This window comes from Ruditapes philippinarum, unplaced genomic scaffold, assembly GCF_026571515.1.
Source record: "Ruditapes philippinarum isolate M1 unplaced genomic scaffold, ASM2657151v2 ctg414_1_1_1_1, whole genome shotgun sequence".
NCBI classification, from domain to species: domain Eukaryota; kingdom Metazoa; phylum Mollusca; class Bivalvia; order Venerida; family Veneridae; genus Ruditapes; species Ruditapes philippinarum.
In genome coordinates this window covers 178,447-307,500 of record NW_026853241.1, presented here as the reverse complement: position 1 = coordinate 307,500, position 129,054 = coordinate 178,447, and the positions used below count along the sequence as shown (strand labels likewise).

Sequence of the window (129,054 nt, the reverse complement as noted above, 5' to 3'; positions counted from 1 at the left end):
TTTTTTTTTTTTAAAAAATTTTTTTTTTGGGAAAAAAATTTTTTTTCCCCCCGGGGGCCCCCCCGGGGGGGTTATATGTGTATAGGGGGTTTTTTAAAGAAATTTTGGGGGAAAACCCGGGGGGGCCCAAATTTTATTTGAAATTTTTTTTTTTTTTGGGTTTTTTAAAAAATTTTTTGGGGAAAAAAATTTAAAAAAAATTTTTTTTTTAAAAAAAAATTTTTTTAAAGGGGTTTTAAATTAAAAAAAAATTTTCCCCCCCTTTTTTTGTTTTGGTTTTTAAAAAAATTTTTTTGGGGGGAAAAAAAAAAAAAATTTTTTCCTTATATGTGTATAGCAAAAACTTAAAAAATCTTCTTTGAAAAAACCCAAATAGCTAGAGTTAAGATATTAAGCATGAAACATCTTTTAGTGAGTGTCTACAAAGTTTGTTCAAATAAAAGACCTGGGGTCAAAATTGGCCCCGCCCTGGGGGTCATTGATTTTCTTTATATGTGTATAGCAAAATCTTAAAATCTTCTTTGAAAAAACCCAAATAGCTAGAGTTTAGATATTAAGCATGAAACATCTTCTTGTAAGTGTCTACAAAGTTTGTTCAAATAAAAGCCCTGGGGTCAAAACTGGCCCGGCCCCAGGGGTGTCATTGTTTTTAACTATATGTGTATAGTAAAAACTTGAAAAAAATCTTCTTTTAAAAAGGCCAATGAGCTAGAGCTTAGATGTTTAGCATGAAACATCTTATGGGTGTCTACCAAGTTTGTGCAAATAAAAGCCCTTGGGTTAAATTGGCCCTGCAACGTTGGGGGGGGGGGGCTATATACAGGTGAGCGACCTCAGGGCCATCATGGCCCTCTTGTTTTTAATAGACACGTGTAGTCTATAGCCGGGCAAGCCAAAGCCCGGACCCGCTTCGCAGGCCCGGTCTTTGACTTCCCCGTATTATGCTACTTTTTTTCCTTTGTTTGCAAAGCCCAACAACAGAGCAGCCCAATGCTCTGATAAAGGTAGTCATTCAGTGATATTTGGACTCCAGACTGAGCTAGAGTTGTTGTCATGCAAGGATTTTAGTGCCCCAACTATGCGTGGGGGGGGATCTAGATTTTTACCCTTGTCAATCAGTCCTTCTGTTCCCTTTTTGTGTGGCACGTAGCTCAAAATGTATTTGACCTACAGTCATAAAACCTTACAAAAATGTTTCTCAGCATGTGTAGTTTGCACCTGGGTATTTTGGTGTGGATATTTTCAGTATTTTTAGAGTTATTGCCCTTGACTTAGTAACAATTTGTAATTTTCAACTTGTGTTGCACGTAACTAAAAAAGTATTTGACCGAGAGTCATGAAACCTTACAAGAATGTTGCTCAGCATGCGTAGTTGCGCACCTGGGTATTTTCGTGTGGATATTTTTAGTATTTTTAGAGTAATTGCCCTTGACTTAAAAAAAAATTCCAATTTTCAACTTGTGTCACACGTTACTCAAAAAAATATTTGACCTAGAGTCATGAAACCTTACAGGAATGGTGCTCAGCATGTGTACTTATGCACCTTGGGGTTCTCTTGTGGATTTATTCAGTATTTGTAGTATTTGCCCTTTACTTAATACAAGATTTTTAGTTTTCAACTTGGGCAGATGTAGCAACAAAAAAAATTGACCTAGAGACATAAGATTGACAAATCGGTGGAGTGTGGGGGCACCCGTGTCCTATGGACACATTTCTAGTGTAGTTGTTTTCTGTTTTGATTGAATATTGCATTTCATGTAACCTGGGTCATGTGTTTGGTCAGAAGTGATGTAAACACCCAAGTATTTTTCAGCGCTCCCCTTTTCTTTTTTACCATAATTATAATAAATCATTTTGATATTAAACATAAAATTCTCACCATGTTCCTCAGAAACAGTAAATAAGTACTTTAACTTTAGCTAATTAAAATAAAAGGGACACATTCTTTATGTTTACAATCTTGTCAACAGTTAATAATTATACTTAAATTCTAACTTTGCTATTACATCTATTTATTACTCTGCAATGTTGTATCTTTACCTTCATATGTTGATTTTTTTATAATGAATTTTGGGTAAATTCAGTCTTAAAATAAGTTGTTATTTAACATACTGTAATAAGATATAATTATCTATTTTAACATATTTGTACATGTACAGTAATTAGGGTAAAATTATCTATTTTACAATTTCAGAATGGGAAGACATTTGAGCTTCTGAACTGTGACAAACATAAAAGTGTGGCAAAAAAGTTTAAAAGAGATATTTCAACCTGTCGACCAGATATTACACATCAGGTTTGCATTTTTTCCTATGTTCTGAGGTAGCATTATGTGAATTAAAATTGGATGTTTCTTAGAGAATCACAAAAGTGAGACACAAAAGATATAGCATTGATTTGAATATTTCTTTACACATGATTGATTATAGTGAAGGTGGCCATGAAGCTAATTTATAATGCAAAATTTTCAGACCATATGAAATGAACAAAATATGGATAACAATCAAATGCCAAAAAAGAAATTACCTAGTTTTATCATAAATGAGACATTTAAATGGTAGTACTCATTTTTTAACCAAAGTGTCTTAAATTCCTTTCTGTGGAACACATTTTGAATGATAAATTTTAAAAAAAATAATGTCGAGGAAAATTACTATAAATTTTGGAAATATAGAGATGTCAAGGGAAGTAAGCTTTATTTTTCATAATTAAATTGAAAAAATTACAGCCAACCTCATTACAAAACGTTTTAAACAATAGTGAGACTGTTTTCCTTCTGCTGGACATGGCTGCAGATAACATGCGTCATTTGCGTAATTACCCAACTAATGTGTCAAAAACCACAATAGAAATAATAAGTAAGGGTAAGAAAAAGTAAATAAACTCTTATTTATGCAAACTACATTTGAGCTGGTGGGTAAAGACGTAAGTTATACTTAACGCCGTACATCAGGCAGATCATACTGTTTCAGACTGTTTTAACCTTAAAATTATATCAGGTAGCTTGGAAATCTCCTAGGCCAATAAACCATAAAGCATAGTAGTAAGTACCTTTTTAATTACCATACAAAACCTACAACAGTCTAATTTAGACTAAAAGAAGTTCAGAAATTTTGGTTTAAATACATGAACTTGTGCTTTATAACCCAAATTGGTTAGAGAGGGTAACAGAAATAACTCTAAGAAAATAGAAAAAACCCAATAGATCACAAAACAAGGGGTAATCACCCAATATTCACAAAATGTTATCTGTAGCCCTGGCTGGATATTTATAATTTCTTGTCTTGATTACAGTGCCTGTTGATGTTACTGGACAGCCCTTTAAACAGAGCTGGTTTGTTACAAGTTTATATTCACACAGAGAAAAATGTCCTCATAGAGGTCAACCCTCAGACAAGAATACCAAGAACTTTTGACAGATTTTGTGGTCTGATGGGTATGCTATCAATATTCATCTTCTAACATCGCTACTAAAGGAAGCTGTGGCCTAGTGGTTATGTTGTCCGCCTCTCAACTCAGAAATCATGGTTTAAAGTCCTAATGGGGTCACGATCATGTTTCTTTATATGACACCAGTACTGGTTGGTTTCAGGAAGTGATCTCGAAAGTGATTATATAATTGGAGTTTTTGTTTTTAAATGAGCTTAAATATGTTTAAACAATACTTATGCATTTTAAAAAAGTATTTATTTAAAATTATTGGTTAGACACAGCATGTACATAAAAGAGGTTAACAATATCATTCTGTACAAAATGTATTAGAGTCTTTATATTGATCTCTTATTATGAGAATACAAATGTATTTACTGTGATGTTGATCAAAACAAAAAACAAATTTAAAGGTCTGTGAAAAGGTGATACTGATTTCTAATTAAGTGTAAATATTAAATGAAAAATCTTAAAGATTGAGACTGTAAAGCTCTTATGGTGCCTTTCTAACTTAGCTAGTGACAAAACCACAAATTTTCTTACTAAATTAACTGAATTGTTGCTCTTTTATTTCAGTTCAGTTATTACACAAGCTCAGTATACATGCAGCTGATGGTCCTCAAAAATTGTTAAAGGTAAATACATAATTTCAGTACTGTATGTCTTGTTTGTCAACAAAATCACCATACTATCCATCATTACGGGTCTCTGTTGCCAAGGTCGCTTACTTTGCTGTTGCCAAGGCCGCTTACTTTGCACCATTCGCCCTTCACATCTCCCCAGAAACATTGAATTCTTTCATGTAAGGAAGCTATCCAGTTAGCTTTTACATATGAAAAATACTGTCCTATATGTTATATAATAAGCTTACCAATAGTAATGTTCCTTAGTATGAATAGAATGATGTGATTATCACTTACCGAGTTAGTCACTTATAAAGCTTAAAGGGGACACTATTGTTTTTCACTCAACGCTTGGTGACTTTGAACGGAATTTGATATAGGATCAACTTTTGTTCTTCTATGAAAATCAACACACAGAATTTTTAAGAAATACAGTGTTTTCATTGGATGGCAAATAAAGCTGGACTTTGTTCCTTTCTTCAGATGAGTCTGATAAATGGATCCATTCCCATAGGCAAAAATGCCTGCTTTGTCCCAAAATAATGGTGCTCAGAAATTCCCAATGACAACAAAAGTTCATATTTTGAGTGTTATTTCTCTCTCCAATTAACCTTATTTCTTGACTTAAAATGGATATGTGCATAAAAAAAGAAATGTGGAAAAGTACCATTGGAAAAGTACCATTTTACTATCTTGCGACAGGCATGTGTTTTGTAAACCAGTTTTGTTTCTGTATTTTAGGTTATAAAGAACCCAGTGACAGATCATTTACCTATAGGATGTAAGAAGATTGGTATGTCATTTAAAGCGGAGAAATGTGTTGATCCACGGACGTTAGTTCCTTCTGATGATCCTGTAGTGTTTGTGGTAGGGGCCATGGCTCATGGCAGTGTAAGTTTAATATAGAGCTTACATGTTTATCTCCTGTAATTCAGACTACACACTTCTTTTAAAGCCACACAAATTGTGTAATGATCAACTTCTTTTAAAGCCACACAAATTGTGTAATGATCAACTTCTTTTAAAGCCACACAAATTGTGTAATGATGCACTTCTTTTAAAGCCACACAAATTGGGTAATGATGCACTTCTTTTAAAGCCACATAAATTGTGTAATGATGCACTTCTTTTAAAGCCACACAAATTGGGTAATGATGCACTTCTTTTAAAGCCACACAAAGGAGTTCATATCAGTTTAGTGACATTATAGTTTAAACACATTTATATGAGCTTTTTTGCAAAACAAGTTCTTTTAAGTTAAATCAATCACTTTCAAATCCACTTCCTGAACTAAACCAGTACTGGTGTCATATGAAGAAATCTGGTTGTAGTGTCATATGAAGAAATCTGGTTGTGGTGTCATATAAGGAAATCTGGTTGTGGTGTCATATGAAGAAATATGGTTGTAGTGTCATATGAAGAAACCTGGTTGTGGTGTCATGAGGAAACCTGGTTGTGGTGTCATGAGGAAACCTGGATGTGGTGTCATATAAAGAAACCTTGTTGTGACCCGGAGTAGGGTTCAAACCGGTGATTTCTTGGATAAGAGGCAGACACCTTAACCACTGAGTCATCACTCCTTTTATAGTTACTGCTATATATTGAATAAACTATAAGTAGATGACATATATGGTCCTGGACAAGACCCTTGTATATTGGAACAGACTATAGTTTAATGTTAAACTATATTTATATTGTAGATTGATACAGACTATACAGAAGAGGAATACTCTATCAGTAATTATCCACTCTCTGCTGCTTTAACTTGTGCAAAACTGTGTAATGCCTTTGAAGAAAAATGGGACATCATGTGATCAAATTATATTTTGTGTGTTTAATATTAAAAGATGTAAAAATACAATTTTATCTTTGTTTATCTCTGTATTATAATACAATGTTTTTTTGTTTTTTAGCTTACCTGAGCTAACTCAGGGTGAGCTTTTAGGATCCTAGAATGTCCGTCGTCCATCCACATTTGTTCGTTAACTATCTAGCGGTCACATTTTTGCCTCAATTATCATCAAACTTTGTCAGGATGCTTATCTAGATAATAGCTTGAACGAATTTAAACATGGGTTATCTGGGATGAAAAACTAGGTCACAGGAGCTAAAAATAGAAAAACCTTGTTAACACTTTAGCGGTCACATTTTTGCCTCAATTATCATCAAACTTTGTCAGGATGCTTATCTAGATAATAGCTTGAACGAATTTAAACATGGGTTATCTGGGATGAAAAACTAGGTCACAGGAGCTAAAAATAGAAAAAAACTTGTTAACACTCGAGCGGTCACATTTTTGCCTCAATATCATCAAACGTGGTCAGGATGCTTATCTAGGTAATAGCTTGGATGAGTTAGAACATGGGTCATCTTGGATGAAAAACTAGGTCACAGGAGCTAAAAATAGAAAAACCTTGTTAACACTCTAGAGGTCACATTTTTGACTCAATTAATAGGTTTACCTTCAGTCTGTTTGTCAAACAAACAAGAAGTCCATGATGGCCATCAAATTGCTCACCTGAATATAGAAACTCTCTATGAATATTGTAAACTACCGGTATATAAAATCTGAATCTTACAAAATGTTCATATTTGTATTTTAAATAGTGGATGCAGAAAACAACAGTTGCAAAAGATGTATACATGTAAGGAAAATTAATGACCTGGGGCAGGGCTAATTTTGACCCCAGTTTTTAGCTCACCTGTCACAAAGTGACAGGGTGATCTTTTGTGATCGCTTTTCGTCCGGTGTCCGAGTGACAGGGTGATCTTTTGTGATCGCTTTTCGTCCGGTGTCCGTCCGTCGTCCGTCCGTAAACTTTTACTTTAAATGACATCTCCTCATAAACCACTAAGCCAATTTCATCCTAACTTCACAGGAATGTTCCTTTGGTGGTCACCTTTAAAAATTGTTCAAAGAATTTAATTCCATGCAGAACTCTGGTTGCCATGGCAACCGAAAGAAAAAACTTTAAATATCTTCCTTTAAAAAACCATAAGAGCTAGAGCTTAGATATTTGGCATGAAACATCTTCTAGTGAGTGTCTACCAAGTTTGTTCAAATAAAAGCCCTGGGGTCAAAATTGGCCCCCCCGGGGGGTCATTGATTTTCCCTATATGCATATAGTAAAAACTTAAAAAATCTTCTTTTAAAGAACCCAAAGAGCTAGAGCTAAGATATTTAGCATGAAATATGTTCTAATGAGTGTCTACCAAATTTGTTCAAATAAAAGCCATGGGGTCAAAATTGGCCCCGCCCAGGGGGTCATTGATTTTCCCTATATGCATATAGTAAAAACTTAAAAAATCTTCTTTTAAAGATCTCAAAGAGCTATGGCTAAGATATTGAGCATCAAACATGTTCTAATAGGTGTCTACCAAGTTTGTTCAAATAAAAGCCCTGGGGTCAAAATTGGCACCGCCCCGGGGGTCATTGATTTTCCTTATATGTGTATAGCAAAAACTTAAAAAATCTTCTTTGAAAAAACCCAAATAGCTAGAGTTAAGATATTAAGCATGAAACATCTTTTAGTGAGTGTCTACAAAGTTTGTTCAAATAAAAGACCTGGGGTCAAAATTGGCCCCGCCCCGGGGGTCATTGATTTTCTTTATATGTGTATAGCAAAAACTTAAAATCTTCTTTGAAAAAACCCAAATAGCTAGTGTTTAGATATTAAGCATGAAACATTTTCTAGTCAGTGTCTACAAAGTTTGTTCAAATAAAAGCCCTGGCCCGGCCCCAGGGGTGTCATTGTTTTTAACTATATGTGTATAGTAAAAACTTTAAAAAAATCTTCTTTTTAAAAGCCCAATGAGCTAGAGTTTAGATGTTTAGCATGAAACATCTTATGGGTGTCTACCAAGTTTGTGCAAATAAAAGCCCTTGGGTTAAATTGGCCCTGCAATGTTGGGGGGTTGGGGGGCCTATATACAGGTGAGCGACCTCAGGGCCATCATGGCCCTCTTGTTTTATTAGCTCACCAGAGCCGAAGGCTCAGGGTGAGCTATTAGTATCAAAGGGGGATACTCTGGAGTCCTTCGTCATGCATCAACAATTGTCTTCTTTTCTGAAACTGCTGGGCAGATTACCTTCAAATTTGGTCTGTAGCAACCTTGTGACAGTCACACTTGAATTTGCTCATGTCAATTCAATTGGGCCCTTTTAGGGGTCAACAGAGCTAAAAATAGAAAAAACTTTAAACATCTTCTACTACAGAACTAATTGATGGATGATCACCAAATTTTTTCTGTAGCATTCTTGGGTAGTCTTTTATCAAGTTTGCTCATATTAATTGGCCCGTTTGAGGGGTCTCTTGGGCAAAAAATAGAAAAACCTTTAGACATCTGTATCTAGAGAACTAATTGATGGATGGATGATCACCAAACTTTGTCTGCAGCATTCTTGGGTAGTCTTTTATCAAATTTGCACATATTAATTTGATTTGCCCCGTTTAGGGGTCTCTAGGGCTGAAAAAAGAAAAACCTTTAAAGGACTTCTTCTACAGAACTAATGGATGGATGATCATCAAACTTTGTCTGTATCATTCTATCAAGTTTGCTCATATTAATTTGATTGACCCCTTTAAGGGGCAGCTAAAGCTAAAAATAAAAAACCTTTAAACATCTGTATCTAGAGAACTAATTGTTGGATGATCACCAAACTTTGTCTGTAGCATTTTTGGGTAGTCTTTTATCAATTTGCTCATATTAATTTGATTGGCTCCTTTTAGGGGTCTCTAGGGCTAAAAATAGAAAACCTTTTTAACGTCTATTTCTACAGAACTAATTAATGGATGATCACCAAACTTTGTCTGTAGCATTCTTGGGTAGTCTTATACAAAGTTTGCTCATGTTATTGTGATTGGCCCCTTTTAAATGTTTTAGGGGCCGCTAAAGCTAAAAATAGAAATACCTTTGAACGTCAATTTCTACAGAACTAATTGATGGATGATCACCAAACTTTGTATCATTCTTGGGTAGTCTTTTATCAAGTTTGCTCATATTAATTTGATTGGCCCCTTTTCGGGGCAGCTAAAGCTAAAATTAGAAATACCTTTAAACATCTATATCTAGAGAAATAATTGATGGATGATCACCAAACTTTGTCTGCAGCATTCTTTGGTAGCCTTTTATCAAATTGCTCATATTAATTTGATTGGCCCCTTTTAGGGGTCTCTAAGGCTAAAAATAGAAAAACCTTTAGACATCTTCTTCTACAGAACTAATTGATGGATGATCACCAAACTTTGTCTGTAGCATTCTTGGGTAGTCTTATACCAAGTTTGCTCATATTATTGTGATTGGCCCCTTGTAGGGGCAGCTAAAGCTAAAAATAGAAATACCTTTAAACATGTATTTCTACAGAACTAATTGATGAATGATTACCAAATATTGTCTGTAGCATGCTTAGGTTGTCTTTTATCAAGTTTGATCATATTAATTTGATTAACCCATTTTAGGGTCCGCTAAAGCTAAAAATAGAAATACCTTTGAACATCATTTCCTACTGAAATAATTGATAGATGATCACCAAACTTTGTAGCATTATTAGGTAGTCTTTTATCAAGTTTGCTTATATTAATTTGAGCCAATATATTAATTTGATTGGCTCAAATTTAATATCAGAAAATATTGACAACGGATAATTTCCAACACTGAAAAGCAGTTGTTTTTGGTGAAATACTCAGGGCCATCATGGCCCTCTTGTAAAGTAATAAGTTTTTTCCTTCTTATGCCACCACTTATTTGCATGGATTGGATTGGCCAAAACATACTTATGCATGATCATTATCTTGAGGAAGGAGCTGTGGTTTTTCTTGGTAGGAAATTAATCTTCGGAGGTAGATGATCCTTTTGATTTTGAGGTCAGCATCCTGCTCACAGTGACACTTGGTTTGAAGTTTTTGTTAATTCATTTACTTGAGAGGGAATAAGCCATGAGTTTCATGTAGCTTTCTAGGGACATACCCTATAGCCAGACTAGATGATCTTAACTTATTTTGAAATCATTTGGTCAAAGGTCAAGGTTACAGCGACAATCTTTGTCTGATCAATTAACTTTAAGATACAATAAGCCTTGGCTTCTGTTCCTTTAAAGGAACTTCACCCAAGGCCAGGAGATGGTCCCTAGTGATTTTGTGGTCATAAGGTCAAGGTCACAGCAAAATTTTGTGTACAATCAATCATTGTCTGATCAATATCTTGAGAAAGAATAAGCCATGGTTTATGTACCTTGGTAGGGGCATTACCTATAGCCATTAGACAATCTTGTAAGGTCAAAAGGTTACAGTAGTACACTGTGTTTTAAACTACCATTTTCTGATCCGCAAGTTGAGAAGGGAATAAGCTGTGGTATATGTTGCTTGGTTGGAATATATGGTCACGGTCACAGTAATTCATCACTGTGTATTACCATTTTTAATCCATAACAGAGTGCTGGTATATATAACTTGTTAGGAACATTTTACATGGGCAGGTGAGGACCCATATTGATTTTGAGGTCATCAATTCCAGGTCATGGAGAAACTTGATGTGTAATTCTTATCTAACAATATTAATAGGCTGGAGAAAATTAATTTTAAAAGTATGTCTAAATATGACACTGAAAAGCAAAAATGAAGCAGTGGCATGAGTGTCCTTTGGACAAATTTCTAGTTTTATAAATGCCAAGCATAAATATTTGAATTCGGTTCTATTTAGAGTAAGGATCTTTCGAGTAGAGGACTTTATTGTTTAGCAAATTCTTACTTATTTCACTTTAAAAAAAGCTACCTGAGCCTAAATAGTGGAAAGCAATATCTTTACATAGGACAATTATGTGTCTATGGACTTATTAGATGAAATTTCATAAATTATGAAATTAATTATAAAAGTATAAAAGAAAGAAATAAATATTAAATTTTATTAACATAGTAATAAATCTTACAAAGTTATATTATTGAAATGCATGCACTGACATGATTGATAGCAATTTCTCTAAAAAGCATTTTATTTTGCTGTACAATATGTTTTTCTTTCATGTTTTGCAACAATTGATTAATGATGAAAATGATGAATTAATGAAAAAGATGCTATAAAATAAATGTTCACTGTGATTGACTTGTATTTCAATAGTTATGTATCACATATGTAATATCTACTTCTCCTGTTGATCACTAAGTACAATGTATGTATCACAATATTATTTCAATGAATTTGATACTTGAAAAACAAGGATTTTATTGTTATTGTCACTGTGAAACTTGTACTTATACCACTTGGCTATAAAATACTTAAATCAAGTTAAAGGCCCATTATGCCCTTAAAATACTTTTATTTTCTATGTCCTTCCAATAGAAATTCCTAATAAGCCATTTACTAGTATCCGAACCATTTTTTGCTTCTGTTGCATGCTGGCAGTTAGTACAGATAATAGTGATATAGTAAAATAATTTTGTATGGAAGTCAATATACAACTTTATTTACATTTTGCCACTTTTATGACAAGTGATTTCACATTACACGCCATTTTCTTCAGGTAACAGACATTAAACATGCTCTTAAACCATTATTTAAACATTGTAAAACTCATTTTTGTCCTTTCTAAAGAAGGAAAATAATTATCATTTCTCAGGCATAATGTGCCTTTAATCTTCAATTCTGGCGTATGAAGGACAGAATGATAGTGGTTAAATAAATTTTATTGTCCTTATTGATACATGACTGTATAGGTTTTAACTATCTGTTATTTATAAGTGTACTCAAAAGTCTGCAGATATGAATCTTTGCAGCATTGTTTCTCCACCTTATATTCAGTGACAGGGAATAACACTGTAACGCATTTATAGGTCTGTGTTCCTGTTCCATGCACTGCCCCAATAAATTCAAGGCTGTTTCCGAGTGAGCTAATCTTGGTTCTTGTTCAATGGTTCTGGTAAGTTTAGAGAGTGCCACACATTTATCTTCTTGTTTGTTGAGATGGCTGTATATCTTGTACTGTAGAAAGTAGAGGAAAGTTAGAGAATCCACTTCAGCATTGTTCATCCAGAAGTCCTGCAATGTTCTGAAAGCTTTGTCCTCTTCTGTAGATCGAAACATTTCCGGTCTTAATTCCTTTGGAGAACAATAGACTTCACATGGCCAAAATTGTACACAGTTTGCTACTGTGCATTTCATTGCTTCTTCAATTTGTAAATCACATCCTGCATTGAAAGCTTGTGCTCTTATGTCTAAATGTGGACAAATAGGCTCAACAATTTTAAGGTCATAATGCCTTTCAATATCACAGAGAACAATTTCGGCTCTTCTAAACTGCCCTGTACAGTATAGCATTGAGGCAAGTTTGAGTTTACTAGATGCAACATCAGTGTTTAGACCCAGGGAGATCCATTTGAGAGTCTCGGCTGATATTGTATTATACTGTTGTATGTCGAGAGAAGCTAAAACAGATCCTAGCCTTGAACAGACCATTGGTGCTAGAAGATTGCGAGCTGTCTTGTCTAGTCCATGACATTGAAGACTAACTAGGTCAGAAATAGCCTGCTTTAACATGTTTGATATCTGTACTGGTTCCATATTCAAAATCATGTATATTGTAATGTCAGATAAAAAAATCCCACTTAGGTTTGTTAGTAGTTTCTTTGAAATATCGTCATATGTTCTGAATGGGCATACTAATATATTGTTGAACTTAAGCTGAAGCCTTGAACCAAGATCATCACACTTGATTCCTAGTAGTGCTACCCCATTGCTGTTGATGAAACGCTGAAGTATATCCAGTATGAAAGGTTTGACTTCAGGTGTAATCTTCCCTCTCATCAAGTTGTTTTCAGGAATGAAAAAATGTGGACAATTTTCATTAAAAATGTTAGTGTACAAATCATGAATACACAACGATAAACATACAATTAAGTTATTTTCCTGCCAGATAATAGACTGGGTACCTTCAATACAGTGGAACAAAACTGTCTTACACATGTAACTAGAAATCACACCATTAAACAATGGATTTATGAATGTTTTTATTATCATTTTCATCAGGACATAGCAGCGAATCTGTGTAATGTTTAGGTTGTACATTAAACATTTTTCAGCTATACATGTTGATATCCTCCATTCAAGATCCTCATTTTCACTGCCATGTTGACCACCAACTCCAACAAGAAAACAACCAGAACTACAGCAGTATTGTTTGATTTCATCAGTAGGCCATTGACCAACACTTTGTTGGTGCAACCATTGTCTAGCTTGTAAAGGCCATGTTGAACTGGTAAAAGCAAAAACTACATCATCCTCTACTGACGAACATGCTGGACCATGCCGTACTACTCCATCAAAACTTAAAGCAGACCTTGTTAAAAAAGAATTCCTAAAACATATTCTTCCAATTCTGTCTGTTCTGATAAAGTCTGATAAAGTAGAGAGCATAATTCCACACTCGGGGAAAGGTAGAGGTTCTTCAGGTCTTAACAATTGAAGTTGACAGTAACCTGGGGATATAGAATGATCTTGAATCATCAGTAGATTTATTACACCAGGTTGCCAGTCACTCCAATCTTGTATCACATGAAAGTACATGTTAGGACAGACAATCATGTCAGTATCTGAGTTTAGTCCTAATGTAGTTGTGCCTTCTGCTTGACTACCCATTATGTATTGTCGCATCATGTTTAAACCTATATAACTAGACATGTTTCTCATTGATTCAATCAGAAGCATTGCTCTCCTCCTCTTCAGTATCATTCTGGTATTCACGCCTATATCAGCAAGAACTTCTGATAGTTTCAGTGACGCTGCCTCTGTGTAATCTGGTGCTTCAGACATTCTGAAATATCAGATTGTATAGATTTATCTTTTTTTCATGTACAATCAATTTCTATCAATGGATAACTTTTCTTCTTTTTTTCCAATGATTTAAAAAGGTGAGGAACACATGTACAACACCAGGTCAAGCTTAAAATTTTTATTAGCTACTAGTTTAAGAATTTTATAATGTATTGTACATTGGTATAACTTAAATTTACCAGTATAACATTTGCCTTACTAACCTCAGTGACAAAGTGTAATGCTTAAAGTTAATTAAGTTAGTTTCATTAATTAAAGATTGTAGGCTCGAAACAAATGATTTTTTTCTACATATTGAAATAAAAAAATAAATGTTTTAAGTTTATTTAAATGAGAATGAAACACACGATTAAACAACTCAGGTTACATATAATTAAAGTAAATAAAAACATAAGTAACTACAAAAAAAACAAATATATATGTTCAAGATTCGAACTTGCAACTACGTGGTCATAATTCTGTCGTACTCACCATTAGGCCATCATACAATATTTATTGATTTAAGTATTGGGATCTATAGTTTCACTAAAGATTAAGCGTAAATCATAATAAATTACGAAAACTAACAAAGAACTTTCCGAAAATTAACAAGTTTTAGAATGAGTATTGTCAAACATATGACAAATAATTCCACATACAGGGTTACTTTTTTCAGGTGATAAACATCAGGCATGGTCTTTAATCATTAATTAAACAATTATAGAATAAAAGATTTTTCCTTTCTAAATAATGAAATATTTATTCATTTCTAAGGCCTTTAAAGAAAACAAAACACTTTTATAAAATAAGATAAATACCTTATATTTTCCAGTAGGTGAATACTCTTTGAATGCAATGCCTCAAATAATGTATGTTGTTATTTGCTTTATCATTTAGTCCCCCGCAGTGTACGTCTCCTTTACATTCTATTCCGTTTCTGACTTTCTTAACTTAAAACAATGAATTTTTACACACTTGACATTAATTTCGTTTTCCACAAAATTTAATAAACCAACATTAAATTTCCTATTAAAGCTTAAAGCCACATTATTGCCAGAAATGCTTTCAATTTTCAAAAGCTTATTTTCGGTGTCCAGTTTTAGTTTCCTCAAGCTATTAATTGGTCAATTACCAATTTAGCTGAACAATCTTTTGCTTCTTACTTCTGCCTTTTTGGTAATTAGTAGAGATGTAGTACTTTTGTTTGGCAGTGTCTACATAATTTGCTACATTTAAAACAAATAAATTTCATTTTCAGCTCTACTTCCCTTTACACTTAAACTATTACTTAAATGTTATGAAACTCTTGTGAGCCCTTTCTAAAAAAGGAAATTATTTATTAATTTCTGAGAAATAATAGACCTTGCAACTGTTATGAAGATAATACAATAGATCTTTTTCTTGGAAGCTTCCTGACCTCATTAAGACAGTAACGTACTCACAACTAAAATACAAATAGAACGCCATGTATGATTATTCTTGTTAGGCCCTGAAATACCCTAAATTTTGTTACAATATATAGTAACATTATTAAGGTATTAATAAAACTTAAGAATGTTTATAATTTTTTTATTAATCGGCACTTTGTCTTAGCCTTGGTAACAGGTTATTGAGTTGCCTAACTGGTTTTTACCTAAATATCGACCATTTAAACGATTTGTAAATTAATTTATATAATTATTTTTGATTAAATCTCAATAATAAAGTACTTTATTGAGACTTGATGGTAAAAGGTAATTTTTTCAGATTAATGATTGTTTGAAAACCAGTTGTATCATTGTAGCAGATGTCCAATTTGTGTTTAAATATTAAAATATTTTTGACAGAGTGTTTACAGGGGCGTATCACGTTGGGGGGGGGGGCAGGATCTGACCCCCAAGCGTCTGTGATTACAGAGGGATGATACAGAGTATTTCACGGAAAACTTTCAGAAATTATTGTTGCTATTGTTCAGAAGTTCCCAGTAATCTCGTTCAATTTTATTGTTGTCTTCTGTATCTTTTGTTCAACACCCACGTTACACTTTCTGAGAAATCATTAACCTGGATTGCCAATATACATATATATCACACATACAGCATTTACTGACACGGCAATGTACATGATGTTCGTTGAATTTTTGTGTTTTTCGTTTTTACTAAGCATTCTGTAGCTGTTTTGAAATTTTATTTTGGGATCAATTTACTTTTTTTATTTAGTTTAAATGATCTCCTGAACCCTAATACTCTGTCTAATGCTCTTATTCATTTTCTCTTCAACTGTACTGAGTGTGTTTCTATTTTAACTTTATATACGAGTACATATTTATTATAATTTTTATAATACTGCACGTTTGTAACGTCGCTTTTCATTGGATAATTGTGACGTTTATATCATAAGTTTTCTTTACACGGCTGTTGTCCATTGAAGAAATCTTACTTTTTTCTCTAAAAAATGATGTTTGCTGTATTAGATACTGTTAAGTGAAATATTGATGAAATAATATGCCTTATTTTTATTTTCTGTATTTTCACTGTAAAAAATTGTTTTTTCACGACAGTGAAACATATTTTGTGTATTTTCACTGGTGTCTTGCCGGTCTACAATTCAGCCAATACACAAAATGAAAGAAGAAGTCTTTTGAATTGTATGGTCGAAAAACAGAACAAGTATATGATAAACAGAAAATTGTGATATGAAAATTATCATATTTCACTCATGGTTCCCGCCACTAGTAAAATGTTAATTTTCATACCACGATGAAAATAAATCCTGTATTTATAGAAAAAACCTGAAAATCCTCTATTTATATATTAGAGTTAAAACAGATTCACACTTTGGTGACAGACATGTTTTTCATTTTATTTTATGTATTCAGTCACGGATTTATATTACAATATTACAAAATTATTGTAATATAAATCCGTGTTTTAACTGTAAAAGTACAGCTTGACTTACAAACAGCTTTATAATCATATTCATTATTACTTATTTCTCGGAAATAAATGAAGTATATGTATTTTGATTTAGAATAATCATCATTGAAGTAAAATTCTATATACATGTATATGTAGCAGTTTCAAGTTACTTCCTGTCATGTAATTTCTTACTAATTTTCAAGTATACTTGTGTGTCATTTTCTAATCATGTTCAACCCACAGTTGGTAAACAAATGTACAAGGTTTTAGCTAATGTGAAAACCTTATAAGATTACCACATATTATGGTTAGTATGTAACTATGAAAGTAAGTAAGTAAGTAACGACTTAATATAACGAGGCTGACACATTTGGTTTCCTTATCTGCCAAGTGGGCCTCAAAATGTGGGCCCCACAAGGGTATATTCACAATTCCTGGTTTAGAACTATATTGTTATCTAGGAAACACTTTCTGGTAAACTGTCATGTACCATCACTCCAAAACTTCCCACATCTGTTATAAAACAATTAAATCCTTCCATTTCTAATTCCTTTATCACATCATCTACCAGGCTCTGTTCTTGTTCTGGTCTAAGAAGAGTAAATGCACAACCCCCACCACCTGCTCCTGTTAACTTGGAATGCAGTCTATATTTAGATGTCACATGACATATTTTATCTAAAGTCACATGACTTACACCCATTGCTTGTAGAAGGTGCTGGTTAATGTCGATCAATTCCTAAAATAAACAGAGAATTTTATTTATTCTTTCTCCATTAATAACAACAATGTTTTTATTAGCTTTTATTAAAAAAAAACATAATGTTTATAAGCTCTTTGACTAGTTCATTCAAATAGTATGAAAGTTCCTTCTTTAGCTAAATAGTAATTTAAGAAACAACTACATTCATCATCATAAATTCAAATAATAACTTATTTAATAACCTATTACCACTAGGTATTAGGACTTCTAAAAATATTAATGCACAAAAAGAGATGTATTAGGCTAATGTTGCATGAAAGTACAAGTCTGATTCTGAAATTACATGTTTTGTTGATAATTATGGTATAAGGAAACTGTTTTTTTTTCCTGCTTTTCATGTGCTGAGCACCAATTGCCTTTGGACAGTTATTTTTATAATGAAATTACCAGGGACATCATTGCAATCTGCTATTTTTACATGATGCCCTGAGCCATGCATATTAAATCAAAGCACAGAAGGCGCTGAATTTGCTTGGGTCTCAGAATGTCAGAAAGTTGAAGGTTGTGAGATTATAAAACAATTTGTTTTTGTATAGTGCCACCAATGCTTTCCAGTGTTTTAATTGTAGTAGATTTGCTATGAGACTAATTGCAACACTGATATTCAATCCAATGTTTATTTGACTTAAACAATTTGAAAAAAAAATGATATGCCTTAACTGGGATTTGAACTCCAGACCTTTCGCTTCCTAAGTGAGCGCGCAAACCCCTTGGCTTCGGTGAATTTAAGGATTTTCGGTCTGAAGAAAACCATATTATTCTAAATAAGGGTTTGTAACGACGCTAACTGTTGTTTAACACTTGTGTAAATAATTATGGCGCTTACTATAAGCATGTATATCTATAAAGAATAAAACAATATTAGAAATCTTCGACCATTCGGAAATTATTTTGCTTGAAAATTAATGCGCCTGTCATGTGACCATATTTACGCAGTGATCTCCCCTGTATTTTTTGGCCTTTGTGTTACATATAAAGGGAAGTAACCGCCTCAAAAAAGCTGACTACTTTCGGCATTTGCAATTAACAGCATTAGAGTCTGAAATTTCGCTACCATTATTTGTTTGGTCTGACGACCCAAACAAATAAAAACTGTGTAACAACTGCACATGCTTGCTTGATTTTATCCATTAATGTCCATTTATCCATGTTTTCTTATAACACCTGTATGAAATTGAGTTTTTTTTCCAATTATAGAAAGACACCTACCTCCAAATTGGTGTATAGACTGGTAATTTCATGTTGAGATTCTGTTGCCATGGTTTCTAGTATTTTCTCACATTGATGTGTGACAGCTTCTGTAGCATCCATAACATGCTGCATTACATCTGGTACCTGATAAGTAACATGTGATAGTTACTTTTTTTTTTCCGCCACAGTTAAGTTATATTCCTAAAACCTCAAACAACTAAGCTTACTTTCTGGCTGTGTAAGTACAACCAGGTATATATATGTACCTGGTAAAAGTAGTAATATAAAACTATCCATATGCATTGGCCTTTCTTAACAATACACTGAACTTAATAGATCAATGATGTGTGTAGTTGCACCAACGTTCATATGAAAACTAAGTTTTTCTGTATAACATAGACCCTTGATTCATTATTTCACTTGTGAATGGTGGCATGGCAGAGTGGTTAACACGTCGGACTAGTAATCTAAGGATTGCTGACCGCGTGGGTTCAAACCCTGTCAGGGGCAAGTCGTTGTTTCCTTGAGCAAGAAACTTTACATTCAATGCTTAGTACTGGTTGGTTCCAGGAACGGATTTGAGAGTGTTTCAATAAGCTTATAGCTTTCAACACAATTAAACTAAAATAAATTTGTATAAACTAAATGACCACATAATTTCATTTAATCAGGATAAATGCCTTCCTTATTTTTTTAAGTTTGACATTCTCTTGTTGGATTAACTTAGTATTTATAGAAAAATGATTTTTGTGTAAATTTATGGCCAATATGCGTGAAAAGCATTTCAACCTTATTCTATTTTGGCTCATTTTGCTCACTAAAAATTTTTATTCTGAAAAAAACAAAAAAAAAAACAGAATAAGTGAATGATCAGATATTTTTCACATCCACTATTGGCCTAGACCTAAATCAAATTTGGAAAAATATTTTCAGTCCCTAAATTTCAAGACCTGTGGAGTCTTGTTTGCGTGAAAAGAAGCGGCACAAAAAAGCTCAAAATATATTTTACCTAAATAGTAAAAAGTTCATTGACTGTATTACCTACCCTGTTATATCTTTCCCGAACATTACCCACTAAAACTTTTGTACTTCTGGGAACATTTGTACTTGACAGCAGAATTTTCAGTCTTGGAAAACTAGAAAAAACTTCAGTTTAAATAACATAATCTTTTGATTATTTTGTTTAAAGAAATTATGAAAGATAATATGTTGACACTTTTTGAACATTTTTCCATACAGATTTCACAATTTTTAAGATAGGTACTTGAGAAATTGACAGAAACAGAAGAGCTAGTTGATAAAACAGCGATAGATTGATTGACAATCACTAAACAAAGAAAACAAATAAAACAAGCATTCCGAAGCTGTCCTGGTTTAATGGTCATCCAGGTTTGGTTTCCCTAAACAGTAGATGATATGTCTTAACAAGAGGGCCATGATGGCCCTGAGGTTGCTCACCTGTATATAGCTTTACACATATAAGGAAAATCAATCACCCCAGGCGGGGCCAATATTGACCCCAGGGCTTTCATCAGAACAAACTTTGTAGACACTCACTAGAAGATGTTTCATGCTTAATATCTAAACTCTAGCTATTTGGGTTTTTTTCAAAGAAGATTTTTAAGTTTTTGCTTTACACATATAAGGAAAATCAATGAACCCCGGGGCGGGGCCAATTTTGACCCCAGGGCTTTTATTTGAACAAACTTGGTAAACAACCATTAGAACATGTTTCATGCTAAATATCTTAGCTCTAGCTCTTTGAGTTCTTTAAAAGAAGATTTTTTAAGTTTTTACTATATATGCATATAGGGCAAATCTATGACCCCCTGGGGCGGGGCCAATTTTAACCCCAGGGCTTTTATTTGAACAAACTTGGTAAACAACCATTAGAACATGTTTCATGCTAAATATCTTAGCTGTAGCTCTTTGAGTTCTTTAAAAGAAGATTTTTTAAGTTTTTACTATATATGCATATAGGGAAAATCTATGACCCCCTGGGGCGGTGCCAATTTTAACCCCATGGCTTTTATTTGAACAAACTTGGAAGACACTCACTAGAAGATGTTTCATGCCAAATATCTATGCTCTAGCTCTTTGAGTTCTTTAAAAGAAGATTTTTTAAGTTTTTACTATATACATATAGGGAAAATAAATGACCCCCTGGGGCGGGGCCAATTTTGACCCCAGGGCTTTTATTTGAACAAACTTGGTAGACACTCACTAGAAGATGTTTCATGCCAAATATCTAAGCTCTAGCTCTCAGGGTTTTTTAAAAGAAGATAATTAAAGTTTTTTCTTTCGGTTGCCATGGCAACCAGAGTTCTGCATGGAATTAAATTCTTTGAACAATTTTTAAAGGTGACCACCAATGGAACATTCCTGTGAAGTTTAGATGAAATTGGCTAAGTAGTTTATGAGGAGATGTCATTTAAAGTAAAAGTTTACGGACGGACGACGGACGGACGACGGACGGAAGACGGACGAAAAGCGATCACAAAAGCTCACCCTGTCACTTTGTGACAGGTGAGCTAAAAAAGTATGTTTATAATAACATGGTTCCATATAGCTTAAACTTGTGGCAACCAATTATACCCAGTTGATTCATTTGTAAAAACTCTGTAAAAAAAAACTTGAAAACCTTACTTGTTAAGTTTAGTAATCTTCCCAGCTTGAAATTTAATCGCACCACCTGAAAAATGTATGTCAACTTATTCATCCTGGCTTCTACTATTTTAGTTACTGGTGTCACGGGAGGAAACATGGTTGAGACCCTCCTAGGGTTCAAACCTTCAATCCAGGTTTGACAGACAGACACCCTTACCACTGAGGTCATCTCTCTCCATTAATACTTTATAAAGCCTTTGTACATAATTTATTTGAAAATTCTAATAACAGTGGTCAATAAATTAAATATTATAAATTAAAAACTTGGAACTTTTCCAACAAATTTACTTAAAATAGTGCAAAGTTGAAACATTTGTTATACATATTCATCTTTTGATTATCTGTTGTATAGACAATTTCCTTACGTAAGAAGCTTACTTCAAAGATTTAAGTTCATTCATTACTTCCACAATGGCATAATTGAATGGCGAATGGCCCTTGAGAATGTTAAGGGTTCTAACTGGTAGGGGACTTTTGTATTGCTTGCAATACAATGATAATTGCATGTTTATTTCAACAAATAGATTTAAAATACTGACAAAGTCTTGTACAAGTCCTATCTCCGCAAGTATTTTACTCAGATACTTTAAATTTATCAAATGAATGCCTCAAAAGTATGCCCCATTGCCGATACAGAATTAAAAATTGACATACCAAATGTTGCTACAGAGTTATCTATCCCAGATGGTGTTCCATGCATAATTCTCTCCCCTTCATATGCCCATTTATTTATAAGCTCTAAGTCTTCATCTTTCCACTGTGTATCTCCCTTTTCATCCTGTGCTGGAACTTTATAGAAATAAATAATACATTTATGATAATGACACAAAACATATCTAGATACCTGGGTCCCATGTTCATCATCCATCCTCATATATTCATAAAATAGCATAATCATTCATTGTTGCATGTTTTCTCAAATATTTTTTGAAGAAAGGTTAAACTGTATAAAGCTATATATAGGCTGCCCTTACTTGACAAAATTAGTGTTTAAAATTTTAAACAATAAATTCAATTCTGGATCATTTCTTACATGTATAAAAGATATGATTTTTAACAAAATGCTGCCTATTAAATTGTACAGAATTACAGACCTACGAATGTACCAATATTTACTTACATGAGTATACAAGAAAACAATCGTTAGTGACTCTGACTGAATTAAACTACTTCCTGTTGTATACAACCATATTAAAAACCACCAGACATAAAAGACAATATAAAATAGAGAAATACAGAATCCCTAAAGAAAGCCCAAAATGGTAAAATTGTAAAATGTTGCAGGCTCGGTTTGATTGCGCCTGTTCATGGACGGTACTGGAAAGTGCAATATACTGTCCACGCCCCCTAGCGCTGGCTTAAGCAGAATTCAACATTTAAACATGAAATGATGAAATTTGAATTTAGAAACATCCGCAGATGTGTTAATATGGCGGTTATCATGGAACCTTCAATGTGACACAGTAGTGCCATTCCATGAAAAGCGGCGTATGGTCCCCAAGTAATAAAAAGTGTGTGCCCTGAACGAGAAAACAATGGGCGGAACTAAATACAAGAGCGATCAGTAATCACATGTGTCGCCTCATTATGGCCAATTTCATGTTGGGACAAATTTTGTGACAGACGGTCAGACAGACAGACAGTGCACAACTAGACTTGGTACTGATCATTCCTGTAAAGTTTGGATAAAATTGCACCAGTAGTTTATGAGGAGTAGTCCGTACAAGCTTTTGCGTATCTGGCAACACACAGAAAAAAAACACCTTTTTATCAAAGGGCCATAACTCAGCCAAAAATCATTCAACCGGAAAACCCTTGCAATATGCGCAAGGACTTGAGCTACAGATCAATCCTGTAAAGTTTCATTGAATTTGCATTAGTGGTATAAGAGAAGTAGTCCAGACAAACTTTAAAAATAAAAATTATTTAAGGGCCATTACTCAAAAAAAATCATTGAACCGGAAAATGCCGACAATATGCACAACTAGACTTGGTACTGATCATTCCTGTAAAGTTTGGATGAAATTGCACCAGTAGTTTATGAGGAGTAGTCCGGACAAGCTTTTGTGTATCTGGCAACACACAGAAAAAGAAACCTTTTTATCAAAGGGCCATAACTCGGCCAAAAATCATTCAACCGGAAAACCCTTGCAATATGCGCAAGGACTTGAGCTACAGATCAATCCTGTAAAGTTTCATTGAAATTGCATTAGTGGTATAAGAGAAATAGTCCGGACAAACTTAAAAATTAAAAATTATTAAAGGGCCATAACTCTGACAAAAATCATTGAACCGGAAAATGCTAACAATATGCACAACTACACTTGGTACTGATCATTCCTGTAAAGTTTGGATGAAATTGCACCAGTAGTTTATGAGGAGTAGTCCGGACAAGTTTTGTGACGGATGGACGGACAGACGGACGGACGCACAGACAGACAGACGACGGAGAAGTGATCCCTATGTGTCGCCACTACTCCGTAGAGGCGACACAAAAATGGAATTTAGAGAGGGGATCTGAGGTTATGAAGCCTGCATATTACAGACAAGACGTCAAAAGACAAATTTAAAAAGCAGGCAACATATCCTAAGGGTGATTATACAGTATTCAAGTGGGAATACTGGAACAACACAAATTCAAAGTGGCCAAATACAAGAAACTAAAAATACCATATAATATGTATACAAAACAATAATGTCCTGCTGAAAAATCTTTAAAGTCACTGAATTAAACAACTCCCTATCTATTAAGGACTGTGATGTGTGCATCTATGATATTTGTCTAAATTTAACAACATTCATGCATTTACTCACAATCAGTTTATACATTGTATAGAATTAGAGACAATGTATATTCAACACATGAACTTTGACTAAAAATATAAAAAGAATGCAGCAAGATTAACTTACAAGAGACATGACCTTGAACTAACAGTAATGCTGCTACAAGACACACTGAAAAACTAGCTGAAGATCCCAGTCCTGCACCTACTGGTAACTTTGATGTTATTTTCACATTTATGGATGGTGGACAGCTGAAAAACAAATTTACAAATTTATTTATTCAGAGGTGATCTTTAACACAGGTTTGACTGTATATGGTTATTTACAGTCTATAATAAGGAAAGTGTAAAGGATAGAGATGACAACAGTGACCACAAATACTTACTTACCAGCGCCACAGTGTTCATCTATAACAAGAGATGTCTACAGCACAGAATCATTTCTGGCAACATACATTAGTACATAAGTAGATGGTTTATATATTTGTCTTTGTTTTTATTTATTCATCATAAATAAAGAATACAGTATCATTTTTTATTTTTTTAAATTTCATTTCCTTTAAAATTACAATATAGTAAGTAAGTAAGTAAGTAAGTAACGACTTTATTTAATGAGGCAACACAGTTGGGCAAGCCCAGTCTTCCCTGTGAGCCTCAACAATGTACAAAACAATTTATAAAATAAAATACATCAATAAGAGAATAAAGAACTACATAAGTTGATTTCATTATTATACATTCAACATTGAAATATGTGAGATCAACCTTAAACAACAAAAGACATGTGTTGATAATATACTGGTATACAAATGTTATCAAAAGTGAAAATTAACATATATATGAAACAAACATATTCAAACAAATATTCAAACAAATATTTACATTGCATTTAAGCAGAGGTTTCCACCAGAGAACCACCATGTTAAGTATGTTTTTTTGAATTCTGCAAGAATCAAGTTATGTTTACATAAAATTTAAATGTTTTTGATTTTATGGGAAACCTATTGGCATTTTTCACCTTTTTTTAGCCATGATCAAATAATAAAATAATAAAATCTTGACAATTTCATCACTTGTTGACAATGATCTTACGAAGGTTTGATAGAAATTTTACTAAAGAATGAGTTGCACATGGAAGAAAAATTTTACACCTATCAACAAACCTCCTACATGTATATGCCAGCAGTTATATAACCTTGCTATATAAATACATTGTACAATTAAAGTACTTACCTGCCAGAACTACAGATGCTGATGTAGAGGTAAAGAAATGCTACTGATGCTTGTAACTGTGTGTCCATTAAATCTGTACACAGTGTCTCTTTTATACAATTCACAAGATCTTCCTGGTGTTTGTGTGGATTCTGTATGTCAACTAACGAAGGAAAATTTTTATATTGTATCCTCTTTCTGAATTATTGGTTTATACAGAATTTATTTTAGTTTGATTGTGTAGGAAGCTATAAGCTTATAACCTTACTTTCGGATTCGTTCTTGGAACCAACCAGTACTGAGCAATGAGAGCAATGAGAGTAAAGTTTCTTGCTCAAGGAAACAACGACTTGCACCTGCATCTAAGGATCATTATTATAAGATTACTTAAGTCCAAAGCGCTAACCACTTGGCCATTCCGCCACTAATCATTGTATGAGTGTAACACCGAAACTCTTTAAATCTACTGTAATTGATTACTAATAGAATTCAGCAACACAATTTTTATTTATGATACAATGTAATTCTGTTTTGATATGTTAAATGTCTCGGTTATAACTTTACTGACAATTATACAATGTCATTTTCTAACAATCCCCTATCTACACTCATTTGTATATTCCATGACTTTAAAAATCAAGCAAGTATAAATTTTAAACTAAAAAGTGCTATGAAGAAAATTTCCTCTTTAATATACCATTGTTTTGTTTAATTATCTTCAGTATATCATCAACATTCCATGAATGACGTAGACCTACAGCTGGAAGATCAACACCGACTCTCCCATCACCTGTCTTCACCAGCTGTACATAGCTACGTAGATTTAGACTTGCCGCTATAGCAGACTAAAATAACAAATTGATTAAACAGTATTTATTAAGAATAAATAAGAAAAGATCACAAACTCTTTAATAACTTCCTTGTTTAGACCCCTATTCCAGGAGTATGTCATGATGTCATGTATTAAGCCTTGGAAGCCAATAAGTCTTCCTCCATTGCGCTTAGAATTTTAAGGTAGTAAAGAAACAGATCTAGAAAGAACCTTATACTCCTGATTAAGACCTGGTCTATTCCACGAGTCACAGGGTGGGGAAAAATGTGCAACCCAACCTTTATTCCAACCCGTGACCCTTGTAACTCCATACCTCAGCTCTACTGACTGAGTTACCCATTCTTGCAGAAATAAGTTAAATCTTGACATTCCTCCTGCTGTATTTATTTCTGATGGATACAGAGAACCATGTAGATTGACTTTGACAATATACCATCACAACCCTACTTTGTGCACCAAATGTCACAGGGTGAAAAAGTGACAGGAATTGAACCTGCAACCCTTGGAATACTGTTCTACGGTGCATAACCACCGATTGGCACTGAACCAGCCACCTAACACATTTTCTCCCCTTTTTTAAGTGTCAGTGCAGTTCTAGACTAACACAAAATATCATTGAAAGTTTAAGTGTTACAGACTTTTGTTACAGGCTATCTTTTTAAACGCATGCTATGAAATTATGACTAACCAACAAATCAATAAAAAATTAATTACAAATTTACCAGTTTTACAGAAAACATTTTTTTTTAATTATTTATCATCACCTTTCCATATACAACAGCATGTTCCCCATGAAGTATAACTTTTCCTGGAGCAGAGATGATAAGATTCATTTCTGTCATGATAAGTCTGGATGACAATTCTATATCAGAAAGATTGCAGCAAATAGTTTTGTTTCACGTGTAGGATGATTCATGCAGTCCAAATTTTACCTCTACACCGTACCTGGTACCGAGCATTTCTTCGTTTAAAGCGCATTCCGCAGAGAAGAGCGAGATCACACATTAAACTCTTCTCAAAGGAGGTAGCTGTCAAAAATTGTAGAAAAATTTGGAGGTGAAAGATGCGAAGTTTTGTCAATGTTTTCGCAAAACTTATTCAATGTCATCCACATTTAACAGCAAGAAATGTTACAAATATGTAAGTTGCATGCGACAGTACTTTCACACTTTACTAAATATCTTATTTTTAGAAGATTTTACCATTGAATAAAGAAAAATTCACATTTCACAAATTTTGAATTTGATCTATTTAGTGATGATGCCTTATGTTATGTGACCAGATGATTTTACGTCTGCTCGATTTTTTTAAAACTTATTTTACAATGTATCTTTATGTTTAAAACAGCATTAGACTTGGAAAAGGTAAAGCCTCAAAGCGAGCTCAATTTTCTTTTACAGTGAAAAAGTATTAAATAATCGTTCATTTTTATTTTACATTTCTGTTTTAAAACTGTCATGCGATATTTTATACACTGCTTCCCTTTTTTATTCTGGTTTCCTGTTTTTTTTATGGTTACCATATTAGTACGCAAGACACCTGTCTATGCTTCTGTTTTCAATCAGAATACATTGGCTCTTATTGTTATCTTGTAATTCCAAAAATTGTGATGTGTCAATTCGGTACTTCAGACGAAAGTTTTCAAAACCATCACCATCTAGCAGGTACTGGTGTTACCGTAAAGCTCTCATTGCTATCAGGAACTTAGGGTCAGCTCTTTGAACTCGCGATTAATATGAAAAAGGCAGTACCTCAAAGCGATCTCGATTTACTTTTACCGTGAAAATAGTATGAAATAATCGTTCATTTTTATTTTACATTTCAGTTTTAAAACTTCATGCGATATTTTATACAATTCTTCCATTTATCTGCTTCCCTGTTCTATTATGGTTCCTATTATGGTGCGCAGGACAACAGTCAGTCCACGCATCCGTTTTCAATCAGAATACCTCAGCTTTTATCATTATCTTGTAATTCGAAAAATTGCGATGTGTCAATTTCCCACTTCCGACGAAATTTTTTAAAACCACCACTATCTAGCAGGTACTTGCGTTACGGAAAAGCTCGCCAGCTCTTCGAGCTGGCTATTACATTTCCTTTACGTGCCAAATGTGGCGTCTATTAACGTAGATGTCTGTTTGGTACATTTATGTCATTTCCTTTATGTATCATGTGAAGAAGCTAATAAAGCGAAACATGTATTGATACATGTATTTAAAATTGTGTTGCTTTTGATCTATTTGTCCTATGTATAATAACAATGAATAATGCTTTCTAATCTATATTGCTTTTTTCAGACATCCAAAATGTATGTATGAATGTAGAAGATTTATGAAAATTTACACTAAAACAGGAGATAAAGGCATGTATTTTATTTTTTTCCAGAATACCATCAAAGGCAAATTATTTGTTTAATTAAAGCATTTAATTTTATTTTCTTAATTTTTAACCTGTAATTGTCTTGACTTACTTTAGCTTACTTGAATTTTTATAAAAATCTTACATTATAACATGATGCTGTGTTTTGTATTATGTTACAATTTTTCTCATTTTTTTCCTTCACTCAATTTCTATATTAAAATGATTTTATAAACCCTATACAGGAACTTCAGCCACTTTTACTGGGGAAAGAAGAAGAAAAGATGATATTGTTTTTGAAGCATTGGGTAGTACAGATGAGCTTACTTCTGCTATAGGGTTAGAATTTTATAGAACATAATACCCCAGTTGGGCACCAAATGTCACAGGCTGAGAAAACATGCAACCTGACTGGGACTCGAACCAGGGACCCTCGCCATACCATTACGGGTCTACGACTGAGCTATCTAGGCGCTTACACACTCTCTCTCCTAATTAGTGAACAGTTCTGAACTGTGACATATGTAAGCTATACTTATGCCAGTATATCTCATTTTATCATGGAAACTTAGTCTTGGAAATTAATGTACTTAAAAGAGATAATAAGAAGAAATGTATTTTTTCTTCTGTTGAATTTTGCCAGCTTTGAATATTGATCTAACATTAAGTAGTTCTAGAGATTTCAATATCAAAATTTTAATGCATTTAATGCACAATAAACATTATAGAGTCTTGTTAGTTTATACAGAATTTATTTTAATTTGAATGTTTAGGGAGCTGTGCATGTATAAGCTTTGAATCGTTGAATCTGTTCCTGGAACCAGGCAGTAATGAAGGCTTGTCCCTGACAGGGTTTGAACCCACACTAGTCAGTATCACATTTTAAGCCGGTTTTGCATTTCTTTTTCCTTTTTTTTCTTTTTTTTTGCTGTAACAATAATTACCTAAAATTACATTATAATTTACAAAGCTTTATTATTATAGAAAATAGTTTGTATTTCAACTATGATTTATGTGGACCAAAGATAATTTTCAGGCAAGGTTGTGAGAGGTTTGCATTATCCATTATTATTGAATCCAAAGTGTTAAACCCTTAGCCTGCTGGTAGCTACAGAATCAAGTTATCTGACCATGGTCTACACTGTTTGCTACTCTGTCAGTTCATATTTTGCAATGTTAAATGGAAAGAGTTATAGACAATATAAAATCCATGAGAACAGAATGTAGAAGATTGTTCATATTGTACTACTTAAATGTTTGTTTTACTGTAACAGTTTTCTTAATTAATGAAATCAACAGAAAAGTCAGAGAAAATAGTATTGTTAATATCAATTTTCTTATATTATTTGTTTAGGTAAGTTAAGCAGTGATAATAGGTTTTATAGATATATACGTGTATTCATAAATTTTCAGGTTAGCAAGAGAATATTGTAAAGATGCTGGGCATCCATTTATAGACCGACTAGAGGAGGTTGGTAACAAAAATATTTATAGTAAACTGAAAAAACAACACACTGTCATTTTACATGTAGTTGCCTTTAAGATTTAATAATTCAATGTTTATTCTGTACATTTTATTTGGTGGTTAAACTTTTTTATTATTAAAAAAAGCTGAACTTTGTGTCAAAACTTAAGGTTTGCTTGAAATTTTTCTGTGAACTATTTGAAGATTGTCACAGAATACATGTAACATATGGGTCAAGGTCTGAAGACATTTGTTAGTTTACATAATTTAAACATCAGTGTTTAGTAGTATTTCCAAAATGCACCCTGCTTTCTTTTGTGGGAAATAAAGCTGCAAGTTTTTTGCTTAGTTCTATCCATACTTCTATATATTACATCATGTGTTTCTCATTAGTATTCCATCATTTTTGACTATTATCAATTATCAAAGGTATTTGGTGTGTTTGTATAATCTATGGACCTTTACACAACGTTTAGGTTTTCAGGTTTAATGGATTATTGTCACTTTATTCTTTTCCAAAGACTGTTAGTAAGGCAATCGGATATCTTTAAAAGCATTGTCAAAGAAATGTTTGGTCAAATCCATTAGTGTAACCATTTAGTCATGTTTTTCATTTGTAATATTCTTGTTTTAAAGGGACTCCACTGAGGTTTTTGACATGACGGGACTGGAAATAATTTTTTGACATTATTACTCCATTTGATGTAAATCTATACTAATAACTTATGTGCAAAATTTCAGATCATTAGCTCGCTCCGTTTTTCCAGAATAATTATTATAATAGTGAAAAATGACCCAAAATTGAAAAGCGTTTAAACGCTTTTCACTCAAATCGGACTGACAATAGCACAAACATATGATTTTCAATGCATTTCTTGTATATTTCTTGGTTATATTTTATATATATTTCTGTTTTAAGTGCTCATGTTTATCTATGTGAAAAAAACAAAATTTTATGTTTTTAGGCTTGTAAACCTCAGTGGAGTTCCTTTAAAGTGATGTATGGCTCTGTATAAATCCTTCTTGTGTACACTTTGTCATGTTGCATAATTAATTTTTTTTAATTATGGAACAATAATTTATTGCTTTTCAGATACAATGTATACTTCAGGATGTTAGTTCAAATATAGCAACACCAAAATCCTCAGCCAGGGAATCTCATAGCAGTAAGTAGTTGCTTTTAATATATCTGTGTCTATATAGAACATTTAAGGTAGTCTTACATTATGCTTTCCTGACAAAAAAAATCTAACATTGACCAATATCGTACCATTATGGTTATATCCATTATTTTATCAAAATCTTGGACAATCACTCATCCTTTATCACTATGTACTAAATTCCAGTTATAAAAGGTTAAAAATTATTAAATACCGCAGGTTGTGAAAAATAACATTCTGGAAATGACCGATTTATTACCATATTGGCTGATGTTAGATTTTTTTTGGGGGGGGGGGGGCTGGAAATCATTACATTTAGACTACCTTAATATAAATTGATATATACATATGTATACATATACTCTCATTTGTTTTACATTCATTTGAAGCTGCTTGTTTGAAATTCTGCCCTTGTCTCTTAAGAATGCATGTTTTGGGGTTTGTTATTTTTTCTTCAGGAATTTTATATGTTTTCCACAGATAGGACACAATGAAATGAAAAAAAAATTAAAATTCAGGCAGTGATTAACTGTTTACATCCTAGTTTAAACCACATAAACAGAAATTTGATAAGATTCATATTTACAGAAATTACAATATTACAGCTTTGGTAAATTTCTGGCATTTTTGTTTTGCTTAAACATCACTTCTTTAAGATACTGACTATGAGCTAACGGTAATACATTGAACATATAGCTTTCCTTATTTTGTGTCACCATACAAGCTTCCTGATACTTTTGATTCAAAATAATCTCTGAGATAAGTTCTTGGTTCCAGAGTCACAAAGTTGTTTTTACAATTCCTTACCAAAATATCAGTGGGTCTGCTGAGCTCATTAGGGAAAGCATCCAGGGATTGAAGGTTCCTCCTCGGGGTGTAAAAATTTGAGCCGCGTCATGACAAAACCAACATAATGGGTTTGCAACCAGCATGGATCCAGACCAGCCTGCGCATCCGCACAGTCTGATCAGGATCCATGCACTTCGCTATCAGTTTCTCTACTTGTAATAGAGTTGGTAAGCGAACAGCATGGATCTTGATCAGACTGCGCAGATGCGCAGGCTGGTCTGGATCCATGCTGGTCGCAAACCCATTATGTTGGTTTTGTCGTGACACGGCTATAATGTCGCCATTTCAATTCATCTTGAACATTGAGTATAATGGTCATATGTCTTGAAACCATTTGCTCAGAAATAATGCGGGATAAGTAATTGGTTACTTGCTGAGAAATTGTTTATTATATTTCACTGGTAAGTTATCAAAGAAAGCTGATTAGTTGGATCAACTGCTGACCAAATATGTGTAAAAAGCATTGTAAAAGTCAGAAAAACCAAATAATTCAGCATATATGAAAAATCTTAAGAAAAAAAAATTGGTTTACATTTCAGATCTAACTGAATTTAGTGTGAATTATGTACCTACATTAGAGACTTGGATAGATGAGTATACTCAACAGTTACCTCCCTTAGAAAATTTTATATTGCCTGTAAGTACGACCTTATAACCTTGAATATTTTGTTTACTAAATTTTATTATTATTTAAGATTGTGGTAAAATTTTTTGCACATATTTTATTGTCTTATCAGGTTTAATCTACATTATACATAAGTGTTGGAATACTTGTTTTGTAAATTTTGTCTAGAAATCTTCATCTTGTTTAAGCTCCTGTCAATTGTTATTATTTTCTCACCTACCCCGTGGCAGTGCTCAAAATAGTAGCGAAAATGGGCCAAGTTTTTACCTGTAACCTGATCTGGCAATGGTGGGTCATTGCGATGGTTTCATTTAACAACTTTATTTATCAACCAGTATCTTCCATAATGCGTAGGTAGATATACTGGATTGTCCTCTTTGTGAAAGTTTAGGTTCACTTGGGTCAAGGTTACTGATGCTAAAAATATATTTTTACAATTTTGCAGATACAGCCTCCATTTTACTGACCAACATCTTTCATACTTAGGGGATACATACCATGGATGGTCATCCAACTTTAGTTAGAATTAGGTTTTTTTGGGCCAATGTTGAGGTCACCTGTAGTAAAAATAGATTATTATACTTGCTTATACAGCCCTCAACCATTGACCATTGTCTGTTTGGTCAGTACATACCATTTAAGGGGTAGGTGGGTGTCACTTTGATCAAGGTTATTAGTACTAAAAGTACATGTACTTTATAAGCTTATACTAATAAAGCCTTTATTTATTAACCTACAAATGTTTGTCTGCTATATTTGGTAGGTACATACCATGGTTGGTCCACAAACTTTAGTTTTGGAGTCACTTTGGTCCATGTCAAGGTCACCAGTGCTAAAATTAGATTTTTACACTTTTGCTTATCAAGCCTTTTACACTGTCAAACATGTAGGTTTGTAGAGCATCCGTCAACTTTTGATGTCTTAACATGATCTGTAATCACAATTTGATTTGATGATGTCTTTATATCTATAAAATATATTTTTTGTCTTTACCACCTGTACTGATTAATAAAGATTTAAAAAACATTTTTTTTTTACATTTTAAAGGACAATATATATATATATATATATATATACAAAAATGTTGTTTTGACATAAGAAAAGGCAGTGTATCTATTTCAGTCTGGTGGAAAGAGTGCAGCATCTCTTCATTTAGCTAGGTCAATATGTAGAAGAGCTGAGAGAAGGTAACTTATGAGTTTGTGTTTTAATACAAAAAAGTCATACTTACATATACTCTAATAAAATAATGATATTTGTCAATTTTTGTTAAGTAAATTATTCACAAAGTCATATTCAAACCTACTATTCATAAATAAAATATTCTGCTAAAGGAACATTTTAATCAGTTATGCATTAAAAACAGGGACTTTGAATTGCATTGAATATAATCTGTCTGTTATTACTGTAAAGGCTTTCAATGTCTTTCCTGGTTTTCAGACTGGCCCTTTTCTCTGTCCTTTTGTTCAGAATTGCCTGCCTCTCTTGGTGCTCAGACTTGCCTGCCTCTGCCCAGGTGCTCTGACTGCTTTGCCTATCTGTCCTGGTGTTCAGACATGCATGTCTCTCTGTCCTATTATCAGAATGGCCTGCCTCTCTATCCTGACTGGCCTTCATCTCTGTCCTGATGTTCAAACTGGCCTGCCTCTCTGTTCTTGTGTTCAGCTGGCCTGCCTCTTTGTCATTGTGTTCAGACTGACCTGTCTCTCTGTCCTTGTGTTCAGACTGACTTTCATCTCTGTCCTGGTGTTCAGACTGCCTTGCCTCTCTGTCCAGGTGTTCAGACTGCCTTGCCTCTCTGTCCAGGTGTTCAGACTTGCCATTCCTCTCTGTCCTGGTGTTCAGACTTTCCTGCCTCTCTGTCCTTGTGTTCAGGCTTGTCTGCCTGTCTGTCCTTGTGTTCAGACTTGCCTGCTGCTCTGTTCTGGTGGTAAGATTTTTATTCATTTTTTATTCAGGATATATATCACTCAGTTTCCCTCATTTTGAGGGTAAATGAAAAGGCTGTATTATTACAAAGTTGTCATTGAATATTTCTATCGTTTTGTCACAGTCATGTACAGTGTAATATGATTTAAATTTTCAGAGTAACAACAGTTGTTAGAGCAAGAGAGATGGATACTGAACCAATGAAATATTTAAATAGGTAATTCAATATTGTTATACCTTAACCCTTACCAGACTAAATGCGGTCATTTTGAACAAAATCAATCAAACACCTGTAACCGGGGATAAATGATTGAAGACTTGCTTCTATTTCATCATTTTATTGTCGGACATACAAAAACGAGCCTACAAACAAAATACAAAGGAATTACAAATAATTGATTTACAAAATAATAAAATTACACATTTCATCCAATTCATCAATGGAAAAGAATAAATATGACATTAGAAATATATAAATTCTTACCAGGATCAGCATACAAGAACTTTCCATAAATGATGTTCAAGTTTACTATAATAAGTAACTACTACTATCAACAACTATACTGTAAAGTAAGTTATCAGTTACTCGTATAATGTGGAACTGGCGAAGGGAAATATTTTATTTAAGCAAGAAAATGTTTCGCGGGGATTTTAGGGTCATGCACGTGAAATATTAGTGAACACATTCATACAACCTTTCAACTTACAGTGACCTCTCATACGAAACAGACTATACAAAACATTACCACAGTAAGGCAAACAAACGACGACGATACAACAGTTAGGCGAATACCAACCAAATACAACATAACACGGAGGATACAATATACCAGTGATAAACAGAAAACGATACACAGGTTACACACCTTTAAATGCTAGCGGCAAAATGTCATCTTAGAGCAATAACAGTTTAACTCCTTATATAATTTGACAGGAGTTAACCTGTTACAGAACTTTGGTGACTAAATGATCATTTATACCTTTTTATGCTAAAATGGATTTTTGGAATGAAATGCATAAGAATGAGGTCAAATATCATAATACCTGTACTTGTATATGCAATAAACACATGCACATGTAGGTCATACATGACAAATATGAAATACCAGTGATTTGGTCCATGTGTAAAATATGAAAAACATTGCATAGTTGTCATACCTTTAGATTTAATAAGTTTGATTATCTTGTTATTTCAGACTCAGTGATTTGTTGTTTACAATGGCAAGATTAGCAGCTCATTTAGAAGGGGAAGATGAGAAAATTTACAGAAGAATTCCATCAGAACCAAAGACATAAAATCTGTGCCAAACTTTACAAGTGTTTTTTTTATACAGATTTAATAAACTTATGCAAAACTTAATTCTTACTTGGTGTTAGCACTTTTAAATGCTAATGGCAATAATGTTTTCTAAGGTCAGGTTACCAGTATTAAAGTAGGTTACCAGTATTCTATTTGGTTACCAGTATAAAGGTAGGCTAACAGTTTAAAGTTAGGCTACCAATATAAAGTAAGGTTACTAGTACAGAGTTAGGTTACCAGTATAAAATTAGGCCAACCTACCTGTGCGTTCTGTGCAGTCTGATTTAACTTTTTGAAATTGAAACTCCTTATATAAACTATGAACATTCCCAAGATGATGGCAGGAGTAGTCTGATTCACAAATTTGGGTGTAATTCTGTTGTATTTTGTGATAAGGACTTTACATCCAGAGATGTCTATTGGTAATTTAAAGGAAAATTCAAACATTAATTATGATTGTAAAATTTAACTACCAACAGTACTGAGTATGTCTGGCAGATACTGCAATATTAAGAGGCCATGATGACCTTTGTGGGAGGCCATGCTGACCTGATCACTTTGAGTCACTGCTGCTAGCATTTAATATCTAATTATGCAAAGATTACATGTATTTATATAATAGAAGTCTTATACACGTGTATCTGTGAATGATATTGATATTGGTTGCAGAAATGAATTACCTTGTTGTGTTTTGTTGTTTGTTTTTTATAAATCTAGCACCGTATGAAAAATGGATCTGTAGTATTGTGTTAGAGCAATTAGGAACGCTTTATTTTATTAATGCTGTGTTTCTATTTAATGTTGAAATTGTTTTATTAAAATGTTTTATACCGGTATTTTGTATTGGTTTATTAATATAATTCTCTTGAACTCCGGCCTTAGTCGTAGTTATCAATTTCATTCCAGTTCTGTTGTTAGGACATATATAATTACATGTAGTTAGACATGAAGAGATTAGTTATCTTGATGCTGGCGTTTTTCTTTATCACCGTCGAACATTTTAATCAACCTATAAGTATAGCCAGGAGGATGCTATATGAGCTGGCAAGACACACATAAGCTTGTCCTAAAAAATGAGTAAAGAGAAGAAAGCAATAAAGATGTTTTGCTTCATATTAAATTTTTTCGCAAATTTTTACGCAGAATTGACAAGTGTAAAATGGACCCTGAACCTTTTTCTACACTTTAAAGGGTATTTAAACATTAGAGCAACTGTTTGAAGACGATTATTATAAAGGGGAGCGGTGGTCTAGTGATGGTTAAAGTGTCTGCCTCTCAACCCAGGGATCATGGGTTCGAGCCCTAATCGGATAACGACCATGTTTTTTCATATGACACCAGTACTGGTTGGTTCCCGGAAGCGGACACGAAAGTTATTAATAGAAGTTGCAAGAACTTGTTTCGCAATCGAGCTTAAATAAATATGTTTAAACCAAAGATTTTAATAAAAGTTAGTTGATAAAATCAAAAAGACAAACACAGAGCGTTTCAAAAACCTGTAAGAAGGAAAGCAATGGAATTTGCTACTTTTTCTCTTGAGTTTATTCATTGAATTACTTTTGACAGCTTAACGCCACTCCAGTGAGTTTCTTTATTCTCCTACCCCCGGGCTTGATCTTCAGTCTTTATAGAACGCTTTTAAAATAATACATTAATTTTATGTCTGTTTTACCAGGTATAAAGAATACTGAAATCTATATCTCTGATTTTACGAAGTTTAGCTAAGCGCAGAATATGTTACATTTGTAACACATTTAACCATAAACAGTTAGAGAATTTTGCCGTCAAATTCGGACGTAAGATGTTGAAGTTACTGATACCGGGATGTACCTTAATTTCGTGACTATGTTTAGAATAATTGTTTTCTTTTGTTTTCATTTTTCAAAAGAAAATTACAAAATTGTAAGCAAGGAAAGAATATGATATTGTTATAATAAAATGAGAAGGAAGTTAAATGTTTTCTTAATGCGCATGTTTTATCTTAAACAATACAATTTACATGTTTAAACAAAAATGATAGCATGAAGGAAAGAGTAAAATACATTTATATGTTATAACATATATTAATTAATGCTCGAGCTAATGCGTATAAAGTAATATATTGTGAGTATACATTTAATTATCTTTCAGTTTTTTGTTGTTTGTTTGTTTGTTTTTTCTTCTTTTTTTTTTAATATACAGTTTAACAATATGATAAATGCTATGGTTAAAAAATTTACAAAAATACAACAAGTACATTTACTATATTTTCAGTTCCGTCAATAGTATCCTTAAAATAAGCCGGTGCCATGGGGGCGTGGACAGTATATTGCAATTCGCGCTACTATACCGTCCATAAACAGGCGCAACCCAACCGAGCTTGCAATATTTCGAATTTTGCGGTTTTGTGTTCTTTATAGATTTTTTTCTTTACAAATAAAAAATCTAGATTTTAATAAATATTTAACCTATGATTAAACACGTATATGCGTTTTAAGTTCCTTATGCATCTTTCAATATTTACATGTGTAATTTTTTAAGGTGATTACAGGACGTTGAGGAGTTTCAATATAAACTGTTAAATGAAGATTTTAGTGTAAAAGATATGGAAGCCGGTGACCACCTTGAGGTAATATCTTAGAAGAACTCGTTTTGTTTTGTTTGTTTGTTTGTTTGTTTAATCAGGACTATTAACAGTTCATTATTTTTAGGGAATTGTACTGAAGAGATAGTGTACAGTGCTGTGCACACTCAAAAGTTTTCTTTTCGTCATGTTTTTGCGTGAACACTACAAATGTTGATATTTGTTTAGTTATTTTCTAATCGTTATGGCAAATATCATACTCGTGAAAAGATTAAAATAAAAAAAAAGGATTAACTAGTTCATAGATTTAATTGGGACTGTTTTTTAAGTTACCTTGTGCTTATTTAATTGGTACGGAGAAATAGTAATTAGATAACTCACAGTTACATCTAACCACGGATTGGTGAGATCTGTGATCTAACTGATAATAAAAGTACACTTATTTGACAGTTTCAATTGAAAAAAAGTTTTACAGTCGAACATCGTTTGCTTGACCTTTGAGTGTCCAGGAAAACTTGTTCGAGAGATCGGTAGTACGAGCTGACCAGGGTGTATTTTTATACTTATATATTCCTTATGGTCAAATCATCTATATGTTCGTGGTGATTTAAGTATCATTGATGCATGTTTATTTTGCCAAATCGAGCATATACATTTACTTGTTTTCTGTTGGCCACCCTAGAAACATTAACTATGCCCGTAATTCACATTAAAAAGTTGCTTAAATGTTAGCGGTTGTCTATTGAAAGTACGATGTAATCTTTACAGCAGATACGGCAATATACTCGTATCTGATTTGTTTTAGGAGCCCAAGTTTGGAAATAACTGGGAGATTTTCGAGGATCACTTTAATGAAGAGGATGTTGAGATTAGAGACAAGAGCAAGGCAAATGAAAGTCGTATAAGTACGACAAGTCAATTAAGTACGACGGATGCTAGAAAGGTGGGTCTTAACGCTTCTACAGCATATATAAAATCAAAGTTCTACTATCAGCATTACGAAAAAATAGGCGTTTGTTTTACATGTACATGCATTTATATAGTCTGTTTTTAAAGTTTGGAAAGAACATGGTTTTGTCAAATAGATCCGCAGTTCTTAACGTAAATGAGAATATAAAAGTTCTTTGACTTGTGCTGTTCCTATAGTTCATTCCATAAGTTCTATAGATTCATGAGAACCTAATTAAAATGATATCTAGACTGAAAGTTTTATGTCCATGAAATGTCTCAACACCAAACATTGTGCGTTTAATTTCCGGTACAAGTCCACGTTTCTGAATGACCTTAACTGGTTTAAAGATGCTTCGGATGAAACAAATAAGCAAATAGCCGAGCAAACACTAGACGACCAAATTAAAGAGGAGCTGTATGACACAGAATCAACGATTAAAAAAGTACGACCTTTTCTATTTTATCTTATTTGTTTTCCTTGCGAAGGGCACTTGTAAGCATCCATTTACTTTGGCACAATGTGCTGCTTGTAATGAAATGGCATGGTATTGTCAAATTCAAGGTTTTTACCTAAACACATCTTGCAAATGAAGTTCCAAATTATATAACCTATTTCATATATAATTGTTAATTTTTTGCTTAATCCGGTGCTAGTGGGTGTAATCTAAAGATAGCATTTACTACTACTGAAACCGAGCCTGCAGCATTTTCAGTTTTGCCATGTTTTTGCCATTTTTTAAGATTGCCATGTTTTTGCCATTTTATCAATTACCTCGATCCATTGCACAAAGTATTTTAATAGATATTCAATATATATCAATATAATGAAAGTTTGACGGTATAAATATTCTATCAATTAAGGATTTTACAAACAGTTAAGTTGGTTTCAATTTTCCAGCCAGATATCGGACAAGAAATAGAGAAGTATGATGTAATACGATGTGAACCAGAGAAAATTGAACTGGAGACTGTTGAGAAATGTGTCAAAGAAAGAGCAACCAGAGAATCGAAAATAATCGAGAAAATTATTAAGGAAAGAGAGTCGAGCAATGCAAGAAATTCAAGAAATTCGAAAATATTTGACAAAGATACCAGGGAAACAGTTAAAACGGAATGGGAAACATTTGATATGATTGTCAAGGAAACGGAAATGAAGCTTGAAAAAGAATCTATAAAATATAAAAATGATACTGATACAAAAACGGTAAGATTATCTTAACCTTTTTAAAAGATCAATTAACGATCATACTTGTTTACATCGGTTTAACTTTGTAAATTATTCATAATATATGACATATTTTGCAAATGTATCATATTTGTGCTTATGTCCATTAGCAATGAATTATAAAAAGTTATTTTTTATATCTTATAGGCTAAGACTGTCTTAGTAGTTCAGTGAATGCACTAACGTTACTCCACATTTTAAGGAAACTTGTGAACAAAAGTGAAACATTGGATCGATGCGCAGGAGAGAAATCTCGAAAAAAAAGTTGATTATTTTGATGATAAAAAACATTTACAAACGGCAACTGCTAAATTGACGTTAAGCAACTTACTTACGATTGATCTCATATTCAGTATTCAAGTTATAATAAAAAAATATGTTAATTTTAGGTTGTGAACAACGAAGAGTCTTTGGAAGATTCTACAAAAGTCGGGTATGTAGGCGATATTGTTGTATTTACTCGAACAATATTTATGTGAACTGCAGTATTTGAAAACTAATGCATATTGAAGTATCTGACAATAATATAATTATGGCATACGCTAAATGTAATGATGCCAATGAAAAAAATGATTCTTTTTTACTGTGAAAATGTTCTTATTCGGGTATGTGATAAATATGGTATTATATTCGTATATATATATACATTACTAATTTTATTGAACTCGTTCAGGCTCACATATTATACATGTAATTGCATTCCACTCGTTCAATAAATTCAGTATTGAACCGTTTCTCATTCAATATCAACTATATAATCACGCTTTTTTTAAATACCATCTACAATGTATATAATTACGTTGTTGTTTTATTTAAATTGTTCGTTGCAGAGTACAAGCAGTGTCTTTACAAGGTATTTACAACATCAAGAAAAGCGAGGAGAAACATACATGCGAGATTAGTGATATATGTCAACTTACAGATGATATTACAGTCATCACTGATGAAAAGAATAAATCTGTGAAGAAACTTGGCGTAAACTATTTCATTACTGCATATCTAAAACTTCTAGACGCTCCTTTTGGAATATGTGGAGTTGACAAGAAAGAGGTAGCTGTCACTATAAGTTCTAAGAAAAAGGTTCAGATAATATCTGTGAAGAATAAGATGACTTTGAAGAAATATTTTAAAGTGAGAGATATCTGTCGAGGAATTACGCACCATGAGGGGTTATTCTATATCTGTTGCGGCGGCTCATTTTCGGATGACCACGACGAATTGGAAAGTCAAGGTCATCTCGGCGTATACAGTATAACCGGGACGTATTTGTCTTGTTATACGCGTGGAATTTCGTTGCCGAGGTATGTGTGCCTCAGCTACGACTTAACAAAAATATTCATCACTGATCATTACAACGGGGTCATAATTCTCGATTTGGACGGGCGTTTCAATTCCCAGATCAATCACGACGCCTGTACGTACCCAAGCGGTGTCTGCTGTCTGAAAGAAGGACTTCTTTGTGTAACTCATCATCAAAGAAATGAAATTGTGTCGTTCGACGAAGCAGGGGTAATCAACTTAGTATTACTTGAAAGGAAAGAGGGCTTGGTTGCACCGAGAGCAGTCTGCTATAATTTCCATAGGGCTAGGCTGATAGTCTCTTCAATGTGGGGTGATGACACGATCAAAGTATTCAATTTACATTTGAACAAACCCAAGATGTAAGGACAGTTACTTATTGCTGTATATCTCTATCGTCTACATGTATATAGATCGGCATGTTTGTGTTCAAGACAAGATCGCGTGTTCTTTATTCGCATCTCTAACGTTCAATGTCTTAACAAAGTTAATTGGACCGGAAATTTCAATTTTAATATACTTTAACACATCATGCATTTGTAATCATTGTAAAATATTGGAAACGGTGTGATTGTAAATTGTAATAAATATATAACTGAACTCAACATTAATACGGAAATACAAGTTTAACTCTTGTATTTTGTATTTCAAATTGAGTGATTCTTCAGAGATTTCTTTTTTCTGTAAATAATTGTCAACATGATAAAGATATGTCTTCAAAGATGTGCATTCTTTTAATTCATAACATTTTTGTCTATGTTTGAGAAATGACCCAGACGTCTGAAAATCATGACAAGCTGTCATATAAACCTATTTATACGGTTATTGTATAAAAATACAAAACTTCTTTAGCTATAATCTTAAAATACATGCCACAAAACTAGTTATTATGCCATTAACTATATGTACGTGAATATTTCGGCCTCGAAGCTAAGAACCCACCCACTACTTAATTAAGCGCGCAGTCCTTAAGCGTTGTGTTGCCATTGATAATTAATAACTAGTTATTAATAACTCACAAATGTGACCTTCTTGTTTTAAAGGTGGTATAGTCCTTGCGAAATATACACGCATGCTTAGTGACACTTGAATAATGAACTAACAACTATATCAGTCGGCCAACAAGGAAAGCTGAACACATACTGCAAAAGTAAGTTAAAATATAATATAGATACCACGGTAGAAATATAATTAATATACTATCTTATGTGGATGGGATATATCATGTATGTCACACCTGCTGATGAGGCACAGAATTTAACACCAGTTTTCTCTCCTGGACACGGAGAAAATTGCGGTAATGCATTTCCCATTTTTAATCCCTCGGGCAGTGTGTGGAGGGCGGAGGGGGGGGATAAAGAGTTAACCTTTTGTATGTCTCAGCAATATTAGGGGAATGGGATGAGTTTGTATTGGCGCCAAAAAGTAGCGGGAATTTGTTCACTCCGTAGTGTATATAGATAGTACATAATAGTTACTTTAATATACAATGAAATAACATGGCGCATTATAAAACATACAACAAAAGAAAAACAGATATAAGATGTATGCCATCTTATATATCAAGATAAAATAAAACAAACGCTTATTATCATTGCGGTCAAGAAGATAGTATCAAAGTATATTTCGGTTTATGGCCAATGAAATCTTTTCGGAAACTTATTTTAAGAACAACAAAAAAGAATACTTACCGTCAACGAAAAAACAACCAGAAAGGGCACGAAAGTGTCACCATAATAGTATGTAACAACAAGACATATTATGAGGATCACAGAGGGGCGCCGCCTTGGAACGGTCATAGCCTAAGCACTGCTGGGGAGTTTAAATCGGTTAATGGTGCACCAAACTTCACTCTGACACCCACCATGTTCCTTTTAAACGAGACAATGTAAATAAAATGAATCCCAGCCAAGTGAAATACATATAAAAGTAAACCAAATGACCATAACAAAACTACTCAATGTCTAATAGGAAGACAGAGCAACGAGAAAATCACTTACAAGGGTCCGACGAAGCAAGACAGAAGACGAAAAGAACTGTCCATCATACAGTCTGCCACTTGGGCCGTCAGATGTAATCAAATGAGGTAAGCGTTTTGTCCAACTGTATATAATGGTTGAACACTAAGCATGCGATATGTTATTTCCATTTCGGCAAGCTTATTTCCTATGGTGTCAATTACTGTTATATCAACACACTAAAATATATAAAAGAAATAAATTATTATGAAGTTAAAATAAATGAAATAATTTTGCCAACATTGTACTACAATTTAATCAAGGCACATTTATCAGTTTATCGATATATAATGAGACACAATCAAACTAAAATAACTAATACATTATCAAATACACAATCAACATGTAAAACATTGTCATACAAGTTACACATCAATTTAGTAATATAAAAATATATAGTACTCACTTTTTTGTCATTTATTTAATTTAAAAGCAGTTTAACTTTCGTTTTAAATTTTTGAATATTTTCGATTGACCTAGCTAATGCTGTCTGGTAAAGAATTCCAGTCTTTGTGGCATTGTAGAAAAATGTGTTTGTAGATTGAGGCAAAACAAAATTATAATTACTAGCTAGATCTCAAAATGTAGTCTCTAATTTAATCCCTAAACATGTCCTTTAAATAAGAAGGGTATTATTATAGTATATTTTATGAACTTAGTTAAATGTCTTAACTGCCTAACTATGTCACTGACATTCAATATTTTAAGATATGACAGAACATTATTTGTCACAGAAGTTCTCACGCATCTACATGTACTTGATGTCTTACTCAGTCCTTCGTACCTAGAAGATGGAGAATAATCAAAGTGACACAGCAAAAGGACAAACTTTAATTGTTCCTTTATTTCTTACAGTAAACAAGTCTAGGTACATGTACATGCATCTCCATGACAGATAAAGAAATACAAAGAAGAAATCTTGAGTGAGAGCATACACTTAATACCGTTTTCCGGTAATTACCGGACAAGGCGCTTGAATGATTAAATGCTAAAATCTCATCTTTTCAGCCTCTGAAATGCACTCTTAGACTCTATTTCATCTGCTCACACCGATTTATATACGAAAATGAATAAAAAAGCAAGTATCGGCGGAAAATGCGGCATTTTCTGCTTTGTGATCATGATTTTTGCAATCATCTACAGGAGAGGTACTGCTCCAACACTTTACAGAGTGAGTTAAACGATATTAAAATATGATATTGGAAAACAATATTTATTCAAATAAAATAAAATAAATAATGAAAGGTTAAAGTACTAGAATTTTTATATAAAAGTACAAAAATTGAAGTAGCATTATTGTACGGTATGATACGTTCAAATTATCGGGAATATCCAAGCGCTGATCTTATAATGGTGACGTCACTTTTTGCGACTACAGTACACAAAATTAACATTGTCTATTTTTGACATTTTCCTGTGATACTTGAAAGATTAGTGGCTAAAATGTCAGCAGATCCACCAAGGAAGGCCTATAAATATACTTGCAGCATGATGAGACCCCAAATATACAGGTAAGGTGCAAATATTTCGAAAGTTTTGATGTCCTTTTCTTTGTTTACTGTTTTTGACAGACAAAGAGGCGCTAAAAGGAAATGAAATTTATTTAATTTTTTTTTTTTAATTCTTTTTTCTTTTTTCTTAAGACCTGCCCACACGTGTATAGTTTGTATCTTGCGCTGAAAAGACTTATAAAAATAGTTTTGCCAAAGTATTAAAGGAAATAAAAATAGTGACACTTAAGAATTATAATCAGTTGATCATTTGAATTACCATAATGCACATTTTTTTCTTAATTATGAAATGTTTGGTATGTCATTCATCTATTAAGTATTTGATGATATATTTAATTGTTTCTATATTTTGAACACTCTAGTATTGGGGATGAATTAACGTCCTTAAATGAAATATTTTTTTTGTTTTCCCCTTTAGGGCACCCCATTTGCCTGGCTACATTTATGCAACTGTTTGCAAATTCGTTACTGTTTTATCAATTTTGCAAACGCAAAATGAATTACATTAACAACAAATTTGCTATTATAAATACATCAAATTTTGTGTATGATTAAAATTACATCGGGTTTATATTGCCCTCAAAGCCCCTCCAGTCTCCACCTCAACTTAATTCTCCCTCCAACAGGCAACATCCCTAAAGTTTCAACTGTTAAAGACCCTGCACATGCATTTACTTGAGAAGTGAGTGAGCAACTTACTGCTTACTGGTCAGAGAGAAAGCATAGTATTATATTTTTGCCAAATTTTGCATTTTTTAATTCTTTTATCTGTATTTTTATAAAATACAAATTAGCACACCCAGAGCTCCATATAATCTAAGCCTATGTCCTGTTAGTCAAATACATTAAATAAATGTATGTCAATGCCCCAGAGTGGGTTATGTACAGTATTGGAAGAAGAAGAAGAAATCTCAGAGTCCAACAACTTCATTGTTAAAATAAATAATGCTATTCATTAATATTGTCATGCCTGTCAGACTTACGCTAAAGCCAACAGGCCGGACTATGGTGGCTGATTTGGAACACTTTTATGTGTTGTAGCAAGTGACAGCACTGCAGAGCGACAAATTGCGCTTTTCTGTCCTGTCACTAAGAAACACACCATATGGCACATTGTCGTGCAGCGTGTTGTCGCGATGTAATATTGTTGCTCTGCTCAAATTGAAGAATTGGCTATTTGTATGTATATACAAGCTAAACAACCGGGCAACAATGTGCCACACGACAATGCTATCGATAAGACAACAGTGCGACAACACATCATTTTGCTTGCGACAAGACAAAAAAGGCGATAATGATATAGGTTGTCACTACGTTGTGTTGTCACTATTGACAACAAAACGCGCAAAGTGTACCAAATCAGCCACCATACAGATTATAGTCATTATAGAAACTTCCAGTTAAAGTAAGCAAAATGAACAGCACGAATTGATTCATCTTTTTTGTTAATTTCTGCCTCTTCACATGTACTATTTATTTTGTATTTTATTGCAATCTGTGTCACTCAAACCAGCAGTTCATCCTTTATAACAATTGTCTGACAGTTGATAGTACTGTATCAAAATGATTTCCAATATTTTAAGAAACATCATACATTTAAACGTAATAAAAACAAGACATTATGTTAATGTGTGCCCCAGTTAAAACACTAAAACATTTTGGGGAATGAAAAATTATCTGCAGTAAAATCAGAATTAACTTAACACATTATGCAGAGAACAATTTTTGGACTGATAATATTCTTGATTGCTAGTACAAGATACTTGATCTAAAGGGATAACTCTGTGAAATCATACAAATAAATCATCTGATCAAGTGCTATAATTACACTCTTTTATACATTACAGTGAGAAGTCTTTAATGGAAAGTGTGGTGGATTTTTTCTCTGATGTTGTGCCACAGGTAAATCTTTTTCTTGATCACAGATGATAATTCAATGATTTGCCTACCAATACAGCAGATGATTTTTGACTAGTTGGCTTGTCATTTTAAATATACTTGTTTTTATTTCATACGGCATGTCTAAATGGACTTTGCTTTTCAGGTAAATTAGGACGAAGTAACTAATGAGATTTAAGGTGAAGTTATCGCCTGACAGTCCTGGTCATAATTTCATTTGGGATGAGTTCATATCAATTTCCATCTGTTAGAATTATAAATATATACATTGGTAGTATGATGATACAACTGTATATGTATTCAAACATAGAACTAATAGAAGCTACTTTTGCATAAATTAAATATGCTACCATTACAGAAATATTGCCAAAGCAAGATATATAGAAATTTGTTTCCACTATTTTCAATTACTACATAGTTAAAGGTATTATTAGATTCATAAATTGAAATGTTGAAAAAAGCCATTAAGTGTCCAGTTTTCATGAAAATATATAAAGTAAGAATTCAGATTTGCCTATTTTCACGTCATTTTGTTGATTAATCACTATGGTTGTAAATTTGTCATACATTTATTGTATTATCATTATTTTTAATAAACACATTTACAAACGACTTCAAAAAATAAAACATAATAATATTAGAAAAATATTGGATTGTTTATAACATCATTCTCCCTTCCAAAGCTTAAGTATTTCAATATTCTCCATTTTTTATGACATTTTGTTTCAGGCTTATACAGGAACACAGAAAAATGAAGATAGGGAGAAGATCCAGTGGGTCAGATTTGAAAATTGTGATTGCAATGGTATGTCATTTTCCCCATTTAAAGATCCTGTATGTTGTAATTTAAGATGTAACAACACAAGTGAAATTTTATATCATATTTATAATTATTCTTCTAAAACAATTTCCAAACATCCAAGAATATGCTAGGTATGTACTGCAAATGTATATACGCATTGCAAGTAATCATTAAAATATATGCATTCATTTCTTATTGAAAAATTTTGCTTAGATTTTATCAAAAATAAATTTCTAATTACCTCTCTTTAATTATATGAAATGTATATTTGCTAATATCTTTACAAATAATGCTTTTTGGAACGAACCTACAATATTGATAAATCTTCATTTGAGCATCATATTTATGATATAAAACCATAAAAAAAATAAAGTTACAGGATCTTTAAAATATAAATTAAACATGCATGATATAAATCAAATCAGGCAATACTATTCTTTCCATTGCTCAATATTTAGCATATTCCAAATTCATAAACCAAGTTCATAAAATTGCCATAATATGAGCCGTGTCATGACAAAACCAACATAATGGGTTTGCGACCAGCATGGATCCAGACCAGCCTGCGCATCCGCGCAGTCTGATCAGGATCCATGCTGTTCGCTTATCAACTCTATTACAAGTGGAGAAACTGACAGCGAACAGCATAGATCCTGATCAGACTGCGCGGATGCGCAGGCTGGTCTGGATCAATGCTGGGTCACAAAACCACTATGTTGGTTTTGTCATGACACGGCTCAATTATGTATTATTATATAAAATCCTCACTAAAAGGGGCTTTTTTATTACAGATGTTGCCAAGAATCCTGATATGTTTAGGTCTGACACTAAAGGTCTGCCTCTCCTTCTTATACTTGGCTACAGTAATGGTGTACAGATATGGCATGTCACTGTAAGTATACATCATATGTTACACAGAAATGAAAATTTAAAACAAATGAAATCTTATGAACAAGGATGAGATAAATATTTAAGATATTTGACAGGTCATAGTGGAAGCAAAGGTTGTCTGAAGAAATCAGAAATAAGCTTTTTTATTCCCCAATTACTTACGGGACAGCATTAAAGATGTGCTTATCTTTAAGGATTAGCTTAAGTTTCATGTTATTACTGATATGTAATGTATTATTATGTTCTAATATTATGTTCAATGTTTCCAATAAAATCATAGTTAGTGTTATGTAATAATTGATGGTTATTTCAGTGTTTTTGAGTTTCATAATTTATGTATAATCAGAATTAAATTTATGAACATAAAGATATCCATGTTTGTATTGGTTCGTGCCATTCACATGATTTTTATCTTGACTATTCAAATAATAGAGAGAGCTATTGAACTTACCCGGCTCTGGCACCGCATTTTGGTTAAGTTTTTGCATGCAAGTTCGTTTTTTCAAAATGCTGAAAGGAATGGGTGCATGCAAGCTGGTATTTCAAAATACTGAAAGGAATAAGTTACTTTCACACACTCATTTGAGAGCATAGTAGAAGTTCATGGTCTAAGGCCCGTAACTCTAACATGGATTTTGATAGAATTATGGACTTTTTCAACTTGAAAAATTCTACATTATCCAGACTCTTGTTTTACCATCAAGCTCTGAGAGTAGTTGAGCATGCTGTCATACATACCAACAGCACTTGTTCTAATTTGAGATAACTTTCTTCATTTGATAGATTTTTGAAATGTAAGATTGTTAAGAAATGAAACATGACCTTTATTTGAATATTTATCATAGTTTTCCATATTTTTTTTTTATGTTTGTAAAACAGATCTTGTAAAGTCTTTGCCTGAAGCATTTTATGATGCATGTTTCTGTCTTTATTTTATTGATCAAAAATGTTAATTTTGACTTTCTTCCTTCAGCCAAATGGAGAGGCACAAGAAGTGTTGTCTATGAGACAGGGGCCTGTCAGAATTTGCCGGATCTTACCCAACCCTGATCCAGGTAATGTTATAGCAATGTTATTTTAATGTGTTATAACTCTTATCCTGCTCAAGGTAACAGATTCTACCCATGCAACCAGTGCAGACCACGATCAGCCGCTACAAGTGTCATCTGATCATCGTCTGCACTGTCCACTTTTCATTCAGTACATTTTCCTTTAACATGTCAGAATGATTTTGTCCAGATGGAAAGATGGACAAGATCATTTAACATATATAGTGTTGTAAGGGTTAATGTTAAGTCCAAATGCTAGTAAAAATAATTACAGGTCTATGTTAACAGATAACACAATTTGCTCTCAGCATTGTAGTGACCTCCCAGTCAGCCCCGAATATTGAACAAATTTCGTCTTCGGTCCATTGAATGTTTGCAGACTGACTGATTGGTCACTATAATGCTTTAAGGTCTTCAGTGCTTTGTACTATTTTTTAAATGATTTATCACATAATGAAGTTTTTCTTTCCCTTACCTTGCAGCTTGCTTGTTTTGAATTATGGACTTTCTTATGTGGATTCGAAACTGTCAATCAATATCATGAGGGGTTTCAAAATAAAAATGATAAAATATAAACAGGTACACATATAAGCCTGGTATCAGACTAGTCCTTGATGCTGTTTCCTCTGTATCAGTGTATGTGTTAAGAGTGTCCCTTCAAAATAAACATGATCTATTTGCACTACTATTTTGCATACTGAGAAAGCCTAAATTTGAAAATTTCTGATGGATTATTTTGCATACTGTCCTTATGGGCATTTATTTAACCATTCATTTCAAGGGTTGTGTCTATTGGGATAAAGAAAGTAGGTCAACAACGAAGAAAGATGCTGAAAACAAAGGAATAGATAAAGTCACTCTTTCATTGCTCCTTTTGAGCTGTTTAAATTGTTTAAATAACTAAGTGACAGTGTTGCCATCATCTAATTTGTCCTTCAGTTTTTTTTCAGTACTTTATGGCTAATAACTATAGAATATATACATTATATATATTTCAGTTCTTGGTAATGGTGACAGTTTTAGTCATAAGAGACCACTGATAGTGATGTGCGACTCATCAAGGTAAATAAATAACACTAATTCAGTCTGTATGGTGATAATACTTATGACTTTTAATGCAACACATGTAAATAAAACCTAAAAAAACTATAGAAAATGTAATGACAGTTTTGTGTAGAATCCTCTTTTCAACTTTGAGTGTTTTAGTGCTCCAAGGGAATTTTATTATTATTATTCTTGTATTTCTTAAATATAACATATTAAATTGGAAATTAGTTGAATGCTTGTTTTGATTTTTTACACTATTAAATTATTATATAGAACTATATCTATGATATATGAAATTTTTAAATGCTAGACTATGGAACAATAACTACTGGTCCCTTGGTTGTGGAACAATAAACGCAGGTCATTTGGTTGTGTCTACACACTATGGAGCAATAAAAGCTGGTCCCTTGGTTGTGGAACAATAATTGCTGGTCCATTGGTTGTGTCCACACTATGGAACAATAATCCCAGGTCCCTTTGTTGTTTCTATGTCTATACTGTAATCATGTTGCACTTATATAAATATTCGAATATTTTTTTGTTTTTGTTTTGTTTACAGTGCTGGACAGCCATACTGTGGTGTTAAGTTTGTGTCGTTGAAAACTGGGGATGAAGTGCATAGCATTAGCTACAAAACACTGCCTGTACAGAATATAGAGTGTAATAAGAGGTATAGAATAAATATTTTAATAAAAGTAATCTACGCCTACTCTAGTGTGACTTTGTAATGGACTTGTTTTGACAGTCTGTCTATCTGTAAGGTTTTGGGATTTAGATATCCAAGTTCTAGAATTAAAGAAAATTCTATTGTCTTCTGTCTTTAAATTCCAAATTGTTACATTTCCATTTACTTTGTTCAGTTTAGTGAAATAACTAGGTCACATTTCCACTAAATTTGTTCAATTAAGTGTGATAACAAGGTTAAATTTTCACTTAATTTGTTCAATTAAGTGTGGTAACAAGGTTATATTTTCACTTAATTTGTTCAATTTAGTGTAATAACTAGCACAATATTTCAATAAAATGTTTTCATAAAAGTCCTGAAATAAGAAATGTTTTGATTGAAAATATGTTATAAGTATTATCTTTCTTTCAGGTTCCTGGTTAACATATTTCTGGAGAAAGTTTGTGTGTATGAAACATGTGCATTTCAACAGTTGTTCTGGATCACAAGTTTGTTGATTGTTTTAATTGATTTTTTTTATTTGCTCAAAATCTATATTGGACATATACTAGAATGCAACGAATAACAATTAGGGGTGTCACTGTCATCAAAAATGCTAACTATTTAAAAGGTGACATAATAACTGTGTAAAATGACGGTACTAAAACTATTACTAGATTTTAAACATTAACTTTGGTAAGAAAGTATTTTGTTATACTCGACAACTCTTACAAAACATATCTGATTATGGAGAAACTGTTGTTCGCTAGAATTGTACAGTAACCAATAAGTCGATAAGATAAGGATGCAATCGGAAAAAACATTTGAAATTCAACAAAATGTCATATCTTGTCATAAAGAAACAAAGGTAATGTTAAAACCCAATCTAAAATTTCTTCAGCATTTGGTCTTATACCAATCTCTATTTCTGGTTATTTAATGCTCTAACCGGTTTATGGTTAAAAACCGACAGAACCTGTTTAAACGGATAAATGTGACAACCCTAATAACATTGCCTATTGAAATTAATCATTGATTAAATTAGTATTTTGAGGGCTTAGAACAAAATGGTTGTATTTCATATGACATAAATATGTAGTTACATCAAAACATTTGTTGAGTTAAATATTTGGTAACAATCCATAGATTTGTAAAAAATTATGCTCCTTTCACAGACAAATATGCTTAAAGTTTATACTACATTGCCTCAGGGATGATTTATATGTTTTGATTCAGTCAATTGCACAGAAATCAGTAGTTAATGGTTAGTTATTCAGGAATGCTGGTTAAATGAATCAGCCACTGAGACATGTCTTAAAAAAGATGTTAGAACATGTAGAATTGGTGTAAAACCAGAAAACAAACAGTTGTAAAGTTTGCTATTAATCTACTTCAGGCTGTTATCCCTGTTCTGGTCCTACAGTGAACCCTATAGCCTTGTCTACAAGATGGTTAGCATATGCTGATAAAAGGGTAAGTCTATTTACTTTTGGTTCACGGATGTTTCTGATTTTTTTTTCAAAAAGTCAATTAGCGTCAACATTTTAGCCCCAACCCTACTGAATCTTTTCTAATAGACTTGTCCTGCTATGAATTCTGAACAGTCCATTAGTAATATAAGGGGTTTCAGTATCAAACTAATACAACTGAATGGCTGGTACTAAAGGGTCTGGTCAGAGTGTTGACATGTGCTTACATATTTAGGGTTAATCTAGAATGTAATTACCACTGCAATCTGTCATCGCTTCAAAGATGGCTGTGTGTACTTGAAGTTTAACAAACTATTCTTCAAAAAACAAAACATCAGTTTGGTTTACCCTGGGTAAAAATGTCTTTCCTTAGTTCTTACCTTATCTTTATGAATTATGATAATCATGTTGTGAAGTTAAAATATTTCTATTTCGGAGCATCTTTTTTATACAGTTTTGCCTTTTGTATAACTATGCCTAATTTTTGAAAAATATATATGTATTTCTTTAATTATATACTGTCTATACTGCTGTACTGTTAATGTGTGGGATGTCAATATAAAAAAACTAAACTTTATCAACCAATAGTACAGAGTCTTGTCATACTACTCATGTATGTGTGAGTGTGTTTGAGTTTATTTATACTTGCCACCAGTTGCCCACGTGTGCGAGTCTTCCAGAAGAGAATTTGTCATTTAAAAATTTTTGGAGGATAGTGCAAGATACAGAAAGATGCCCCAATTCAAGAAGCTTCTCCCTGGTTCTTTAGCATGTCAAGTGTTTAAGCACCCATACAGGAAACCTCAATTTAAAGTTTTGTCAGAAAGACTGATTAGTAATTTTTGTTGGCCAACCTGAGAATGGAACCCATAATGTTGAAATTACAAGTCTCATACTCTAGCAGATTGAGCTATGCTGGCTTCTGCTATTGTGCAGGTTGGCCTGGCATTATATAGGTGGTATAGACAAGTCATTATTGCCCAGTAAAGAAATAAGTAAATACTCAATTACACAGTAATTAAAAAGTGTGTATTAATTTACAGTTGGTTCCTATGCATCAGTCTTGTGGAGGAATGTCAGGGGATGGTTCCCAGTCCTATGCTGCTACAGTTATCAGTGCTGCTAAGGTAAACATCTTGCTGGTACCAGTTTCAATACAGAAATTATATCATAAATCTAGAAAAATCATGCAGTCTTAAAATTATCAAGGGAAGGAGGGAGAAAATTCATAGGATGTATCCTGAATTAAGGATCATTAAACTCACAGGAACTCTGTTGTTTTCTATATGAAGCCTTAAAAAATGCTAAGTTCAGGATTAACAGATATTTTGAAGTTCTAGCTTCCTCTAGTGCACATTGCAGAAGTAAAAGATTTTATTGTCTATATTTTCAAGAAGCAAATTTAAATTTTTTGTGTGTACTTTTGTAATTTATATATGCTTTTATAATGTCATTAGATCAGACTCTAAGTATTTTCAACAAAAGATGATGTCTGTAGCACTTCCAGTCATTCTCATATAAATTAATCACAAATTGTGCAACAAAAGCAAAGATTTCATATCACATACCAGTGCTGCTTTTGTTAGTCCCAAAAATGTTATAGCTCAGACTTGCATGTATTTTGATGTGACGTCTTTTGCATATACAAACATAGTGTAAAGAGTTTTTGAAAAAAAAAACATACACAAAATGTTATTGTTATATTATAGACTTGTCATTGAAAAAAGACTCTTTTTCACTTTATTTCCCGTAAGTGAAAAATAAAATATTATATTTGTGTAAGTTTATTACTGAATTTATTGGACTTGTTGAATAAAATAATATTTTTCCAGAGTCTGGCATAATGCAATTTTATTCAACATGTTCAATAATTTCACAATAGAACTTACACTCATTCATTATCATTTATATGTTCTTCAGATTATAAGGAATAAGAAACATTTGCTTGTTGCTTATTTCTAAGCAAATATAGCATTGCGGCTTTTGATTGTTCCATTCCCAAATATGCCAGGAATTTTATTTGGAACTTGATACTGAAATATCAAATTGCCATTCAAACTGTTCCATTCCTGTTCAAAGATGCCAAGTAAATCTATTTGAAACTTGATACTGATTTATGATATTTATTTTCAGGGAGCATTTAAAGGATTATCAATGTTTGGCGAGGCAATGGTTAGTTCTGTTACTGGATGTAAGCCGTCGCCAGTAAAGAGGGATTGTGTAACATTAGATAACGGGAACCGGCCGGGTATTGTTACAGTTGTAGATATACAGAACATTCATAATGACCACGTAAGTCCTTATTTCCAGCAACATCGGGTTTGTTGAAAGTCACCATTGTTGTTATACTTTTCTAGTCCTTCAGGGTCATTGATTCCATTTCTTTTACTGTTAGTAGATTGCATGGTGTTTAAGCTGATGATAAGGGGTATGAGAGATGTTGCATATAACATGTATAACTTTGTTTCTTATGAAAAGACATAATTAAACTATGAAAAAAAACTAATTAACCTGTGGAAAGACGTAATTGAACTGTGAATAGACCTAATTAAACTGTAAAAAGATGTAATTGATCTGTGAAAAGACTTAAAATTAGAATTAAACTGAATCTATAAATCTCACCTTTCAACTTTTGTTTTGGTTGCCATTGTTGGATCTACTTTTTTCAGATTTCTTAATACTTTTGTAACTTTTAACTGAAGATGATTATTGTTAATTTTTGTTCAGTAAATCTACTATATCATTGTGAGTTTTTGTTTTTGCCACATAAGGTATGATTTAGCATAGCAAAAAAGCTTTCATTGAAGAGTCTTAAAAAAACAATTGAGCAATTGTCTAAAATTTACCATACTGTTTAGCTAAAGGTTGACTGTGTGACTGTTGTCTCTATTACAACAAATAATGGCATGTTAGTCTGTCTTGTATTTTTCAGTTTAATGTGAATGAAGACAATGAGGGGGATGGGCTGATTGCTCACTTCCATGCACATGCCAATGAGCCGGTATCCAATATGGCTTTTGATCCGACTGGTACCCTGCTTGTTACAGCCTGTAAGCTAGGACACAATTTCCATGTGTTCCGACTTATGGCACATCCTGTGAGCTCTTCACTAGGGGCTGTACATCATCTATATACATTACACAGAGGGGAGACAACTGCAAAGGTATTGGTCCTTTTATTTCTTCTATATTTTGGGTTGTGGTGTTTTGCACATTTAAGAATATATATTGTTAAGTTATTTGTTTTGTTTCATATTTGTTATCAATTACTATGGAAAGAAAACTTAATAATGATTGTCAATTCGACGTCTTTTTAGAATGTACAAAATATATATTGTTTTAGGAGAAAAATTTCTAGTATGGTCAACTATATATGGGTGTATATGCAGTCATGGTTTTATACTGATGATGAATACCTAGTATAATGCAAGTTAATTTAGATGTATTAAATATTAGTCTAATTATTCGACATGCTCATTCAATATATAACTTTTGCCATTTTACAAAATGAACATAGACTTCTAACCCATTAATGTATCATTTACTATCATAGATTAAAAATGTGATCTGCATGGGTAATTTCTCAGTTATCTTCCTGTATTACTTTTGACATCATTTATGATGTTTGCGCACTATGTTACTTATATATAACTTATTGATGTATTGATAATTATCATAAATTAAACACATGATCAACATGTGTAATTTGCAATCACCTTCCTGTATGCTATCATTTATGTTGACATTTATTTATTATAAATTTGACATATTTATTTTGACATCATTTATGACGTTTTGCACACTATGTAACATTATTGAAATACCAAAACATAAGACGTTGTTTATTTATATAATTACAGGTTATTGACATAAGTTTTAATCATGACAGTAGATGGATCACAGTAAGCTCACATAGAGGAACCACTCATCTTTTTCCTATCACACCATACGGGGGTAAGTTTTCTCTACATAGTGCCTGAAATAGACCTACTCCTGAATTAAGAATATTTGGGTTTTTATCCCAGCTAATCCCAGGGTACAGACAAACTTTTACAGTTACAGCTTCGAAAATAAGCGCAATAGGTTGACTTATCTATTGTGACCTGTAGTGCACCTATAATGAAGCTATAACGGTAAAAGTTTGTTTGTACCAGGGGATTAGCATGAAAAATCCCACATTTGCCAAGTTCCAAAAAAACATCTATTGTATTGACATAAGAAACTGTTATGGGTGTTAAAAAGAAGAAAAGAGAGAAATTGAAAATCTAATGATGTATCTGTCATTGATAAATTCTGTTTTATCTGATAATGTATGAAAGAAAGTTTCAGAGGTCTAAAATTTATGTCTATAAAAAACATTGTTTTAGAAAATATTATATTCAAAAGTAAAAACATACCTAACTAAGAAAATTTATTAAATGAGGTAATAGAAATCCCTTGAAACATCTTACACACATGTTTAACCCATCTAATTTTATCTTTATTTCTTGTTTTGCTTTTTTGTACTTGGCATATTATAACTGTTTAAAAGTATTTCATTTTTAATATTACAATTTTTTTACCATCTTATTTCGTCTACTAGGATCAGTTAACATTCGGACCCACTGTAAACCTCATGTAGTAAATAGAGCTAGTAGATTCCACCGGAGTGCTGGTCTGGATGAGTTTGACCACAGTGTTGGCCGGAGAAGTCCAGTATTGTCCACTAGTCCAAGCTCTTCAGGTATATACATATTTGACCATTAGTATTTTGTTATTAAAATCCCACAAAGTGTCTAATGGACTGTTCCCAGATTTAAAACTGGACAGTGCCTTTTTATACCCCCAAAAACGAAGTTTGGGGGGGTATATAGGAGTCACCCGGTGGTCGGTTGGTCGGTCGGTTGGGTGGTCGGTCGGTCGGTCCAGACATCCGTTGCATTTTCCTTGTCCGGAGCATAACTTAAAGACTAATGGTTGGAATTCAATATAACTACATACAATGGTCAAGCACATTGAGAGGAAGTGCAGTGCATAAGAACCATAACTCTATCTTGACTAATTACAGAGTAATTGCCTTTGTTACTTTTCCTTGTCCAAGGCATAACTTGAAAACTATTGGTTGGAATTCAAAACAACTTCATGCAGTTGTCAAACACAATAAGGGGAAGTGCAGTGCACAAGAACCATAACTCTATCTAAAGTAATTACAGAGTTATTGCCCTTTGTTACTTTTCCATTGCTTTCTTTTGTCCGGACCATAACTTGAAGACCAATGGTTGGAATTCAATATAACTTCATACAATGGTCAAGCACATTGAGAGGAAGTGCAGTGCACAAGAACCATAACTCGATCTTGACTAATTACAGAGTTATTGCCCTTTGTTACTTTTCCTTGTCCAGGGCATAACTTGAACACTACTGGTTGGAATTCAAAACAACTTCATACAATTGTCAAACACAATAAGGGGAAGTGCAGTGCACAAGAACCATAACTCTATCTAAAGTAATTACAGAGTTATTGCCCTTTGTTACTTTTCCATTGCTTTCTTTTGTCCGGACCATAACTTGAAGACTAATGGTTGGAATTCAATATAACTACATACAATGGTCAAGCACATTGAGAGGAAGTGCAGTGCACAAGAACCATAACTCTGTCATGACTAATTACAGAGTTATTGCCCTTTGTTACTTTTCCTTGTCCGGGGCATAACTTGAAAATTACTGGTTGGAATTCAAAACAACTTCATACAATTGTCAAACACAGTAAGGGGAAGTGCAGTGCATAAGAACCATAACTCTATCTAAAGTAATTACAGAGTTATTGCCCTTTGTTACTTTTCCATTGCTTTCTTTTGTACGGAGTATAACTTGAAGACTAATGGTTGGAATTCATTATAACTTCATACAATGGTCAATCACATTGAGAGGAAGTGTAGTGCACAAGAACCATAACTCCATCTTGACTAATTACAGAGTTACTGCCCTTTGTTACTTTTCCATTGCTTTTTTTTGTCCGGAGCATAACTTGAAGACTAATGGTTGGAATTCAATATAACTTCATACAATGGTCAAGCACATTGAGAGGAAGTGCAGTGCACAAGAACCATAACTCCATCTTGACAAATTACAGAGTTATTGCCCTTTGTTACTTTTCCTTGTCCAGAGCATAACTTGAAAACTAGTGTTTGGAATTCAATACAACTTCATACAGTTGTCAAGGACATTAAAAGGAAGTGCAGTGCATAAGAGCCATTACTCCATTTTGACAAAATACAGAGTTACTGCCCTTTGATACTTTTCCTTGTCTGGAGCATAACTTAAAACGTACTGGTTGAAATTCAAAACAACTTCATACAATGGTCAAGCACAAAAAGAGGGAGGAAGTGCAGTGCACAAGAACTATAACTCCATCTTCAGTATTTATAGAGTTATTGCCCTTTGTTCCTTTTCTTTGTATTTCTGGATTTATTACAGAGTAATTCAATAAAACTTCCTCAATGGTCAGCCACATTTAAAGGAAATGCAATATACAAGAACCACAACTATCTTTAATTGCCCACAACCATAACTCTATATTTCAATTCTTTTACAAGGTATTCTGTTACTAGTAACATCCTCATTTCCGAAGCAGTCTTGTGGGGGTATTAATCACATTTAGTGATAGTTCTAGTTACAAGTTAAGTGGTGTTTTTGTTATATTGCATTACAGATAGAAAATTAAAATAATCTGATTGCATCTTTTATATCATCAGAGAATTGCCTGGTACAGTATTTTTACAGCAAACCCTGTAAGGAAATAGCCGTTGTTTCCTTTAGTAAGAAATTTTATACACATTTCTTTATACTGGTTGGTTCCAGGAAAGGATTTGATAGTGTGTTTATAAGGTTTATATAGCTTCTTACACAATCAAAAACTAAATTGTGCGTGTACCAAGTTTAGCACCTGGAATTCTGTCCATCTAACCAAACTTTTTACTATTAGATGATCATTTTGATATTGAAATCCCTGAAACCCACATGGGGCAACTCTGGATGTACATTACATCAATTTACTATAAAGTGAGTGGAAAGAAAATAGAATGCTATCAAAGGACTAAATTACTTGTAATTCTAGCTATAATTAACCTGTATCTAAACTTTCTTGTTCTATATTAAACAGGGCAGTATGACAGGTATCCCACACTGATTCAACAAAATACCCTGAACAACAACATGGGCAACCCACGTTTACCACCTTATCCCCACCCCATCACCATATACCCAACATTCCAAGTAAAACAGCCACTAAACGTCGCCCTGAACCCAGGAAACAAGAACCAGAGTCCTAGTCACAGCCCCACGGGATTTGATAATGTTTATTGTGTGTGTGCAAAGTTCTGTACCCCCAGACTGTGTGTAATTGGTTCACCTAAACTGGATGTTGAACGAAGAGGTAGGTATTTTGATAGTATAAAGAAATTTCTCATCAAACAGTAAGTCTAATGGCAATTTGTCTCTCACCTCTAGATTCAGAAATCATGTGAGGTTGGTAGTAGTTCACTTGCAGAAAAATTTGTAGTTTCTTATTAGCTGTCCAGGAAGGCCAATAGGTGGGCTGAGCAATACCAAGATATGACCAAAATTGTGTTAAAGTTGATATAAAAACCAGACAACACACAAAGGATTTAGGCAAATTGCACCTTTAAGTGAAGGTTATTTAAAGGAGAAAATTATGTTTAACAAAACTTCAATAGATGAAACTTGTTTGTCTGTAGATTGGATTTTAGTATATAAATGAAATCCAACAATGGTAAATATGTTTTGTAATAAACACCTGTTAATGTAAATATTGGCAAGCATTATATTACTTATAATTCAGTATTTTGAGGAGCTTGAAAGTCACTATACAGTGTGACTAAAATCTGAAGGAAATGAAGTAAAAATGTTTTTTTGTATTTTATGTGTAGACCTATTTTGCTATTTCATACCCTGTCTAATGAAACAGGTAACTTGTATTTTTAGCTCACCTGTCACAAAGTGACAGGGTGAGCTTTTGTGATCGCTTTTCGTCCGGCGTCCGTCCGTCCGTAAACTTTTGCTTTAAATGACATCTCCTCATAAACCACTGAGCCAATTTCATCCAAACTTCACAGGAATGTTCCTTTGGTGGTCACCTTTAAAAATTGTTCAAAGAATTTAATTCCATGCAGAACTCTGGTTGCCATGGCAACCGAAAGAAAAATCTTTTAATATCTTCTTTTAAACAACCCTAAGAGCTAGAGCTTAGATATTTGGCATGAAACATCTTCTAGTGAGTGTCTACCAAGTTTGTTCAAATAAAAGCCCTGGGGTCAAAATTGGCCCCGCCCCAGGGGGTCATAGATTTTCCCTATATGCATATAGTAAAAACTTAAAAAAATCTTCTTTTAAAGAACCCAAAGAGCTAGAGCTAAGATATTTGGCATTAAAACATCTTCTAGTGAGTGTCTACCGAGTTTTGTTTTAAATAAAAGCCCTGGGGTCAAAATTGGCCCCGCCCCAGGGGGGTCATTGATTTTCCCTATATGCATATAGTAAAAACTTTAAAAAAATCTTCTTTTAAAGAACCCAAAGAGCTAGAGCTTAGATATTTTGGCATTAAACATCTTCTAGTGAGTGTTCTACCAAGTTTGTTCAAAAAAAAGCCCTTGGGTCAAAAATTGACCCCGCCCCAGGGGACATTGATTTTCCCTATATGCATATAGTAAAAACTTTAAAAAATCTTCTTTTAAAGAACCCAAAGAGCTAGAGCTAAGATATTTAGCATGAAACATGTTTCTAATGGGTGTCTACCAAATTTGTTCAAATAAAAGCCCTGGGTTCAAAATTGGCCCCCGCCCCGGGGGTCATAGATATTCCTTTTATGTGTATGGCAAAAAACTTAAAAATCTTTTTTTTGAAGAAACCCATATAGCTAGAGTTTAGATATTAAGCATGAAACATCTTCTAATCAGTGTCTACAAAGTTTGTTCAAATAAAAAAGCCCCCCGGGTCAAAATTGGCCCTGCCCCGGGGGTCATTGATTTTCCTTTTTTGTGTATAGCAAAAACTTAAAAATCTTCTTTGAAAAAACCTATATAGCTAGAGTTTAGATATTAAGCATGAAACATCTTTTAGTAAATTTCTACAAAGTTTGTTCAAATAAAAGCCCCAGGGGTGTCATTGTTTTTAACTATATGTGTATAGTAAAAACTTAAAAAATCTTCTTTTAAAAAACCCAATGAGCTAGAACTTAGATGTTTAGCATGAAACATATTCTTATGGGTGTCTACCAAGTCTGTTCAAATAAACAAATAAAAGCCCTTGGGTAAAAATTGGCCCCGCCCCAGGGGGGGAGGGTGGCTATATACAGGTGAGAGACCTCAGGGCCATCATGGCCGTCTTGTTTACTTTGAAATTCATAGTTATTTGTTATATAAGCTAATTAAATGTCATTGTGAAGGTCAAACCAGAATTAGATATTTATTGTTATTATGAAGTAGAATGTTAGTATAATATAATTTATCATGTATGATATTTTATTGTTAGATGGAGGTAAGAGGCCTGTTGACTCGTTGTTTGTGATGGCCCAGTCTGGTACACTAGTCGAGTATGTATTAGAACCGAGAGCTAAATCTGTCAGTGATAAAGTCACAGATGACTGTCTTCTAGAACTGAATGTGGTCGGACGAATGCAATGGAATCTGCAGAGGTGAGCAAAATGTTTGCAATATTAAAGATTGTTATATTTGCCAGGGTGGTATTGTTTATTTTCATCATAAATGAATTTACTGTAGTTAAGGTATTGTTTAATTGTTGAAAAAGAAAAAGAATGATTATTACATATGAGTTCACACTTTCCTTAATTTGATTAAATACATCCTCTGATAACTGTATTACAGATTCTTTTTTTAGCTCACTAGTCTGTAATGTGAGTTTGTACAATGGAGGCTTTCGTTTAAATACTGTACAGTGCATGAACTTTTCCTATTGTATTTACGTCATTGTGTTCCAAATTTGTTTGAATCATGAGAATCACATATTTTTTATTGTTGAAAAGAAATGAATAAGTGGCAGATGGTCTAGAAATGCATCAATATCAAATGTGTGAAAATCTAAAGAAAAAGGCCAAAAATGCGTTTGTCAGTATATAATTGGTCCAAAAGTTCAGTGTTTATATTCTTATATGTGTCCAGGTAATCATCACAAGTAAAACAAGATAATGACATACAACAAAATACACTTGAAGTAATCTGCACAATTTCAATATTTTTCTGAACAAGCAGAATTGTAGATGCTTCTTAAGGAGAACCTCTATGTAAATTGGATTGTACATTTTTACCTTCAGACTGAAGAACTCCCCAGAGTTGAGACCACCGTTGCCTAGCAACAGTCCCCTGATATTGTCACATGAGGCTGTGGTATCACAAATTCCTACAGCACCAGGTAATAACATTGCTTTCTCCTGATTCCTTCTGTTTAAAATTGATGTTTGTTAATGCCTATGATAAACTTACAAAAAAATCTCTAAAGAAACTTGTTTTTGACAAAGTATGTGCATCTGTTTAAGTAGAACTCAATTTTTTTAATGGTGGGCAGTTATTTTAGAATATTAGAGGAAAGTCAGACTCTGGGTGCAGGATGTGTTTCTCAATTCGTTTGAATAAAGTGTCCTTTCAGCTTTTCTTTCTTACTCATTTTTTTTTTTTGAAAGCTTCAAGATTTCAGTTTAATTTAAAGATCCTTTAACTCTTTTTTTTCATGGATTTGTTTTATATATATGCTGCTCAAATGAACATTGATCAATATTGTAAGTTCCAAAACGCATTATTTGTAAAGATACTACCATTTTACATTTCATGTAAATAAAGGGAGGTAATTAGAAATTTATTTCTATAAAGTCTAAGACAAATTTTTCAATTAGAAATGAATGCATATATTTTAATGATTACATATTATGGCTATAAACATTTGCAGTACATATTTTACATATCCTTGGATGTTTAAAAATCTTTGTAGAAGCATAATTATATACATATGTGTGGTTACATCCTAAATTATAACATACAGGATCTTTAAGAATGATAAAAGTTTGTGTGTGTGTTTTTTAGATTTGTATGATTTACCTGGATTAACAAGGCAGGACTCCAAGGACAGTTTATCATCGGAACATAGTAGTAAAGATGATAGTGATGAACAATGGCTCTCACAGGTAAATTTAAAAATTATCTTGTCTTTATTTCACAAAAAGACTAAGTTTACTCTCGCTGAAGTATATTTATTACCAGAATTTTTGTAGGGAGGGGAATGGGGGTGGTTGGTGAGGGGCTCCATGGCTTAGTGATTTAGGTAGTTTGCTATGACTAAAGTGCCCCTCATATCTGTAAGTTTAAACCTTGTCAATGACTTGAATATTAAGTCTTTAACTCTGTAAGCTTTTCAACTTGGTTTATGGAAGGTTGGTGGTTTTATATAGGTGTCTGCTGGTGCACAAATGTACAAACTGGAACCCGAGCTAGATTGTCACCATGTAAGAGTGGATGCAAATTAAACCCAACAAAACAAAAAAGTAGTTTTATATATTCTAAATGAAATGTGAACAATGTATTTTAACAGAAGTATTTTTTTTTCCAGTTATTGACAGAAGTATTTTTTTTCAGTTATTGAGAATTTTGTTGAAAATGCAATTTGTGTGGTTTGAAATAATTGGCTTAACACTGCCAAAGTTATTTCCCTTTGTCCATTCATATCTCTTTATTTAGTATTGCATAATAATAGGGCATTGCAGTTGGAGCACAAGAATAAAATAGTAACACTTCCTTTTTGTTTGTTTATTCATGTAATTTACTGTTAGGAAACTGCATTCTTACAAAAATAAATGATTTTAAATAAAATGCAGAGTTAGATATAAATACATAAGAAGATATCAAATTGAACTTTTCCCAAATTAATTTCAGGTTGAGATAATCACCCATGCAGGGCCTCATAGACGACTCTGGATGGGGCCTCAATTTTCCTTTAAGACTTACCAGGAGAACACAACAGTTCTGTCATCTAACTCCTCCTCCTTGCTTTCCCAGAGTCCTGAGTCCAATATGGCCGCCATGGATATGATGGGTGATGAAGGTGACCTTGAAAGTCTCAAGTAGGTCAAATTTTGTCAAGTTCTCTATATTTGCTAAAATAATTACTGTACTGGTACAAAATGATAATGGTTTTTAATTATGATAAGATAAATAAACTCAAATTAGTATTAAATGTGTATATCAAGTCATTGTTAATACTGTTTGAATAGGTATAATTTGGTTGATAACGAATTTAGCTTGAAGGTCAATGAGTCTGCTACAAGTTACTCAAAGGGATACTTGTAGAAAGGGTTATGTCTTAAAAATAACTGTTGACTTTGCCACAAGAAAGTTCCAAGAATTTCAGAATACAAAGCTTTCAAATTTTGATATGACAGTTTTTATGTGTTTTAGAGAGAAAAAAACACAACCCACAAAACTTTGACAAGTAAGAATGAAAATTAGGTTGAAAGTAACTGTTAATGATTTACATGGCTTGATAGTCGGAACTGTTTAAATCAGTTCTATAGATAACTTGAGAAGAGTAATATAAACTGTGATGTTGTTACTATTATACTTTGACAAAGAGAATACATGCCTAGATAAGTAAAAACATTGTAATATTTGATACAAATGGAACATCTGTGTATTTGAAATCTCAGATTATGTGATTAAAATAATAAATTTTTTTTTTGCTTTTAATTTTCACTGATATTTTCTGGTTTTAGTTCTTTTTAGTGTGTGAAAAGGCAATGCTCCACATATTTTAAAGATGAATTGGAGTTCTGGGAAATATTGTGGAGACTTTGATTAATGATCATTTTTCCTTCCAATTAAAATGGATTATTTCCCAAAATATTAAATTTAGAATTTTTCCAATATTTTGAAATGTGTTTCATTGGCATATTAAATTTTTAATTGGAGATTTAAAAGTAAAAAAAACTTTTAAATACAAAAATGTGAAGAAACAATTCAATTAAAAAACATTCTCTGAAGGTTTTGCACCTTAACCACACTGAATATGCAAACAGTGAGACCAAATCAGACAGCAAACAGTTATACCAGCCTGATCAGGTCCTGCACAGGTTGCATGGGTAGGTTTCAGTTATGTAACAGGGTAAATATTAAAGATTCCTTCATGGTCTAGTGATTATGAACTAAAATAAAAGTTATTTCCATAATGCTATGAAAATATTTATAGAAAGTATAACATAGAGAAAGTAGGAATCCCCAAAGAAAGTCCAAAACAACAAAATTGAATATGTTGCAGGCTCCATTTGATTAAGCCTGTTCATGGACGGTACTGTCAAGTGCAAACTACTGTCCATGCCCCCTAGCACCGGCTTAAGCAGAATTCATCATTTAAACATGAAAAAGGTGAAAACCTTTTCAAAAAAACCCATTTCAATTTTTTTTTTTAAAAGGGTTTACGGGCAGCTAGTCTAACCCGTCAGTTTTTCCCAATGCTTAGCCCAGCTTACAGACGTTTCAAGGAGGACGCCCGTCTAAGTGAAAAGAATCGGAGAAAAAAAGTGACCTTTGTTAAATTGAACAGGTATTTTTTAAAAAAATTCTTTGTTTTTCCCTTTTAAATTTTAACCCCCTTAAATTTTGTGCCCTTTTGAAAATTTAAATTGGGCTGAACTTTTTTTGAAATTTTTAAAGGTTTAAAAACAAAAAAAACTTTATTTTTTGTATTTAAGGGAACATTTAATTTTATAAAGGGGAATTTGAAATTTTTTTTTCCAAAGATTTTTAAAGGTATCTCGGTTTTTTTTTGTTTTTCCCCGAAACCTGCAAAAACCCTTTTAGGATTAGCTTTGAAACCCAAAGGGGAAACCCAAAGGCCCCTTTCTGAAAAAATTTTTGGGGTTTTCTGCCCCGGGGTTTTCTGTTACTGTTGGTTAGTTTAAATTTTTTTGTTTTTTATATAAAATTCCCCTTTTTGGGAATGACTTTCAAAATTAAAAGCATGGCAAACCCCATAGAAAAATTTAAAAATTAAAATTTATAGGATTTAAAAAGGGGAAGACTTAAATTTTGGGTGAAAATTGTTTTAAAATTTTAACTTGATTTTCATTCTTTTTAAACAGAATTTTGATAAAATACCACATCTTCTTGGTGTTATGTAAACTGGACAAACTACATTTGAAGCAACCAAAGAGGTCAGATGACATGAAGAAAGATCCGACTTAAAGAGACACTTGCTGATGCTATGTAAATCACCATGTAAAGATTTGAGAAGCTTTCACTCAGACATCAAATGGTAATTTTGCATGTATTCAAATTACTTATATCATTATTCAATAGTTAGAGCTTTTATCTTAAAATACATAGAGTTAAAATGGATATTATAGGGCTTCTTTTTGTCTTGTTTGAGTATTAATTTGGTGAAAAATTGGTGTTAAGCTTTATACATTTAGTTTCGAAATTTTTATATTGTGGTATAGGTATACACTTCTTTCACCTTTCCTTTCTTATCCCATTTCATTACCAGTAAGTTTAAACCTTACTTCTGTTACCTACTTTTAACATTTGTATTAGTGTTTACCATTTTTTGTTTGTATTGACGCCCAACAAGTGTGTCTAGATGTTACAACACCTAAAATCCCCATAATATCAGCGTCATATATTAAAACCTTTGTTTAACAATAGACAATCCAAGAGCAAGTGTAAGAGCAGAAAAGGCAAGAGATCAGGGTGGGAAGAAGAATGTTGTAGAAAAAAATGAAGGTGCTGGAGTTATTCATAAGGAGAAGACAAGGGCTGCTAAAAAGGAAGTGGGGTTAAAGGGGATGATTTGGGGGGGAAAAAAGATCGGGAAATTTGGAATCAGAAACATAACAAAAGGGGAAAAAAGGGAAAAGAAATTTCTGGAAAGCAAAGCAAGCAGGGGAAAAGGAAAACAATATTAAAGTGTAAAAGAGTAAAGATGTAGAAAAAAAACAGTCCCTGTTAAGGGTGCATTTCAAATGATAAGGAAAAAAGGAAAAAAAAAGGGTAAAAAAGTCAATTGAACCCAGATTTCCCAAGTGTGTACCTCGCTCAAAAAGGGGTGAAAAAAAATCGGGATTTAAATGATATAAGGATGAAATTGAAAAAGGGGATTAAAAAAAGGGAACGGGGGAAAGCAGAAAAAATCACTCCCAAAAAAATAATCCCCGCAAAGAAACACTAGCCCAAAAAATAGATGATTTAGTTTGGTTAAAAATGAAAAATCTTCTGAAAAATCTGGTAAAATGAAAAGTAACAAAAAATCTAACCAGGATAAGCCAAGCGAAATTACTGCCAAATTAGATGCTGAAAAAATTAAGTCTTCTGAAGAGTCTGTAGGTTCCCATGTAAATGACACATGTGGAAATAATCAAACAGGAAAAAGGAATCTACTGGCCCCAAAAAAAAACTGGGGTCTCTAACCCAGCATAAACAAAAACATTACAGCACTGCCAAACATTTATTGAAAAACCATGCCAAATTTTGGTTCTTCTGAAATCTGAGATGTTTTCATGTAGGGATAGTGTCAAAAATAATTTAGTAATGAAGAATGAAAATGAAGATTTGCAATATTGAAACAATTTACAAAAAGATAGTCAAAGGGATGTCGTAAATTAGGCCAGTCTTTAGGTGAGAAGAATTTACAGCCTTCAAACTCGGTGATAAAAAGGGGAAATACTGGTAAGGGAAAAAAATTAAAGCCCAAAACAAAAAAGCAATGGACCCTTTAAATTGACAACATCGAAATTGAAAGGGAAATTAAAAAGGGGAAAATAAAAAAGGAAAAAAAAAAAACAAAAAAAAAATTTAAATTGTTTTGAATCTTGACCAGAAAAACCCCATAAAGAAGAAAAAAAAGCAAAAAATTAAAGGGAGTATCAAAATTTGTAAGCCAAACTAAAAAAGGAAAAAGCAAACCCATAAAAAAATGTTCTAAAAATTTTTTTGAATCAGTAAAAGTTTTATCACTTGAAGGAAAAAAATTGGCTTAAACCCCTCTGATTTTTGATTTTTTAAAAAAACGGGAAAACTGTTTTTGTTTTCTTGATAAAAATTGGGAAGCGGTTTGGGATAAAGGGAAATTATTTTAGGGTTTAGCTGAAAACATTGACTTATGTCCAGACACATCAGTGCAAAAAATAAATAGTCCAAACAAAAATAAGGATGAAAAATTATCTTCAAGTGAAAATATGAAAACCAGTGAAATTAAAATGCTAGAGAAAGATAAAGGATTAGAAATTCGGAAATCAATTTCTCCTGAAGCTGTTGAAGAAAATATGAATTCAAATTTTGATACTGTTGTAAAATCCAAAGGGAAGAAAAAGAGAAAAAATGAGAGCACCAATGAAAAAGATCTTGTTGCAACAAGTATGGAACATAGGAAAGTATACGACTTTAAATATGATGGTGAGTGCACTCTGAAGTCTGAAATTTCTGTAACAAAAGATATATCAAGAAATAAAGATGATAAACAAGAAAGAAACAAACAAAAACCTAAAGAATCAGAAAGGAATTTGTCTCTTACACAGGAAGCTGAACTGACGGAAAGTGAAAATGATACCAAAAAACAAAATGTAGAAGTTAATGATAAATTAAAGTCATCAGAATTTCAGTCAGCTGTCTCTGATAAAGAACCAGTAAAATCAAATTCTTTTAAGTCTGATGAAGATATGTTTCAAGTTAAAAGTAAGAAAAATCGTAAGAAGAAGAAAAATATGTTTGAAGATTCATGTTATGGTGAAATACCAAAGGATTCTGAGAAGCAAACTGATATAGAATCAGGTGTAAATGAGTCACATGCAATTAAAGAAGTGGTAAGGTTAGAAGAAACAGATGTAAAGAAGGAAAATTACACAGAGAAGACAGAGTACAAGTTTGAAGTTTCCTCTGTTGTAGAAAAAATACCAGATGAATTGAGCGAAGTCTGTGACACTGGCAAGGAAGAACTTTCTGCCGTTGCATCAAACAATGATAACATTGTTAAAGTGAAAAACAGTAAGGTCTGTAGAAAAGATGAGCCAATGTCAAATGATAAGGACGAAAATCCCAATATTGAATCTGGAGGAAAATCAGAAGTTTTGGAAACAACTACACTTCAAAAGAATGAACAAGCTCAAGCTGAAATGGCAGACGAGGAAATGTTTGTTGTGACTAAGAAAAAGGGGAAAAAGAAGAAGAAAAATGGGGATACCTCAACTGAATCCCCATGCCCATCATCTGAAAATAAAGTAACTAAAGGTAAATCAACAGTCATTGAAAATGTTTGGTCAAACAAGAAAACACTTGGTGGATGTCAGGAAACAGAAAATTTACTGGAAGAAAAGCAAGGAAACATTAAAGAAACTCGTAGTGAAATTAAGGAGGATAAAAACTTAAATGATACTAACTCAGATAAGAAATCAAAGAGTACTACTTGGGCTGAAATCTCAGTTGACTCTAATGAAGAACCACAAAAAATTGATGAAGAGGATGACGAATTCGGAGTAATTATAATGGAGAAGAAAATGGAAGATTCGGCAGAGTCAGGGTCAAAGTATGAAACGGCAGATTCTGCAGAAGATGATCCATCGGCTTGGGAAAGATTTGAAGAATGTTCTGAAGAGAATGAATCTGAACGTGATACTGCTGTAGAGTCATGTAGTAATATTTCAAACGAAATGAATGAAGCTGTAAACGATCTGCCAGGGAAATCTAAATCTTCGGGATCAGTTAACAAAGCAAATAGTTCAAATGAAATTGAAATTAATGAGGGAAACGATCATTTTGATGAGTCAAGCTTAATTAAAAGTGAAAAAGCAAGTCCATTGTCAGAAACGAATGATGAAAAAAGTTTTGCTTTGGGTACTAAGAATGAGGTAGGTGTGTCTGCAATGTCAATGTCTGTGTACGATGACTCACCTAGTAGTTCTAGTAGAAGTTCAGAGGAGCGTGATGTTAATGGAAAAGTGAAAACATCACCTGAAAAAGAATCTAAAAGCAAGAAGAAGAAAAAGAAGAATAGAAAATAGATTTTACACTAATTTTAAGATCAGACAGATTTGCTAATTTATCTCTTATTGTAACTGCCAGCGATATAAAGATGAATAAATTGTTCCTGTAAAATATTAATAATTTTTAGAGATCAAGTTTGCACTGTTTTTTTTATTCTTATTTGTTCGGAAAATAGATTGAAAAACAAAGAGGTGTTAAAATCATGAATTGGTTTGCTGAAAGGAAATTATTTATTTTGACTGAAGACACAAATTTTGTTTTTATATACTTGAACAACAAAGTCCCTAAGAAGAGGCATAATAATATACTTGTTTCATGAAATGGCGTTGTTATGTGTTATATGTTAAGCATTTTAATTTATTTATTTATAATTGATGTATAAATGTAGTATTTATTAAGTTATAAATGGTGGTGGATGCTTATATGAAATTATGGAATACCGGTATTGAATATGAGCAAGAAGAGGGTGATCCAGTATAACATTATATATTATCAATTAAATAAAACATAAAATATAATAAAAAAAGTAAATAAAAACAAACAAAAAAACAACGATATAATATCATGTGTTTATTCCTTTTTAGCTTTAGTTTCTGTATGTTCTTTTTTTCATTCTGATATTTAGATTTTTTTTGGACATATATTTCATAAAATTGAGATAGATTTTACACTTGTAGAACACAATGGATTTTTTTTTTCAAATACAGAACATTTATCATATGAGCTGCGCTATGACAAATCCAGCATAATGCGTATCATCCGCGCAGTCTGATCAGCATCCATGTTGTTCGCTTACAAACCCTATTACAAGTAGAGAAACAGATAGCGAACAGCATGGATCCTGATCAGATTGCGCGGATGCACAGGCTGCCTGGATCCATGCTGGTTGCAAACACACTATGTTGGATTTGTCATGGCACTATGTTGGATTTGTCATGGCACTATGTTGGATTTGTCATGGCGCGGCTCAATAATGACTTTGATTATAGACACTAACTATGAATGTGATTATTAATGGTACTAAAGGCGTTTTTAGATGTGTTTAAGAAGATGGTGCAAATGTTGATTATGAAATGTGATCAAAGGCTGTTAATACTGCTTAGAAATTGATATTGATTTTCACTTTTATCTGTTACAAACTAACATAGATACAAAATTACACATAGTATGATTTTTGTGGTTCTAATTAACGTTGACAATCTCTGGAATTATTTGATCGTCGTAAATTCAAAGAAAGATTGAAAGCAATTTAATGAAACGTAAATTTACATATGAATTCAGACATGAAATTCATAAAATATGGTTATTACCTTTGATTGATGTTATATAAATATAAATACTTACATTATTATTTGTCCTTAACAAAATCGTCGCTGAAGAATCGTCTAGAAAATAAATCTTTGTAAATGATATATACGAGTTTTCAAGCTCCGTGAACTTACGTAATGAAGATTTGTTTTTCAATTTAATTTTTCCAGTATATTTTAAATTAAAGAGTCATGTTGTTAGAAAATTTCCGATGTTTACTAAATCTATGTCTGATGTACATTTGAATGTGAGATCATCTATCAATTTTTGCAGCCAGTGTATATTTATATAAAGTTTATGTAAGCACGAAGATACTATGCAAATTAATGTTTTTTAAGATTCCACAGGGTTTTAAAAGCTTGCCATTTTGAGATTTATAGCTACTTAGATCTCATTTTACTTTTTATTTACACAACCTGTGGGTAAGTTTGTGCCCTAGTTTACACAGCTTGGTGCCTTTGTACTCCATCCATGATGCATTTTTATTATATTTACATTTTTATTTTATATGTAACTGTTCTTTCACATACAGTTTATACCATTGTTAAAAGCCTGAATGTCTCCAAGTGAGTTAGTTTGAGTTTTGAAAGTTTATGGCTTGAATTTTCAAAATGGTGCTCTGGTTAAAATGAATTATTAACTACAATGCAAGGGGGAAACTTTGACAGACAATCGTCAATATGTTATGAAGTGTTCGAAAGCCATTCTAATGTTTTAGGTATTGTCTATGATTTTAGGCTTAGCCATTGATATTTTTTTTTTATTTTGGTTGGGGATAGCAACAAAATTTCAATACAAAAATTATATATTTTACAGTAGGTGTATGTATAGACGTTTAAACCTTTAGACCCTTTTTCATTTAATGAATGATTACTTTCGTAATTGCTTTGAAATATTGTACCTAATTGGAAGTTAAAAATAACATTTTGACTTAATTGTATTGATTTTTTTTTTGATAAAGGGGTGATTTTATGGAATGCGTTACTTTAGGTCGCTGTTTGAGCCAAATGAACTTTTATTGTGTCGCCTTGAAAAGGTGACATATAGGGGTTACTTTTGTCGGCGGTGTCGGCGGCGGCGGCGGCGTCTGTGTCGGCGTCGGCGTCCGCTAAAGCTTGTCCGGAGCATAACTCAGTCACTATAAGTCTGATTGACTTCAAACTTGGTATGCATGCTTCTTTCAATAACCCGAAGTGCAGTGCACAAGGACCAGTACTCTGCAGTTCTTATTTTTTGAGTTATTGCCCTTTGTTAATTTTCATACTTTAATTTTGTCCGGGCCATTTCTCTTCAACTAAAAAAAGCTATGGACTTGAAACTTCATAGGATGATAGATCTCATTAAGAAGAAATGCAGTGCACAAGAACCAGTACTCTGCACTTCCTAATTATTGAGTTATTGCCCTTTGTTAATTTTCATACTTTATTTTTGTCCGGGCCATTTCTCCTAATGTATAAAAGCCATGGACTTGAAACTTCATAGGATGATAGGTCTCATTAAGAAGAAGTGCAGGTGCACAAGAACTGGTACTCTGCATTTCTTATTTTTTGAGTTATTGCCCTTTGTTTATTTTCATACTTAATTTTTGTCCAGGCCATTTCTCTGAAAGTATAAAAATTATGGACTTGAAACTTCATAGGATGATAGATCTCATTAAAAAGAAGTGCAGTGCATAAGAACTGATACTCAGCATTTCTTATTTTTGAGTTATTGCCCTTTGTTGCTTTTCTTACTTTATTTTTGTCCTGGTCAAGTATGAAAGCTATGGACTTGAAACATCATAGAATGATAGATCTTATTGATAAGAAGTGCAGTGTACAGAAACTGCTGCTCTGCACTTATTATTTTTTTAGTTATTGCCCTTTGTTATTTTTCATATTTCATTTTTGTCCTGGCCATTTCCCCTAAACTACATTGTTCACAAGGCGACACATCCGACTCGCGGAGTTCTAGTTATTATAATATGTGCAGGGCGGCTAAGATTCTTTTATTTCATGTGTGTACATGAGGATAGTATAGTCTTAGCTGGTACTGATATATTGTTTAACATCTTCAGTGTTTTTCTACATCAAATGCGTTTGTGATTATCGGCATACTGCTAATAAAACACTACTTGTGCCATGTAATTGCTATTTTCTTAAAGTACTTTTTATTATTATTAATTATTGTTAGTTTATTATACACATGTTGGCATTAACTTAATAATAGCAATAAGAAATCAATTTTTCCATATCGTAAGCTTTATACACTTGTATTTATTTTATCTAAAGTAATATATACGGTACAGATATTTACTATTACACCGCTAAATTTGCATAATTTGCCTGTCATGTCTTATTTTCCTTTGTCAATGGGAGAGTGTACTTTGTTTTTTTAAAGGCCCATTTTATGTCAGAAACGCTTTCGTTTTTTTCTCTCTCAAAAGCTAAACGTCGTTGGTATACTTTTAAAGGTTCCAAAAAGTGGTTCGTTGGCAAATTATATGAACAATATTTTAGTTCGTTTGCATTTTAATGGTTAGTACAATTATAGTGATTTTGTATGAAAGTCAAAATACTACTTTGTTTACATTTTGTTACTTCTATGACAAATTATTTCACAATTAGCGCTACTTTTTCAGATTAGAAGCATAATGCTCTTAAACCATAATTTATAAGTTATAAAACTCCTTTCTAAAGGAGTAAAAAATTTATTTAGTTTCTGAGGTATAATGTTCCTTTCAGATATTTTAATTTTATTAAAATAACAGAATTATAAGTCGTGTAAGTCTACTTAGTAATGAAGGATTGTATGATATCATACTGGTTGCATTGACACGTCGAGTTCAATTCAAACAGTGATGAATCTATTGCCAATAAGCATATAAGTTCACATACCTATTTACCTGGTTTATTTATATTTTGACATATAATTAGACAAACAATTGTAGACTTTAATTTATAAATGGATAGTCAGAGTTTATTATATGTTTTATTTTGGTTTTATTTTGTACTTTGTTGTTTGCAAATTTAGTTTTTGAATAAAAAGGAGAAAATCACAAAGTTGATTTTATTTATCTATGTTTTGTTGCGACATTCGTCTGCTCTTTGTTCAAGTTTTAGTGTATTTAAGCCGGTGCTAGGGGGCCTTAGAGTGTTAGAGATATTCCACTTTCCATTATTTCTCAGGAACAAAATCAATCAAACCGAGTCTGCATATTTTTATCTTTTTCAAACTTTATTTTCATTGCTTTCGGGTTAACTCTTATTTTCCTCATTTGTCCTATCAACAGTTTTTGATATAAAAAAAAACAAACCACCACAGAACAGGGGAAACTTATTATCTGATAGTGACGTAGCCATTACTGTCTGAATAGCAGTGTTCAATTCTAGTTGCAAGATCTCAAAAATTTTATAATGAAATTGCATCCAAATGATATTAGATTTTAAGAAATCCTGGTTTCTTTCACAAGTATCGGTACAGAATATTATTGCTACAACATTTTATATAACCCTTTTACAATCTGTTCCATTCGTCATGCCGTCTCCAATTTTTGCTGTGGACTACTTAAACGTTCCTGATCCATAATCAAATAAAAGGCCGTCTGTTACAAGGCCTTTGCTTTTGATGGTCGCACAAAACTCAAGAACGCGGCCGATAACAACCCACAAAATGACGTTCCAAAACAACAAAGCAGATATCAGATATTTGTCAATGATCGGAAAACGCGTAAACATGATTGCTTTATTCAACTGTAAACAAAGATGTTTTTCATACAGATTTGACATTGGATATTGATACCAAGAAAAAATTATTTGATAATCACATCTATAAAATCGGGACAAGTGCATTAGAGAGAGGCTTCCAGAGAAATTATTTGCTATCTACAGGAGATTTAGAGAGAGATTTAGGGTTTATCTAAAAATGAGATTACAAGGGCTTTTCCTAAATGTTTGCCTCATGATTTTCATGACTGATAATCCATAATTATCATGATTATCTATACAATCGTTATTTTATTTTGGACTCAATTTCAATGAATTATTTGAAAGTTTTAATCTCTATTAAGAACCATTTGTACTGAAGGGCTTCTTTGTCCTTGCCCGTTCTTTGGACTGTCTGTTATTTAAAATTTAAATTTCAGAGTTATACCTACTAATATAGTCAAAATGGAAACATTGCTCAACCTAAACGTCAAAATTGAAACTCTTGCAGGCTCTTTTTGATTAAGTCCGTTCCTGGCCTGATAGTGGGAAGTGCAAGTTTTTGTCCATCCAAGGCTCTGGCTTTAGTAGACCTCACATTTTAGCATGGAAATGGGACTGTAAACGTCAGAAACTTCAAGTTTCAGTTTAAAAATGCGACTTACATTATATGTTATTTACATTTTAAAAGATAAAAATGGTATTTGTTTCAAAAACAATTTACATTGCATGTTTAAATGTTGAATACTGCCTAAGCGGTGCTAGGGGACGTGGACTGTCCGTGAATAGGCTAAATCACACCAAGCCTGCAATATTTTCAATTTTACCGGTTTGGACTTTTTTAGGGATTCTATTTCTGTCTACTTTATATATACATGTAGTTTAAAGAGAATTTTTGTTCAGCTGAAGGAAACTACTGTTAAGAACATAGACAAAAAGAGATTCTACGTCCATTTAAATAAATATTTTTTAAATCCCGTAAGGTTCATCTTGTACAAGTAACTGTGATTAAATTAGCATTTCCCTGTAAATACTTATTTACGTCTGACTCTTTACTGCACGTATAACATTACATATCTATGTTTTACTCATCTTTTACTTAAACATGCAAATTTTTGCGTGTGGAATTTAACGTTTCAGTCACGGCTTGTAATGGCCGATTATCACGTCAATGCGTATATCACATCAAAATTCACCGGAATGATCCGAAATGACCGACAAGTAATCTTAACTACCCGCAATGAAAGATAAGAGCCGGTGATATATTGATAAAGAGCACGCGATATCGGCATAAATAGACAGTGTATTATTGCGCTGTCTGTTGTTTGATGATGGACAATATTCAATGATGTTATTGTCATGTCTCATTTGTCAGCGAAGGTTTTGATGACTGAGCTGCTGATACTGGAGATAAGAGATGGATTTTGAGTTGGAAAAATCAGCTTCTGGCTGATTGAGTAGAACCCTTGCATCAGTTAATCCTTAAGACAGATGCAGAAAATTAAATAGTTCCTTCTCCGATTTATCCCGAGAAGACGTGATGCATATCTTGACTAGATTTATAGAAGCTCTCTGTGTTTTAATGTTGTGCTAATAAATGTTCTGAAAATCGTGTTCCAGGGTTAACAATAAGCATGAATAATATAGCGTTATAAGTATAAAAACTACAATAAGTTGTTAGTGGTGACAGGTAATTTTCGCAACCTTATTGTACAATGTTGTAGAAGATAACGCACAGTTTACAAATTTGTTTTTGTTTCTGTCTATAGTGTTTCAACTTTTCAATTTTCTCTTAGTTCTCTAAAAAAATCGTAACCAAAACTAGGCCGTAGCGTAAAAACAACTTCAGTAAAATTGTAGGAATACGACAATTTACAGAATGTCACGCGTTATATTTCTGTTTTTTTTTCTTCTTTTCTTTGCAGAACTTTTCATTATATTATACGTAATAAAATGTAATATTTGATTGAAGGCTCGGGATCTTAATTTACAATAAAACAGTCACACATACATCATTGTAAAATAGTTTATGTATTGTATGAAAACGAAAATTGTTCGGTATCAAACCTCTAAATTCGACTTGACATGATAAGTTCAATATGTGCATACTATTTAGTATAATGTTAGATTTTATAACTATTGTTTATTCACCTCTTCAAATATTGGAGAAAATAAATGTATATATCTATCTACGTTTAACATGATAATAACAACACTGTTCTTTGACTTTTAAATTTCGTAACGGTAACATTTTTTCCTTTAAAGTTACATTTTCCATGTGCCGTAGTAATTACCTTAGAGATGCTTATCATCACGTATTTGAGCTGACGACAACCTGTACACTATTAATGTTGTTTACAATCCGTACATTACGTATGTTTTTTACATTTCACAATTTTCTTTAAAAAAAAGAGCAAATTTATGAACGACGAAATGTTCTGTTACATACCGATGTTTATTCTGTTACTTCTGCTAATAAACATTTATTTGAGCAGCCATTTGGTTTCCTTTTAATAGTGTCCTTCTCAATTTTCATTTTAGCATGATGTTTATCATTTATATTTTAACTATTACATTATTTCTTACATAACATAAAATAACAATAACATTTTTTGTTTGTTACAGCAGCACACTAACATTATAAATAACAAGTTTCCTTTGAAAACATGCATGTATTGTAATAAAAGTTTTAACATTGCATACCATGAAGTTTAATTGGTGTTATTAATTAATTAACTTAGTTTTAAGTCATTTATGATGAACAAAGATATTGCATGATAAAAGTAGGTTAGGTATACCTTTCAAAATAGATTATCCAAAAACGCGTTTTTTCTATTAAGCGTCCCCGGCGTTTTAGTGTGATCCAAATCTATATTTTATTTTGGCATTTAACAACTTTACCATTAATCTTGAAAATTTGAGTAAAATCACCTTTGATACATTGTATATTAACGAAATATTACAGTAAAGATCCAGAAGAAATACTAACGGGAATTTTATAGCCAAAAAAAAATATATATATATATCAATTAATATTTCTTACCTGTTTTCATTGCAGATAAGCATATTTATTTCCTTAAATATGACGCTTTTATATAAATGCATATCCTATAACCGTACAAGTAAATAGCATGATTAGAAAATACTGTAGAAAGTTTGGTCTTCTCTATGTTTGCCCCGTTTCTGCTCGGTGCCCTGCTGGGTACCTTTCCGGTAGTCTTCAAACTCGTGTGTGGCTGAATGCTGTCTGGGGCAGTGGCCCGTGAACGCCGCTCACCCTTGTTGATCTTTTTATTTTGTACCTATCAGTTGTAACTGATTTATCAGGTTATGTAGTATGAATTGTACTCTCATATATAGTTTTCTTGTTGTTAGCATTAAACAATATAAATTACATAATTGGAGCTAAAATGGCTTTTTTTGTCTTCTCATCTGACATTTTGACCCGTTCTCGTTCTGTCCCTTACTGTGTATAGTTGATTTATACACGTAATTAGGTATGTTCCTTATATGGTATAGTTAATTTATACATGTATAATTAGGGGCTCCGTTCTATGAACGTTGCTCTCCGTTGTCAATCGTCTGCCATATTGTGTTAAGCAGGAGAATAACTCGTTGTAAAAGTGTATGTAAATAACGGACTGATTTCTGATTTGTTATTCTGTAATCTTCCATATATCAAAGATCTCTGACAGTACTGGATGTAGAACTTATTAATTCTGATGGACTTGTCGATGTTGAAGTCTTTATCATGTTTTATGACAAGTCCTCTTTGTAGGCACATTAGTGAAATCTAATCAGCTGATACGGTGGAAACATTTACAGAAAGACAATATTTCTTAAAATATTGTTTGGGTAATTAAGATATATGAATTCTTAATGAGTCTGCAAGATGATATAAATGACAGTTATGATTTGTTCAGCTATTTCTGATGTACCATTTTAAGGGAATTTATTGCCAGTTCAGCGATAGGATCGGCAACATTAAGCGAAAACCTTTGACAGAAAACGTCTCGCAATATCTGGTTATATAAAATTTGATTACAAGAAGATGTTGACTGTCACGGAATTGGGATAAATGATGATACATTAAGTAAACCATTATCTTTGATGGCGTATTCTTCGTGTTTATGTTTCGTCAGATTTCTACATCGTGAAAAATTATTGACGTTTTTAAATTGAATAGAAGTGTAGAATATATTCTTGCAGTATTTTATGATATGATATCAAATAATAATATGTTTGTTTGTTATCTACATTGCAATCTAAAATTTGGTACTTTCAAGTAAATGAATTTTTATGATATTTACAATGCCATGTAAATGTTTAGTTTAAAACTCATTTCATTGCAATACAGAAATTTAAAACATATACAAATGAAAGCTATAAAACAATAGCAAATGGGTTGAGGCAACAAATTTTTATAACATTAGGTTAGGCCTTTCGTACAAATAAATACGTGCATAACAGAAAAAAAGTACTATCTAATCAAAGATTTGGAACAAGAACTCTGAAAAATTCTTGTAAGTTTTATTATGTTTTGTATTTTATCGTTTGAGTACACACACTTTATCTGAAATGTTTCAGATATATTTGGCAGTAGCAACGAGAACTTGAGTACCAGCTCCGGCTCCAGCGGAGGTTTGATATTCAACAAGAACGCTGAACAACTGTTAGCTGACAATGTGTTCTCCATGACTGGCGAATCAGCCGACTCGAGTTGATCACGTGACACGACATTACACTGCTTTATGAACTGAGGGGTAAAAAATTATTTTCAACATTGAATATAACTAACTGTTCTACATTGAAAAATCTTTGTGTTCATTACAATAGAGGATGGATGTTTTTAGTGATATTTGAAATTTATAGAGACTTGTTACTAATCTTTTTTATGTATGTTAAGACTAAGGTACTTAGCAGATTGAAAAAGAGAAACAGTACATAATTATGTTCACAAGATAGCAATGCGTGTATGCTCTCATATTGAGTACTTGTGAATTTGTCTAAACTGTTTTGTGGCATTTAATTGTTAGACATTACTGACATTACTCCAGTGTGTCGTCAAAAGGGATTCGTTTTTTTTTTAAATTATATGTAACACTTCTTCAGTTTATTATTAATTTGATATACAAACATTTGTAGGTCAATTTAAAAGTACGTTTTGCTTTCTTTAAAGTTTGGTCATCTAAAAGAATATTTTTTGGAGTGATAACCATATTTGCTTGTTAAAGTTGGTTCTGATTGTAACAAAATGAAACAGTTACATTGCTGATAAATTGAGCATTTTGTTTATTATGTGCTAGCTCATTTGTGCTTCATGATATTTCTGTGTGCTGATTTGATGTAAATATGTAAAAAAATGTGTTGATACGGTGTAAATACGAAACATTCATTACAAATGTGTGTAGATTTTTTTATACTAACTTTGATTCATAAGAGACATCACATGATTAAACGTATATTATTTAGTCCAGTACATTTTATTATCACCCCATTCACATTTGATTCGACGTACACTGCTTTGTCTCTTACACTTTGTTATCACCTAATTATTTCTTAATAGCCAAGGATAATTGTAATAGTTTAACCTGATCTCGTTAAATCTGTGTTCATTATGATCATTTTTGTATATACATGTATTTTCAAATACAAAGTTATTGTTTCTGTATTCAATATATCACCTTATATATTACAGTTACTGATTTTAAAGGCATTTTCTATAAATATATTGAGATAAACAGGTAGAATGATATTTGATTCAAGCGCGTCAGTGTTAAAGAGATTACCACTTAAGCCGGTGCTAGGGGCGTGAGAGATGTTGCACTTTTTACATTACCTCTCATGTACAGACTCAATCAAACTGAATCTGCAATTTTCATGTAATATTTTGGTTTTCATTCCTTCCAAGAGTTTTACCCGTTTTCCATTTTTTTTGTTTAATTGAATTTATTTAAAATTTACACTATGTTAAAATATGATAACAAAAACATATTAAGTGAACTTAATTAGTGATTACTTAGCTCGTTGATTTAGTTTAGCATACACCTTTAAGAGATGTGTTTAGTTCATCAATATTGAATACAAGATTGTTTCACACAATTAGTGTGAGTTAATGTGATATTTTAATTCTTCAATATTGAGTGTAAGATTGTTTCATACACTTTGTTTGTGTTATTGTGATAATTTACATTTTGTGTTCATATTATACATTGTATATTTGAAGCAGAGTTTGCATTGCTTGCTGGATCTTAATGCTTTTAGTTATAAAAAATAAGCGACCAGACCAATTTCGGAATTGTTAGACGGATCCAAATGTTTATCATGGATAATATTGTCTATATAACCTAAACACGGTTGTTCACAATGAACTATTCACTTTACCATTTCTTGAATTAGGTACTATAAACACCATCATTATTACCAACGTCTTTATTTACTCCATCGAATCGTAAATGTGCATATGAATAGTGGTTTTTCCCTACATATTTGTCAGATTTAACTCTTATAAGACCATGTCATCATGTTAAATGCTAAATGAATTAGCTTTACCAAGATTTTTGCGAGCTATTTAGGTCAATTACCGTTTCAGTTCTTGTTGCTATTTTCTTTCATTCTGCTGCTTCCGGTGATTTTTTTTCTTCCTGTTTTTAATTTGTGAAAACCTGCTTTTACTGAGTGTAGATGACTATTCTTGGCTTTGGTTTTAGTATTTTAGTGTTTGTGTTTAATCTGAGGATGTTTCTTAATTCTATATAAATCATCATTTCATATTTGAATATTTAGTTCTGTTTGAGCCGGTGCAAGTGGTCGTGGGCGATAGTTTACAGTCACTACTACTGTCCGTGAACAGGGTCAATTAACCTTAGCAATACTGTCAAAATTGACGTGATGGGCGACTTCGGATACTTCATTTTAACTGTTTATTATTTGTAAGGCTCCTGCGTATGTTTCAAAATTTTACTAATTCATGTTAAATGTTGAATTCTGCGTAAGCCGGCGTAGGGGGCATGGACGGTAGGTTGCAAATACCACCATTGTCCGTGAACAAGCTCAATCAAACCGAGCTTGCAACATTTTCAATTTTGCCGTGTTGAGCTTTCTTTAGGGATTCTGTTTTGTTTTGTTTTATTGTAAGATAAGATGTTTGATGAACACAATACGCTAGCTAATGCCTCTATTTCAATATTATACTATCCGCATCCTTTATCGTCTAGACTTATAATTATATTTCTAATTAATTATATTATAAAATAATAATAACTTGAAGACTTTTTGTCGCAGAGAAATTTTAACACATTTTTATATTTGGGCATTTTTATTTCCAAATTGTAATCTGGATTTTTCAAAACCATGTAAAGTGAATTTAAACAGCACTTGGTTTAATTTTGTTGTTAAATAATGATAAATTATGCTTTTCATACATACAGCAGTATTTTTCGTTTCTCAGGGCATTTTGAATTTGTGAATTACATGATACACTGACCAAACTTTATTGATTTTAATGTAAATGTTTGTGAATTGGTTTTAATGTTTTTGCATATACCTATTTTCAATTTTACAACTTTATGCATTTTTGTTTTTGTTTCATGCTTTCTTCGCTTCATGTTTTGAAATAAAAAATTGATTTGTTAAGCTTTTGTTACTTTTTGTTTTTGTTTATTTTATTATCATCTGTAACAAATCATATTACAAAAAAACTGTTATTATAAAATATCAGATTATTTGACAAGAAAGTGAATAAATGCTTATTATAAACACCATATGTACTTTGTTATTTTATTTTTAGATCACCTGAATATAAAAATGTTCATAGATCAACTTTTGTGATGGCATAATGCCTATCGTCCGTCTTACGACGTGTTTCGCCCAGCTCATTCCGTTAAAACTTATCCACAATTTCTTTGGAACGTTGCCTTTGCCTTGTTGATCTTGATTCTCGTCTTTAAGACCAGCCTTCACAGAAATAACCCTTAGCTTCTTCTCTAAATAGTTTGGGTTTAAAACAGAGCCTAACTTTTTTCCCATTTTTCTTAAAAAAAGCTCATCAGAATTTACAATGCACATGACTTAGATATTTGGCGTGTAGCATAGCCTATTTGTCCTCTACAAAAGTTTATGAATCGAACACCTGGGGTCACTTATTTTGCATAGACACGCAGGAAAACACCTTTAAAGTATCTTGTGAAGTTGTGTGAAAGTACTTGACATAAAGCTTAGATATTTGGCGTTTAACATTGCCAAGAATAAGTGCTGTAAGATATTAAAAATTATGGCTCTATGGTCAAATATGGACGTCCCCAAGTACTTCTGCATTGGAAAAAAGTGACAGTTTCTAGCAAAGGATCTCGGGTGGGCGATCTAGGGCCATCATTGCCCTCTTCTTTGGATGGGACGTTTGGAACACTATTCTTACGCATTGGCCTTTAATGAACTTATTCAAATAAATATGTACTCTCTTTTACGTACGTTCACAAATTGATGATAATGTATCAAATTGACAAAGCTTCAAAGAACTTCATCAAACTTTCTCTTAACAGTAAGGATCTTTTGATTGTAAATTTTATTGTCATACCAAAATTGGTAAACTTGTGGTTAACAAAAACAGCATATACAAACAAGATAAATAAGGGTGTGAAGTATATGACTTTTAAAAGAACTCCACCGAGGTTTTTGAAATGAATGGACTGGATATATTTTTTCGAGATTTCTGTACCATCTTTTAAACATATGGACATAAACACAAGACTAAGTATTGTGCACTTTATCACTCTGTTTAAATAAAGTGTACACATAAGGCCCACATAAATATATCTATTGTTTTCATTTTACAAATGTATCTTTGACAGGATTTTAATGTTTGTTTTTTTAATCTATCCATTTTGAGACTTTATACTGTTTTGTGGCATGTTCACATTTGAAGGTATAACAACTATCTAATTATCTGATACATTTATACAAGGAAACATTTAGAGGGAAGGCCGATCTGTCTACTACATTGTTTGGATAATTAAGACCTATGAATTCAGTTATGATTTGTTCGACAAGTCTTGATGAAACCATTTTGAGGGAATTTATTATCAGGTCTGAGATATGATCACAAACATTAAGCGAAATTCTCTGACAGAAAAAGTCTTACATTCTCTGTTTATATAAAATTTGATTATACGGAGATGTTGGCTGTCACGGAATTTGGTAAAATAATGATACATTAAGGAAAGAAGTCCACTTTATGGCCTATTTCTCATGTTCATACTAGAATTGCACTAGATCTTTTATGTGATTAAACTGAAATAGGACAAAGTTTAACTACATGATTGTTTGCTGGATAACAGGTGATGCCTGAGAGTTCTAGTTGTTATTTTATTTGTCAAATTTTATATGTTTATAGACAATGCTATTGATTTTAAAGTGTGCTATTGATATAGATATTAGGTATACTACTGGTATAGTTATATATTTGTATATTTAATGTATATTTTGTATATAAAAATGAAGAAAAAAAAACAAAACAAAAAACAATAGAAGTACGTAACACAATACCAAAAAAGGAGAGTCTCGCGAAACGGATTCGAACCAGTGACCTAAGGATGACAGAGTTACTACTACAGTCCTCCGCTCTACACGGGATAGACATGTATTGGAAATTACTATTTGTAGTACTAGTATTTACTATAAAATAATATAATCGGGGAAATATCACGTTAACAAATGATCAAATTAACATTGAAATTAAATTTGAACAGTCATTTTCCTTTTTGTTGCTATTATCAGGTTATGATATATCAACTTAAATATTTGAAAAATCGAAAATCAAGTAAATTACGTACTAAACAAATGGGCAAATGGTATTTTATACAAATTCATAATGAGTCTAAGTAGATACAGACACTGTATTGGACTCTAAAGACATATAATTTTATTCAAATTTAGATTGATTTTAATTTTACAAAATGTGGACAATACCCTATGCAGCGGTGTTATTGTCAAATTTCATTTGAAATCTATGATGTTGGTGCAATTAAACAAAACTTATCACGGTAGAGAGTTTTTATATTTTTCATCGGATTGCAGTCCTTTTGTTTTTTTGTTTTTGTTTTTGAAAATTAATGTAAAAAATTAGGGCGGTGCTGGGGGAGCTGAGGGTGTTCCCAAATAAATCACAATTTGTTTTTGGGTTTTTTTAAAAAAAAATGAAAAAGTTTTATAATTTAATACGTCTCTTATTTGTACAAATAAAACCCGCATTTATTAGCATATACTGTTTCCGTTTATCATAGATATCTGTCAGTTTTAAAAGCAAAGCCTTTTAATTCTGAAAAAATCAATGTTTTGCACTTCAAACTAGTATATGACATGTTCACATTTGAATAAATTAAAGCTCTGCAAGATTATATAAAAGACAGTCATAATTTGTTCAATTCATGTACTTATTATGTAACCATTTTAAAATAATGCATATGTGTCTATCATCTCTTGTATATTTTTCTATTTTTAGTAAATCACTTTATTTATGCAAGAATTAGAACTTTAATGTTTTTAGGGTTTTAAACCTTGCGAAAATGAGTTACTATAATATCCCTCTATAAATGGAGACCAAGTTTGCCTTGAAATATACCCTTTGTTATTATCAAATACTTCCATTCTTGGTTTATGTACTAAGCATTGTACACTTTATCACTTTGTTTAAATAAAGTGTACACATAAGACCCACACAAATACGTCATTTTCCAGATGTATCTATAACAGTTCCATAAATTCTTTTAAAAACAATCTATCAATTTTTGAGACCTTATACTGTTTTGTGACATGTTAATAATTTAAGGTATAACATCATAATTAAGTAATAATCTGTAATACATTAAATTTTATACAAGGAAACATTTAGAGGAGAAAGAAATCTTTCTTCTATATTGTTTGGATAATTAAGATATATGAGTTTTTGTCCAGTGTATGTGACCCAATCTTCAGAAAAAGAGCAAATAACCCGAAAAAAACGAAACAAAGAAATAATTGGTACGACAATGACTGTAAGGGGAAACAAAAAGAATTTTATAGAAACTTGAATATTTATAGAGCAGATAAAACTACAGAAAATAGAATAAATATGGTAAAATCTAGAACGGATTATAAACATTAATTAGAAAAAAAAGCTTAATCACGATATTCAGGAAACCGAAAAATTTTAGAAAAATTCGTTATAAAATGCAAAAAGAATATTGGAAGCTATTTAAAGAATACAGGTATAAGGCAGAAAAACATAGTAATATCCTGTACACCATTTTCGCCGAATACTTTAAAGCGATAAATAAACCCAGATTCAATTTTTTTTCAACCGGACGATGACGCAATTTTATTTTTAACGAAACGATATTTCAATGGGGAATTTCAGTGTATGTTTGATGAACTGATTTAGAATCACGGAAAATGAAATATTACGCGCATGCTCAGAACTTAAGAATGATCGTTCCGGAGGACCCGACTATTTTAAATGAATTTTACAAATACGAATTAACTTTTGCTACTACCATATTTACTCAAGCTTTTAACAAATTACTATCGCAAGGTTATTTTCCCAAATGTGGTCTGAAGGTTTTTCATAATACCTATCTATAAAAAGGAGATAATAAAATTTACCGGAAAATTACAGGGGCAGTGACATTACTAAGTACCCTAGGTTAAACTTTTTCAAAAAAATACTTAATACACGTCTTAATAATTGGGCAGAGAACTATCACGTTTACATTGACGCGCCAAGGCAGGATTTAGGTCAAAGATGGGAACTGTAGATAATATTTTGTATTACAAAGTATAATTTAATATATAATTTGAAAAATAAACGTCTTTTGTTTGCTTCGTTGACTTACAAAAAAGCATTTGATTTTATTGTTAGGGGATAATCTATGGTTAAAGCTAATAAAATTAGGAGTCAGGGGAAAGAATGAAAGTTTGAAATCTATGTATACAAACGTCAAATCCAGAATTAAATTATTCAAAATACATTGAAGCGAAAACTTTCATGTTTCATTAAAGGGGTCCGTCAAGGACAGCTTGTCCCCTTTTTCTTTTTTCTATGTACATAAATGACTTAGAAATACTTTTATATTAAAAGTTTTTAAAGCATGACTTAGGTACTCTAAAAGTTTTATTTTATATGCGGACACATTTGCTATTATATCGAAACAAAGAAGATCTTCAAATGGATTAAATATTTTTAAAAGATTATTGCGACGAATGGGAAACTAAAACTAAAACGTAAAATAAAACAAAAATAATGGTTTTTAAAAAGGGAGGAATAAATCAGCAGAATTTAAGATTTTTATATGGAAATACAGAAATTGAAATAGTAAATAAATTCACTATTTAGGAATCGTTTCTTACAGTGGGTGGTCATTTCCACAAAACTTTCGAAGCACTTTTCAGGACAAGCATTAAAAGGCAATATTTAAACTTTTAACTGCTTATATGCAAAACTTTCCTTAATCTCAGTTTCACATTACACTCGACCTTTTTGACAATTAATAACACCTATTTTTAGCTATGGATGCGAGGTAGGGGGTTTTTATGGAAGCAAAAAAGATAGAAAATAAACATTTGAAATTTTTTGCAAAAATTTATTAGGAGTAAGCCACAAACTCAAATAACTTCGTTTATGGAGAATTAGGCAAGAGAACAATTAATACAGCTTAGAATGATACGAATTTTAAAAATTTTGGTTTTTTTAAAATTTTTAAATCGGAACAACATTTTGCTACATTAAAAAATTTACAATATGATGATCTTTTAATATAGAACAAAAACCAAAATTATAAAATGTTGGGCCCAATTCAATTTAAACAATTACTTCAGAGACTAGGGTTTTATCATTTGGGTTAATCAGGAGTGGGAAATGAAATTTTTTTTTTGAACTTGGTAAAACAGAGACTTAAAAATAACTACATGCAAACTGGACTGAATCTCTACGCAATTCATCAAGAGCTTCCCGATTTACATTCTTTTTTTCAAACTTGATTTTTTAAATTGTATCTTGAACAAATTAACATTCAGAAATTTAGAAATAGCATTTAACAAAGATTTAGAGTTTCAGCACATAGGTTATTAAATTGAAAACAGGGAGATGGCATAAACCAAACAAAATTCCAAGAAATGAAAGAAAATGTATAATATGTAACAAACTCGAGCGAGATGAATACCATTTTTATTAGAATGTACTTTATATTGTGAAATACGAACGAAGTATTTTACCAAAGTACTACTGGAAAAGACCAAAACATACCTAAAATTTATCGAAATTAATGTCAAATGAATCGACTACTATAATAAGAAAACTGTCCACTTTTATTTATAAAGCTTTTGAAATCCGTACAACCGATTTACTTTTTCTTAGAAATATTTTCATTCACACTTTTCTCCTGACAACGTCATTTTTACAAGTATATATTAATAATCTGTTTTGTTTAATCATTCAATACTTAAAAACATACATTTTATATTGTAAAGTGTAATAACATGTGTATTTAATTATTAGTTCATGTTATATTATCAATATTAAGTTTCTTCTAGTAAAACATACATATTTATATGTGATTGTAATGTATTAAATCAAAAGTATACAAGTCAGGTTTTTGTGAATTACTAAGTTTCTTTCCGGTTAGAACATTAATGCAATTTATTTTATTTACTTTTTTATTTCTAGTGTTTAAAAAGCTTTATGTATGCCAACACAATTAATTCTATTAAGAATTGTTACATAAAATGTGTAATTACATGTCTTTAGAGACTATTATATTCATTGTTATATGTCACCATTGACCTATATTTATTATTAAATGATTGATTGTATTACCATGACACTCATGGGTTTGTAACCTTTTGTGAATAAAAGATTATTATTATTATATGAATTCTTTTAATAAGTCTGGCAAGTTTGATATAAATGACAGTTATGATTTGTTGGGCTAGTCTTGATGAAACCATTTTGAGGGAATTTATTATCAGGTCTGAGATATGATCACAAACATTAAGCGAAATTCTCTGACAGAAAACGTCTAAAATTCTCTGTTTATATAAAATTTGATTATAAGGAGATGTTGACTGTCACGGAATTTGGTAAAATAATGATACATTAAGGAAAAAAGTCCACTTTATGGCCTATTTCTGATGTTTATACTAGAATTGCACTAGATCTTTTATGTCACTAAACTAATATCGGACAAAGTTTAACTACATGATTGTTTGCAGAATAACAGGTGATGTCTTAGAGTTCTAGCTGTTATTTTATTTATCAAATTTAATATCTTTTTAGGTAATGTAATTGATATAAAGTATGCTGTTGGTATAAATATTAGGTATGCCACTGTTATAGTTACATTTTTGTATAGAATTGGTTTATTTACTGATTGCGTTATTTTGCGCATAACCTGAAAAAAAATTAAGGAAATGGCATATAAGAATTGGCACATTGACTAATGTGATATAGATCATTCCCCTTTTACTTTGTTCTAAGTAGTGATAACAAAATATTGTAAAATATCGTACGTCATATTCATTTATACTAAATGTATATTAAGTATATAAAAATTGAGAAAGAAATAGAAGAACTAAACACAACATCAAAAAGGAAAGTCCCGCGAACCGGATTCGAACCAGTGACCTAAGGATGACAGAATAACCTCTACACGGAATTAATATCGATACGAAATTACTATTTTAGTAGATAGTATAACATTATATTATAGGAAAATATCCCTTTAACTAATGAACAAATTGACAATTGAAATACAATGCCATTTTGTTGCAATTATCAGATTAAGTTCTATGTCAACATAAAATGTTTTAAAAAGTAATATAATGCACCATATAACAAATGGGCAAATTTGTATTTAGATATACAAAGTCATTACTAAGTTGGAAGATGATTGATGAATTAAACAGTTATGATTTGTGTAGCTAGTTATGATGTACGATCTGACATGGAATTTATTGCCAGATTGCCACCAAATAAATGAAAACCTTAGACGCCTACTTAAAGATGTATGATGTCACTATTCGATTACAGAAAGTAGATACATTGACTGTATTGTAAGGTAAAGGCATATAATTTTATTCAAATTTAGATTGATTTTAATTTTTACAAAATGTCGACAATATCGACGCAGTGAGGATATTTTCAAATTTCAATTAGAATCTATGATGTTGACGCAATGAAACAAAACTTTTCACTGTACAGAGTTGTTATGTTTTGCGTTTTAATACTTTTATTGTTGATGATTTAATGTTTAATATAATGGTAACGGTGCTAGGGAGCGTGAGAGGCATACTGTTTTGTGGCGTATTCATATTTGAGGGTGTAACAACTACCTAATTATTTGATATATATTTGTACGAGGAAACATTTAGAGGGAATGCCGGTCTGTTTTCTATATTGTTTGGATAATTATGATATATGAATTCTTAATTAGTCTGCAAGTTTGAAATAAATGACAGTTATGATTTGTTCGGCTAGTCTTGATGAAACCATTTTGAGGGAATTTATTATCAGGTCTAAGATATGATCACAAACATTAAGCGAAATTCTCTGACAGAACACGTCTTACATTCTCTGTTTATATAAATTTTTGATTATACGTAGATGTTAACTATCACAGAATTTGGTAAAATAATGATATATTAGGGAAAGAAGTCCACTTTATGGCCTATTTCTTATGATCATACTAAACATTGTACTAGATCTTTTATGTGATTAAACTGATATAAGACAAAGTTTAACTACATGGTTCTAGCTGTTATTTTTATTTGTCAAATTTGATATCTTTAAAGACAATGCCATTGCTATAAAGTATGCTATTGTTATTGCTATTACATATGCTTCTTTTAAAGTTACATTTCTGTATAAAATTGCCTTTTTCTAATTGCGTTATTTCGCAGAGAATGATAGAAATGGCACTTACGAATTGGCAAATTGACAAATGTGATACAGATTATTTCTCTTTTACTATGTTCTAGATAGTGATAACACACTCGTACAGTACTTTTATAAGATTTTCAACCAGTTTAAAACAGGAAACATTATAGTGTAAAACATCGTATTTCATATTCATATATACTTTATAAATGCAGCATATGAAAACTGAAAGAAATAGATGTACAAAATATAACATCAAAAAGGAAAGTCCCGCGAACCGGATTCGAACCAGTGACCTAAGGATGACAGAATAGCCACTACAGTCCTCCGCTCTACCAACTGAGCTATCACGGGATTTATATTGATATTATTTGTAGGAGATACAATAATATTATATTATATGAAAATATCACGTTAACTAATAATCAAATAATATTTAAAATACAATTTGAACAGTCATTTTCCTTTGGGTTGCAATTATCAGATTACGTTTTTTAAACATAAGAGTTTGAAAACTCGAACAACAAGTAATATTATGCACTATTACAAATGGGCACATGATATTTTAGATATACAAAGTCATACTAAGTTGGCAAGATGATATGAATTACAGTTATGATTTGTGTAGCTAGTTATGATGTTCGACCTGACATGGAATTTATTGCCAGATTGCCACCAAATAAATAAAAACCTTAGACGCCTACTTAAAGGAATATAATGTCATTATTCGATTACAGAAAGTAGATACATTGACTGTATTGTAAGGTAAAGGCATATAATTTTGTTCAAATTTAGATTGATTTTAATTTTTACAAAATGTCGACAGTATCGACGCAGTGGAGATATTTTCAAATTTCAATTAGAATCTATGATGTTGACGCAATTAAACAAAACTTTTCACTGTACAGAGTTGTTATGTTTTGCGTTTTAATACTTTTATTGTTGATGATTTAATGTTTAATATAATGGTAACGGTGCTAGGGAGCGTGAGAGGCATACTGTTTTGTGGCGTTTTCATATTTGAAGGTATAACAACTGCATGTATCTAATTATCTGATACATTCGTACGAGGAAACATTTAAAGGGAATGCCGATCTGTCTTCTACATTGTAAAGAATTGGGTTTTTTTTACTGATTGCGTTATTTCGCGCATAACCTGAAAAAAAAGAATTAAGGAAATGACATATAAGAATTGGCACATTGACTAATGTGATATAGATTATTTTCCTATTACTTTCTTCTAAGTAGTGATAACATACAGCACTTTCTTTTGAGATTTTTAACCAGTTTAACAAGAAACAAAATATTGTAAAATATCGTACTTCATATTCATATATACTAAATGTACATGATGTATATAAAAAATGAGAAACATAAGAAGTATAGCACACACATCAAAATGAAGTCCCGCGAACCAGTGACCTAAGGATAACAGAATAACCACTACCTCTACCAACTGAGCTATCACGGGATTGACAGAGAAACGGAATTACTATTAGTAGATAAATATAATAATATAATTGGGAAATATCACGTTTACAAATGATCAAATTGACATTTAAGATACAATTTGAACAGTGATTTTTCTTTTGTTGCAATTATCGGATTATGTTACTTAAACATAAATGTGAAAAAAAAAATAAACAAGTAACATTATGTTTGATAAATTCTTTTTATTATATACCTATAAATTTTTTCCCGAAAATTCCGGAATTCCTAAAGCGCGAATACGCTTCAACGGATAAAAAAATCCATATTATGTAAGTGACAAATACAGTTCCATATATGGAAGTACCGGAATATTTTTGACGTTGGTACGAGGGTTGTCCAAAAAATTCGTGCACTGCAGTTATTGTCGTGAGAGTTATTGATAGAAAAACATATATTATATATCATTTGAAGGGGAAATCTGTCCAAAATAAGAAAACAAAAGAAAAACAACGTGTAACTATCATGTCGTGAAAACGAATCGTCATACAGTAACCTTGGTAACGATATACCGGCGCACGAAAAAAAAATGTGGTTAGTTCATTATTTTGATGCATCACGGCATTCTTTAAACACTACATATAAACATTAAAATTAAGGGAAAGTGTGTATTTGTATTCCTAACGTCACTAGTAAATATGACGTTATTTGCTCTAGTGTAACGCTCGTAAATAAACATTTGTGTGTGGTCGTCAATACTGTAATTACGTGAAAAAATCAGTCGCCTAACGTCTGGAAATACGGACGATCATTAAATTTTGTGCAAGTATTGGTAAAACACCAACAGATACCTACAAAGAACTTAAAAGGGCAAGCAGGACCAGTTCAGTGTCTCGAAGGCTGGCTTTTAAATGGCACAAACGCTTTGTAGATGAGAGAGAGTGTCGGTAGACGATGACAACCGGCCAGGCAGACGGCCGTCTGTAATGCCGGCGCATGTGACGAGGGTTTTGCAATATATTCGTGCACTGTTGGCATATGTTACATGTACGTTGCATAAAAATAAAAACTACAAAATACTTTGCATCAATCATTCCTCTATTGACAGAAAAACAAAATTTTATTATAAGATAAAAAGCAAATGCCACTTTACAAGCAACAAACAATTAATACAATAACAGTAATGAACTAACCAATTTTTTGTCGTGCGCCGGTATAACGTTACTAAGGTAACTTAATGACCATTCTTTTACACGACACGCCGGTTACTCAGCTTTTGCTTTTGTTTTCGTATTTTAGAAAGGTTTCCCCTTCAAGTGATATATAATTCATTTGTTTTTATTAATAACTCTCATGACAATAACTGCAGTGCATGAATTTTTTGGACAACTCTCGTATTCCCATCTTAGCTGTGTATTACGTAACATTTGGAAACGGGAACCAAAACTACTGAAAATCACATATTCGTCCATCATTCACGATTTTATTTCGTAAATTACTAATAGAAGTTATTTTTTGTCTGGAAACGTAAAGGTATATGATACAAAATGTAAAACGCTGATCGTAGCAAAATACAAAGCCTAAGAAAGCTACTACAACATAATATTCCGTATGTATGTAAAAATGTTCATATGTACTAGGTCGGCAAGATGATATGATTTTCTTTGAACAGTTGTGATTTATCTAGCTAGTTGTCATGTACCATCTTACATGCAGTTGTAGTATGGCCAGATTACAACCAAAATTAAATGAAAAAATTTGACTGCTACATAAAGATATATGATGTCACTATTCGATTACAGAAAGTAAATACAGGAGCGGTATTGTACACTGAAGGCATATAATTTTATTTAAATTTAGATTGATTCTAATTTGACAAAATGTCGACAATATCGACGCAGTGGAGATAATTTCAATTTCAATTGGAATCTATGATGTTGACGCAATTAAACAAAACTTTTGACAGTACAGAGTTGTTACCTTTTTCATCGGGATTGGAATTCTTTTATTGTTGTCGATAATTTAATGCATAATATAATGGTGGCGGCGCTAGGGAGTGTGGGAGGTGCTGTCCTAAATTCGAGTCTACAATTTTCAATTATTTGTTTTCTGGGTTCCATTTTACAATAAATGCAAATTTACTATCAAGCTTAGTGCCGTCTGTTATTGTGCAAAATAAACTGAAATATATTAGCAATACTATTTCCGTTTGTCAAAGATCTAAAAGCAAAGCATTTTAATTCTGAAAATTATCAATGTTGGGCTCTTCAAATTATTTTTGACATGCACATATTTGAAGAAATTAAATCTCTGAAAGGTGATATAAACAGTTATTGACAGTTATAATTTGTTCAACTACTTTTAATGTTATATTTTTAATGAATTTATTGCCATCGGCAATAATTTTATATTAAAATAATATGCATATTTTTTTGAGATTTTTCGAGGTCTAGGCCATTAGTCTTTGTGCAAAATGTCAGATCATTCGATCACTCTGTTTTTCCTGAATAACAATTTTTAAAGACCAGAGTTAATAACATTTGAAATGCGTTGCACACTTTTAACTCAAACTTGACTAACAATCGCACAAAATATATGTTTAGTTAATTATGAGCATATCTTGTCGATTTTTTCTGTTTTTAGTAAATCACTTTATTTATGCAAGAATTTTTATGTGTGTTGGCTTTTAAACCTTGCGCAATGGAGTTACTATAATATCCCTCTATAAATTGAGACCAAGTTGGCCTTAAAATATATCCGTTGTTATTCACAAGTTCTTCCTTTCTGGTTTAATCTTTAAAACCTATGGACATAAAAACTTAACTAAGCATTGTCCATTCTCTAATTCCAATAGAATAAAGTGTATACTTAAGACCCAAACAAATACGTCTATTGTTTTCATTTTCCAAATATCTAGTTCTATAAATTCTTTGGAGAATAAAACTATCCATTGTTATACCTTATTCTGTTTTGTGACATATTCATATTTGAAGGTATAACAATTATCTAATTATCTGATAAATTTATACAAGGAAACGTGTAGAGGGAAAACCTATCTTTCTTCTATATTGTTTGGATAATTAAGATATATGAATTCTTAATAAGTCTGCAAGTTTGATATAAATGACAGTTATGATTTGTTCGGCTAGTTTTGATGAAACCATTTTGAGGGAATTTATTATCAGGTCTAAGATATGATCACAAACATTAAGCGAAATTCTCTGACAGAAAACGTCTTACATTCTCTGTTTATATAAAATTTGATAATACGGAGATGTTGACTGCAACGGAATTTGGTAAAATAATGATGCATTAGGGAAAGAAGTCCATTTTATGGTCTATTTGTTATGTTCATACTAGAATTGCACTAGATTTTTATTTGTCAAATTGAATATCTTTACAGACAATGTAATTGATATAAAGTATGCTATTGATATACAATTAGATGTACTGCTGGTTTACTTATATTTTTGCATAAAATTGCCTTTTAACTAATTTAGCTTTTCTCGGATAACTTGAAAAAAAAGAATGAAGGAAATGGAACTTACGAATTGACACATTGACTAATGTTACGTTGTTCTAAATAGTGATAGCGTGCAGTACTTTCTTTTGAGATTTTCAACCAGCTTAAAACAGGAAACAAAATAGCGTAAAATATCGTACTTCATATTCATATATACAAAATATAACATCTAAAAAGAAAGTCTCGCGAACCGGATTCGAACCAGTGACCTAAGGATGACAGAATAAACACTACAGTCCTCCGCTCTACCAACTGAGCTATCACGGGATTGACATGCATCAGAAAATACTATTTGTAGCAGATAATATAAAATTATATCATCGGGAAATATCATGTTAACTTATGATTAAATTAACATTTAAAATATAATTTGAACAGTCATTTTCCTTTTTGTTGCTATTATCCGATTATGATATTTCAATTTAAGTATTTGAAAAATCGAAAAGCAAGTAACCAAATGGGCAAATGGTATTTATATATACAAATTCATACTAAGTCTAAGCAGATACAGACACTATACTATATTGGACTCTAAAGACATATAATTTTATTGAAATTTAGATTGATTTTAATTTTACAAAATGTGGACAATGCCCGATGCAGTGGTGATATTGTCAATCTATGATGTTGATACAATTAAACAAAGCTTACCACTGTAGAGATTTTTTATATTTTTGATCGGATTGCAGTCCTTTTGTTGTTGTTGATAATTTAATGCTATATATAATGATGGTGGTGCTAACGAGTGTGAGAGGTGTTGCCCTAAATTGGAATCTACGATTTTCAACTATTTATTTTTTCATTCTAAGATAAATGCAAATTTACTATCAAGCTTGGTACGGTCTCTTGTAGTACAAATAAAACCTGCATATATAAGCATAATATACTGTTTCCGTTTATTAAAGATCTCTGTCCTCTCTAAAATCAAATCCTTTTATCAATGTTGGACGCTTCAAATTATTTTTGACATGTACATATTTGAAGAAATTAAATATCTGCAAGATGTTAAAAATGACAGTTATAATTTGTTCAACTACTACTTGTAATGTTATATTTTTAATGATATTTTGCCATCGGCAATTTCATATTAAAATAATATACATATAATATTGTTTTCGAGATTTTTGGAGGTCAAAACCATCAGTCTTTGTGCAAAAATTCAGATCATTCGATCACTCTGTTTTTCCTGAAGTGCAGAGTTAAATACATTTGAAATGCGTTGCACACTTGCACTCAAATCGGGCTAAAAATCGCACAAAATATATGTTTAGTTAATTATGAGAATATCTTGTATAATTTTCTATTTTTAGTAAATCACTTTATTTATGCAAGAATTAGAACTTTTATGTTTTTAGGCTTTAAAACCTTGCACAATGGAGTTACTATAATATCCCTCTATAAATTGAAACCAAGTTGCATTGAAATATATCCTTTGTTATTTACAAGTTCTTCCTTTCTGATTTAATCTTTAAAACATATAGACATAAAAACTCAACTAAGCATTGTCCATTTTCTAATTCCGATAGAATAAAATGTATACTTAAGACCCACACAAATACATCTATTGTTTTCATTTTCCAAATATCTAGTTCTATAAATTCTTTGGAGAATAAAATTATCCATTAATGAGACCTTATTTTGTGACATGTTCATATTTGAAGGTATAACAATTATCTAATTATCTGATACATTTATACAAGGGAAGGCAGATCTGTCTTCTTTATTGCTTGGATAATTAAGATATATGAATTCTTAATAAGTCTGCAAGATGATATAAATGACAGTTACGATTTGTTCGGCTAGTTTTGATGAAACCATTTTGAGGGAATTTATTATCAGGTCTGAGATATGATCACAAACATTAAGCGAAATTCTCTAACAGAAAACGTCTTACATTCTCTGTTTATATAAAATTTGATTATAAGGAGATGTTGACTGTCACGGAATTTGGTAAAATAATGATGCATTAGGGAAAGAAGTCCACTTTATGGCCTATTTCATATGTTCATACTAGAATTGCACTAGATCTTTTATGTGATTAAACTAATATAGGACAAAGTTTAACTACATGATTGTTTGCAGGATAAAAGGTGATGTCTGAGAGTTCTAGCTGTTATTTTTTTTGTCAAATTTAATATCTTTACAGACAATGTAATTGATATAAAGTATACAATTGATATACAATTAGATATTAGGTATACTACTGGTAAAGTGATATTTTTGTACAAAATTGCCTTTTTACTAACTTAGCTTTTTTCGGATAACTTGAAAAAAGAATGAAGGAAATGGTACTTACAAATTGCTATGATGACTAATGTGATATATATTCTTTTCCTTTTACTTTAAAACATACTGTACAGTTTGAAAAAGGAAACAAAATAGTGTAAAATATCGTACTTCATATTCATGTATACTAAATGTATATAAAGTATATAAAATATTTAGAAAAAAAATAGAAGTATAACACACATCAAAAAGAAAGTCCCGCGAACCGGATTCGAACCAGCTATGAGCTATCACGGGATTGCCACAGAAGCAAAATTACTATTAGTAGATAGTATATAATTATATAATTGGGAAATATCACGTTTACAAATGATCAAATTGACATTTAAGATACAATTTGAACAGACATTTTCCTTCTGTTGCAATTATCAGATTATGTTATTTAAACATAAATAATGTTTGAAAAATAAAAAAATAATAATAAAAAAACAAGAAACATTATGTTTGATAAATTCTTTTTATTATATACCTATAATTTTTTCCCCGAAAATTCACGGAATTCTTAAAGCGCGAATACACTTCAACGGATAAAAAAATCTGTATTATGTGTGTGACAAATACTGTTCCATGTATGGAAGTACCGGACTATTTTTTACGTTGATTCCCATCTTAGCTGTGTATTACGTAACATTTGGAAACGGCAACCAAAACTATTGAAAATCACGTATTCGTCCATCATTAATGTTTTAATTCGTAAATTAATAATAGAAGTTATTTTTTGTCTGAAAACGTACAGGTATATGATACAAATGTAAAACGCTGCTCGTAGCAAAATACAAAGTACAACATAATATTCCGTATGTATGTAAAGAAATTCATATATTAGATCGGCAAGGTGATAGGATTTTCTTTGAACAGCAATGATTTATCTAGCTAGTTATCATGTTCCACCTTACAGCGATAGTATCGCTAGATTACAACCACAATTTAATGAAATTTATTCGACTGCTACTTAAAGATATATGATTTCACTATTCGATTACAGAAACTAGATTCGGGATCTGTATTAAAAACTTAAAGCATATATTTTTATTCAAATTTATATTGATATTATTTTGACAAAATGCCGACGATGGTCAACACAGTAATGATAACATAATGCTTAATATAATGGTGACGGTGTTTAGGGGCTTGAGGGGTGTTGCCATAAGTTGTAGTCTGCGATTTTCAACTATTTGTTTTTGTTTTGTGGTTTAACTTTGTAATAAATGTACATTTACAATTGAGTCAAATACATTGTAATTGTACAAATAATATCAGCGTGTATATTGTTTTTATTTTTCAAAGATATCCGTCAGTTCTAAAAGCAAAGCCTTTTAATTCTGGAAAAAAAAAACACTATTAAAAACTTTATTGCATGTTCATTTGAATGTATTAAATCTCTACAAGATGATATAAATGACAGTTATAATTTGTTCAACTACTTATAATGTTACCATTTTTGAAATATTTCATTATCAGGACTGTGATATGATCGAAAACTTTATGCGAATTGCTAACAGAAAACGTCAAGCAATGACAATATGAATTTGATTATAAGAGATGTTGATTGTCACGAAATTCGGTAAAATAATGATACATTAAGAAAAGAAGTCCACTTTACGGCTTTTTTTATACTTAGATATCACTAGATCTTTTATGTGACTAAACTAATATACGAAAATATTTAACTATATGAATGGTTGCAGAATAGCAGCAGAGTTCTAGCTTTTATTTTATTTGTAAAATTTTATATCGTAAAAGACATTGCACCAGATATAAAAATGCTGTTTACTTTTACAGTTTTATTGTTTTTATTACATTTTCTTTCATTTTTTGCGTCTTTTCAGTAACAAAGGAGGAATTGAGACTTACGAATTGGCACGTTGACCAATTTTGTTGTAGATCTCTTTTCTTTAATTTATTTATTTCATTTTTCTTTTTTTTCTTTTTTTTTCTTTAGTTCTTGTTTGAAAAAGTGATAACATACTGTGATTTCTATTAAGATCCTCAACCAATTTAAAATAGAAAGCAAAATAGCCGGACGTTGCTTTTGCAATGGTGTTTTTTCTCCAATACCTTCAATTACCCAATTGTGTTCTTATATAGAAAAAGAAAATCACACACTCACATTTACTGGGATATGTCCAGTTGCTTTATTACTAAATGCGATATAACATATACCCCAGCACCGCCTTATCAAGAATTAGAAATACCTAGATAAACATTAATGAAAATGAAGTACTAACATTATGGTATGACACAACAACGAAATATAACAAGTAAAATGCATGGACAAAAGATGCAAATCGTTGTACACATTGATGTAGGGACATAATCTGCTAATCTGCGACCGACAAAAGTCAAGAATAAATATTAAAACATCTGAAATATATTGATATAACAAAACTTTTACGATATACTGGTGACAAATTTGTTTCTGATTTTCAGGTGTTAAAGGTCTCCTACATATTTTTAGATATAATAAATTTATTCTGAAAAAGTTTTCGATGTTGAAGAATTTTTCTTATAACAAGACATATTTTAGGCATTAGTGATACAGAATACTGTTACTATTACTATTGTTTGCTAAAATATTTTGTATTGAACTCAGTTACAAAAAGAAAGTCCCGCGAACCGGATTTGAACCAGTGACCTAAGGATAACAGAATAACCACTACAGACCTCCGCTCTACCAACTGAGCTATCACGGGATTGTTAATTACACGAAATTACTAAACGAAATTACTATTTGTAGTGTATACAATGAAATTATATCGGTGGTAAATATCAAGTTTACTTATCATCAAATTGACATTTACGGTACAAATACATTATAGCATTTATCATTGTTCTATTTCTTAGTATTATAAGTAAGCATATTTTTATATAAACATTTAAAGAATCAATTACGTCTTCACTTACTGCGACTTGCCACTTCTAATGGTAAATTCCCCTGTACCTCCTTTTCAAGTTTAATACCTAGATTTACATAAAATGAACAATTTATGTATGCACAACGAAATAAAAAATAAATCGATGAAAGTGTCTTTAAAATTAGTAAGACAAATCTGCAGTCTACAAAGCAAGATAATATTAATTTGAAAATAATCCAAAATCGAATATTGGAAAAAGGACTTTGTTAATTTTTTAAATATAATGTTACAAAAAGTGAATGTAAGAAGTTTTAAACAAAAATCCATAGAATAAATACTTTTTGTTTCAAGTTTGAGACCAGTTACAAAAAAGTCCCATTTGAACAGTGCCAAAACAAAATAACGAAAGTTTTACCAAGAACACGTTTTAATTAACAAATTAATTTTGGCAATTATAGCAATGTATCTTATAAGCATAATGTCTTACTTTGAAGAAAGTTTTATCTACCTTAGTTAACCTTAATTAACAAAATTTATATATATATATCGAACTAAATTTCGAACTATCAAAGTTATGCAAGAATGATATAAATGACAGTTATGGTTTGTTCAACATTTTGTCAGGAAACATTTTGAGGGAATTTATTATCAGGTCTGAGATATGATCACAAAAATTAAGCGAAATTCTCTGACAGAAAACGTCTTACATTCTCTATTTATGTAAAATTTGATTATACGGAGATGTTGACTGTCACGGAATTTGGTAAAATAATGATACATTAAGGGAAAAAGTCCACTTTATGTCCTATTTTGGTATGTTCATGCTAGAATTGCACTTGACTAAACTAATATAGGACAAAGTTTCGCTACATAATTGTTTGCAGAATAACATGTGATGTCTGAGATTCCTTATTTTATTTCGTTTGTGAAATGTAATATTATCAGAGACAATGTAAATACAATAGATATACATGTAAAGTAGGTTGTTGAAACAGATAAATATGGAGTAGGCTTATGATATGAATATCATTGCACCATGTGTTCAATATGATCAACTGATATCATTCTATAACATCTGTAATATTCATTTGTACATTTGTATAAAAACATAAACATGTGTACGATTTATTCTTATTTAGCGTGACTGTTAGATTCCGGCACATTTAGTCTCAAGCCGGTGCTAAGGGGCGTGAGAAATGTTGCACTTTTACATTATCTTTAATGAACAGACTCAATAAAAACGAGTCTACAACATTTCCAATGCGTGGATGGAATCTCCCATTTTTTTCAGAATTTTATAGGCCCATCGGTCCGGGTGTTGAAAAATTTATAATTATCTAAATAAATGTGTCCAATGTTTCTCATTTTTCAAAAATCAAACCTAACTTTATTAATTTATTATTATAATGTGAGTTTTTTTTTGCAATGTATGACTGTATCTATTGTATTATCACACTGTTTTACCTCTTTCCTAAATACATAGAGGATATTCAAGTTTTTTCTATAAATACATGATTTATTTTCATCGAGTGGTATGAAAATAAATATTTCATGAGTGGCGGTAGCCACGAGTGAAATATGGTAATTTTCATGCCACAAGATGAAAATAAATCATGTATTTATTGAAAAAACTTGAATTTTCTGTTTATTATATACACTTTTCTCTTTTTTTGCGATAAAATTTGAAAGACTTTCTGGCAGAATGTACTGGAAGAATTTAAAAGAAAGTAGTCCGGCAAGACACCAGTGAAAATACGGAAAATATGTTTCACTGCAGTGAAAAATAAATTTTTACAGTGAAAATACGGAAAATGAAAATACGCATTTTATTTCATCAATATTTCTCAATATTTCATTTATAAGTATATAATAAATAAGTATATTTTTGCTTATTTTGATTTGTTATTGGTATTTTTGTGTGATTTTTTAGTCTGAACAAATTATAACTGTCATTCATTTTGCCGACTTTGTGTTAACTACCCAATCCATATTTAAGACAAGTGTTCACATTCTCTCCTGTATTTATAATTATATCAGTAAATATAGGGAGTGTCGTGAAAATATGCTTATAATAAAATAACAATCAAATAAAAGAAGTATTGATTGAATTTATTGACAAATATGACTCAAATCTTATTATTATATATCATGAAACTATCTCATAGTTTATAGTTTTACGCATGATTGAACCTCGAGGTTATAAAGAAATTTAATTCAAGTTTGAGAAACCCAAATGTATGTTAAAATTGATTATTGTTTTTTGTTTGATTGAAAGTTAATGTATTGTAAAAAATACGGAAACATAAAAATCAAATCGATATATCCACTGTGACGAAAGGCATAAAAATACTGTTTATTGCTTTAATGAATTAACTGGTTAAATGACATAAAGAATCTTTAAAGCTAAAGAATAAAAAATGGATCTTATATAAACAGGAGCAAATAATGAAAACAGAAATCAATAGTATGCGAATCTGAAGATTTTTTCCCTTACAACAGTTTATATTTAAACTAAAAGCATGATAATCTAATTATAGTAACAAAAGGAAAATGACTTATCTCGTTGTATTTAAATGTCAATTTGATCTTAAGTTTCACTTCGGTAAACAAATGTAATTTTATACTATCTTCTACAAATAGTCAATAGTCGTTGTCAATCCCGTGATAGCTCAGTTGGTAGAGCGGAGGACTGTAGTGGTAATTCTGTCATCCTTAGGTCACTGGTTCGAATCCGGTTCGCGGGACTTTCTTTTTGTAACACTGTTTTTAAACATATTTCATTTTGAAGAGCATTTCCCGCAAATATAAATGACTTTATAGATGTATTTATAAGCCAATGATGAAAAAGAAACAATTAATGACACGAGAGTTGAAATTTTTTCTAAACTTTAACTTATTTTATTTTCAACCCTTTTGTTATTATATGTCTTAGTGTTTCTTTTTACATTGAAATAAAAAAATGCGTAAAAGTCAATTGAAACGAAACAAAATATAGAAAAAAAAATGGGTCAAAGACAGAAAAGGCCGGGTTGCATTTGTACACCAAATATCATGAGGCTGTGATGTTACGAAAAAAATTTTCCATTGACCCATTAATGTCGAAAATTTAATTCAGTAGGGTATACAGGAAATGGATGAGCTACACACCTAAAATCGAATCCCACAGTATGGGACCATGTGTCAATGCTGTATGCCAAATATCAAGAGGCTGTGATTAGTAGTTTCTGAGAAAAATGTTACGAAAATTTCCTACCATTGACCATTAATGTCGAAAAATCTAACTAATTTAACTAAGAAATAAACAGGAAGTGGATGAGCGACAGACCTGAAATCAAATCCCACAGTATGGGACCATGTGTTGATGCTGTATGCCAAATATCAAGAGGCTGTGATAAGTAGTTGCTGAGAAAACTGTTACGAAAATTTCCTACCATTGACCATTAATGACGAAAAATCTAACTAATTTAACTAAGTGGATAAACAGGAAGTGGATGAGCGACAGACCTGAAATCAAATCCCACGGTATGGGACCATGTGTCAATGCTGTATGCTAAATATCAAGAGGCTGTGATAAGTAGTTGCTGAGAAAACTGTTACGAAAATTTCCTACCATTGACCATTAATGTCGAAAAATCTAACTAATTTAACTAAGTGGATAAACAGGAAGTGGACGAGCAACAGACCTGAAATCAAATCCCACGATATGGGACCATGTGTCAATGCTGTATGCTAAATATCAAGAGGCTGTGATAAGTAGTTGCTGAGAAAACTGTTACGAAAATTTCCTACCATTGACCATTAATGTCGAAAAATCTAACTAATTTAACTAAGTGGATAAACAGGAAGTGGATGAGCGACAGACCTGAAATCGAATCCCACATTATGGGACCATGTGTTGATGCTGTATACCAAATATCAAAAGGCTGTGACACGTAGTTGCTGAGAAAACTGTTACGAAAATTTCCTACCATTGACCATTAATGTCGAAAAATCTAACTAATTCAACTAAGTGGATTAACAGGAAGTGGATGAGCGACAGACCTGAAATCGAATCCCACGGTATGGGACCATGTGTCAATGCTGTATGCTAAATATCAAGAGGCTGTGATAAGTAGTTGCTGAGAAAACTGTTACGAAAATTTCCTACCATTGACCATTAATGTCGAAAAATCAAACTAATTTAACTAAGTGGATAAACAGGAAGTGGACGAGCAACAGACCTGAAATCAAATCCCACGGTATGGGACCATGTGTCAATGCTGTATGCTAAATATCAAGAGGCTGTGATAAGTAGTTGCTGAGAAAACTGTTACGAAAATTTCCTACCATTGACCATTAATGTTGAAAAATCTAACTAATTTAACTAAGTGGATAAACAGGAAGTGGATGAGCGACAGACCTGAAATCAAATCCCACAGTATGGGACCATGTGTTGATGCTGTATACCAAATATCAAAAGGCTGTGATACGTAGTTGCTGAGAAAACTGTTACGAAAATTTCCTACCATTGACCATTAATGTCGAAAAATCTAACTAATTCAACTTATTGGATTAACAGGAAGTGGATGAGCGACAGACCTGAAATCGAATCCCACAGTATGGGACCATGTGTCAATGCTGTATGCCAAATATCAAGAGGCTGTGATAAGTAGTTGCTGAGAAAACTGTTACGAAAATTTCCTACCATTGACCATTAATGTCGAAAAATCTAACTAATTTAACTAAGTGGATAAACAGGAAGTGGATGAGCGACAGACCTGAAATCAAATCCCACAGTATGGGACCATGTGTTGATGCTGTATACCAAATATCAAAAGGCTGTGATACGTAGTTGCTGAGAAAACTGTTACGAAAATTTCCTACTATTGACCATTAATGCTGAAAATTTAAGTAGGTCAGCAAACAGGAAGTAGATGAGCGACAGACCTGAAATCGAATACCACAGTATGGGACCATGAATTGATGCTGTATACCAAATATCAAAAGGCTGTGGTAAGTAGTTGCTGAGAAAACGGTTACGAAAGTTTTTCCCCGCCCGCCGCCCAACATTCACCATGCTATAACCGGGGTTTGCACCAGTGCAACCCGGCCAAAAATTAAACTTGTTGATATTACATGTAGTTCTTTATTTGTAAAATCCGTACTTCGTTGTAGTTCATTAGTCGAACTTCAACTGGTTAAATGACATGAATAAAACTTGTATCGGTAAATAGTTCAACTTCTTGTTTCTATTATTCAAGATATGAATATCTATTTAATAATAGCAACAAATAGGAAAACGATTAATCTTATTCTATTCTAAATATCAATTTGAATTTACCACCGATATAATTTCATTATATATGCTACGAATAGTTATTTTATTGGCGTTGTCCATCCGTGGGCCTTAGCTCAAATGGTAGAGCGGAGGACTGTAGTGGTAATACTGTAATCCTTAGGTCACTGGTTCGAATCCGGTTCGCGGGACTTTATTTTTATTAAGTGAGATAAAAGTATTTATGTAAAGTAATATAAACATGTTTATAAAGAATACGGCAACGCATTTTTACCGAAGAAATACTGTAATGCGTATGATTAATAACTTTCTTTGTTAATATAAACAAATGACATTTTAAAAAGCAATAAAAATGCTAAAAAAGTAACAAAATAGCGTATCAATATGTAGTATCTTCTCATGCACTAATTTGAGCCGCGTCACGACAAAACCAACATAATGCGTTTGCGACCAGCATGGATCCAGACCAGCCTGCGCATCCGCGCAGTCTGATCAGGATCCATGCTGTTCGCTTATAGACCATATAACAAGTAAAGAAACTGATAGCGAACAGCATGGATCCTTATCAGACTGCGCGGATGCGAAGGCTGGTCTATCCATGCTGGTCGCAAACGCATTATGTTGGTTTTGTTGTGACGCGGCTCATTTGATGATAGTCAAGGGCTCTATTAAACAGATCACCAAAACGTGAAAGAGCCACTGTTTAGATGGAATGTAAAGGTATCCATTTTACAAGAAAATGAAACAAAATATAGTAATATCATACTGATCATACTTATTATTAATATCATTATTATTATTGTTGTTATTATCATATTTAGTTTATGAGTAACTGATACAATTATACATACGGAAGAATATATGGTCTTAATATGGATTGGGTAAGACAAAGTCGACAAAATAAGTGACAGTTATTATTCGTCCAGACTTAAACATTCACAAAAATTACCAATAGCAATTAACAATATGCAAAAATATGCTTATGTATTTAGACAGGAAGTAAAACAGTGTGACAATACAATAAATGAAGTCATACATAGCAAAACAACAACAACAAAAACAAAAAGACGTCACATTGATTGAGAATATTTTCATATTTCTAAAATTTTCCAAAAATTAGGTCTGATTTTTGAAAAATGATAAACAATAGATACATTAATTTTATTAAAATAATTATAAATTATTCAACACCCGGACCGGATGGGCCTATAAAAATCTGAAAAATGGTAGATTCCATCCACGCAATGGAAATATTGCAGACTCGTTTAAATTGGGTCTGTTCATGAGAGATAATGTAAAAGTGCAAAATTTCTCATGCTCCCTAGCACCGCCTTAAACGGTGTTCAATGTTCGAAACTTAATGTCCCTGAATCCAAAAGTCACACTAAATAAGAATTAATTGTACACATGTTTATGTTTTTATGCAAATGTACAAATGAATAAAACAGATGAAACGAAATGATATCAGTTGATCATATTGAATACGTGCTGCAATGATATTCATATCATAGGTCTATACTACATGTATATTTATCTGTTTCAACAACCTACTTTACATGTATATCTATTGACTTTACATTGTCTCTGATAATATTATATTTGACTAACGAAATAAAATAAGAAATCTCAGACATCACATGTTATTCTGCAAACAATTATGTAGCGAAACTTTGTCCTATATTAGTTTAGTCAAGTGCAATTCTAGTATGAACATACCAAAATAGGACATAAAATGGACTTCTTTCCTTAATGTATCATTATTTTACCAAATTCCGTGACAGTCAACATCTCCGTATAATCAAATTTTATATAAACAGAGAATGTAAGACGTTTTCTGTCAGAGAATTTCGCTTAATGTTTGTGATTATATCTCAGACCTGATAATAAATTCCCTCAAAATGGTTTCATCAAGACAAGCCGAACAAATCATAACTGTCATTTATATCAAACTTGCAGACTTATTAAGAATTCATATATCTTAATTATCCAAACAATATAGAAGACAGGTCGGCCTTCCCTCTAAACGTTTCCTCGTACAAATGTATATCAGATAATTAGATAGTTGTTATACCTTCAAATATGAACATGTCATAAAACAGAATAAGGTCTCAAAAATGTTAAAAAATTTATAGAACTGTCATAGATATTTGGAAAATGAAAACAATTAACGTAGTTGTATGGGTCTTATGTGTAATTGTTCAATGCTTAGACCATGAAAGAAAGTATTTGTTTAAAACAAACGGTATATTTCAAAGTATACTTACTGTCCATTTTCACAAACATCACTGTTCAATATGCAAAATCCTAAAAACATAAAAGTTCTAATTCGTGCATAAATAAAGTAATTCACTAAAACAGAAAAAACATACAAGAGATAACAATGAAAATGCTCATATCTCAGACCTAATAATAAATTCCCTCAAAATGATTTCATCAAGACCAGCCGAACAAATCGTAACTTTATTTATAACATTCTTGCATAGTTTTGATTGTTCGAAATTAAGTTCGATATATATAAATTTTGTTAACTAAGGTTAAATAAGGTAGATAACACTTTCTCCAAAGTAACAAATTATGATTATAAGATAATTTGCTATAATAAAATCATTGTAACATGTATAAACTGTTCGTCATAAAGTTTTGTATATTTATGCCTCGTGGGCTTTTAAGCCTAATGGTTCTGAATGAAACAAAACTTTTTTGAAACTTTTACATTCACTTTTGAACATGTTATGAAATCATTCAAAGTCTCCAACATCGATATATTTTTTTCCGAATTAATATACTTTGCTTTTAGAACTGCAATATACATTGGGACAAAAATGAAATAATTATACACAGTCTGTATTGGTGTTATTTGTACAATAAACTATAAAGTGTTAAGCTTCATAGTTCATGTGGAATTATTTCAAAGTTGAAACTAGAAAAGAAGTTTCGGGGAATCTTATTTAGTCCAGTCGCGTAGGATTAACTTAATGTTATAGTTGAATAAAAACCTCGTAAGTGAGAAAAAACAACTTGTCGAATTAATAAGTGCAACATGTCTAACACCCCTAGCACCGTCATAATATTTGGCATTATCATAAATAGATGTAGATCATAAATAATTTGACAAACCATAACCATCTTACCAACCTAGTATTTATTTGTATATCTTAATCACCAAGTTCTTATTTAACACAAGTTCTATGTAAAAGTATTGAAATAATTTTCTTATAAATAATTTGTCTTGTTTTTAGATACTGCAAACGTTTATATTAAAAATATGATAATATTAACACAAAGGAAAATGAGAAATCTAATTGTACCGTTAATGTCAATTTGATTATTAGTAAACGTGATATTTACCAGCTATATAATTCTATATATTATACTAACAATCCCGTGATAGCTCAGTTGGTAGAGCGGAGGACTGTAGTGGTTATTCTGTCATCCTTAGGTCACTGGTTCGAATCCGGTTCGCGGGACTTTCTTTTTGTAACTGCGTTCAATAAAGATTTTTTAGCAACCAAGTGATTAGATATGATTTGTTATAAGATAAATTCTTCAATATCGACAAACTTTTTTTCAGAATATATTTATTCTATCTAAAAATATGTTGGAGACCTTTAACAGCTGAATTGTCATCAGTATATCGTAAAAGTTTTGTTTTATCAACATGTTTCAGAAGTTTAAAGATTTATTCGGTGACTTTTGTCTGTCTCTTTTTAAAAATAATTTAGAAACTGTTCATTGTAAACAACTTAGTTTTTGTGCACAGTTTGGCAGTGTCTTTCCCTACATCATGGTGTTTCTAATACAAATCATTTGCGTATTTTGTCCGTGCATTTACTTGTTATATTTCGATGTTGTGTCATAATATAACGTTTGTACTTTGTTTCCATTGATGTTTATATACATGTATGTAGTTCTGATTTTGTTAAAGGCGGCGCTAGGGTATAGGTTTAATTGCATTTACTAATAAAATAACTGAGTGTATCATTTTGTATATCTGTAATGACAGTTTTATTTCAGAACTCTGTGTGCATGCATTGGAAAAAAAACAACAACATTCTAAAAGGAAAGTCCCGCGAACCGGATTCGAACCAGTGACCTAAGGATGACAGAACAACCACTACAGTCCTCCGCTCTACCAACTGAGCTATCACGGGATTGACAATAACATATGTTATTTTTTGTTACATATTTATACTATATCGAAGGCAAAATGAAACGTTACCTAATTAACCACTCTTCCATTTACATAATGAATAAATTAATCGGTTTTGTACGTGATTGTCATATTTTTGAGAAAGGGAAAGACAAATCATGTAATAAATTACAAGTACATGTAGTGTACATTTGATGCTCGAGTTATTTGCCTTTCCAAATCATCTCGTCAATCTTAGCAGTACTTTATAATTTCATCTTTAAAAATGTCAAATTAGATTTCTTTTTGTTTAAATTCTTTAACAGGCTTGCACCAAACAATTTTTCTTTTGGTTTCTCAAATTTCCCTAAACTATTAATACTATTGTGTTTGATATAACTGAATATAACCATAGATGTGTTCGACATTGAAACAGACACAAATCAGTACGTTAAGAAACCTTTTAAAGACCGATGGGGGACATTTCAACTTCATGAATACCCAACCTTAAATGTATTCATGAATTCACGGTTTTAACTTCATGAATTCATGAAGTTGAAATCGTGAATTCATGAAGTTAAAACCGTGAATTTTCCCGAATTCACGATTTCAACTTCACGAATTCACGGTTTCAATTTCACGAATTCACGATTTCAACTTCATGAATTCAACTTCACGAATATATGTTTTGACGTTCACGAAGTTGAAATCGTGAAGTTCATATTCTCATACTTTTTCATAACGACACTACCCGCCACATACCTGTAAATATACCGGAAGTCAAGGTGAAAACAAATACCCTACGGCCGAATAATACCTTCCATATAGTGAGAATGACAGTTTTGGAATTCAGTTATATTTCATGTACCTATGTTAGAATAATATAATGATATAAAACTTACTCTGCTTAGCTCTTGTTCCCTTTCCTGTTTTTGTCCGATGTCCTTCTGGGTTTCTTGTCGGTAGTCCTGAATTGCTGTATTTCGTTGGGGGCTTGCTGCGGTCAATAAATGTCGACTTTCCTTGTTGATCTTCGCTAGTTTAATAATATTCTACTGCAACTATATAATTCATCTAAAATATAATTACAACAAACTACAAAACAAATGATCATAGAAGTATAGTGCAAATGTGTTGGACTACAAGTTATATTACAACATTACTCTAGTTTCCTGAGAATAGTTACTAATGACTGACTTAAAATGGAAGTGGAAGTGCCAGACATAACAAACGTAAAAAACATATAAATTTGAGAAAACAAATATCTTCGGTCACATGTTTTTAGTATCGTAAATCTTATAACAATTCATTTGTATAATAGTTTCATATAATACATCTGCAAAGATTTGTTTTTTTTTTGTTCGTTTTTTTAATCCAGTCAGGTCAAAGATCGCTGGTAGATCTTTATTTAGAACTTGATATATTCTGAAGAACTTGCTGATGTTGAAGAAGTTTTGAATATAATATGACAAGTCAATTCATTTTATACGGAAGACATTAAGAAAATGAAATATTGCCTTATATGTGGTTTGCGTAGTAAATGATAAATCTACAAGATGGTGTAGATTGACAAAATTATAATTTGTTCAGCCAGTTTTGATGTAGCAATTTCCACTTAGTTCGTCAGATGTAATCAAAAGAGGAACGCGAACTGTCCAACTGTTAAATGATTGGACACTTTGCATGCGGTATGTTTTAAAATTGAAGGGCCATAACCTCTTTTGATAAAACGTTAATTAGTTTTAGTAAAAAGACAGAAGAAAAAATACAATGACCCAAGATCTTACGAAGTTTGTAAATCAAATACTTATAAAACACTGGGTCGCAGAAATGTTTTTAAATCACTATTGAATTTTAAATTAAATGGAAATTACGATTATAAAATTTTGTAAATGATTTCCGTAATTTATGAAAGCGGTAGCCTTGTTTGTAATGAAAATGTTCCGCTCGTTAAAATCGTTAACGTTTCTACAAGCTCTAGCGAATCTTGCTAACAGAAATACATATACCCAGTAAGATGCTGCATGGCCATCTAAATGTGGAAAATTTACTTTACCAAAATCAAAGTCATCTCTCTTAGCATAGATTTTCGTGTGAATAGTATTGTTGTTGACAGTAATATGAAGATCCAAAAATGATGTACTAAAATTTCAAGAATTCGTTTCATTCAGTTGAAGTTCATTTGGATAGATATTAGACACTATTTGATCAAAATAAGAATTAACTAAATTAAACAAAATAACATCAAGGTATCGGGAAGTGTTATTAAATGCCACTATAAAATCTTGTGGTTTATCTTCAGAAAGAGACTCAACATAAAGTCATAGCAGTACAAAACAAACCGGTGACAAGGGGTGGACGGTAGTTTGCACTTTCCAGAACCTTCTATGAACAGATTCAAACATGCCGTGTCTGCATTATTTTCAATTTTGCCGTTTTGGACGTTCTTTAGGAATTCTATTTCATTCGGTTTGATTGAGGCAAACTACGTCCATGCCCTCTAGCACCGACTGAGTCCTTTGAGAAATGAAATTTAAAAAAAATGAATTAATAGACATATTTCCATATTTCTGTTTTATATAACAGTTTAATCTTATTTCTTAATGGCTAAGATATGTGTTGTATCGCATATCTTTTGTCTATTTAATGACCAATACATTAAACAAATATACAAGAGCTTGTCAATAATATAATGAAATTTACCTGTTTCAAAATGATTTGTGAGCCCTTTTAAAGCAAGTTGAAGTATATGATACACTTTGTCTTTCATTTCATTGTAGGTTTAAACAAAGACTACCGTAAAAATCTAAAAATAGTAACACAGAGTAAAATGATGTGTTTTATTGATAATAAAATTGTCATTTTGATGAATCGGTTAATGGGATATTTTCCCATGATATGAATCTACTAAAAATAATGAATGTATTCATAGGCGATCCCGTGATAGCTCAGTTGGTAGAGCGGAGGACTGTAGTGGTAACTCTGTCATCCTTAGGTCACTGGTTCGAATCCGGTTCGCGGGACTTTCGTTTTTGTCTTTAATTCATGTGAACTGGCAAGTCTTTTAGTTGGGAATCATACGCCGCTTTAGAAACAGTCTGTTTTAAGCAAACATTACAATGATATAATTTTTCAATATCGGCTTTAGGAACAAATGGTTTGGAAATTATAAAAATATACTGCAAGTACTCACAATTCAGAACAATCGACGTCCCTACTCTATACAGTGACCTACTCTTTACAATGAGTATAAATGTTAAATAAAGATGCATGTGTTACTGACAAAACAGCCAATATTATCATTTGTAAAAATGAAATGATAAAATATTGTAAGACATGTAAGCTTGTTATTGTTTCTGAAATATTCTATTTTTAGAATCATTATTCATTTATTAAATAATTACTTATTGACACTTTTAGCATTTAAGTGATATATACACAATATTCCTATTCAAAAAAGGACAGTAAAGTTATTGTATTGTTTTCAGCATTCTAATAATTAACTTTGTAAACTGAATGTTACCTTTCTTCGATTATTATGTTAGATTGTTGACATTTTAGGAAGCAGGATTATTTTTTAATTCCTGGATTAACATGTCGGTAACTCCACATTTTTATAGTATCCATTATGTTTAGATGTTATAATCAGTAACTGTTTGCGAAACATGCTCTAATCAATTTATTTTTGTCAAAATAATAATTCCTAAAACTTTCCCAAAATGTTCATGGAGGCTGCCATCTTTGTTTTAGGTACATGCGTACCGATATCTGTAGTTCGTTTTGAAATAAAGCATATTTGACTTTATTGTGTAACATGTATTTTGTATTATGTGGTTACAATGTTTGCTTCTCAAATTGTTCAAGAGATTTACTATAATAGTTTATTTTTGTAAAACAAGAGCGCACTTTTTGTTCGGTCATTCGCATAGTAAAGTTAGATTGTGGAATCACCCTTATTCTCTTTAAATTGTAATAATCCTGCCAAATTACCAAAAGTATTTAATTGAAATGCATTTAATAGTATAAGTGTTATTTCTCAACATAATGATTACTTATAACTTTAAATGGTTACTTTGTATTTTGTAATTATGATCTGTTGAGCTGTTTACTCATTTTATGATGGGAATTCCTAACCGATTCTGATTGGCTTAGATAAATCCTAGGTGCAATCTGATTGGTCAGGAATCCTTTCCCAAATTCCTAAACGGCTCAAAGGTTATAAATAGAGCAACAGTCCTCATTTTGGAACAACAACGCCAACTAAAGTTGCTCAGGCGCGATACTTTAAAATTGAGCAGAAAGCATCAAAACTGAATTTTAAGTTTCTATTAAGAAAAGATCCTAAATCACATTGGTATATGTATTAAACTTTTAATAAACAACTTTCTTTGAATGAGAGCTGACGTACTTCATGTTATAACTTTTAATCCTAAATTACATGAATATTAAACCAAAGAATCCAAACTTGATAAAAGCGTTGTCAACTTATATTTCAGGAAATCCTCAAATCACTCAACATATCGCTGTATGAAATGATGCTGAAACCTACTTCTGTATATTGATGATAAGATATATTAAATGTTAGTATATATATATGCAGTTTATGTATACAGAACTGATGTATACAGTATTAAACCAAAGAATTGAAACTTGATGAAAGCGTTGTATTACTTTCTGAAATCTTAAAGAATAGACTTTACTTACAGGTTTTGTATATTATTGATGCTAAGTTAGCATTATATGTTTATACAGTAGAAATTGTGGCGTATTTTTGAAACAGCTATCCTGACACTGTGGCAAAAGTACGTTACAATACGATGAACAAAATTTCTGACAGTAGCAAATAAGCTGCGCACCAAAATCACTTGTTAATTTCTAGTACATTTTGTCTTCCTTTTCAAATATGTGTATTTATATAAAGTATTTAAGTATCTATTCATTGTACCAAGAAAGAAAATGTTATAATTAATTCCTAATATAAATGTCAGTCTGTATATAAAGTATATATAGCTACCGTACAGAATGTCAATCCCGTGATAGCTCAGTTGGTAGAGCGGAGGACTGTAGTGGTTATACCGTCATCCTTAGGTCACTGGTTCGAATCCGGTTCGCGGGATTTTCTTTTTGTAATTGTCTTTAATTCATGTGAGCTGGCACATTCATTACTTCGGAACCATATCCCGCTTTTTAAGGAACTGCACTTATGTGTTACATTATAGGCTTAATGTCAACCGTGAAACACTGGACACGTTTCCATATTCAAAATTTTATCATGTTGAATGCTGTTTAAGCTGGTGTTAGGGATGTGGACGGCAGCTTGCACCATCTGTACCATCTATGAACTATCTTTGCCATTAATGTTTACAAACGAATGACTTTAAATGTAGCAATCAATGTTTGTGAAAAAAAATTCACCTTATGTCAATTGTATATTATGGCTAAAAGCATTGTAATGCTTAATTGCTAAACAAATGTTGTTGTTGTTGTTGTTAAAAAACAACAACTTCACAAAGTCTGCATGCAGTGAAACATAAGCATCACAACTAAATCTTTAGAATACCAAAACTATTATCAAAGATTCATTAAAGTCCTGCAAAGGCATTAAAACCATTACACCATTTTTTTCTTAATTATACTGTAATATTCTGCGTTTGCTTTGTAACAGAAATGTATATAATAATAAGTATCTGATGAAAACTATACAAATGACATTTCATGACCTCCAAGACGACAACTACTGTATCTACCACGTGACAAAGTCATGATTACACTTCAAGAATATTTTCTTTTTAAGAAACACAAAAAAAAACTATCTTATTATTAAGATTAAAAGAGTATTTTTTGCTTTCAGTTCAGTTTGAATGTAAATGTATTTCCTCTAGAAAGTTCAAACACGAGCAGTAGAAATACGCCAGAAAAAATAACGGCATTGGTTCCTTATACCGTGACAGTTATCATCTCTTTGCAATCAATTTATGTATAACAAGATTTTGCAAGACTTTTTCTTTCAAAAGTTTTCGCTTAATGTTGTCGATCATATCACAGAACTGGTAATAAATCCATTCCAAATGGTACATCAAATCTAGCTGAACAAATCATAACTGTCATTTATGTCAGCGTTCGGACTTATTACGAGTTCATATATCTTAATAGCCCAAACATACTTAAGACAGATTGTTTCTTGGTAAATTCATCTCCATATCAGATGATAAGATATGTATCTGTAATGTATGCACGAAGAATGCTAAATTCTTCGTCATTGACAAATTATTTAGAATTGAAAAGTTTCATTGCTAGGACTGGCAAAGGTGTTTCATTCTGCTTAAGCGTAATTCTTAGCTTGTATTTGTCACTGCCATCCACCAGCAGACTCAATCAAATTGAACCTGCAGCATTGTCATATTTAATGTGTTAGGCTACCTTTAGGTTACTATTTTAATTACAATAGCGTTAAATCTCCAATGTTGTCTTTTTGGGCGTTCTTTAGGGATTCCGGTTTTCTCTACGTTCCAGTTCACAGATCAGAGATGTTATGTGTCCGATTCTTCAGAGATAGGCAGTATTTCAGCACTGCACTCTTGTTGTAATCTGATACTTTTATTTCAGTCAAATACATTTTTACTTCTTTGTTGGGTAGGTTGTTAGATTGTTTTGCTTGCCTTTAAATTTGTCTTTTATCATCTGTCTGTAATAAGAAGGTTTCCCTTTCCAAATGCCATTTTCTTTAATTTTAATTGTTTTCTCATTTGGGGAAAAAACAAACATTATTTCACTTTAAATGTCACAGTGAAGGTTTTATCAACACATCTGTGGATATTTCAAAATTTTAAGAATGCCAGAAAATCTGAACGCCAAAATTAGAGATTGTCGCAGGCAGGGCGTAGACGGTACCTTGCATTTATCACTACCGTTCATGAACAGGCTAAATCAAATTGAGCCTGCAACTTTATGAAATTTGCTGTGTTGGGGTTTCTTTCGGGATACTGTTTTTCTCTATTTTTTTCTTTTATTGACTGAGCCTGTTCATTGACTTGACCGTAAAGAAGCTCACTTCCCCTAGTACAAGCTTTAAATACAATTCAACAAAACATTGTCTGGTGTATATTTGTTTAAACATGAAAACTATAAGAAAATAAAATTTAAAAAATCAAAAACAAAAAATCAAACGTACAAAATCAACTTGTTATTGTCAACTACTTACAAAATAAATGTATAAAGGAATCAACATAATATGATCAAATTTATTAATATAAGCATTTATTGTACAAATAACATCATTTGTAGTATAACTGGTAATCATATAATTGTAACAAGAGTGAAAATAATTAATTTATTCATAACGAGTATGTTAATGACAGTTTGATGAATTGTCAACGATACATTTTCTTCTGATACAAATATAGAAAAAACAAAAATAGAATACTTCGTCTGCCCCGTGATAGCTCAGTTGGTAGAGCGGAGGACTGTAGTGGTAATTCTGTCATCCTTAGGTCACTGGTTCGAATCCTGTTCGCGGGACTCTTATTTTATTGTTTCGTTCTACATTAAAATATAAGTGTGCATTTAAAGCGTTATAAACGCTCAAAAATTAGGTTTTATTAAGTTATCGTCTCTTTTTTTAGTAAATGTGTTCAATACAAGTAATTAAGTAATATGTTCTGAAAAAGACAATTGCAGGCTCAGACTAATCGAGTCTATACATTAGTTTCACTGGTAAAACAATATAACCACCCTGCTCTCTAACACCGGTTTTTACCCTTGCATGTCAAGTATATGTTCCATATTATATGTTTTCTGATTACGTCTATAAAGATCTCTGGAAAATCTTTTATGTAGAACTGTTAAGTGCTGAGAAACTTCTCGATCTTGTTCATCATGTTTTATGACATGTCATATTTTAGGCATTAAAGAGATTCAATCAGTTGATACCGGGGAAACAGTTACCAGAAAGACGATTTGTCTTAAATATGGTTTGGGTAATTAATATATATGTGTTCTGAATAAGTCTGCAAGTTTGATATAAACGACAGGTCATGTTTGTTCAGCTAGTTTTGATGTACCATTTATAGCGATTTTTAACGAGTTTCATTACCGGTAAGCTACTCAAACAGGGCTACCGCTATTATAAATTACGTAAATATTTTACAAAATTTTACAACCGTTACTTTGATTTATTTTCTAAATTCAATAGTGATCTAAAAACACTTCTGCGACAAGGGATTAGCCAGCCTGATTTTAACGGGGATGTTGTTTACAAACTTCGTAAGATCTTGGGTCATTGTAATTTGGGTTATGACCCTACTATTTTAAGACATGCCGCATGCTAAGTGTTCAACCCATTTGCAGTTAGACGCTGCGCTTTCCTCTTTTGATTACATCTGACGGACCAAGTGGGAGACTCTATGATAGACAGTTCTTAAAGCCCTTTGGGACTAAATTGCCTTAATGTTCGTCTTCTCATTTGCGTCGTCGGGCCCTTGTATGTGATCTTCTTGTTGCTCTGTCTTCCTTTAAGACATTGAGTACTTTTGTTATGGTCATTGGGGTTTCTTTTGTATGTTTCTACATGAGCATTTCGATGTTTTACTTATTTGACCTTTTGTAACCATGACAACTCTTAGAATTTCACTTGGCGGGGATTCATTTTATTTACACTGTCTCGTTTATAGAAACATGGTGGGGCTTAGAGTGAGGTTTGGTGCACCATTAATCGGTTTAAACTCCCAAGCAGTACTTGTGCTGCTGACCGTTCTAAGACGGTGCTCCTCTGTGTTCCTCAGATGCATGTCTATGTTGTTTCATACTGTTTTGGTGACACTTTTGTGTCCCTTGATGTTTTCTCGTCTACGGTAAGTATCTTCCCCTTTACCCCTAGTTTTTATTTATTTTATTGACCCCCCCACCCGCCCTTCCCCGGGTATCATGTCCCTTTCCCCTGTGCCCTTTGACTTTATGGGCCTATTATTCAAGCATTTATTTGATTTCTTTTAGTTCCTTATCAGTTACTTATTATTTATGATTTTAGTTGTTAGTCTGCCCATGCTCTGCCTTGTGCCCTGTCCTGTTTTTGTTTGGGGTCCTCCTGGGCTCCTTGCCTCTGACTATTGTTGCTGGGTCGGGTGGGGGTTGTGCTCATTGAATGCCGCCTTTCCTTGTTGATCTTGTTTATCATATTCTAGGATTGTATCGCCAGCAATAAGCGAAAACACATAACAGTTAATGTCTCGCATCTCTTGTTATATGAAATCTTATTGCAGAGTAGTGTTGACTGTCGTGGTACTTTTGTAAAATTTTGAAAATAGACTTTTTAGAATAAACTTTTATTAAACAACATAGTCAGCTGACTAAATTAAAAAAGTATGCAGGATTACTTACAGGATTGTATCTGATTCCTGAGCATTCCTTTCTCATATTTATATTCTTTAAACGGCTGATCCATTCCTTTTTATTGGTTATCTAAATTAATACATAAAGTTTGATACATTAATAAATAAAAAAAGTATTAAACAAAGTTTGTTTTATTTGTGTGTTTTTTTTCAGAGCATCAACACAATTGAGGTCATATGGTGCCGAAACAGGAAATATGATTTTGGCTACCCACGTGTGTTACAAACTTAAAGCAGTACCAAGGGTTAAAACCACCTCACCTGCTGAAGCTAAAAGATACAAGGACTCTAGTTATTTGAACCCATTTAGTCGCCTCTTAAGATCACGCAGGGATAAGCTGCGACTGCAATTCTGATGCCTCAACACTTAAAGGCCAATCTTCAGCCACAAGGGCGATTTAACTAAGATCACCAAGGTAAAATGACATCAACTAAAGGCAGCCCAAACTTTACCTAGCCACACAGGACCATTGTAACGGCCATCAATTTAATCAATGATAACATTAAATGATAAAAAGACCAAAACGGGAGATAATCATTTTGTAATTCAGCAAACTGATATGTGATCCCATGAGAGGTTATATAACTTGAATCCAAAAATAATGTATGCGAAATAATGGTAAAAATATTGCACTTACATTATTTGTCATGAACAGACTTAATTTAACCGGGTTTGCAATTTTCAGTTACATGTATTTATTTCCATTGCCCTTTATAGAGTTTTCTAACTTACATCAGGAGGTAATTATTGTTTTGTAAGAACTGTTGTCTTGTCCTTCATCTCAATGATGAACATTGTATTATTCTGTATAATAAAATGCTTGAAATATGAGAGTTATCAAGGACATATTTTTAGGACGTTACATTATAACCATTGAGAAAATAACTTTAACTTTAAAAGCTATATGTCTGAGCATGATAATAGTAAAATTATTTGCATTTTATTCTTGTAATCTTTAAAGAAAGTTTGCATGTTCATATAAAAGGAAAGATTGTTATATATGTATCACAGCTCAGGCTAAAATATGACTAAAACAATAGTGAATTTCAAGTGATGCTCACAATTTCAGTCCTAGAAATATTGTTACATGTTGGGTGTATTAATTTTGAAGAAGATCTGGTCTGTTCATGGTTGTCACTAAAATAGAGAAAAACAGAATTCCTAAAGAAAGCCATACACGGCAAGATTGAAATGTTGCAGGCTCGGTTTGATTGAGCCTGTTCATGGAAGGTTCTATTGCAATCACTTATCCCCAAAACCGCAACTTTTACATATCAAGTAAAGACATTAGATATTTTTATTCGCAAGAATAAAATAAATCAATCAAATTTAACTTCTATATGACATCAAAATTGTAAACTTTCACCTAGTTTTGTTTGAATAAGTTTCCTGTGAAACAAGAACACAAGAACCACGGGGGTAATGTTTTCCATAATGTATCATTACATTTCCAAATTCCATGACAGTCAACATCTCTTTTTAATCGTATTTCATATAACAAAGTTTTGCAAGACTCTTTTTCTATCAGAGGTGTTTGCTTTATGCTGTCGACCATATCAAAATTTAATAACTGATAATAAGTCCATTCCAAAATTGTACATCAAACCTAGCTGAACAAATCATAACTGTCAAGTAGGTATGTCATCGTACAGACTTATGAATTCATATATCTATGGAAGCATAAACCTGCCCTTTTAACTTATGTCTTATGACTTGCGACTTGTGACTTTTGACTTATGACTTTTGATTTGTGACTTTTGACTTGAAAGTTCTGATTTGTGACTGACCTGTCTGACATAATTCGGCGCGTTTTAGAATGAAATATGGCTGACAAAAACGCTTTATAATCTAGAACAAATTTCTCATTTAATTGAGGTGTTTTATTACACAGTCTCTTCTAAAATCACATTTTATCATCTGTGTTAACTGCGACTTAAAGGCTGCTGAGCATCTCGTATTGTCGACAGTTGATGTGTCTTATTCAAAATGTAAGTGTTATACAAACCTCTATCACGTGTAGATTCTCTTAAAAATTGTTTTAATGACAGTTATGAAAGCTGTTAATATTCTGTATATTAAGATAGTATCTGATACATTCAAGGGTTGATAGATTTTTTTAATATATATTCACATTAATCAATTTGCTAGCTAGCGCATAGTGTCGCCCAAAAGCAAGGATCAGGGTAGCAGACTGACAGAGTGGTTCACACATTTGACTTATGATTGGAGGATTTGATGGCATTCTATGTTTAAATCCTGCTAGGTGTGTGCTAGCTGATGTATCACTGGGCAAGAGACTAAACAACCATTGCTGACGTTCCTATAAGAGATTCTAGAGAGTGTCTGTAAGCTCCAACCTTTCTGCACTATCAGACTTGAATAAATTCTGTTATGTATTATCCAAAGCATACCCTTGACAAGCGAGTTAAGGATTGAAACAAACAGCAAATCATGGACAAATCATGTTAGTTTTTTCTTTACACTATGCTAGAACATATAGTACCAGATATATTGTTGTTATTTGCACTTATTATCCTGACAGTTCACACTATTTTTATTTATTTTAGAGATACTGACAGATACTGATATAGATGAGCAGAAATAAAAATGAAGATTTGGCTCACAATATTAATGATTGTGGTACTTTTTGATGTGGTGATATGTGTTGTACCAACCTATTTGCCAAAGAAAACTTTGAATCAGAGGTCCGAACTTATTATTGAATATTTCAAACTTGGTTTCAAATACACCGATATTCTAGGATTTTTATTAAATAGACACGGAATTTTGTTGTCAATGCGGCAATTATATAGAATCCTAAAGAAGTTTAATCTTAAACGTCGGGGATTACAACCCTACCCTCCAATTGCAACAGTTATTGATACCATTCACCGAGAGCTGAACACTTGTGGACAAACGCTGGGTTATAGCTCTTTGTGGCAACGGCTTTGGGTTAATCATAATGTAAAGACGACTCATCAGGAAGTAATGAACTCATTGACAATAATGAGCTTGGTGTATTTGGATTAATCTCAAGAATCTCAAAACTGAAACAGTCAATGAGATTGTGTTTTGCGAATTGCAGATATGGTTAATTACCATGGCATACCCATGTATGCTGTTGTAAGATTGTTGGTGTAATCTGTTTAAAAATATATAATTTGGAATCCATCTATCTATGTGTCAGACTTATTTGACAGACAAACCACAATCCAAACAACATATATCAACAACATGACGATGACTTTAGGTTAACTGACAAGTTTAATTATAAATGTATTGTCTTGAACAAAGTTCATTCGTGCCTGCTACTCATTAACAAAAGTACAATGTATAGGAGTCTCTTTAAATTGTAAATTAATAATATTTTCAAACAGAAAACATCAATAACCTTTAAACAGCATATGATGATGCAACATGGTAAGTACTGCCTTCAACACATATTTTAAAGTAACAGTGGCAAAGGTCAATGTCACAGTACCGAACCAAAGTGTGTATATATATTAGAAAGTTTGAATGCTTTAGGTCAAAGCACTTAGATTATATTACCATTTAAAATCTTTGCCCTTGTTGGTCATAGTTACCTTGACCTTTTGACCATTAAACAGGATAATGGATGTGGTAGATAGAACTCTTGAGGGTGCATTTACATAAAACGTTTGAAGGTCCAAGGTCAATGGGTCAATGTCACACTTAGAGGTCAAAGGTCAAATTGTGGTGTAATGTATTGTTTCTCGAACATAAGTCATTCACTGATGATTGGATTTTCATAAAACCTGGCAAAATGTTCAATTCTACCAGATGTCTTGGGTATCACTCAGATTCCTCGCTTCAAGGTTAATCTCACACTTGAAGGTCAAATGTCACATTTTTGTAAAACATTTTGTTTCCGGAGAAAATGATGATGGAATATTCAAATAGCCTAGCCAAATTTTCCACTAGAAATAGACGATGTGTTGCACGCCCAGGTCCCTCTTTAAATTGCTTAGGCCCCAGAGGCCAGTTGTCAAATTGTGGTGCATTTTTGTTTCATGTTGGCACAGTATCATGGGCAGAAGTATGTGTCACATTGGCATGCAACTTCCTCAATGAGGTACATGCAAAGGTGTTTTTGGTTGCAAAGAAAAAGACCTCAAAGATATCACATTTATTTCTGAAACCATTTGATTAATTTTTTTAACTATAGAATGAACTCATAAACAAAGCAAGGAAAATTATTGCCACATGTATGACCTTTTTCTGAAAACAAATAAAGATATTATAAAGGTTTGTTTTTCACATTAAAGAATGTTCTTTCTGTTTAAAACTACGTATTTTTTCTCTTTCTAAAATCTTGAAGAGAACCATTCGATTTTTTTGCCCATTAAATAAACCATACCCACTACTAATATGAATTGCTGCTATGCATCGTGCATTGATTTTCGCAATATTATATGGTTGTAAAGCACGAAGATATATGATTAGCAAATGCAATTAAACTTTTTATAACATCTCTTTTAGTTTTCCAGAAAAAGGTCAATTTACAATACTTTTCAAACAGCCCTTGTTTTATTGGATCTTACAAGGACCCATACAACTACACCTCTCCACTTTCAAAAATAAGGACATAAACCATTGTCTCTCCTCTTTACTAAGGTTTTGTTGATATTTACTTAATATCACTATCAACATAAAATAATTATTATTAAACTACATACAAACAATGACAAACACTAACGATAACAAATTAAATTGCGGTGCATAGAATAAGCTTATGTTACTACATGTAAAATAGATTTTGTTTTAAATATGTTGTGTGCAGTGTGTAAGTTTGAAGACAAAACTACACAGCCAAAGCTTAGTTACATGAATATCTATAACTGTGAAGAAATCTTGTAGTTTACTGAAATTAGCAATAGTTAAATAAAGGTTACACTCACATAGATCCTTTATAGGAAAGATGTTCAGACACACAGATAGGGCAATTTCTGTACTTGTACCACTGCCACCACATTAAAATTAAACAAACGCAATCTATAACAAATCATGAAAAGTACTTAAAACGTAGATTATAATAAAATTAACTGATAAAATTCAATGAACAAAAATAATTTATGTAAAAATTGTAAACTTTACTTAAAACTTAGATTATATAATCATTAAATAATCAAAGTAAGAACTGAACTTAATACTTAAACTCATAACTGAAAATTTGTAACTTAAAATTCGTTTTTTTACAAAGAATTTTAGTTTTCAAAAGATTCATTTGAGTTTCAACTTGAAACTTGTGACTTATAGCTTGTAACTAACCACTAACCACATGTGACTTTTATAACTTGTGACTTACAACTTGTAACTTGTGACTTGTCAGTTATAATTTGTTAATGACAATTCTTCTTACTCCTTTGAGAGATGTGTTTGAATTTTATGCAAACATACAAAACCTGATTCTGGCCTGGCCTGGACTTGATCGGACCGACCGACACAAAGATAGACAGACAGATGGACAAGCATACAAACAGGGGTAAAAGAATATGTCTTACAGGAGACTGGACCTAGTGACCTAATTTGAAAAGTACCTCGACCTCTACTTGTGACCTTGACATTGTAGCTAGATGGAAATAAATATGACAGTCAATAAGCATTTGAAGCAATAAACTTTTTACGTTTATACTTTTTTCAGGATGGCAGGAAAAGTTTGACGACAGATGATGACTAAACCTATGGGTCCCGATTCGGTCTTTGACCAGTAGGGGACTAAATACACCAACAAATCACAATTGCTAAATGTAACTTTTTCGGTAGTGTACAATCTTTTTCGAATTATTAATCATTTCCATCATTTTAGTTCTTCAATTTCCATGTAACTTCTCGAAAGACACTGCAAAAATGAATGGCTGTAGGACGCAAGGCAATCTCATACTGCAAGTCATCTACTATAAATTTCCTGACATTACATGGAACCATTTCTTGAGTGTTTAAAAGAACTAAGCCATGAGGAACCTCTTTCCTTCTCATGACATTGGCAATGGTTTCAATAGAACTTGCCCCATCCACATCCATATCTGTTGTATCCCATATCTCTTTTTCTGTGTAGAGTTCAGTAAAATGCAGGACATACTCCAAATATCTGACGGTGGTTTAGCAGACAACAGATCTACGAGAATTTCCGGGGCCTGGTACGCCGGAGTACCTGGTTGCATCTCATTCTTTTGAAAAAATTGTTGAATGCATTGTGTTCATAGTTTTTAATTTAGATAAACCTAAGTCGCACACTTTAGCAGTGTCAAAGTTTGGTGATAACAATATATTTTCTGGTTTAATATCTCTATGAACTATTACCGGATTTCTGTTATGGAGGTAGGCAATTCCTTGCGTAACTTGTTGAGCAATAAGAGTTTCTGACTCATTTGAAGAGTATGTCCTTCTTCTCCAAACAAAAGGTCATCTAGGTTAGGACCCTGTGTCAGTTCGGTGAGGATGTATAGGTGATCAGCGTTTATGGAATATCCCATAAGCAAAACAATATTCGGATTGCCGAATATGGCTATTAATTTCAACTTCCCTTAGTACTGATTGTTTTTACTAATTTCATTCGCTTTAGTTTCAGTTTTTTAACAGCAATATTTGTACCAAGGTTATTGCCTCGGTGCACCTCTCCAAATCCGCCTCCGCCTATTTTTTCAAGAAGTTCGAAGTTTTCAAAAGGAATATTCAAGTGATCTACATGCAATTCATCAGATGACTTTGTTTTAATTTTTTTACTTGGAGGCTCAGACTTTCCAATGTCCACTTGCACTCCTTGATTCTCATTTTTTTCCCCAAGTAATTCAGTTACACATCTATCTGAATGCACATTTTTCTCAATATCAAGTACTTCTAAAGGTCCGTTTTGTTTCACACTTGGCTCTTGATCCTGTACCTCTTCAAATCCTAATTGTTTCAAATTTTGCTCAAAATTCTGTATCTCTAAAGGTCCCATTTGTTTGACATTGCCCTCGTTATTCTGCACCATTAAAGGTCCTATTTGTTTCACATTTTGCTCAGGGCTCTGTATTTCTATAGGCCCCATTTGTTTCACATTGCCCTTGTTATTCTGCACCCCTAAAGGTCCCATTTGTTTCACATTTTGCTCAGGATTCTGTTCTTCTAAAAGCACAATTTGTTCTACTTTTTGCTCAGGATTCTGCACCACTAAATACCACATTTGTTTCACATTTTGCTCAGGATTCTCTACTTCTAAAGACATTATTTGATCCACATCTTGCTCATTATTCTGTACTTCGAAATGTCTCATTTGTTTCAAAATTTGCTCAGGATTCTGTACTACTTAAGGCACAATTTGTTCCACATTTTGCTCAGGATTATGTACTTCTAAATATCCAATTTGTTTCACAATTTGCTCAGGATTCTGTACTACTAAAGGCACAATTTGTTCAATATTTTGCTCAGGATTTTGTACTTCTAAAGGCACAATTTGCTTCACATTTTGCTTAGGATTCTGTACTTCTAAATGCAAAATTTGTTCTGCATTTTGCTTAGGATTCTGTATTTCTAAATGTCCCATTTGTTTCACATTTTGCTCAGGATTCTGTACTTCTAAAGTATTTTCAAAATCCCTTAAAATATGAAGAAGTTATTGATCGGGCACAAAACATACTACTTGTACGTAAATCTTAACCTTAAAGTGAGATCTTGGAGGTAGGGACCCATGTTTTAAGCCTGACATATCGTCTTATTATTGTGATTATTTGTGCAATTTATTTTTTAAATTCCATGATCTATGAAAAAGTTATGGACTTGACACAGAATTTATCCTATAACAGACAATGTAAATCTTTGACCTCTAAGTACGACGTTGACATTGGAGGTAGGGATGCAGGTGTTGCACATTACTCATCGCCCTATTATAGCAGTGTCTATTCTAGGACGTTGGATGAGGGAGTCACTCCCTTTTTTTAGCTCACCTGTCACAAAGTGACATAGCGAACTTTTGT

General features: G+C 32.2%; 6 protein-coding genes and 9 non-coding genes across 15 annotated transcripts; 9 read left to right on the top strand and 6 right to left on the bottom strand.

Annotated features, from left to right (window-relative positions):
* The first annotated feature begins 2,166 nt into the window (after positions 1 to 2,166).
* Positions 2,167 to 5,913, top strand: LOC132736221 (ribosomal RNA small subunit methyltransferase NEP1-like). Its single transcript, XM_060723322.1, has 5 exons — positions 2,167 to 2,296; positions 3,295 to 3,436; positions 4,006 to 4,064; positions 4,794 to 4,943; positions 5,753 to 5,913. The coding sequence occupies exons 2-5, from the start codon at positions 3,304 to 3,306 to the stop codon at positions 5,864 to 5,866; spliced, it is 456 nt and encodes a 151-aa protein (XP_060579305.1). The 5' UTR covers positions 2,167 to 2,296; positions 3,295 to 3,303; the 3' UTR covers positions 5,867 to 5,913.
* Positions 5,914 to 7,728: 1,815 nt separating this feature from the next.
* LOC132736224 (uncharacterized) lies at positions 7,729 to 16,471 on the bottom strand. Its single transcript, XM_060723328.1, has 2 exons — positions 14,672 to 16,471; positions 7,729 to 13,854 (listed from the first exon to the last, which is right to left on the bottom strand). The coding sequence occupies exon 2, from the start codon at positions 13,851 to 13,853 to the stop codon at positions 11,769 to 11,771; it is 2,085 nt and encodes a 694-aa protein (XP_060579311.1). The 5' UTR covers position 13,854; positions 14,672 to 16,471; the 3' UTR covers positions 7,729 to 11,768.
* Positions 16,472 to 16,668: 197 nt separating this feature from the next.
* LOC132736225 (mevalonate kinase-like) lies at positions 16,669 to 27,191 on the bottom strand. Its single transcript, XM_060723329.1, has 9 exons — positions 26,963 to 27,191; positions 26,064 to 26,211; positions 25,388 to 25,529; positions 24,282 to 24,406; positions 22,026 to 22,160; positions 21,351 to 21,396; positions 19,750 to 19,840; positions 18,723 to 18,848; positions 16,669 to 17,489 (listed from the first exon to the last, which is right to left on the bottom strand). The coding sequence occupies exons 1-9, from the start codon at positions 27,038 to 27,040 to the stop codon at positions 17,208 to 17,210; spliced, it is 1,173 nt and encodes a 390-aa protein (XP_060579312.1). The 5' UTR covers positions 27,041 to 27,191; the 3' UTR covers positions 16,669 to 17,207.
* LOC132736226 (corrinoid adenosyltransferase MMAB-like) lies at positions 27,181 to 35,944 on the top strand. Its single transcript, XM_060723330.1, has 9 exons — positions 27,181 to 27,338; positions 28,496 to 28,560; positions 28,802 to 28,895; positions 29,970 to 30,027; positions 31,115 to 31,187; positions 32,570 to 32,667; positions 33,778 to 33,842; positions 34,742 to 34,801; positions 35,781 to 35,944. Exons 1-9 carry the CDS (start codon positions 27,262 to 27,264, stop codon positions 35,878 to 35,880), a joined length of 690 nt encoding a protein of 229 aa, XP_060579313.1. The 5' UTR covers positions 27,181 to 27,261; the 3' UTR covers positions 35,881 to 35,944.
* A 2,289-nt stretch (positions 35,945 to 38,233) lies between these two features.
* Positions 38,234 to 42,865, top strand: LOC132736220 (uncharacterized). The gene is made up of 6 exons (XM_060723321.1): positions 38,234 to 38,492; positions 39,253 to 39,390; positions 39,713 to 39,841; positions 40,297 to 40,602; positions 41,013 to 41,056; positions 41,454 to 42,865. Exons 1-6 carry the CDS (start codon positions 38,469 to 38,471, stop codon positions 42,286 to 42,288), a joined length of 1,476 nt encoding a protein of 491 aa, XP_060579304.1. The 5' UTR covers positions 38,234 to 38,468; the 3' UTR covers positions 42,289 to 42,865.
* Positions 42,866 to 45,263: 2,398 nt separating this feature from the next.
* On the top strand, positions 45,264 to 71,997 carry LOC132736227 (BCAS3 microtubule associated cell migration factor-like). The gene is made up of 22 exons (XM_060723331.1): positions 45,264 to 45,451; positions 47,299 to 47,353; positions 48,080 to 48,155; positions 48,944 to 49,044; positions 50,017 to 50,098; positions 51,091 to 51,154; positions 51,699 to 51,809; positions 52,236 to 52,312; positions 53,200 to 53,276; positions 54,316 to 54,399; positions 55,406 to 55,564; positions 56,205 to 56,435; positions 57,132 to 57,225; positions 57,854 to 57,994; positions 60,413 to 60,685; positions 62,800 to 62,962; positions 63,599 to 63,696; positions 64,362 to 64,462; positions 65,208 to 65,395; positions 65,546 to 65,598; positions 67,971 to 68,095; positions 69,401 to 71,997. The coding sequence occupies exons 1-22, from the start codon at positions 45,384 to 45,386 to the stop codon at positions 71,315 to 71,317; spliced, it is 4,338 nt and encodes a 1,445-aa protein (XP_060579314.1). The 5' UTR covers positions 45,264 to 45,383; the 3' UTR covers positions 71,318 to 71,997.
* A 20,466-nt stretch (positions 71,998 to 92,463) lies between these two features.
* On the bottom strand, positions 92,464 to 92,549 carry Trnay-gua (transfer RNA tyrosine (anticodon GUA)). Its single transcript is given in 2 exon segments — positions 92,464 to 92,499; positions 92,513 to 92,549. It is a non-coding gene; the product is annotated as a tRNA-Tyr (tRNA).
* A 4,778-nt stretch (positions 92,550 to 97,327) lies between these two features.
* Trnay-gua (transfer RNA tyrosine (anticodon GUA)) lies at positions 97,328 to 97,413 on the bottom strand. The gene is given in 2 exon segments: positions 97,328 to 97,363; positions 97,377 to 97,413. It is a non-coding gene; the product is annotated as a tRNA-Tyr (tRNA).
* Positions 97,414 to 102,039: 4,626 nt separating this feature from the next.
* Positions 102,040 to 102,125, bottom strand: Trnay-gua (transfer RNA tyrosine (anticodon GUA)). Its single transcript is given in 2 exon segments — positions 102,040 to 102,075; positions 102,089 to 102,125. It is a non-coding gene; the product is annotated as a tRNA-Tyr (tRNA).
* Positions 102,126 to 104,945: 2,820 nt separating this feature from the next.
* Positions 104,946 to 105,031, top strand: Trnay-gua (transfer RNA tyrosine (anticodon GUA)). Its single transcript is given in 2 exon segments — positions 104,946 to 104,982; positions 104,996 to 105,031. It is a non-coding gene; the product is annotated as a tRNA-Tyr (tRNA).
* A 5,912-nt stretch (positions 105,032 to 110,943) lies between these two features.
* Positions 110,944 to 111,029, top strand: Trnay-gua (transfer RNA tyrosine (anticodon GUA)). Its single transcript is given in 2 exon segments — positions 110,944 to 110,980; positions 110,994 to 111,029. It is a non-coding gene; the product is annotated as a tRNA-Tyr (tRNA).
* A 598-nt stretch (positions 111,030 to 111,627) lies between these two features.
* On the bottom strand, positions 111,628 to 111,713 carry Trnay-gua (transfer RNA tyrosine (anticodon GUA)). Its single transcript is given in 2 exon segments — positions 111,628 to 111,663; positions 111,677 to 111,713. It is a non-coding gene; the product is annotated as a tRNA-Tyr (tRNA).
* A 2,915-nt stretch (positions 111,714 to 114,628) lies between these two features.
* Positions 114,629 to 114,714, top strand: Trnay-gua (transfer RNA tyrosine (anticodon GUA)). The gene is given in 2 exon segments: positions 114,629 to 114,665; positions 114,679 to 114,714. It is a non-coding gene; the product is annotated as a tRNA-Tyr (tRNA).
* A 2,007-nt stretch (positions 114,715 to 116,721) lies between these two features.
* On the top strand, positions 116,722 to 116,807 carry Trnay-gua (transfer RNA tyrosine (anticodon GUA)). The gene is given in 2 exon segments: positions 116,722 to 116,758; positions 116,772 to 116,807. It is a non-coding gene; the product is annotated as a tRNA-Tyr (tRNA).
* Positions 116,808 to 119,123: 2,316 nt separating this feature from the next.
* Trnay-gua (transfer RNA tyrosine (anticodon GUA)) lies at positions 119,124 to 119,209 on the top strand. Its single transcript is given in 2 exon segments — positions 119,124 to 119,160; positions 119,174 to 119,209. It is a non-coding gene; the product is annotated as a tRNA-Tyr (tRNA).
* The last annotated feature ends 9,845 nt before the right edge of the window (positions 119,210 to 129,054 follow it).

Coding starts and splice junctions, on each gene's coding strand:
- LOC132736221 (XM_060723322.1), top strand. CDS start 3,304: ATGTTACTGGACAGCCCTTTAAACAGAGCTGGTTTGTTACAAGTTTAT. Junction 4,065..4,793: donor GTCCTCAAAAATTGTTAAAG/GTAAATACATAA, acceptor TCTGTATTTTAG/GTTATAAAGAACCCAGTGAC. Junction 4,944..5,752: donor GGGCCATGGCTCATGGCAGT/GTAAGTTTAATA, acceptor TTTATATTGTAG/ATTGATACAGACTATACAGA.
- LOC132736224 (XM_060723328.1), bottom strand. CDS start 13,853: ATGTCTGAAGCACCAGATTACACAGAGGCAGCGTCACTGAAACTATCA.
- LOC132736225 (XM_060723329.1), bottom strand. CDS start 27,040: ATGACAGAAATGAATCTTATCATCTCTGCTCCAGGAAAAGTTATACTT. Junction 25,530..26,063: donor GATAATTAAACAAAACAATG/GTATATTAAAGA, acceptor TTCCTTCGTTAG/TTGACATACAGAATCCACAC. Junction 22,161..24,281: donor AGTTCAAGGTCATGTCTCTT/GTAAGTTAATCT, acceptor ATTTCTATAAAG/TTCCAGCACAGGATGAAAAG.
- LOC132736226 (XM_060723330.1), top strand. CDS start 27,262: ATGCGAAGTTTTGTCAATGTTTTCGCAAAACTTATTCAATGTCATCCA. Junction 28,896..29,969: donor GAGCTTACTTCTGCTATAGG/GTTAGAATTTTA, acceptor ATAAATTTTCAG/GTTAGCAAGAGAATATTGTA. Junction 30,028..31,114: donor TTATAGACCGACTAGAGGAG/GTTGGTAACAAA, acceptor ATTGCTTTTCAG/ATACAATGTATACTTCAGGA.
- LOC132736220 (XM_060723321.1), top strand. CDS start 38,469: ATGGAAGCCGGTGACCACCTTGAG. Junction 38,493..39,252: donor AAGCCGGTGACCACCTTGAG/GTAATATCTTAG, acceptor GATTTGTTTTAG/GAGCCCAAGTTTGGAAATAA. Junction 39,391..39,712: donor GTACGACGGATGCTAGAAAG/GTGGGTCTTAAC, acceptor TTCCGGTACAAG/TCCACGTTTCTGAATGACCT.
- LOC132736227 (XM_060723331.1), top strand. CDS start 45,384: ATGTCAGCAGATCCACCAAGGAAGGCCTATAAATATACTTGCAGCATG. Junction 45,452..47,298: donor ATGAGACCCCAAATATACAG/GTAAGGTGCAAA, acceptor TATACATTACAG/TGAGAAGTCTTTAATGGAAA. Junction 48,156..48,943: donor TGAAAATTGTGATTGCAATG/GTATGTCATTTT, acceptor TTTTTATTACAG/ATGTTGCCAAGAATCCTGAT.